The sequence below is a fragment of the Monodon monoceros genome, unplaced genomic scaffold (assembly GCF_005190385.1).
Source record: "Monodon monoceros isolate NGI ecotype Baffin Bay Population unplaced genomic scaffold, NGI_Narwhal_1 Super_Scaffold_5, whole genome shotgun sequence".
In the NCBI taxonomy this organism is placed as follows: domain Eukaryota; kingdom Metazoa; phylum Chordata; class Mammalia; order Artiodactyla; family Monodontidae; genus Monodon; species Monodon monoceros.
The window spans coordinates 11,721,368-11,854,966 of NW_021703782.1; the positions used below are offsets into that span (position 1 = coordinate 11,721,368).

Below are 133,599 nucleotides of genomic sequence, written 5' to 3' on the forward strand. Positions count from 1 at the left end.
CCATTTGGGTTTTTTTTTTTAATTTTATTTTTTTATACAGCACGTTCTTATCAGTCATCCATTTTATACACATCAGTGTATACATGTCAATCCCGATCTCCCAATTCATCACACCACCCCCACCCCCCTGCCGCTTTCCCCCCTTGGTGTCCATACGTTTGTTCTCTACATCTGTGTCTCAATTTCTGCCCTGCAAACTGGTTCATCTGTACCATTTTTCTAGGTTCCACATACATGCGTTAATATGCGATATTTGTTTTTCTCTTTCTGACTTACTTCACTCTGTATGACAATCTCTAGATTCATCCACGTTTCTACAAATGACCCAATTTCATTTCTTTTTATGGCTGAGCAATATTCCATTGTATATATGTACCACATCTTCTTTATCCATTCGTCTATTGATGGGCATTTAGATTGCTTCCATGACCTGGCTATTGTAAATAGTGCTGCAATGAACACTGGGGTGCATGTGTCTTTTCTTTTTTTTTTGCGGTACGCGGGCCTCTCACTGTTGTGGCCTCTCCCGTTGCGGAGCACAGGCTCCAGACGCGCAGGCTCAGCAGCCATGGCTCACGGGCCCAGCTGCTCCGCGGCATGTGGGACCTTCCCGGACCGGGGCACGAACCCGTGTCCCCTGCATCGGCAGGCGGACTCTCAACCGCTGCACCACCAGGGAAGCCCCCTCATGTGTCTTTTTGAATTACGGTTTTCTCTGGGTATATGCCCAGTAGTGGGATTGCTGGGTCATATGGTAATTCTATTTTTAGTTTTTAAGGAACCTCCATACTGTTCTCCATAGTGGCTGTATCAATTTACATTCCCACCAACAGTGCATGAGGGTTCCCTTTTCTCCACACCCTTGCCAGCATTTGTTGTTTGTAGATTTTCTGATGATGTCTATTCTAACTGGCATGAGGTGATACCTCACTGTAGTTTTGATTTGCATTTCTCTAATAATTAGTGACGTTGAGCAGCTTTTCATGTGCTTCTTGGCCACCTGTATGTCTTCTTTGGAGAAATGTCTATTTAGGTCTTCTGCCCATTTTTTGATTTGGTTGTTTGTTTTTTTAATATCGAGCTGCATGAGCTGTTTATATATTTTGGAGATTAATCCTTTGTCCGTAGCTTCATTTGCAAATATTTTCTCCCATTCTGAGGGTTGTCTTTTCGTCTTGTTTGTAGTTTCCTTTGCTTTGCAAAAGCTCTTAAGTTTCATTAGGTCCCATTTGTTTATTTTTGTTTTTATTTCCATTACTCTAGGAGGTGGATCAAAAAATATCTTGCTGTGATTTATATCATAGAGTGTTCTTCCTATGTTTTCCTCTAAGAATTTTATAGTGTCCAGTCTTACATTTAGGTCTCTAATCCGTTTTGAGTTTATTTTTGTGTATGGTGTTAGGGAGTGTCCTAATTTCATTCTTTTACATGTAGCTGTCCAGTTTTCCCAGCACCACTTATTGAAGAGACTGTCTTTTCTGCATTGTATATTCTTGCCTCCTTTGTCATAGATTAGTTGACCATAGGTGGGTGGGTTTATCTCTGGGCTTTCTGTCCTGTTTCATTGATCTATATTTCTGTTTTTGTGCCAGTACCATATTGTCTTGATTAAGGTACCTTTGTAGTATAATCTGAAGTCAGGGAACCTGATTCCTCTAGCTCCGTTTTTTTCCCTCAAGACTGCTTTGGCTATTTGGGGTCTTTTGTGTCTCCATACAAATTTTAAGATTTTTTGTTTTAGTTCTGTAGAAAATGCCTTTGGTAATCTGATAAGGATTGCATTGAATCTGTAGATTGCTTTGGGTAGTATAGTCATTTTCACAATATTGATTTTCCAATCCAAGAACATGGTATATCTCTACATCTGTTGATATCATCTTTAATTTCTTTTAATTTCTTATAATTAAGTGTCTTATAGTTTTCTGCATACAGGTCTTTTGTCCGCTTAGGTAGGTCTTATAGTTTTCTGCATACAGGTCTTTTGTCTGCTTAGGTAGGTTTATTCCTAGGTATTTTGTTCTTTTTGTTGCAGTGGTAAATGGGAGTGTTTCCTTAATTTCTCTTTCAGATTTTTCATCATTACTATATAGGTATGCAAGAGATTTCTGTGCATTAATTTTGTGTCCTGCAACTTTACCAAATTCATTGATTAGTTCTGGTACTTTTCTGGTTGCATCTTTAGGATTCTCTATGCATAGTATCATGTCATCTGGAAACAATGACAGTTTTACTTCTTCTTTTCCAATTTTTATTCCTTTTATTTCTTTTTCTTCTCTGATTGCTGTGGCTAGGACTTCCAAAACTATGTTGAATAATAGTGGCAAGAGTGGACATCCTTGTCTTGTTCCTGATCTTAGAGGAAATGCTTTCAGTTTTTCACCATTGAGAATGATGTTGGCTGTGGGTTTGTCATATATGGCCTTTATTATGTTGAGGTAGTTTCCCTCTATGCCCACTTTCTGGAGAGTTTTTATCATAAACGGTGTTGAATTTTGTCAAAAGCTTTTTCTGCATCTATTGAGATGATCATATGGTTTTTATTCCTTAATTTGTTAATGTGTTGTATCACGTTGATTGATTTGCATGTACTGAAGAATCCTTGCATTTCTGGGGTAAATCCCACTTGATCATGGTGTATGATCCTTTTACTGTGCTGTTGGATTCTGTTTGCTAGTATTTTGTTCAGGATTTTTGCATCTATGTTCATCAGTGATATTGGTCTGTAATGTTCTTTTTTGTAGTATCTTTGTCTGGTTTTGGTATCAGGATGATGGTGGCCTCATAGAATGAGTTTGGGAGTGTTCCTCCTCTGCAATTTTTTGGAACAGTTTGAGAAGAATGGGTGTTAGCTCTTTTCTAAATGTTTGATAGAATTCACCTGTGAAGCCATCTGGTCCTGGACTTTTGTTTGTTAGAAGATGTTTAATCACAGTTTCAATTTCATTACTTGTGATTGGTCTGTTTATATTTTCTGTTTCTTCGTGGTTCAGTCTTGGAAGGTTATACCTTCTAAGAATTTGTCCATTTCTTCCAGGTTGTCCATTTTATTGGCATAGAGTTGCTTGTAGTAGTCTCTAAGGATGCTTTGTATTTCTGTGGTGTCTGTTGTAACTTCTTCTTTTTCATTTCTAATTTTATTGATTTGAGTCTTCTCCCTCTTTTTCTTGATGAGTCTGGCTAATGGTTTATCAATTTTGTTTATCTTCTCAAAGAACCAGATTTTAGTTTTATTGATCTTTGCTATTGTTTTCTTTGTTTCTATTTCATTTATTTCTGCTCTGATCTTTATGATTTGTTTTCTTCTGCTAACTTTGGGTTTTGTTTGTTCTTCTTTCTCTAGTTCCTTTAGGTGTAAGGTTAGATTGTTTATTTGAGATTTTTCTTGTTTCTTGAGGTAGGCTTGTATAGCTATAAACTTCCCTCTTAGAACTGTTTTGGCTGCATCCCATAGGTTTTGGATCATCATGTTTTCATTATTATTTGTCTCTAGGTATTTTTTGATTTCCTCTTTGATTTCTTCAGTGATCTCTTGGTTATTTAGTAACGTATTGTTTAGCCTCCATGTGTTTGTGTTTTTTACGATTTTTTCCCTGTAATTCATTTCTAATCTCATAGCATTGTGGTCAGAGAAGATGCTTGATATGATTTCAGTTTTCTTAAATTTACTGAGGCTTGATTTGTGACCTAAGATATGATCTATTCTGGAGAATGTTCCCTGTGCATTTGAGAAGAAAGTGTAATCTGCTCTTTTTGGATGGAATGTCCTATAAGTATCAATTAAATCTATCTGGTCTATTGTGTCATTTAAAGCTTGTGTTTCCTTATTTATTTTCATTTTGGATGATCTGTCCGTTGGTGTAAGTGAGGTGTTAACGTCCCCCACTATTATTGTGTTACTGTCGATTTCCTCTTTTATAGCTGTTAGCAGTTGCCTTATGTATTGAGGTGCTCCTGTGTTGCATGCATATATATTTATAATTGTTATATCTTCTTCTTGGATTTATCCCTTGATCGTTATGTAGTGTCCTTCTTTGTCTCTTGTAACATTCTTTATTTTAAAGTCTATTTTATGTGATATGAGTATTGCTACTCCAGCTTTCTTTTGATTTCCATTTGTATGGAACATCTTTTTCTATCCCCTCACTTTCAGTCTGAATGTGTCCCTAGGTCTGAAGTGGGTCTCTTGTAGACAGCATGTATATGGGTCTTGTTTTTGGATCCATTCAGCAAGCCTGTGTCTTTTGGTTGGAGGATTTATTCCATTCATGTTTAAGGTGATTATCGATATGTATGTTCCTATTACCATTTTTTTTAACTGTTTTGGGTTTGTTTTTGTAGGTCCTTTTCTTCTCTTGTGTTTTGCACTTAGAGGAGTTCCTTTAGCATTTGTTGTAGAGCTGGTTTGATGGTGCTGAATTCTCTTAGCTTTTGCTTGTCTGTAAAGCTTTTGATTTCTCCATCGAATCTGAATGAGATCCTTGCGGGGCAGAGTAATCTTGGTTGTAGGTTCTTCCCTTTCATCACTTTAAGTATATCATGCCACTGCCTTCTGGCTTTTAGAGTTTCTGCTGAGAAATCAGCTGTTAACCTTACGGGAGTTCCCTTGTATGTTATTTGTCGTTTTTCTTTTGCTGCTTTCAATAATTTTTCTTTGTCTTTAAGTTTTGCCAGTTTGATTACTATGTGTCTAGGTGTGTTTGTCCTTGGGTTTATCCTGTATGGGACTTTCTGCACTTCCTGGACTTGGGTGGCTCTTTCCTTTCCCATGTTAGGGAAGTTTTCGACTATAATCCTTCAAATATTTTCTCAGGTCCTTTCTCTCTCTCTTCTCCTTTTGGGTCCCCTATAATGCAAACGTTGTTGCGTTTAATGTTGTCCCAGAGGTCTCTTAGGCTGTCTTCATTTCTTCTCATTCTTTTTTCTTTATTCTGTTGTGCAGCAGTGAATTCCAGCATTCTGTCTTCCAGGTCACTTATCCGTTCTTCTGCCTCAGTTATTCTGCTATTGATTCCTTCTAGTGTAGTTTTCATTTCAGTTATTGTGTTCTTCATCTCTGTTTGTTCTTTAATTCTTCTAGATCTTTGTTAAACATTTCTTGAGTCTTCTTAATCTTTACCTCCATTCTTTTTCCAAGGTCCTGGATCATCTTCACTGTCATTCTTCTGAATTCTTTTTCTGGAAGGTTTCCTATCTCCACTTCATTTAGTTGTTTTTCTGGGGGTTTATCATGTTCCTTCATCTGGTGCATAGCCCTCTGCCTTTTCATCTTGTCTATCTTTCTGTGAATGTGGTTTTTGTTCCACAGGCTGCAGGATTGTAGTTCTTCCTGCTTCTGCTGTCTGCCTTCTGGTGGATGAGGCTGTCTAAGAGGCTTGTGCAAGTTTCCTGATGGGAGGCACTGGTGGTGGGTAGAGCTGGTTGTTGCTTTCGTGGGCAGAGCTCAGTAAAACTTTAATCCACTTGTCTGCTGATGGGTGGGGCTGGGTTCCCTCCCTGTTGGTTGTTTGGCCTGTCAACCCAACACGAGCCTACCTGGGCTCTTTGGTGGGGCTAATGGTGGTCTCTGGGAGGGCTCACGCCAAGGAGTACTTCCCAGAACTTCTGCTGCCAGTGTCCTTGTCTTCACGGTGAGACACAGCCACCCCCTGCCTCTGCAGGAGACCCTCCAACACTAGAAGGTAGGTCTGGTTCAGTCTCCTATGGCGTCACTGCTCCTTCCCCTGGGTCCCAATGCACACACTACTTTGTGTGTGCCCGCCAAGAGTGGAGTCTCTGTTTCCCCGAGTTCTGTCGAAGTCCTGCAATCAAATCCTGCTAGCCTTCAAGTCTGATTCTTTAGGAATTCCTCCTCCCGTTGCCAGACCCCCAGATTGGGAAGCCTGATGTGGGGCTCAGAACCTTCACTCCAGTGGGTGGACTTCTGTGGTATAAGTGTTCTCCAGTTTGTGTGTCACCCACCCACCAGTTATGGGATTTGATTTTATTGTGTTTGCGCCCCTCCTACCATCTCATTGTGGCTTCTCCTTTGTCTTTGGGTGTGGGGTATCTTTTTTGATGAGTTTCAGTTTCTTCCTGTCGATGATTGTTCAGCAGTTAGTTGTGATTCTGGTGTTCTTGCAAGAGGGAGTGAGAGCATGTCCTTCTACTCCGCCATCTTGAGCCAATCCTCTCCAGTTTTTTTGTTTTTTATATATGATGTGAGGAAATGTACTAATTTCATTCTTTTACATATAGCTGTCCTGTTTTCCTGGCACCACTTATTGAAGATACTGTGTTTTCTCAATTTTATATTCTTGCCTCCTTTGTCGTAGATTAATTGAGCATAAGTATGTGGGTTTATTTCTGGGCTCTCTGTTCTGTTCCTTTCATCTATGTGTCTCTTTTTATGCCAGTACCATGATGGTTTGATTACTGTAGCTTTGTAGTATAGTCTGAAGTCAGGGAGCATGATAACTCCAGCTTTGTTCTTTTCTTCTTAAGACTGTTTTGGCAATTTAGGGTCTTTTGTGGTTACATATAAATTTTAGGATTAGTTGTTCTAGGTCTGTGAAAAATGTCATGGGTATTTTGATAGGGATTGCATTAAATCTGTAGATTGCTTTAGGTAGTATGGACATTTAAAAAATATTAATTATTTTAATCCAAGGACACAGGATATCTTCATCTTTGTACCATCTTCAGTTTCCTTCATCAGTATTTTATGGTTTTCTGAGTATAGCTCTTTCACCTCCGTAGTTAAGTTTATTCCTAGTTATTTTATTTTTTATGAGATTTAAATAGGATTATTTTCTTGCTTTCTCTTTCTGATAGTTATTAGTGTACAAAAAAGCAACAGATTTTTGTATATTAAGCTTGTATCCTGCAACTTTGTGAATTCATTTATTACTTCTCCAGTAGCTTTTTGGTGGAGATTTTAGCTTTTTCTCTGTGCAATGTCTGTCATCTGCAAATAGTGACAGTTTACTTCTTTTTATAATTTCTTTGGGAAGGTGTCTGTTAAGGTCTTTGGCCCATTTTTTAAAAATTTGATCGTTTGTTTTCTTTGTTGAATTTTAAAAGTTCTTTGTATATTTTGCAGAACAGTCCTTTATGAGATATGTCTTTTACAAATATCTTTTCCCAGTCTGTAAATTGTCCTTTCTTTCTCTTGTCAGTGTCTTTCAAAGAGCTGAAGTTTTTTATTTTAATGAAATTCACCTTATCAATTATTTCTTTCACAGATTGTGCCCTTGGTGTTGCAATGAAAAAGTCATTGCCAAAAGCAAGGTCTTCTAGATTTTTTTCCTATGTCATCTAACAGTTTTATAGTTTTATGTTTTACATTTAGATCTGTGATCTATTTTGAGCTAATTTTTGTGAAGGATGTAAAGTCTGTGTCTAGATTCATTTTTCTTCTTTAGCCTATTGATGTGATGGTTTACATTAATTGATTTTCTATTAATGTAATGGCCTTGTAATGAACTGGCCTTGCATACCTGGGATAAGTCCCACTTATTTGTGGTATATACTTTTTTAAATACATTGTTGGATTTGATTTGCTAATAACTTTTGAGGATTTTTAAGTTTATGTTCATGGGAGATATTGGTTTGCAGTTTTCTTATAATGTCTTAGTCTGGTTTGGGTATTTGATACCTCAAGTTTGGTATTTGGTATTAGGGTATGCTGGCCTCATGGAACGCATTAAGAAGAATCCTCTCTGCTTCTATCCTCTGAAACAGATTCTAGAGAATTAATATGATTTCTTCATTAAATGGTTGTTATAATTCACCAGTGAACCCATTGTGGCCTAGTGCTTTATGTTTTGGAAGATTTTTAATTATTAATTCAATTTCCTTAATAGATATAGGCCTATTTAAATGGCCTGTCGCTTCTGGTGTGAATTTTTGCACATCTTTTTTTTTTTTTTGCAGTACGCGGGCCTCTCACCGTTGTGGCCTCTCCTGCTGCGGAGCACAGGCTCCAGACGCGCAGGCCTAGCGGCCACGGCTCACAGGCCCAGCCGCTCCACGGCATGTGGGATCCTCCCGGACCGGGGCACGAACCCGTGTCCCCTGCGTCGGCAGGCGGACTCCCAAACACTGCGCCACCAGGGAAGCCCCTGCACATCTTATCTTTCAAGAAATTCATCCGTTTCGTGTAGACTGTCAAATTTGTAAGTAGAGAGTTATTCATAGCATTCCTTTATTTTCCTTTTAATGTTCATGGGATCTGTATTGATGTTCCCCATTCATTTCTTATATTAATAATTTGTGTCCTTTCTCTTTTATTCTTAAGTAGCGTAGTGAGTGGTTGATTGATTTCATTGATCTTTGAAAAGAACTAGCTATTTGTTTCTTTTATTTTTTCTATCAATTTTCTGTTTTCTATTTCATTGATTTTTCTTTTAGTTTTTATTAATTTTCTTCTGTGTAGTTTTGACTTAATTTGTTCTTTTTCTAGTTTCCTAAGATGGGACCTTACATTATTTATTTTAGATCTTTCTTCTTATTTTAATACATGCATTCAATAGTATAAATGTCTCTAAAGCATTGCTTTCACTGCCTTCCACAGATTGTGATTACTTATGCTTTAATTTTCATTTAGGTCAAATATTTTTATATTTCTCTTGAAATTTATTTGTTGACCCGTGTGTTATTTAGAAGTTTGTTGTTTAATCTCTGAGTCTTTTGTGATTTTCCAGCTTCTTTCTGTTATTGAATGCTATTTAATTCCACTGTGGACTGAGAGCAGTTATTATATGACTTCTATTCTTTTAAATTTGTAAAGGTATGTTTTAGGGCCAGAATGTAATCTAGCTTGGTGAATGTTTCATGTGAATTTGAGAAAAAGTGTATTCTGTGGTTTTGCATGAAGCAGTTTATATCTAGTTGAACAATGGTGCTGTTGATTTCCACTATGTCTTTAATGGTTTTCTGCCAGTCTAATCTGTCCATTTCTTACAGAGGTGTGTTGACATCTCTGACCATAATAATAGATTCATCTGTTTCTCCCTGCAGTTCTAGCTGTAAAGTAAAAAGCTTTTTTTAAAATTAATTAATTTTTTATTTTTGGCTGTGTTGGGTCTTTGTTGCTGCACACGGGCTTTCTTCAGTTGCAACGAGCGGGGGCTACTCTTCATTGCAGTGAACAGGTTTCTCATTGCGGTGGCTTCTCCTGTTGCGGAACATGGGCTCTAGGAGAGTGGGCTCAGTAGCTGTGGCTCACGGGCTTAGTTGCTGCACGGCATGTGGGATCTTCCCGGACCAGGGCTCGATCCCACGTCCCCTGCATTGGCAGGCAGATTCTTAACTTCTGTGCCACCAGGGAAGTCCCCATTCCTTTACTTTTAATCTATGTTTGTTTTTCTGTTTAAAATAAACTTTTTTGTAGGTAACATGTAGGTGGGTGCTGTTTTTTGATTCACTCTGACAATCTCTCTTTTATTTGGCACATTTATGTTCAAAGTGATTATTAACATAGTTGGATTAATATTTACCACATTTATCACCATTTTCTTTTCTTTTTATTCAGTTTATTTAAACTAAAGAAATAAAAACAGTTTACCCATTTCTCCTACCCCTGTATTGTGCCTCTGGTGACCACCAGTCTCTTCTCTGTACCTATGAGCTTGGTTTTATTTATTTATTTATTTGATTCCACATAAAAGAGAGATCATATGGTAATTGTCTTTCTCTGTCTGACTTATTTCAATTAGCATAATGCCTTCAAGATACATCCATGTTGTGGCAAATGGCATGATTTCATTCTTTATTATTGCTGTTGCTTGTTACTGTTTTCTGTTTTTTGCCCAGGTTCTTCCTATTTTTGTCTTCCACTCTTTTCCTGTCTTATGTTATTATTATTTTTTTAAGTAATGTGTAAATACCTGAATAACTCTTTTTCCAAATGTATTTATTTATTTATGGCTGTGTTGGGTCTTCGTTTCTGTGCATGGGCTTTCTCTAGTTGTGGCAAGCAGGGGTCACTCTTCATCGCGGTGCGCAGGCCTGTCACTATTGCGGCCTCTGTTGTTGCGGAGCACAGGTTCCAGACGCGCAGGCTCCCAGACCAGGGCTCAAATCCGTTTCCCCTGCATTGGCAGGCAGATTCTCAACCACTGCACCACCAGGGAAGCCCTGTCTTATGTAATTTTATTGGACAGTTTATATGATTCCATTTTGTCTTCTTAGCATATCATTTATACCTTTTTCCCTCTTTTTTCAGTGGTTGCCCTAGAGTTTGCAATATACATTTACAATTAATTCAGATCTACTTTCAAATAACACTGTACTGCTTCCCAGGTAGTATGAGCAACTTATAATAACAAAATAATCCTAATTCCTCCATCCCTTCTCTAGTATTATTTATTTATTTATTTATCTATTTATTTATTTAGGGCTGTGTCGGGTCTTTGTTGCTGCACGTGGGCTTTCTCTAGTTATAGTGAATGGGGGCTGCTCTTTGTTGCAGTGCATGAGCTTCTCATTGCGGTGGCTTCCTTTGTTGCAGAGCATGGGCTCTAGAGTGCAGGCTCAGTAGTTGTGGCGCATGGGCCTAGTTGCTCCACGGCATGTGGGATCTACCCGGACCAGGGCTCGAACCCACGTCCCCTGCATTGGCAGGCGGATTCTTAACCACTGTGCGACCAGGGAAGTCCCTTCTCTGGTATTATTGTTGTCATTTATTTCACTTACACATGAGCATATATACATCGTTGATATTATTATTATTTTGAACAAACTATTCAAAACTGTTCAAACTGTTATCTGTTAAGTCAGTTAAGAATAAGAAAAATACCTTTTTATTTCACCTTCAGTTATTCCTTCTCCAATGTTTTTCCTGTCTTTCTGTAGATCCGAGTTTCTGACCTATATCATTTTCTTTCTCAAGAAAAACATTTCTTGCAAGGCAGGTCTACTGGAACAAATTTCCTCAATTTTTGTTTGAGAAAATCTTTATTTCTCTTTCATTTTTGAAGAATAATTTCACAGTATACAGAATTCTAGATTTTTTTTCCTCTCAACATTTTAAATATTTTACTCTCTTCTTGCTTTCATGATTTCAGAGGAGAGGTCACTTGTAATTCTTATCTTTGTTCCTCTATAGATAAGGTGTTTTTTTCTTTAGCTTCTTAAGAATTTTTTTATCTTTGATTTTCTGTACTTTGAAAACAATATGCCTTGGTGTCAGTTTATTTTGTTTTGTTTTGCTTTTTAAATTTTATTCAATTTTATTTATTTTTGGCTGCATTGGGTCTTTGTTGTGGCACGCAGGATCTTTCGTTGTGGCCTGCGAGCTTCTCTCTAGTTGTGGCGCGCGGGTTCCAGAGTGTGTGGTCTTTGTAGTTGCAGCACGTGGGCTTAGTTGCACCGTGGCATGTGGGATCTTAGTTCCCTGACCAGGGATCAAACCCCTGTTCCCTGCATTGGAAGGCAGATTCTTACCACTTGAGTACCAGGGAAGTCCCTGTTTTGTTTTGCTTTTTATTTGCGGTACGCGGGCCTCTCACTGCTGTGGCCTCTCCCGTTGTGGAGCACAGGCTCCGGACACGCAGGCTCAGCGGCTATGGCTCACGGGCCCAGCTGCTCCGCGGCACGTGGGATCTTCCCGGACCAGGGCACGAACCTGCGTCCCCTGCATCGGCAGGCGGACTCTCAACCACTGCGCCACCAGCGAAGCCCTTGTTTCGCTTTTATCCTGCTTGGTGTTCTGCATTTTTTGTATCAGTGATTTGGTATTTGACGTTAATTTAGGGGAAAACTCTTAGTCATTATTTTTTTCAAATATCTTTTTTCCTTTTTCTCCTTTTTTCTCCTTCTGTTATGACCTGTGTATGTTACACCTTTTGTAGTTGTCCTACAGTTCTTTTGTAGGTTCCCTAAATGGGAAAACGATGAAGGAAATCATAGCAAGGCACATCATAATTATGTGGCCAAAAAAAAAAAGTGATAAAGAGAAAATCTTAAAAGTGATAGCTAAAAAACGACACACGACTTACAGAGAGACAAAGATAAGAAAACAGCAAACTCCTCATTGAAAACTATGGAAGGCAGAAAGTATTGGAATTTCTTAAAAGTGCTGAAAGCAAAAAGTCTACCTAGAATCTATATCCAATGAAAATTTCCTTTAATAAATACCTTACAAGATATCACATCATCATTAAATATGCCAACATCATAATAGCTACTGTTTAAATGCCAGGAAGTTTGCCACGTAAGTTACTTCAGTTGATCTTCACCACACCCTGTGAGTTTAAGTATCATTATCAGTATCATTTTACCAGTGAGGAATCTGAAGCTTAGATACATTGAGTAGCTTCAGCAAGGTTATAGAGGACTAATCAAAAAGCCAGGATGTATTCACTCAGTCATTCAATAAACTATTCTTTGAGCACTTCTCAAGTGCCAGGCATGTTTTGGCATCCAGATCACTGCAGTTAAGAAGGCCTCTTTATTGTAGCTTCCTATCTCAGTAGAGAGACAGGTAATTATCAAGTGTGTGATTGAAATAACTTCAGATAGTAACAAGCACCAAGAAGTAAATAGAAGGTCAGCGGTTGGTGATTAAGACTAACTGAAGGATGTGGACTAGATTTAGTCTGCAGAAAACTCTCTGAGGAGTAGACATTTGAACGAAGACATAAAGGAGCAGCCTTGTGATGATCAGAAACTTGGCATGCTCAGAGGACAGGCAGGAGGCCTGAGAATGGCAGCAGAAGGCCCAGACGGGAGCCCTAGAAGAGGAAAAGGGGGCGAGAGACAACGGCCTGTTCTTTAGCACTTGGTAAACTGCATTAGGGTTTCCTTGATGTAGGGAAGCAGATTTCAGTGAAGGCAAAGTACATTACTGAGGAAAGCCTGAATTACTCCCAACTGCCCTGGTAAATGTCCCTTTTCCATATTTATTATGATGAGAAAAGCCACATGCAAGTGAGTTCCTAGTTAGGGGGGTAGGACGTGTGGTCTAGCCGGGGCCACTTTGGGGGAAGGCCTGAAGATGAGTCTGTACCATAAAACGTTATTTACCATGGGGGGACATTTGTATATTACGTGTGAGTTAAGCTGGGTCTAGATGCCAAAGAGTTTGTAGATACTACACTGTATGTCGTGGATGTATACACATTGCCTTCATCCAAACCCAGTTAGCTAATACATCAGGTAGAAGGTGGTGTCACGCATTTACAATAGCAGCTAAAGTTATTGTGTACTTAATATGAGCCAGGCTTTATAGGTACCTCATATAGATAATTTTCTATTTAGTTTCTCTCAACAATCTTACAAGTTAGGTATTATTACTATTTTACAAATAAGAAAACTGAGACACTTGCGAAGTACCATACACAAGATGACAGTGATAGAGCTAGTACTCGAACCCAGAACCATTTGACTGCAAAGTACAAACTCACCGCTACTATGCTCCCTTTTCATTTTCACACATATGTGAATGAAGTGGCCAGTGTATTCTGGTTGTAATCTAGTTTCTTGGCCTCCAAGGCACTGTCTAGAAAAATGGCTCCAGTTGGGCCAGATTCTTCTTTCCCCAGATTTACAGAGATCCCACCTGGACACACCAGCTGCACTGCCAGGCACCCTTCCTTCAGAACTTTTTACTAATCACAGAGTTCCTACTTATTAGTTATGGGGTTATGCGAAGTTTAGTCTATGAGGTGTAATTATTTAGCATTTGACTTGTAGGAAAGGATTGGTTTCCTTTCAAATGCTCAAAAAAAAAAAAATGCTGGCTGCCCATGCATTCATCCGGGGAATGATTTCTCTCAAATTATAGTTTTACTTTCCTGTCAAGAGAAAGAGCCACAGTTGTTATCATGCAGAAAATATTTTGCCTTGATCCCTGAAGTTTCATCGAGTTTGAGAACTCTGCAGTGTTATCGCTTTTGGAAAAATAAGGACCAAATGATATAAATCAGTCAGGAAATGGACATACTGATCCATAATTTTGGGAACTGCTTTGGCACCTGTAATATTGATATCTAAATTAGGATCTTAAGGGAATTCTCTGGAGGTCCAGTGGTTAAGAATCCGAGCTTTCACTGCTAAGGGCCTGGGTTCAATCCCTGGTGGGGGAACTAAGATCCCACAAGCCATGCGGTGCAGGGCCAAAAGAAACAAACAAAAATAAATTAGGATCTTAAGCTTGTGGCACTAACAAAGCTTTGTCTACACCCTTTCTGGTGGATACTTGTATCCAAATTTTAAATATAGTCTATTGATCTAGAACTTTCACTTTCAGGAAATCGGCCTAACAAAATAATCAAAGAGTCTGTACATGGATAGTCATTGCAGCATTATTAGCAACAAAAAATTTAGAAAAAAAACTAGATGTGGCCAATAAAGTCAGTTTAATACGCAATGGTATATCCTTGTAATACAGTCATTAAAAATGAAAATGCTTATCAGTGATGGGAAAATGTGGGTCATAATGTGAAAATAGTTTACAGAACAGTATGAATAGCACTCCATGTTTTGTATATATGAAAGCAAAACAAATGATCTCTGAGAGGTAGAACTGTGGATGGACTTTTTTTTTCTTTACTGGCAGTCTAAAGTAGTGGTAAGACTGTGGGCTCTGGAGATGACCAACTGGGTAGTATTTACTAGCTGTGTAGCTCTAGGCAGGTTACTTTGAGAAAATTAATTTATGTAAAATCCTTAGTACAGTGCAATTATCATCATCGTCATTACCATTATAAAATGGAAATTAAGTAAAAATACAGATGTCTTTAACCTCAGAGAGGCATTGTGTGTAATGTAGCACAAAAAACCATGGGACCCAGAGTAAGAAAAACTGGGTCCCGTGTCCACGCTTACCAGTGGTGAGACACTGGGCGAGTTACATCCTCTCTGAGCCTGATCAAGGGTCGAACAGGGATACTAACCCTCTCTCACTATCTCAGGGATATAGTAGGGATCAAATGGGATGTTTCTAAGAGCGCTACATAAACCATGATGTACTCTGCAAACTATTTGATAATTATTAATTATATTGAGTATGAATTCCATGTCATACCCAATTACAAATAATTTTGCCTTATTTTGGCCCTAAGTCTAAAGCAGAGGTGTAAACTTAGTAGTTTCAGAAGGAAGAGAAGTAAGTAAACATGGTAGAATAAATCGAAGAATGAGCTGTTGAGAGGCCTTCTCATCCAGTGACCAGATCAACTTTTCTGCAAGATCGGTCATCGTTTGCTGCCAGTTGAGAGTGAAGGGAGGCTAAGAGGAGGAAAGAACTTTATAATATTTTCTTAGACTGGCAGGGTTCCAGGTGTGGCATTACACCACATCCTAACCACCTTGTTCTTTGCCACTTAAGGTAACAACTACATAACCTGATCAGTGGATTCTTTCAGGCGTTACTAAGTAAACTGTGGGCAGCAAGAGTTTGATCTAGATTGGGGCTAATAAATTAACGTTTTCAAAGATACTGTGAGGAAGCAAAATGTCACTTGGAAAACTTCAAATTATGGTGCTTCATTCCGCGGACTCTGCTGAGAGATTCAGAGAATAATAAAATAATACATTTCAGTTCTCAAAAGGGACATATATTACAGTTCTCTTTGTAGAGTGACTCACAGCTAATGTGACCCTTGACAGAACAATTTTATATTGTGTCATCTTTCAAATGAGGAGTTTGGTTTAATGACATTTGAGTTCCCTTTAAGCAATAAAGTAATTATTGATGTATATAGATCAAGATTAATTAATGCTAATGGGGCACATTATTTGATACTTTGGAGTGAATACTTCACCTATAACAATTTTTCCCTCTTATAACCTTAATGGAGTTCAGAATTAGAACACCACTAATAGAAATGAGAATGCAATGAAGGAATAAATGATTCATAATAAAACCATCAAACATAAAAATGAACATAAAGTAACTTTTTCTCATTTTAAGTTGGAGAAGGACTTTCTAACTATAAATAACTCTTTGGTTTGACTATGAAATAATAAATGAAAACCCAGTTTATGGTATTTTGTTAAAGTAGTCTGAGCAGACTAAGACAAAAGATAAGAGAATGTTATGAATAACTGTGCCCATAAATGTGACAGCTTAGGTGAAATGGACAATTTCCTTGAAGGGCAAACTGCCAAAACTCATTTAAGAAATGATAGATAATTTGTGTAATTTTATGTCTTCAAAACAATTGAATTCAGATAACAACCTTTCAATAAGGAGGCCCAAGTGGCATCACTGGTGAATTCTACCCAACATTTAAGGAAGAAATTATATGAATTCTATCTACAATCTTCAATAATATAGGTGAGGAGAGAAACATTTTATGAGGTATTACACTGACCAATGACATTAAAAAGTAAGGAAACTAGAGATCAATCTCTCTCATGAATCTTGAAGCAAAAATACTGGTTCCACAATTAAAAATCAGTGTAATTCACCATGTCAACCTTACGAAGAATGATCATTTTAATAGATGCAGAAAAAACATCTGACAAAATCCAACATCCATTCATAATTAAGAACTCTCAGAAAACTAGGAGTAAAAGGGAATTTCCTCAACCTGATAAAGACCATCTACAAAAATCTACACCTGATACACTTAATGGTAAAAGACTGCATGCTTTCCCCCTAATACTGGTGACAAGGCAAGGATGTGTCTGATATCACCACTCCTTTCACCATCATACTGGAAGGTCTAACCAGTGCAGCAAGACAAGAAAAAGAAATAAAAGGCGTTGGAAAGGAAAACTGGAAAGACTGGAAAAAAATAAAACATTTATTATAAATAATAATCTGCAGACATGACTACGTAGAAAACTTTTTAAAAATCTACATATGTGAATCTGGCAAGGTGTCAGGATACAAGGTCAAAATACAAAAATCAATCATATATCTAGATATTAGCAATGAACATTTTGGAAATTGAAAATTTTTAAAGTACCATTTACAAAAGCACACACAAAAAACCCCATAAAGTACCAACAATATATGTGCAAGATCTGTATGCTAAAATCTAAAAACACTGATAAAAGAAATCAAAGACCTATATAAATGGAGCAACATGCTGCATTCATGGATTGGAGGACAAATATTAAGAGGTCCACTCTCCCTGAACTGGTCTATGGATTCAATGCAATCATTATCAAAATCCAAGCAGGTGGTTTTGTTCTTGTCAACAGGCTGATTCTAAAATGTACATAGCAAGGCAAAGGAACTAAAATTAGCAAAACAGTTTTCAAAAAGAACATAGTTGCATTACTTATGCAAAGCTACAGTGATCACGCAGTGTAGTATGGGTGAAAGCTCAGACGTATAAACTAATGGAATAGTTCAGAAATAGGCTAATGCTGTGTCAACTGATTTTCAATAAAGGTGCAAAGAAAAATGAACCTTAATCTATATATGGTACATATATAATTTTTATATGTAAACAGATACAAAAACCAACTCAAATCAATCAGACGTAAATATAAAAACTAAAAACTATTAAACTTCTAAAAATATTAAAAATTTTTGTCACCTTAAGTTAGGCAGATTTCTTAGATATGACACCAAAAGCATAACCCATTAAAGAAAAAGTTGAAAAAGTGGACTTCTGTGAAAATTAAGAATTTCTGCTCTTCAAAAAGCTCTGTGCAAAGACAAACCTCATACTGGGAGAAAATATTTATAAAGCATATGTGATAAAGTCTGGTATCCAGATTATAGAAAATAATATCTGACTAGAAACATGTAAACACAAATTGGGTTACCATTTTTGACTTTTTCTGATTGACCAAGATAAAACACGAGGTTTTTGTCCATTATTGAGAGTGTGAAGATAGGGGTGTATTTGTGATGGAACTTCCATTTTTGGAACAGAAATTTGACAATATGTACCAAATCTTAAATACACCCATATCCTTTAATACAGTAATTACAGTTCTAGGAGTGTATCCTAAAAATCTTACACACCAAGGCTGGTATGTATGGTCACTATTCCAATATTTCCACTTGCAAAAATGAAAATAAACATCAATCTTGGTAACAGGCACTAGTTAAATAAATAAAGGACCAGCCGCAGATTATGAGGCTATTCAGAGGGGAAATCTGGCTTCAAGTATGCCCAGAAGAGAGAGGACAAAAGAAATTCATACAAATGTGAATGGGAGTTTTCTCTGCATGATTAACTGCTGGGGTATTTTTTCTTTTCTTGGTCTATCTGAAGAACATGTATTCAGAAGGCAGAAGTTACTTTTTTTTAAAGGAATTTAGACATTCCAGAGTTAAATCAGCATAAACGTGCAACATGAAAGTCCTGGTCTCCTTGTTAAGGAGAAAGTGAACATGGTACATAAGGATCTGATTTTGCAAGGGGAAGGGGGCAGACTGAGTAATCTATGACTGAAAGGGCAGTTCATAATTCTCTTCCAGTTTCATTTTTGCTACTTGTCCCATAAGGTATGACCATGACAGCATAGTTGATATTTGGGTTCCCCCTCCATCACTCACTCCAGGATCATGTTGAATAGTGGTTTTATTTGTGCATAAATACACTTCGGACTTTCCCTTTATCTGGTTCCCAAATTTGGTTTTTAATAATGAAGCTCTTTCAATATAGAAACAGAATCTCATTTATGCATTCTCAAAAATACAAAAATTGTGTTGGTCAAGGCTTAACTGGTGTCCCCTAGTGGGAAAGTCCTCAAATAACTGGCTGTTGTTCACGTAAGTGCAGAATATTTTTAAAAGGTAAATAAATACTAGCTTTCTCCCTTTAGGCCAGTTTAATTATTTTTGTTTGCCAAATTGCTCCTTTTGCAGGAAACTAAATTTTGTAGTGCCTTCCTTTTTATAGGTACGTGCTAAGGTGGGCCTTTTCATACGTATTATTAACTTTAAGCCTGCAAGGTGGGCGTTCATTTCTTACACAGTAGGTCACAAAGTTCAATACCATTATGCAATAACATGTCAAGGAGACAAAACTCAATTTATCATTACACTTAAAACCAGCATCTGAGAACCTCAAGACTTTGTAAATTCTCTGAGCTTTTGATTAACACCAAAGAGTGAGACATAATGTCTTGACCTTATATGCACAGTTACAAGATGAAGTGGAACGAGTTTCCAAGGCTTTCTGGAGAGGAGGGGTGTGTAAAAAACCTTTTAACCATGGTGTCTCTCTCACACACACACACAAAGCTTTAATTATCAACCGTCTGAACAGATAAGTATCTAAAATAGTAATGCTCTCAAATACTACAGTAAAATTGACTTGATTCTTTATTACCTAGCATATACCTGTCTTTTCTTTCTTTCTTAGGGGTAGGGGTTGGGCTTGGCTTTGTTCTTCCAGAAGTGCACATTACTATCCCCCCTTGAATTTTTATGCGGTAGAAAGAAGATGCTGAAGCAGTATTCCCCAACAAGGTAATGATTTAAATTTCACTAAAATACTTCTATCAGTAACTGTTTAGCTTTCACAAATAATTTTCCAAGAACCAACATGTTACTTGTATAAATACTGTTACAAACTAAAAGAACCTCAGTTTTATTATTTTTAGTTTTCCTTAGGAATGTCTGTGAACAGAATAATCCTCACATTGAAGGTTGTTTTTTAAATCCTCACTTAATTTGAAAGGAAAAAGAGTGTGTGAATGTACTTTTCTATTCCAAAGTCTCAGGGCTTCACAGAAGAAAGCTTAATATCCAATAGTTAAGTTATATAAACATGAGTTTATACAGATACAGATTTATATAACTATTGCCCAGCCACTAAATAAAGATCAAGAGATTAACAGAATGAAAGTTTTTTTTCCTACCATAACTTTTCAAAAAGGTTAAGACAGAGGGATAGAATATGTATATATTTGTAGGTGTCAAGAGAATAGGAGAGAATACAAGCAACTTGACAAGACTAAGTGTATTCTATAAAAGATTAACCACGACCATGAGTGGCTGGGCTTATAGTTTGCTACACCAAAGAAATTAAAAATTGATACTTGAGAATATTGTTATAATAATTTATAATAGCATTCCTTTATAGAGGCATTTTAATTTAAGCAATGTTTCTCTCTTAAATATATAAAACTAACCCTTAGTGTCATGGATGAGAATCGTCATAGCTACTGCTAAATGAAAGAACAATTTCCAAGAGCTGTTTGATGGTGTTATTTTAATACCTACACCCAAACTTTAGGGAAGCAATCTCCCAAGAAGATCTTCTGGAAAACTGCCTGATCTGCTCATGGCAGGGGAATAGCCCACTTCCAAGTCAAGCATGAAGAAAAACACAAGTTATGAATGTACCCAAGATCCCCAAATAAATTAGTAAAAGTGCCATTATTTTAAGAATTATCAGACATATAATCAAAGTGTTTAAACACAAATTCAAATTTGTTAAGTCCAAAAGATACAGTAATTTTATTACATATAATTTCTCCTGTGTGCTAAAAATGTTAACTTACAAGACATAATATCTGTATAAGTGTAGAGGGAATTATGGTGGAATTCTTTAATCATTTTTCATTGGTGAGAAGAGAACAATAAGGTAGTGGACAAATAATAAGAAGCACTCAGAGTCCTCTAAAATTCAAGGTTGTATATTACTGCTCAACCAAAACATACTACCATTCTCTAATATAAATGCCTACTCATTTATCTTTGAAAAATAAAGGTCATTCTTTCTCCATTAAAGCTTCTGCAAGACTGACACAAAGGTTCATTCTACCTATTAAAAATAGGGGTACTCTTCATCTTTGGATAAGGTATCACCATTTAGGGAAAATGTAGTCATATACATATTACTAAATTTTTATTTGAGGCAGCTGTTGGAATCCATTAAGCACTTTTGGAACACTGTACCTTTAAAGTTTGTCTTTAACATTAATAGCTTTGGAAAACCAAAAATAAAAGAAAAACATCTATGACAAAGTACATTTCATTCAGATTTGATAGCAGTAAAATACAAAAAAAAATTTAGTGCAGTGTCCATTTTATCTATGTAAATCACTTGAGGATAGTTTTATGTTATAGTTTTATGACTGACTGATAAAAAAAGTTTTAACTTGTTTAAAAACTTTAAGACTTTGACTTAGTATTTAGTAACACAAAAATGAAATTAAGCACTGTGAAGTCTTTAAAAATGAAGTTCTACAAATTTGGTTCCCATTTACAACAGTTTCATTAACAGATAATGAATTAAGTGTAGATACAATGTATCCAATACCCTTATAACTACAGTAAAAAAAAAAAATCTAGTAGCATGTATAGATCATGATATCCTTAGTAATATCAATATATAGTCAAAACATGTTCATACAGAACCAATACCTCTCCTCCATGTAAAAGAACACTTGTTAAAAATAATTAACAAAAATACCCATAAAACAATGGAACCTCATTTCATTTCACTGCACCCAAAGCTATGACACAAAATATTGGCTTAAAGGGGTAGATTAAAAAGAAAAAGAAAACCAGATTCTCCATTCTTTGTCACTTTTATTCAGTAGTAGTTTTTTTTTTTCCTTATTTTCAGTGCCAGACATGGCAAGGAGTGATTACAGCCAACTGTTATTAAAACATTTGTTCGCAACATATAACCCCTTTACCACTGACCCCAAACTGACTCGTTTTGTGTGCTTTCGTTCTTTCCTTTTTTATACCACCACCAAGACTGGGTGGAGGGGCAAGGGTAAGAGAGATGAAGGGGAAGAGTCCAGGAGGCCAGAAGAGGAGGAATGCTACAAGCCACAGTAAGAATGAGCTGTATTTAATTTAAAAAAGGGGGGAGGGGTGTACCCCACAAATGATACAGTAATGAGGATACACAATTAAATCCCATAAGCATGACTGAAGGCTTTCACTTGTGTTTGACGTCATCACAATGGAAGGCATAAAAAGTGGAGTAAATCAATGTTGATACAGTCCAATCTAGTCCATTAGGCAAGATGGTGCAAGAAGTCATTTAAATTAAAAGTGCCCTACCCTTACCTAAATGGCTAGCAGACATGGAGAACACCACAGTGAGGAATCCACAGAGCTTTCTCCATGTAGCTATTAAAAATGTGTTGTCGAATGGCACATTGTCAAACACTGGAAAAGGGGCGCCACAATGGACCTCTCTTTTTTAAGTATGAATGCTAGATTCAACTATCTCAACTAAGCAGGAAGTGGGCTCTTCTGCTAAAAATGCCAACCCTAATTCACTTTGTCTTGAAATATATACAGATTGTTTGTAGTAGCTACAGCAATGATATTCTCCTTGGGGTGCCAGGCTGTATGAAGTATTTTCTTGTTGAAGTCTAGGCTGTCAACGCTTATTTCATCTTTCTTTCGCTTGCCACTTGCACACACTTTGCGTGGCTTCAGAACTGTGCGAGGTTTATTGTTTTCCCGTGATGCTTCTAGGGTTATGTCTCGCTTTGTGTTCCGGTCAAACATTCTGAAGAAATTATTGTAAGATCCAGTCATGACAACACTGTAAAAGTAGACAGAGCACTCAGTCAAATAATGAACATTAGTTTTCAATGGTGAAACCTTGCCTAGTACTCCAAAGAAAGAGCTACTTCAAGCAGATCTGGATTTAAGGAGGGGGCGGCTGACACCAACCCAGGGAACAATCACTGGAATAAACTAGGAATATAGTATTAGTAAACTTGATTTTCTATTAATGACCCCTTTTCATGACTACCAAAACTGTCAGCAAAGTTGAAAGCATCCTCAAGTAAAGCTTGTAAGTAGTACTGAATTATCTTAGTTGAGTATTTTTGCAACTTCAGTCTATGCAACCAACTAGACCAGCCAGCTTCTACCAACCAACCAACCAACAACAAAATAAAACAAAACGATGGTATACAGCTTTCTGTAAGAAACCAATGCTTTATTTTATGATTTACATTATAAGCTATTTATGTCCCCAGGACACTGTCTGGTTCAGACAATAACATCTTATGTATGCTTATAAGAAATCTGCTTCAGAGTATATAAAGAAAGTAGCATATACAACTTATTAACAGAAAATCATTTAACCTATAACACTAAATATATTTTAAGCAAGTATTTTTTGACAAATATTTTTAATAGTATCATTTTGCAGGGGCACCACATTCTTGCCTATTAACCTAAGACGATTTCTCTGTCAGTCCTACTCGCCATCCGTCACGGCTCAACATCTGCTAAGCAGCCCAATGAGCAAAACTCACATGTTTGAAACCATTAATAAATTACTTACATCCTTCCCACATGGTTTAAATTATTATTGTAAATAAGATTATAGGACACCGGGAACTGTTTAAGGTAATGCTTGAAAACATCTCTGAATACTTACAAATATTATACATTATACAGGGTCACATATTAAATACAAATGATTATGACCTATTCATTAATGTCAATTCTCCCAAAGGACACTTCACAACATTTTAACCAAACTCAGGTCGGTGCATAGTCCTGAAGGTAATAAAACTGTATTTCTTTTAAAATAATTTCTGTAGTTTAGACTGGCATCCCCATGTTAGCTGAACTTGTGAGGTTTTAATGGATTAGGGCACCTAGTCTATGCTATTTTAAAAGGTGTTGTTAGCCAGCATTTCTGTGGTATTCTTGCCAAAAATGTATAACTGGAATCTAAACACGAGAGAATATTAGACAACACTCAAATTAAGGAAAATTCTACAAAATAAATTGCCTGTGGTTTTCAAAAAAGCCAAAGTCATGAAAGACAAGGGAAGAATGAAGAACTTTTCCAGATTAAAGGAGGCTAATGAGATGTGAAAATTAAATGAAACATATACTTTTGGATTGGATACCAGATTTTTTTTCTCTGCTAGAAAGGACATCATTGAGAGAACTCGTGTTATTTATGGGGATCTGTGGATTAGACAGCAGTACTGCATCAATGCAAATTTTTCTGCTTTAGATGCCTATACTGTCATTATATAGGAGAGTCTTTCAAAAAAAATTTTTTTATGTTAAGGGAAATAAACAAGTTTTCCTGACAATGGAACACGACGTTTAAACACTACGAGGACGAGCTGGTCGTAGCACTGTGCCATATCCTGCTCCACCAGTGTCGCCTTCCCTTTCCTGTCTCCTTGACGCCTCGGGTGAGCAGTGGCATTCAGAGACGAAGCCTGCTTGCTCCTACTCCAGGTGTGCTGTGGCCAGCCTACAGGGCCTCATATTATAATCAGATAAAAACAATTTTAAAAATCAGACAAAAGATAAATTATCCAAGTTCTATTATATTCAAAAGCACCATGAAACCTGACTTAAAACTATTGTTGAATACTCATTAACGAGTACCTTGAAAGCAAGTTTAATAATTCCAGAATTATGTTTTCTTTTACTATTGTCTGTTCTATTGGAACATAATAAATAAATACTGACATTTAAAAATGGAATGATTAAGACTTATTTATCCTTCGAAATAATGGTACACATTTTGATGAAGTTGTGGATTATAAAAAGCTTAATTACTCATGGTAATATGGTTAAAATAATACATGGTAATTACCTCTTCTCTTCTATGAGGTATTAATGTAGTACCTGGAAAAACCAGTGTGTAACGCTGCAAATGAAGTATCTACTGCCTAAATATTTCTAAAAACAATTTAATAGCAAAGTAACAACCAAACTGAAATTTCACCATTTCAACCACTGGCACGTCAAAAATGTGATTGATCTGGTTCATAAAAGGTAAAGTTTAAAATTTATATCGTAATATATCTAGAATTTTTTGGGATACTTTCACATTTACTAGTGAAACATAATGTTTAATTTTTATCTGCCAATACTGCTGTAAGATTACTAAATTTATTTCAAGGAAACCCTAGGGAAAATGAAGTTGGTAAATGTAATTTATGTCAGTTTAAAGACAGGTTGGCCGTTAGTAAATGTAGCAACCATACTAGGAGTGAAATAGTAAATTTCTCTCCTCTAATGAAATTCAATTTGAATAAGGGGTTCAGTTCAAATTAAAATCAATTTACCTGTCAGATCCATTCCAACAACATTCAAATTTGTCAAATATGCAGTCATTTTCATATAGTGAACAAAGTTTACTTCTGAGGTATTCATGCACCTGGGGAAAAAACAAATATATATGTATACTTAGCTTACACCTTAAGATCTGCTGCTCTTGAAATTAGAAAATGGTTTAACAAATCTATATATTTTTAAGGCATATACAAACATGTATACATACCTTTTAGTCTCATTAAAACTCAATTCTTAAAACAAACAAACAAAAAAACTCAGTTCTCTGAGAAACAGTAAAGGTATTTTATCCTTTCACAGACATCTGATCCGCCTTCCATGAACACACATTTTCCTCTCGTACAATAGAGAAAAATACCCTTCTGGGCATGGCACATGTACTCTTTACAAGCTCGACTGAAATATTTAGGCCAGAAAACATTTAAAACTGGCACAGATAAGAGACTAATTAAAGAATATTATAGCAATATTTGAATTTGCTAACACTTGATTTTCAGCCCATTAATTGTTGATAAAAAACATGCAATACTGTGGCTTTATTTCCTTTTTAACTACCATTTTTGGGGCATAAATAACTGAAGCCTATAATACCTTATTAAGTGCATACGTTATGCATTGCATGACCCTGCCCTAGTTTGGTGATAAATTATATGGTTATTCCAGGTATGTGTTACGGAAATATTTGATATACTTGTTATTACTTATACAATATCCAAAGATAATGAAAATGTAGCTCTGTTTTTTGAAGTATAATTCTATGTTTACTCACTAGTATTTCACAAAGGGATCAACTAGAAAATAAGTTACATAAAAAGTATTCTGAGAAATGATACAATTCTATATTAATATTACTAAATTACAAAGGACAGTTCCAAAGTATTTGTTGTGATCATAAGGAAGAAAAACAAGTTTCTGTCTCACTATTCTTTTTTACTTAAAGGGAACCTTAAAAAGAAGTAATGATAGAAAAGAGTAGGTACCTTGGGACTTCCCTGATGGCACGGTGGTTAAGAATCCGCCTGCCAATGCAGGGGACACAGGTTCAAGCCCTGGTCCAGGAAGATCCCACATGCTGCGGAGCAACTAAGCCCATGCGCCACAACTACTGAGCCTGCACTCTAGAGCCCACAAGCCACAACTACTGAGCCCACGTGCCACAACTACTGAAGCCCGCGCGCCTAGAGCCCATGCTCCGCAACAAGAGAAGCCACTGCAATGAGAAGCCCACGCACCGCAACAAAGTGTAGCCCCCTCTCGCCGCAACTAGAGAAAGCCCACGTGCAGCAACGAAGACCCAATGCAGCCATAAATAAATAAAATTTTTAAAAAGAGTAGGTACCTTCTCAATGCTTAGAATTCTCTATGAAACAACCTAAAGTCACTTTAACTGTCCATTTCAATTACATATATTCAATAGTAGCTGAATCTGCATATGCTACATTTGAGCATGATGTGACTCTACTCCCAATCACTAATCTAGTACAGCATAGGTAGAAAAACTGCAAATCAGGTAAAACAGGTAAATCATGATAATTCAGCCAAGTTTTAGAGTGCACATACAGGGTTTCTCACCAAACAATGTAAGAGAATGAAGTTAAGGTTCAGACCAATTATTCTCAGTGGGAATGGGGTGGTGGTGGTGATAGTGATGGTGGTGCAGATCACTAGGAGATAGATCAGAATCTCGGCAGTTACACAAATGTAATTTAAAAACAAAGCAGTATTGTATCCCTTTGTTGTTTCAATGTAGCATTTATTTTGAAATTTCAAATACCATTAAGGAGACTCTTAAGTGGTTCATGTTTGTCAAAGAGGATTAAAAAGTTTGAGAAACATCCTTCTAATTTTATTGAGAACATACAATGTAAAGAAGGTACCATTTATAAATTCTGTGTTCCTAAAGCAGTGTTAAATGTTTTCTACACTGCAGCTTAGGGCATAACACAGGTTTCTACTGGCCCCCCGACCCTGTTCCCAGCTGTGCACATCTTCATTCTCTTCTCCAGAAGAAAGGGATCCACGGTAGTGGCTTGGCTGACAAGAAGAGAATCCAAACTGACATCCTACAACAGAAAGGCAGCTCCTAAAGCTGTCTGCTGGGTTCTCACAAGTCCTTCTCCTTTAGGTTAAGACAACAGTTATTAGCCAAAAGGAGAATGCCAGTTCACTTGACTGGGCACACCAAAGCTAAGCTCTAGTTCAACTAGCACGATCCAGACTCCATCCAGGACACCTCGACTAGGACTGACCATTCTCCCCAATCCTCTTCCCCCAGACCTTGATAGAGACCGTAATTCCATCCTCACTTTAAATGTAGATAACAGGGGAAAAAAGTTATTACCGAACCAAACTGGTAGCTTTACACTTTAAAACTGAATACACAAACACAACCTATAAAAGTATATATAAATTTAACATAAGCAAAGGCAGTGTACTCATGGATCTCTGAAGGAAAAAGCCTCATGGTGAACACGCACTGCACTGTACTGGGATTAACACATAGTACAAAATCCTTCTCTATAAACACTTAAAAGTAAGTAAACAGGTTATATACTCACTGAAAGAAAAAATTGCAAATACCTGGTATGTTTCCACAGGCCTGTTTTCCATATTTAAGTCCCAAATTTTGACTGACAAATAGTCTCTAGTCATCATATATCGACCACTATGGCTGAATTTTACATCAGAAATTGAAGAGATGATTTCAGAAAAAAAAGACCTGTTACTCGGATCTTCAGGTTCTTCAAACACTAAAAACAAGCAAAATAGGAGGGCTGAGGGTAATTTGTAAATATTCTGGCTTGGACAAAGCATTCACTCAAAACACCATTCATCAACTTCCTAAGAGTGAGCTAAAAATGGCAGGGTAATAAAGAACCGAAAAACATCTCTCTGGCTATAAGAACATACCCTCCCTGAGAGTTTCTTAAGAGAATGAGAGTGACTTAGTACTGAAGTTGAAGATGCAAAAGGACGTATGTAGCACAGCACCTTCCAGAGTCATTTGGCTAATTCAGCAGAACCAGACTCACTCAAGATGTCTGACTTCAGTGCACCAATCTGAGGTCCTGCATATACCTCACTGACTTTGCCTGTACTGTCACCATGAGAAACACACCATCCTCACCATTCCAACTCATACCCGCATTTTATTTTTTTAGTGGCCTGGTAAAATTATTTTGATAAGCAGCATGTACCAATCTTAATGAGTTTTTAAAATCTTCAACAACTTGAAGATAAGAATAATGCAATCCTTTAATTTTTTTAACCTGGTACTTTTCAAACTTGTTTAAGCCAAAGAAACCCCATCTCAGAAGAAATCTTCCTAGGAAGCTCAAAACATAAAGGAAGAAAGGAGGGGAGGGAACAAAAGAGAGAAGGGAGGCAGGGAAGAAAGGAACTGCTCTACTTGAATACACGACTGGAGAACCCAACTCAAGTTCCCAAGGAATAGCATTCCATTAAAAATACATCCACTGGGACTCAACAGACATGCCCCCAAGACAGCCTTCTATGCTCTTCCAGTAGAATAACCTATAATCCCTCATGTCGAGTCAGACAGCTTACCAAAGGGAACAGGAGGTTTAAGACTTGTAAACCTATGTAAATGTAGTTACCATGTCTGAGGACAAACAGAAAATGTTATCATTTGAAAACAAGATGCAATAAACTTACGTTTAGAATGCCTATCACAGAGGGCGGATGCCCTCATGTCACATAACCGAATAGTTCCTTTACTGCTGCTGTATACAAATGTGTTACAACTGTTTGGATGGAATTCCGCTGCTGTAATCACCTCTGTCAGCTCCTCCATATTGGCAGGCTTGATATCCACAATATCTGGACAGCATTTTATTAAGGAATTTCCACTTAGAAAAAAGGTCAAGCATAATTTTATGTTTTTCAAATCTAAAATTCATTCATAGACTTAAGCTGCATTTTACTAATTCTAAACTGCATATTACTACTTACATGAGTATAAATCCCAGAGGGATCAAAACTCTTAATGCTTGAAAAAAAGTCTGAGACGAAAACACGGGTGAATTTTAAATCACCTTAGAATGTAGAGGTCTTTTTTTTCTGAGTATGATACAAACCCCAGAAGCCATAAGAAAAAGACTGACACACCATCTTCCTAAATATTAAGAACTTAGTGTACACTCCAAACAAAACAAAAGGAAAAATCTGTACAGCGGCAAAAAAGGCAAACTGTTCACACACAAACAATGGAGCTGATTTACTTGATGTCGAAAAGGTGCTTTAAAAACAAAGAAATTCCAATAAGAATATAGGCAAATCCAACGAAAAAATATGGAAAAGAACAAAAAGAAATATAAGTGGTTGATAAATATGAAAACATGCTCAAATCTACTCAGGATGAAAGAAGTGAATCAAAACGAGAAGTTTTCACTAACTAGACTGCTAAAGGTATAGGAAAACAGGCTCTTTTATACACTATAAACATACCTCATTTCATTGTGCTTCGCTTTTATTGAGCTTCACAGATACTGCATTTTTTTTTTAATTGAAGTTTTGTAGCAACCCTGCATCTAGCAAGTCTATCAGCGCCATTTTTCCAACTGCATTTGCTCACTTTGTGTCTCTGTCACATTTTGGTTATTATCACAATATTTCAAACTTTTACATTATTATTACATTTGTTATGGTGATCTGTGATCTTTGATGTCACTATTGTAATTGTTTTGGGGTGCCATGAACTGTGCCCACAAGATGGTGAATTTAGTCAATTGTTGAAAGGACAACCAAGGGCTTAGAACATTACATAAACTTAGTTGATAAAGCAGCAGCAAGGTTTGAGGGTACTGACTCCAGTTCTGAAGGGAAGTTCTACTGTGGGTGAAATGCTGTCAAAACAGCACCGCAGACTACAGAGAAATCATTCATGAAAGGAAGAGTCAAAACTGACGTGGCAAACTTCGCTGTTGTCTTATTTCAAAGAAGTTGCCACAGCTCCTCCACCCTTCAGCAGCCACCACTACAGGTGTGCCTGTATTGGTAGAGTATGAATAATAGTAGAGTGTTAATTTTTCAAATGATACCTATTTGGAAAGACATATATTAATACTAGTTATAATAACTAACATTTATCAAGAACTTAAAAACAAACATATACATTTCTATATTTATATGTATATAGTATATGTGTGTGTATGTATCTCATATATCACACACTTGTATATGCACAGAAAAATTTCAGGAGGATAACATAAACAATGAAAATGAGGTTTGGGAAAGTATTTATACTGCCATGCATCATGACTTGTATGAATTTCTTTTTCCAATCTTATTTTTATAATTAAAAACATTTTTTAAGAATAATACTCCAGGGCTTCCCTGGTGGCGCAGTGGTTGAGAGTCCGCCTGCCGATGCAGGGGACACGGGTTCATGCCCCGGTCCGGGAAGATCCCACATGCCGCGGAGCGGCTGGGCCCATGAGCCATGGCCGCTGAGCCTGCGCTCCGCAACGGGAGAGGCCACAACAGTGAAAGGCCCACGTACTGCAAAAAAACACAAAAAAAACAAAAAAGAATACTCCACATATTTGTTTCTGTTACAAGAAACAGCTATTTAAAAAATTTTCTATTTTCATAGGTACAAACAGATGAATTCCTTAAAATTCTAAGAATCTAATTTTTAAATTGATACATTATGCTTTTTATCAAATAACTTCAGCCAGTGTTTAATCACTTAAACACAAAGAAAAAATGGTATAAAGTAAGAAGCTACTGTAAAAAGAATCAAAACACACTAAGGAGAGATGAAATAAATCCAGTATGGGCACAACATGCATTCTTTACCAAACACCAAAAAAAAGAAACCAAATGGATACTAAAACTCCTGTCTGTAATTTCCAGGTGCCAAAGATTAATCCGCAAATCATCTGCAGATAAATACGTTTCGTAATCACTATTAATAGAAATTGAGTTGATGTGATATGTATGAGCATTGGCAAATATTCTTCGTGGACTGGCCTCAACCATTAGATCCATGGGCCTAAAGACCGGCACCTGTCAACAAGACACATGAAAAACCGTTGATTACAAAATGTTTATTGTTTACAAAAGCACTGAAGGTCCAGAATACTTCATTACTCCAGTTTTTGAGGGAACATAAAACAATATAATATTACACAGATTTAGTTTTATAAAGCAACTGATGTTTGACTGCTTATTTAAAGTGTTAAAATGGGAAGAAAAATGAAAAATCTGGAAAATTTACCTTCTTTTACAGATAGCAGTACTATGAGAATTTGCAGTTTTTCCCAGTTTTAATCTTTTGCTTGAAAGACTTGCAACGCTAATAAATGTTTATAATTTAAAGTGGCTAAAAAGGAAATTAGCCCAAAGCATCTAATTCTTGGTATTTTTTTAATTGCACTAGAAGATTTAGTCCATTTCTACTTTTTTTGATCTCCAAAGAAAGTTAACCTTGAAACTTAACCTTCTAACAATCAAACCACAAGAGCAAAGGAGAGTATGGTGGCACAGTATAAAACACAGGCTTGTGCTGAGTCCTGGTTCAGCCCCTGACCACAGTGAAACCTCTCTGTAGATCAGGGTCTGTTTAAAATTTGAGTTATTAATGTTCTATCTGGTTACCGAATCTTGGGAAAGAGCAGACTGTAATTATTCCTATTGATGTTCTGCTGAGTATCTATAATATATAACAGGAATACAAAACGTTATTCATCAGAATTAGAACGTTTTTTTTTTTTTAATGTACTTACACGTAGTGTAGTGACTGTAGTAGGATCTCTATACCTTCCATCTTCCTCTTTCAAGTTATACCCTTCTGGTCTTTTGTCCCTTTCACTGATTTTCCATAATTTTATTGTTTTATCTGGGGAGAAAATAAAGAAAGTCCTCAAAAAAAAGATTAAAACTGATAGAAGAAGAACACTTTAAGATATATTTAAACACACCATTTCGTATCCCAAGAATAAAATCCGTGATCTGACTTAATAGAAAACAAATTTCCTACTACCAGATGAATAAAAACATCCATACACAGAAAAACAGTACAGAAATCGCACATTTATGTTAATGGCACTTGTAAAATTCCATTTGATATTAAAATCAAGTCACAGCCAGGTCCTTATCCTTCAAAAATAATTAAACCTAAAGGGAAAAAATTGTATATTTATGTACATATAAACACATATATGTCTATACATATATACAAACATATACATATATAATGCTTAATATTTAATTTTGCCAGGAGATGGAAATAACCTAAGTGTCCATCATCGGATGAATGGATAAAGAAGATGTGGCACATATATACAATGGAATATTACTCAGCCATAAACAGAAACGAAATTGAGCTATTTGTAATGAAGTGGATGGACCTAGAGTCTGTCATACAGAGTGAAGTAAGTCATAAAGAGAAAGACAGGGGCTTCCCTGGTGGCGCAGTGGTTGAGAATCTGCCTGCCGATGCAGGCTCAGTGGCCATGGCTCATGGGCCCAGCCGCTCCACGGCATGTGGGATCTTCCCAGACCGGGGCATGAACCTGTGTCCCCTGCATCGGCAGGCGGACTCTCAACCACTGTGCCACCAGGGAAGCCCAATAAGCTTTAATTTTGAAGTAAGTTTAGAGTTACAGAGAAGTTGCAGAGTGTTTCCATATACCCTTCACCCAGTTTCTTCTAATGTCAGCATCTTATGCAACCTCAGTACATTTGTTAAAACTAAGAAATTAACATTCTACATTACGATTAACTAAACTCCAGACTTGACTCTGATTTCACCAGGTTTTCCACTAACGCCTCTTTTCTGTTCCAGGATCCAAATAACACTGTATTAGCTGTCAACCTTCCTTAGTCTCTCTGACTTTACCAATTTCTCAGACTTCCCTTAGTTTTCTTCACCCTGACTGTTCTGAGAAGCAGTGGCAAGGTACTGTGTAGAATGTCCCTGAACTGGGTATGTCTGCTCTTTCCTCATGATCAGACTGGGATCATGGGTTTTTAGGAAGAGCCCAGAGGCGAAGCGAGTGTATACATAGCACCAACGTGACTTTTCCGCTGGTGATGTTAGATTTGATCACTTGGTTAAGGCAGTAACTGCCAGGTTTCACTACTTCCCCATTGCCATACTCTATTCTTTGGAAGTGAGTCACTAAGTCCAGTCTACACTTAAAAGGACAATTAAGTTACAGTCCCTGCACGGAGGAATATCTGTCCACATATTATTTGTAATTCTCCTTTGTAACAAGCGTTCCTTCTCCCCACTTATTTATTCAATCAACCATTTATATCACTATGGACTCAAGCACGCTTATTTAATATTATACTTTGTGTTACAATCCTGAAACTACACTTATAAAAGTATCACATTCTTAATGGCCCTTCATAAGCAAATGGGTATAACACAATTTGAAAAAGCAGTGCATAAAGGCACCGTAGAACTCTGTCATAGAGAGGTAGCAGGGACTCCTCCAGCCTGGCCACCCCTCTCTGCCTGGTGCAGGAGAGCATGCTACGCTGCCCCTGTGGGTGCCCTTTGCAGAGATGAAGTGTACACAGAGAAAAACTGCTAAGTTTACTAAATTGTAACCTAGTATTTCATCTCAACCCTCTGTAATCTTGTTTTTCAGTTATATTGCAGTTAAGTTATATGTGTTTTCTATGTGCTATTTAGTTTATATATATTTATATAATTTAGGTAAAGAATGATATATTTTAGAATATTTAACCTGTCCCCAAATCTGTAATATAAATGAGCCAAGACCTGAATTCTACATTTTGGGAGAAATTATCACCTAAATATGATAAGGATGACACACACACACACCCGGGCACATATACATCCCCATGATTATCTTATGGCCTGTTCAAATTTTTCATCCTTACTAAAGATCCAAATAAATCATGATATACTTATCAAACATTTGAAATAAGACGTAATTAGTGTTTGTGGTTCCTAGTAGTGTTATAGGAAGAAAATTCTAAAAAAAAAAAGAAAAAAGAAAGAAGAAAACTTGGGTAAACAGATTTTTAAAGCAAATTAAACTTCAAAACAAAAATTTTAAAGTGATAAAATTTGTAACTTAAGAGACTTTTTACAACCTTTAATGGCATAAACAAAGGATCCAGAAGTACTACACAATTTTAGTGCAGTGCCTGCGAACAAGGCAGGTCAGGAATTTTTAAAAAATCAAAATTCTTATGCTCTACAGCAGTGACCTTTTTATCTGGAGTTTTTGGTCCACAGTTAGAGGTACATGAGAATAATCAAACTCCGTAAAACTGCATGCAAGATTATGTGAATATACTCATTTTCTGTGAAGGGGATTATTAGATTCCTCAAAGAGAACTGTTGCTTCCAAAAAGTTAAGAACCACTGCTCTGCAGTGTTTCCCTGCACTGTGAACACTGTAACTAAAGAAGTCCACAACCCCAGCACCCCCCTCACCAGAGGGTCAGACCAGGGAGAACCATGCCACCAACTCTCCTCTGTGGGTGTGCAGCTTTTACATAAAATCCAAAAAGCTTCTTAATAATAAGCTGTTAAAACACAACCTGTTTACGAGTGAACTTTGTATTATTCATATATTCAAGGACCTGGGTCAACAGATTAGAGTTGGACGTTTTTGCAATGTAGAGAAACTGAGGAGAATTCAGAGAAAGGCAAAAGAAGGCAAAAGAGAAAGAGAAAGAGAAAGAGACCACTTGAAGAAACATTGTGAATAAGTTATAAGAAGGTGACTATTAAGTTATTTAAGTAAAAACAATCTGGGAGGGCTTCCCTGGTGGCGCAGTGGTTGAGAGTCCGCCTGCCGAGGCAGGGGACACGGGTTTGTGCCCCGGTCCGGGAAGATCCCACATGCCGCGGAGCAGCTGGGCACGTGTGCCATGGCCGCTGAGCCTGCGCGTCCGGAGCCTATGCTCCGCAACGGGAGAGGCCACAACAGTGAGAGGCCCGTGTACCAAAAAAAAAAAAAAGAAAGAAAACAATCTGGGAAACACTGAACAGTTTGTGATGATCATGGAAAGCCAATACATAGATGAAAGTAAGATTAATTTGGGTTATTCAAAGCTGGAACGTTTGGTCCTATTTTCCACTGCTCTCCCCAGTAGTTTCTAATCTTCTTGTGAGTATAAGACCTGTGGGGGGGAAAAGGTACTATTATGCTGTATCTCAGAGAAAACTATACGAAATAACAGAAAGATACTGCTCAGATTTAACAGAAGTTGACATTTTTCCGTATTTGCTTTCTCTCTTTTCAAAGAATAAAGCTTTTCAGATACAGATTTTTAAGTCCTACTCCTCTCATCCTTTTTCCTATCTCACCATACCCAGACACAGCAGTTTGTAAAATGTCCATACTTGTTCTAGCCTTCCACAATGGACTCTACTTTTAGCACAAAAAATACAGCCCCCACCCCAAAATTTGTATTTTACTTAGTATTCATTAACAACAAAAAGACAAGAACCTACAATGCATTGTGTAGTGTCCTTTAAAATAATTTGTATTATTAATCAATGATTTTTCAAATTTACACAGGAATCCTATTTGGGAAACACTGTTGATTCTGTCTACGGAAAAATATTACATAGATTCACATAACCCGACCCAACCACTGCAATTTCCAGTGGTTTCTCCTTCCACTGAGCTTTTGTAGAGTTTAGTGTCTAAAAAGGCTCGCCTGGTTAAATGATGCCTTATCTCAAATCACAGAGGAGCACATGGAAACCTGCATGGAAGACACGTGTGGATATAAATAAGGACTGAAAGAGATTTAAGATTTAATCCATAAGTGAACTGAAGTGGGATCTGCTTCCAAATAATACTGAGAAGGAGGGGGAGGAGAAGTACCTGAGAAACAACTGGTGATGAACTGAGACGTATTGAAGCTGGGTGTTGGGTATATGGGGCTTCATTATTCTGCTTCAGCTTGTACTTTAAAAATTCCCCTCTAGGGCTTCCCTGGTGGCGCAGTGGTTGAGAGTCCGCCTGCTGATGCAGGGGACACGGGTTCGTGCCCTGGTCTGGGAAGATCCCACATGCCACGGAGCAACTAAGCCCGTGCGCCACAACTACTGAGTCTGTGAGCCACAACTACTGAGACCACGTGTCTACAGCCCGTGCTCTGCAACAAGAGAAGCCACCGCAATGAGACGCCCGCACACTGCAACAAAGAGTAGCCCCTGCTCGCCGCAACTAGAGAAAGCCCACATACAGCAACGAAGACCCTATGCGGCCAAAAATTAATTAATCAATTAATTTTTTTAAAAAAGTGAACCGCCAAAATTACTAAGAGCCAACACACTTCCTGGAACATTTACTTGCAAAGCAGAAACTACGTAAATGGTATAATTACATATTATTTGTGTCAAAGAGCAGTATCTGAAGTGCTATTTGAAATAACTTAGTTACCTATGTAAATTAAAACTGAACCAAGATTAGAAGCCAACATGTGACATGAGTAAACATATAACCTCCATCTAGGATGCTCTACGTTACAAGCTTTAAATCATTATTTCTATTTATTTTTCTTTTGGTAAGAAGAGAGGGGAATGCAATTTATGTGAAAAGAGAGGGGGTAGATGGTACAGATTTCAATGGACTTGTTAGGGAGAGCTTTGACAATCAGAAAAATTGGCATCTAAGAGGAAGCAAACATTTATGTTGTCAGCTAGTGGCATCATTCTGGGGAATGCATTTCCAATAATTGGATACAATGGGTGATAAGGACTAAGGCGGATGAGGGCAGCACTTAATGCTGTCTACTGGGTCACCCCCGAAGTCACTTGAGTTTACATTCTGCAAGTGCTAAAGAATGGTGAGGTCTAGGTGCTAAAATCTGATCTTATTAACACCGAGGGGATGAGAAAATGAGAGGTTTTCCCCAATCCTTGTGCCAGCCTCAAAAAACTTTTAATCTAAATTTTTACAGACTATGGCTACCCAGAACACCTGGACATAACCCTCAATCACTCTAATGCTTCTCTTTAGACTCAAATCCACAGGGATAAACCAGGTCACAACAACTCATGTGAAAAAAATTTAGAAGAACAAAAGAAATGACCCACTTCTTAACCTGTCATAAAGGACTTTAAATTCTGGTAGAGTCATTATATAATTCTAACTCTCACTTAATAACGTTTCCTGAACAAACAAAACAGTATAAGAAGCATCTTCTTACAGCCATAAGGCTCGCTGGGAAGAAGGCAATGAGTCAACTCCGGTTTGTGTCCTTCTTGGATGGGGATCAAGTAAGAAGAGCGTTCTCCTAGAGAGTATCCTGGAATGGGGGCCGTCCTTTGACAGAGTGTTTTGTATTTACAGTTTGAAATACTCTTTGGAGAGTTAGGCACACTTAAAAAGGAAGAGGAAAGGCAATTAATATTTACTGAGCACTCACTATGTACACTAGGAGTCACCACATCTGCTCCTCACAGCCGTACTGTAACACAGATATTACCATCTCCAGTTTGCAGATGAGAGAAACTTGATTCAGTGTTAGTAACCTGCCCAAGGCGACTAAGCCAAGAAGTGGCAGAAACAGGATCTGACCCAAACCGAATGGTAAAGCTCATTCTTCTCACTACAAACTGTGTGGACTAAAAGAAGTGGACGCCTGAGGATCTCTTTCATAGAATTTAAAAACTAAAAGACAATAAAAAAGGGAAGACAAAAAAGAAGAGTTTACATTCTATATAGGGAAAAAATATTTCCAAATGTCTATTTGCAGAGATCTCTTAACAACTACTCCTCTTTGAAAAGGGGAAAGCATCCTACAGGGCTTATGTGTACATACTGGGCATATGAAAAGAAAAAATTTACACTTACCATTGGTAGACAATAAAAACTGAGCAGCATTTTTCTGGGGTAACCACCTAATTTTGTTGATCTTTTCTTCTATTTCTAAACTTTTCAAGTAGTCAAACTCTGGTTCATGGCTCTGAAAGGTGCTGTAAACATTATATTCTCCTCTGCTATGAGACTGGATTTTGTTCTAAAATGGAAACAAAAATATTTGGACCAGTTGAGAAATATTTCAAATTAATCAAACATATAATCAATTCCAACAGACCCTGAATCTTATATACATTATATTGTTTTTTATATTTAAAGGCTTTCAAGGAATAAATACAAATGCTTAAAAGAAAAAAAAGGAAAAGCTAAATAAAGCCTAATAATTAGGCCCGATTCATGAGGAAAAGTGTTATTAAAATACAGATCATTTTGCTGATTACTTTACCTTTGTATATGACATAGTACAGAGGACTACTGAGCATACATGACAAAAAGTAAAGATTAAATAAGAAAAGCTCATCAGGAACAGCTGGCTGAGGCACACCTTCTTTCTCTGCCCACTGTTTTAAGGATCAATTCTCTATCTGTTACTTAACGTGATGTATTGTCCTCTTCCTTTCCCTTTCTCATGCCTGCCTTTAGGTCAATTCACTGCTGAAAAACTCTTTAAGAGAAGAGCTCTCATAAATGCAACAGCACATCTGACCACGACCCCTGCCCCCTACCCAAGACCAGAGTTACAGGGCTCTATTACCCACTGAGCCCACATTCAGCAATACCCAGCAGGCCTCACCCCATCAACAACTGCGTACCCTCCTTGAATTATCTTTCTTATATTATGAGCCTAGCACGCACCAACGATTTATTTCACTTAGTATCAGTGAATATAATTTAAGCTATTGGATAAAGAGACTACCTGTGAACTTCTTCAGTTAACACTACCTTAGCAAAAATTAGAATTATAACCATGTTCAGAATTTTACCTTTTAATCCATCATCACATAATCAAAAACCTTTCCACCAAAAACATTAAATGTCTAGTTCAAAAAACCAATGGAAAAATAGTTTAAAAGATATTATTTATAATAAACTGTTTTAAGTAAAAGTGAATTAGCAAATGAAACGTTTAAGATTACTTGATAATAAGAATGACCTGTTAGTCACTATTATTATTTCTCCTTATAAAAAGAAAACTTTATTGAATCATCATCTTGTAAGTGTATGTTTTGGGTTGTTTTTTTCCAGTAGCTTGATTATCTGGATCGATCATTCATGGTTACAGCTGTATGTGGGTCCTCTGACAGTAGTATCAATTATTACTGAGTGGGTTTGCCAATACTGAGAATGCAGAGCATACCATAGAACATAATCCACACTGGGGATATGGAAAGGGTAAAAATCAAACTCAGAACCTTGGTCTCATTACCATACTCTTACACCAAATCTGATAACCTAACCCATTTAATGTGTACATGCTAATATCTCACCAGAAGAAATTCTGTAAGTCTTCCATTGAAAGTTACTCAGTCTCTAAACGTTTGTCATGTTACTCTCCAAAAAAAGCTACAATATAATGCAGTGTTTTTAACTTAAGCTAGAGACTACAGTACTATGTACACTAGGTCCCAGAGGTACAGAGAAATTTAATAACACAGAATCTCTAACTTCTGGTAACTTGTGTGTGTGAAACTTTAGTCAAAAGTAGAAATTAAGGTCCATTAATTCAGGTAAGCAAAACAAAGAGCCAAGGTAAGCAAGGCCAAGGTATATGCAGAAACTAGGTTTCTCAGGGTCTGTATTTGATGATAAGGAAAAGAAAAGCACAACCATATAAAAATATTTTCTACAACAGAAAGATAACATCATCCTTAAGACTCAAGAATAACCAAATGTGTCTAAACATGATCTATTACATGATTCAGAAACAAAATCATTGGAGGTGTTTGGCCGTCTCAATGGATTGCAAGAAGCACTGTTTCTTTCCGACAGGGAAAAAAAAAAAAAAAAAATATATATATATATATACACACACACACCACACAAGGAGAAAGTTACGGCTGACAAGTTAAAGATACATGACGCATGTGCACTCTCTCCTGAAACTATGCTAAAATTACAGTGAATTTTTAAAGACAATGGATAAGAACAAAAAAATAACAGGAGAGATGACAGCAGCAGTAACAAATGAAAGATGTCATAAAACAGATGCCATAAAACAATGACCGACTTAACGAACTGCAGAGCCGGACCCTAGCAGACAGTGGGATTTTCCCTAAAACATGGGGAGGGGTGTTTACATTATAATGGTTACGACAGCACTGTTCTCTGCATGAACTAAGTACACTGAGCAAACGAAAAAAAGGAGCATAATCCCATGTCCTCCAACACTGTGCCACTCGAACAAGAATGCATCAAAGTCAAAGAAGGCTATTTTATTTTTGTTTTAAAAACTCACCTACAATCAGAGAGAATCATGATACATTCTAGAATGCTTCAATATTTGGGTTTTTCTTGCACAGCTTTCCAGAGTCTATTTTCTTAACCACACAATCTATTTATGTGAAATCTTCTTAATGAATTTAGAAACGCTTCATCCCAACACCTGTAATAGTATCTGGCATATAACAGGCATTCAATAAAAATTTTCTAAATGAACAAAACTAAAAGCAAAAAGAATGAATAAAAGGTGGCACTAGTATGGTAAAGGGAAGCTGGAATTAACCTGGCAAATGGAGTACGGTGCAGAAATTACGAAGAATGGGTTAGATGCACACACAGCAAGACAGAAGGTTCTCGGAAACACAGCTCTTAGTGATAAAGTAGGACACAGAATGAGGTGCAAGACAGAGTATTCTTCACATACATGTTAAAAAAACACAGTCCACAAAAACAAAATCACATACTTCAACATGGACACAAACAGAAGCCACAAATACATAAAGGATACTATATCATAATCAAGTTTTAAAGCCACAATGAAGACAGTGTGGTGCTCACACGACAACTGACAAACATACCAATGGAATAGAACAGATGGCCCAGAAACAGGCCTGAATTTGGACAAAAGTGGCACTGCTGAGCCAGGATGGTCTTCTCACTAAATAGTTTTTGGTTAATTGGCTATTCATATATAATAAAACAAACCCTGACCCCTACTACACCTCAAGCCACTCATGTAAACTGATTCCAGGTGAATCAGAAATATAAATGTGAATATGTCTAGTACAACACTGTCCAAGAGAGCTTTCCGCAAATAGCCTGTATCTGTGCTGTCCAATATGGTAGCCACCAGCCACATGTGGTTACTGAGCACCTGAAATGTAGCTACTATGACTAAGGAAGTGAACTTTAAATTTTACTTAATTTTAATTAATTAAAATTTAAATAGCCACAGGGATCTACTAACTACCATACTAGAGAGCACAGATCTAAAAGATAACAGAAATGCAGATCTTCCTGGACCTTGGGGTAGAGAAGTATTTCTTATACAGGACAGAAAAAGCAGTTAAGTCTAGAGAAAACATTGATAAACTGAATTATATTAATATTAATAACCTCTATTTGTCAAAAGATAGCATTCAGAAAAAATGAAAAGGTAAGTCACAGAATGGAAGATACTTCCAACAAATACAACTGACAAAGGGTTCATATGTTCAAAAAGTGCAAAAAGCCTACAAATCAATAAGAAAAATGACAAACAACCCAGCAGAAAACAAGTGCAAGAGATTTCAGTAGGCACTTCACAAAAGATGATATCCAATGGCCAATAAACACATAAAAAGATGCTGAACCTTGGCGTTAATCAAGAAAAGTACAAATTAAAACCACCATAAGATACCCTCATAATCTCCCAATGTTTAAATTTTAAAATTACTGACAATACAAAGCATTGGCAAAGATGTGGAACAGCCAGAATTTTCATATATTGTTCATGAGAATAAAATTGGCAGAACCACTTTTTACTGTGTTGTCTACTAAAACTAAATGCCTACCCCCCCATGACATGATAATTTCATGCATGACAATGTGCACCAAAAAATCTGCTCAAGAGTGTTCGCAGCAGCATTATTAAGCCATGAACTGAAACAACCATAATGTCTGCATCTACTTATAACAGAATGGACAAACTGTGGCATTATTATTAAGCCATGAACTGAAACAACCATAATGTCTGCATCTATTTATAACAGAATGGACAAACTGTGGTACAGTTTTACAAAAGAACATTATATAGCAACGAAAGTGAGCAAATTATTACACAAACATAAAGTGAGCAAAAAGGCCAGACATAAAATACTTACTGTAGATTCCATTTATAAAAAGTTCTATAACTACAAGCCAAACTAAGTGTTAGAAGACAGGCTTACAAGGGGAGGAAAGAGAAAGGAATGACTGGGAAGGGGAATGAGAAGGGTTAAAGGAAGGATGGGAAGTTCTGTGTGTGATAATCCACTAGTGTTTTGTGCACTTTTCTGTGTATATTTCAATACAGCTTTTAAAAAAATACAGCATAGAAACTGTGCAGCCACTTTGAAAACTGTATGGGCGTTCCTCAAAAAAGTAAAAAAATAGGGTTTCTCTGGTGACGCAGTGGTTAAGAATCCGCCTGCCAATGCAGGGGACACAGGTTCGAGCCCTGGTCCGGGAAGATCCCACCTGCCACGGAGCAACTAAGCCCGTGCACCACAACTACTGAAGCCCGTGCGCCTAGAGCCCGTGCTCTGCAACAAGAGAAGCCACCACAATGAGACGCCTGCACAATGGAACAAAGAGTAGCCCCCGCTCACCGCAAGTAGAGAAAGCCCGCACACAGCAACGAAGACCCACTGCAGCCAAAAATAAATAAATTTATTAAAAAAAAAAAAAAAGTACTTCCCTAGCGTTCCAGTGGTTAAGACTCCACGTTTCCACTGCAGGGGGCACAGGTTCGATCCCCTGTCAGGGAACTAAAATCCTGCATGCCACGAGGCACAGATGGGGAAAAAAAAAAAAGAACTACCATATGATCCAGCAATCTGGTATATATCCAAAATAATTGAAAACAGAATCTCAAATGAGATTATTCACAATAGCTAAGAAGTGGAAACAACCTAAATGTCCATCGACTGATAAATGAATAAAGAAAATGTGGTGCATGTGTGTATAATATACATTTAATGGAATATTATTCAGCCTTAAAAAAAAAAAGGAACTCCTGCCATAGGCTACAACATGGATGAACCTTAAGGACATTATGCCAAGTGAAATAAGCCAGTCAAAAATGACAAATACTGCATAATTCCACTTATACGGGGTATCTAAAGTAGTCAACCTCATAGAAACAGAAAGGAGAATGGTGACTGCCAGGGACTGGAGGGAGGAAGAAGGAAGTTGCTGTTCGGTGGGTACAGAGTTTCAGTTATACAGAACTGGGGGGTTCTGTTGCATAACAATGTATATGTGGTTGGCAAAACTGTATTGTACACATGGATATTTTGCCACAATTAAATAACAAACAGCACACAAAAACAAAATACAAATTATAAGAACACATTCAAATGGTTATCTATGAAGGGAGAGGTGCATGGGAGAATGGGAGCACATTATGCAAATAAGTTAACATACGTGTGACTACACACATGCGTGCACGTGTTTGTTTACTTAAAGAAAGGGCCTCGCCATGATCTATAATGGTAGTGTCATGAACTCAAGTATGCCCCTGAGGTTCAGACAAGCCAAAACAGAATATAAAACAGCAGTAAAATCCAATGATGTTTGAGCCAAACAAACATTTGGAAAGAGAATTAGAACTTCATTTCTTACACAAAAATAAATTCCAGAGGGAATAATTAAAAGTAAATAAAAGCAGCCAAAAGAAAGTACAATGGCAAATTTCTATATAATTCTGAAGTGAAAAAGAGCTTCTAAGTATAAAAATGAAAGCAAAGAGCAGAGAAAGGTGGACGTCTGTCCAACTAGGAAGAATATTTAAAGGTTAAAAAAAAGTATACTGGGGGGAAAAGTGCATCTTAAGACAACAGGTTACTATCTTTCATGTGTAAAAGGTCCTTAAAAATAAGTAGGAAAAATATTAACACCCTCCTCTGAAGGATGAAAAGGTCATTTACCTAAAAAATGATCAGTAAATAAATATATGTGTAACTACTCATCATCATTAGTATTCAAAATTAAGGAATAATGTTTTGCCTTTAAACTGATGAAGAATAAAAAAACATGATAATGACCACTGTTTTAATGATGAGAATATGGACAAAGTCATACACTACTGAGAGAAGTATAAATTTACACAGCTTTTCTGGAGGATAATTTGTCCACACTTATTGAAAGCCTTAAAAAGGTACTCAACAATTCCACTTCAAAGTATAACCTAATGAAAAACAATGATGCAGAGATGTATGAACAACTTAATGCATAAACAACCTAAGTCAAGTAAATTATGAAATGCTATAGAGCCAATTAAATTCATACGGAGATCAATGTTTCTCAACCATGTTAATTTATGCGCAATGCTTCCTTGCTAATTAATACCTTCTGCAGATCCCACAAGCTACATGTTTGTTAAACTGTGTCATTTAAGTTATAAAGACAGACTATGATTCTTCCAAATGACACATGCACTTCTTTCCGCTCAGGGTTTGCAACAGTCTCTTCAATTCCCTGACTGAGACTGAGATTAATGCAAGAAAACATTAGAAGTTACAGAATGATACATACAACATGATACTTTTGCTACAAAACAAAGTAGAGCCCCAGAATAAACACAGATACATAAATTGATCTCTATTCATGTGATGAGATGATTTTGGATTTTTATCTTATTCTTTGTGGAAATGGTACACAGTTTTCATATTTTCCACGATAAACATATTAAGAATAATCAAGAGTTAAAAATGACTTCTTTGAAGGAACATCACTTGATGTTCTATAACAGCTAATTCTAAATATATAAAAAACTGCCTTGTGTTTTTACTAACTTCCTCTGCCTTAAATGAAACTGTGAAAATACAGAAAATATTTACTTTGCTCCTAGACCAAAACATAAAAAATTTTAGGAAACATTAAATGTATTTTCCTTTGATCACATAAAAATGAGAAAAAAAAGGACTTTTTTTTTTTTTTTGCGGTACGCGGGCCTCACTGTTGTGGCCTCTCCCGTTGCGGAGCACAGGCTCAGCGGCCATGGCTCACGGGCCCAGCCGCCCCGCGGCATGTGGGATCTTCCCGGACAGGGGCACGAACCCGTGTCCCCTGCATCAGCAGGCGGACTCTCAACCACTGCGCCACCAGGGAACCCCCCAAAAAAGGACATTTTTAAGCTTCCAAATAGAACACTAAGAAAACTTAGTTACTGTTTTTTAATGCTCCTTTAATTCTATTACTTGTTAGAGACAACCATTTGTTATATTTCAAAATGTAGTTGACCCTTGAACAACATGGGGGTTATGGGTGCCAAAATCTAAAATAGTCAATGTGCTATTATTCAGATTATCTAACTACCCAGGATAATTTATTTCTAAAGCATGACACAGAATAAGAGCAGGGCATAGGGCAAAAAATTTTAATTACTGGGAATATTACGAGGTAAACTGAGACTAGCAATCTGGATAACAGATGGCTGAACAAGAGGGATGGCTGGCTGGATGAGTAAATACAAATGAGGACTAGAACCCAGGTCTTTAAACGTGCAGGTCTTTCAAACTCCTTCCAACTTTTCCTTCTCTAAGCCTCTACAGAGAAAACATCATACCTTAATGGCTACTATTAAAAAGTCTGATAAGTACTTTTCTCATTACTACAAAGTTAATGAAACTGATTTTCTTGTGTGATTTATACCACTTAGGCTCATTACTTAGAGGAGTAAGATCTTTTTTTCATTGTGGATATTCATCCCAATTTATACAGAATTAGCTTTTTTTTTTTTTAACCCACTTGACTAGCTGTGTGATCTTAGAGAAGACATTTATCTTCGCTAAATCTCAATTCATTTATAAATCTGTAATAAATTGAGACATAGTAAGTGTGCATAACATCTTCGTTATTTTACTGTGAAGATTAATAAGATTTAGGGAGCTTGGCAGAGGGTCTGGCATATAAACTGTTGTTGCTATACCCATGTCAGAATGGGAAAAGCAATGGACAGGGAATCGGGATATAAGGGTTCTAGAGCAAGGGTTCACTTCTTTGATAACTGTACGACTTTCCACGAGTAAACCTGCTGTCTGAGCCCCCCAGTTTCTTTATTGGTAAAAAGAGATTGCATTACCAGAGGTTACAAATTTGGGGCCCACAGGCTACTCAACTCCCAAGGGTCCATGGGATTTTATAAACTCGGATGTGGTAGAAATTTACATGTTATTTTTACTAATCTCTAGCTGAAATTCAGCATTTCTTTCAATTATGGATGTAGCAGCAGGCCACAGTATTAGCAATACCATGACTTTGTCACTATAGAAATGACATGTTTTAAAATCACACTTCAGCTGTTAGTCACAAAAAAACATATTGCTCAAAAATAAGTATTTTTAATAAATTGAAAAATATATTTCAATAGTTTCCTTCACAATCCTATGTATTTTATGCAATCAAAACATTCTTGAGAAGTCCACAGACTTTACCAGGCTACTGAAGGAAGCTACGGTACAGAAAGGATTAAGAACCCCTGCAAGCCCTATAAATTTTAGCTCTTAATTTCTATGAACACACCATATACACATAAAGTTCAAAACAGGCAGAACAAATTCACAGTTAGTTCGGGATGGGGGGTAGTAGTGACAGGATAGAGAGGCTTCTGGAGTGCCAGTAATATCCCATTTCTTGAGCCAGATGATAGTTACACAAATGTATTTGTTGTGAAAATCCATAGAAATGTACACATATAATTCTATGCATTTTTCTATATGCATGATCTATCTTGGAAAAACAGTTCAAACATATTTTTAGATAAGATAGACTTGAAGCTGTATTTTGGAGCTTCATTATCCTGGTATTGGAATGCAGTCAATTTTAATTTTAATTGTCTAACAGGTTAAGTCCCCAAAGGAGTTTATTAAAAGTAAGTAAGTAACTAAGTAAGTAAATGAATGAATAAATAAATAAATAAATAAATAAAAAGAGGAAAAGTGACGGTGTCTCTCTGGCTTCCAGAAATTCTGACTTGGTGGTTTTGAAGTGCAATCTAGGAATCTGCATTTTAACATTCTGGTTAAAATTTTTAGGTGGTTAGCTGCACTTTTAGGTGATTCTAACATTTTGTACTCAAGCACAACCTTAGATTAAAAAATTGAATGAAAAATGAAGACAGAGCCCGGTAGCTTAGAAAAGGAAGCTTATTTTATAGATATTTTGATTTGGAAGAAACCACAGTGGTAGTATTTTCTTGAGCTTCTCATATTCTTTCCACAATATTCCTGACAGATGGGCATCCAATTCTTGTGTACTTATTTCCATACACAAAATAAACTAATCTCTTCTTCCACATGAATCCCTAAGTTACAAGACTCTTCGTAGTCTCTTCTTCTCCTGGCTTTACAGCCTTAGTCCCTTCAACCATTCCTCTCCAATGTCTCTAAATCTGCTATTCTGCTTGGCACACAGTAAGTACTATGTTAAGTGAACGGTGCCACATCACTCTAAAACAGTAGGATCTGTCCCTTCACTTAAACAACTGACTAAACCAAGCCCTTTCTATAAATGATATTGAATTCTGTTAAACCACATCTTGATTTTGAGTCCCATTCCAGTCTTTCTAAATAATTCAGAAAGGGAATACAAACATATTAACAATACTATCCATCTTTTGAGATAAGCACACTAAGCTTTCTTCTGTACTCTGTTAAGGAGTTTTGGGAATACCACATTAAGAACAAAAAAATGAGAAAGGAATCCTAGAAAGTAACCAGCAGTCACAGAAAACAGAAAACAAACGCTGCATAACGATCCAGAAAGAAATCAGAAAGGAACCACCTCTCTTGCTCACTTTTATCCTTAACTGTCCCTTAAAAATATCAACCCTCCCCCAACACTTTAGCTTATCATGTATATCAAAAAGCCTCAGAGGAACGTGAAGAAGTTCTGAGCAATCCAAAGCCAACAGGAAATCAACTACCTCAACAACTACTGATCACCTAATATGAGCACCCATAGAAACAAAGATCCCTTAAAAACTACGGAACACCACAACGTAACAGCTGCATGGGATCTCCCTCCAAATTATCATTATCAGAAGGAATGTATCCCACCATCCACTTTGTTGTCAAAAGCCATTATATACAAGCTGTGAAAATTAGTAAGATGGGTCAGTTATTTCAGGACATGCTATAAAGAACACTGGATTAGACTCAAAATTTTGGACTCTGACCATGTGATGCACATGATGCCTAAAATCGATTTACCCTTGTGCCTCAATTTCCCTACACACCCTGCTTCTATCACAGAGATTCTGTCAAATAGAAAACTATTCAAACGTGTTATAAAAATACTATTAAATAACAGCAGAAAATGTTACAGGAACACCAGGCTGAAATATACTCGAACTGAATGAAGACCCTGTTTATTGACCACCCAGTTTCTCTGCCTGGGAAACAGATGGACAGGCAGCAGAAGTGTGCCCGACAGGATGACAGGAAGGGGACCTGCCACACCTGAAGGGTAAAAGTGAGACAGAAAGGTGGGTTAAAGATGTCAAAGTTTGATGTGCAAGGTTCACTGCTGCTACAGTATGATCTTTTCTTCTTAATTAAGGGCAATAAAAAGAGTGAGTGGAAATACGTAAATCTCCAGTCAAGTGAGTTTTAGCCAGGAACGCTGACACTGCAGACGCGATAGTTCAAGCAGCATTGTGCTTTGCAAAGAGAGCTAGCTAGCATCATCATCAGGGTCTAAGAAATGCTCACTTGTTAAGCGCCAGTGTACCTTGGAATGTATGTATAATAGCTGTGGTTGTTAGAAAAGGCTGGATTAAAATTTAGAGATCCAAGTTCTAATCCCAGAGCTTTGCTATTAAACTAAGCAATATACCTTTGTTATGTAAACTTTTGCTAGGATTTACCTAAATATTTAGGAAAAGACTATCTCTAGGCTTTCTTCCAGTTTTTAAACTGTAACACTACTTTACAGACGTATAGCTATAAACTCATAAAATCTAACCTAAATATGTTAGGTATTGATATAAATGTAAGGTACACACATTTATAACCAATGACATAGACGCTGAATGTCCTGAAGACAGCATTATATTAGAAGCTCCAGTATAAGACGGGGCTTAAAAATGTGGAAAATATATTTGGTAAAATGCATCAGATTAATATTAACAAGATCAAGTTTCAAGAGGGAAAGCCAATAATTACCATCTTTGTTATTTAATCTATCCCTTAAAAAATACACTGATATTTACATTAAATAATTTTCAAAAGACACGCTACTAATCTGAGTTTCCAGATAATTAATTTTTGTCTTTAACTCTTAAATGCAGTTAAGAATGACAGACAACTTACTTTTAAATAACACAAAGCCCCCATTTGAAATGTAGGCTCTCTCAGAAACCCTCAATGTAAAGCCCTTCAAGATGGAAGTGCCTAGGAAGCAAACTTAATTTTAAATGCTTTTCTCCAAACACCCTTCTTTAAAACAAAAGTGTAGACTGCCATTAATTTTCAGTTAAAAAAAAAAAATACACGGAAGGGCAGAAAATGCCTATGGGAAAGCCAGCTCTAAATTCTGCATAACAAAATTAACACTCACATTTTGGTTACCTAACATGAAAGACATTAGAGCGCACTGAGAGATAACATGTTGGAAGTTCTGGGTTCTGGTTGTTAGCTCTGCCACGAAGAAATCAAGTGATCTCTTAATAGCCTGGCTTTCTCATTTGTAAATAAAGGGAAATGGTAATGGCCTGTAAGGTTCCATTTCGACTCAAGTATTTCAAAATTCTTATGGTCACATTTTTTAGCTGCTTGAAAACAGGAACAGAAAACTGATTTTGCCCCCCTTCCCACATGATCATTCTCTGTCAAGAAAAGCTTGAGTCTTATTTTCATATTTTCTTCCAACCAAAAAAATAATAATAAATAAAAGGAGACATATTTAGTGTTTGTGCATCTTTGAATCAGACACTATTAATCATTTCTTTTAAAATTAAATTACCTACCTCACTGGGTGTTGTGAGGATTAATTCATTAGTGTTTGTAAAGCACTTTGAGATCCTCAGGTCAAAGGCGCTATAGAAGTGCAAAGTAGTAGTATTATTACTAGATTCTTGCTTATTTAAGGAATTTCACAATCCTTTAAAAGCTAACTCTGTGTTATGATTTAGACATCTATTTGTAAAACCCTGCATTTTATCCACATTACTTTTAACTCTTCTTGAATATCTTATAGATAGACAGGGGCAGAATGTCTGGAAACAAATGATAAAGGTTTAACTTTGATCTACAAATGGAGGGAGAGACTAAGGGAAAATCCATTGTGACAAATTTTGTTCAGCATAAAATTTTAGTGAGAAATCTTGTCAATCAGATTTAGAAGTGTGCCTAAGTTGTACCCAAAACAAAACCAAACCCTACTTTAATCACAGATTCTGCAATGAGAAATTCCTTTCTTCAAAGAGAAAGGGAAACAATTTTCAAATCAACTCCACTTTAAGAGGGGTACTGAGCTTATAAATTACGTTACATGCGTATACATGCAACTGTCATTTAAAACCTTTATACTTAAATCACAGTAATAGTATTAGTATAAACTGATGTCAAAATAATTAAGCAGCTTTTTCCTTAAACTACGCTCCCACCCCCAGTTACACAAAGCAAACTATGCACTGAAAAGAGGTCAAAGCAATTTTGCTTTTATGGAATTTTAAGAGGAAAAAAAAAAGAGGGCCAAGGCTTTAAAACCAGTTAAAATCTTTTATTCCACACTTCCCACCCCTTTCTCTAACCAAATCTTCTCACAATTAAATCAAAACAACACACACACGTACACATACACACACACAGAGCTAAGAGAATCAGAGCCATCTATACATTGGATACTCTGCTTGATAAACACACTTTACAAATCTGCCAACATCCTCTGATGAGATTCTCCAGCATAAGCTCCAGTCCCAAGAGCAAACTGAAATTTAGATATTAAACTTTAAATACTTACCTCCTGCTCCTGTTGAAAGATGACGACTCTACCACCTTTATCTCCGGTTGCTAGTAATTCTCCAGAATGATTAAATTCTACTGTAGAAATTATATCTGCTGTATAATTGAAACAAAAATGAAAAAAAAGACATTAGTTCTTTCTCAACTCACTACAGAGTTTCTTAATGAGAACTTAGCATGTTTTTCCTAATATATTCCAAGTCTATATATCAACCTGCCATCAGAAATAAAGTAAATCTAAAGTTCTTTCATGAATATTTTGGTTCACCCAGAAGAAAAAAAACTCCCCAGAGTAAACCAGTGACACTATTTTAACAAACAGGAACACGACAAATAATAAACACAAGCACTTTATTAACATTTCACTAAATTCATGAATGTAAAGAAATCAACAATTTGTGAAACATTCTATGACAGCACCATTAAACATTAATTATCGATAATTATTGTGCTAATTTTCTTTCTGATATACTTTTGATAAGCTTCTTTATGCAAACCCAAAGATGGTCTATAAAATTAAGACAGATATAAATAAAATGGGGAAATTTTTAAAATGTAAAAATAATTGCAGGTGGAAATTTAACAATCATAAATATATAAATTAAAATTATGGCTTCTTAAACAAATGTTTGCAAATAGAACACACTTATACCAGCAATGCTTTGTGCTATGCACCTTCAACATGCACAGCTCTTCTTGTGGCTCCCAAACACAGCAGGGGCTACTAGAATCAGTCATGTTACACCCAAAGTCGGTGCTAACTTCACAGTCAAGTTCAAATAAAATTATCAGGGTTTTTTCCTTGCTTTTTGACACCAGAGCCATTTTCCTAAAGAAAAAAATCTAAGTTACAGAATTGGGCATTAAGATAAAGCAATTACACTATACAATTCACCATTTTCACAAGCATTATGCCAAATTAGGAAAGACCCTATCATACGCATGTTACATAAACAATCAAACTTTTACTACAAGAGAAGGGTAATTTTCTTGCCTATATTAGCTAACTGTAAGAATTTTAAAATGTAACTTTATATAGTAAAGAACACTGTATACTTTAAATTTTAAAACTTACTGACCAATGTATTGTATCATATCAATAACCTGTCCAGCACAGCATTCTACCATTTTCATTTTAGTGATTTTTCCAAGTTCAGCTTGATTTTAGAAAGCTTTCTTTGCTTCCTCCATTGTCTAGGTCCAAGGCACCTTACCTTTTTGGAACACTCTGAGAACCTACTGAAAGTTCACATGCTCTCCCAAGAAACTGTACATATTTAAGTACACACAAAAATTTGCATATAATTTCAAAAGGTTTGGACAGCATCCCACCTCCAGGTTAAAACCTTTAGCCCAGACAACTCACCGTGGCCGGTGGTATCAGGAGGAAAGAATAAATCTAGTGTTTACACTACATGCAAATGTAACACCACGGTGTAAAACTGAATATACTGTACTATTCTGTAAAGCCCAACATCAATAAGTACTTAAAAGCCATTCTATTAGGTGCTCTGTACTGTATTTACCTCTGTAGTAAATATAATAAGGGATTAAAAACATACATAGTCCCTGCACTTAAAGCACATTATAGTATAGTTACAGAGAGAAAGTAAGTAGGAGCTAACAATATCAGAACAAATAGTTACATCTTATTTGAAGGTTAGATTCTAAAATCAGGGAATAAGGTAAAAGCCATACATAGTAAAAATTATCTTTAAATTCAAATCCCTCAGACAGGCACCACTTTGGAAATGCAAACTCTTTCTCTTGTTCTTTTAAGTCCAACTCGGCCAATTTTCCCTACAGCATTGATAGTTAGTGGTTTCTTTGGCTAACTCATCAAATGAACTAGTTAATTTGAATATAAAGTCATGCTTCACCAAGAACACCTTATCTCTCGACTGTAGTGTATGCTCTTGGCTTGGTGAAATGCTCACACCCGATACCAACTCCAGATTTATTCTCCTTTTCACTCAATGGAATAACAGGAAGAGTAGGCTCAGTATTTAAATTATTTCCTCTTTCCCCAGGTCCAAATTGTTGCAGCCACCTAAATTAATTCCTTGTTAGGTAGATGAACTATTACAGATAAGACTTAACAGGGCATATGTCAGTGATCGCTGGTATGACCAGCCTGGCTGGCCTCTCTGTTGGGCAGTAGTAAAAAGCAGGGAGGACAGAATGCTGCAGGATGGGCTCCATTTCTAATGGGGAGAAATGTCGATCTTCCTTAGGTGAACTGGACAGGGGGAAATCTAGAGGTGATTAAGTCAGTAAGGAGATCATTATAATAAGAGGATTGAGGAGATCTGGGATGGGGGTGGTGGCAGTAGGGATTCCACACCTGTATTATTCTTAGAGACAGAACAAGAATCAAGGAATAAAACAGCAGGCACAATACCCCCAAGTACTGAAGACATTACTGACTCACATAGCTGGTTACAATGAGGTCACTGAACATCGGATGGGGAAGGGAAGGAGACGTGTGTGCACGTGCATGGGGGGGAGCACATGCATGGGGTGTGGAGGGGAGGAAAGAAAAGAGGAAAAGACCAATAATTTAGTGCAGGACGCAACAGGAATAGTAAGACATCTGCCCTTACAATGTGTCACTTCTTATCCTAAGAATGGTTATTTTACAACAAGAGCTGCAGAGTAAAGTGAAATGATACGTGTTTAGTACCAAACCAGCTTTGCAGCAAGGGTACAAAACTCTAAGAGGTACATTTGAGACAGGCTGAGGAACCCTAGAAACAAATGGCCTACACAGTGAGAGGCTGAACGTCAGGAAACGACAAGAAACAAAGATCTATACCATAAAAGTCAACCCACTTTAAATCCTTGAGGGAGAGAAATACTGAGTGAAAGGCATACAATTTTCTCATTTTAGATATTTTTAAGACACTACTGTTTGTGACTATCTTGCCAAAAGCCAATGAACAAACAGAAAATTTTAGAAATAGCTAACCAAGCCACTGACGCTTAGTGAGTAGTGTAGAGGAATTTTATTTGGGGGAGGGGTGGGCAGGCAGACTCATGGCCTCCTTGCTGTGATTTTTATACTGCATATATTTAATATAGCCATATTTCAGATAAGTAAATTATTTTCCTGCCTTGTATGATGAAGTTAAATAGGTACCACGCCATGGTGTTCCCTCCTCCTTCCCCACAATAAAAGAAAGGGGAGAAAAGAAACACCATGATTTCTGGATGCTTGGCCATCCACACATGTGTGAGAGAGCCACCATATACACAAGCACCTATTAAATCTCCAAGTGTATGACTGCTTTTAAAGTTTTTTTGAGTTGTAAAATGCCTAGATCTCACAAGGTCTCACTGAGAATATGACATATAAAAATGATGAATAAAAGGGAGAATAAGATCAAATTCTGCTTTGCAGACCAAGAAAAATATCCAGGAATCCGTTATGGAGTATGCTATGAAACTGAGCTTTGAGCTGTATGTGATTCTACACCCTGGTGTGCCAAGAAGGGGATATGGGTTTGCCTGGATACGGCAAGCACCCAAACCTGTAACCTCCAGTTTTGAGAAAGCTCTTTACCTCAGTTTACCTCAGTGTGCCATACAAACATTTCTGTTTTCAAGTGTGCCAGGATGTGTAAAAGATGAGGAAGCATGGCTCTAAAAATAGTGCTCCCACATCATGTGCGCTGATACCCAAACGAGGTTGGTCAAATACTGCTATCTATGTTTTTGAAAGTAACAGTAATTCTGCTCCTAGAAAATATTCTTCTAATGTTCTGATTCCTATGCCATTGAAAAATATTACAGAGTAGATGACTGCAGGAAGTCTACAACAGCACTGTTCGACAGAACTCTCTCGTTACCATGGAGGTGTCCTATATCTGCGCTGTTCAATACAGTAATCACTAGCCACATGTGGCTCCTGAATTTTTAACTTTAGCCATGTGTCTAGGGGCTATCATAGTGGACAGCCTAGGTCTAAAACATTACAGAGTGGACACTGACTTCTACTGCAAAGCCAAGAATGCTGGAACTAGGAGAATTTTGAACCTTTAAACAGTGCACTATGGGTAAAACAGAACTACCGTGCACACACACGCCCAGATTGTTACCTCAAGGAGCAGGCTGAAAATATAAATGCATTTCATGAAAATTTAGATTCCTGGATACTATTTTTAAAACAAACTGTTAATGAAAGCCTCAAAAACTTGAGAACACTTTACTCTTGAGATTAAAGTCACTATCATATACTTTAAAAAGGCAAAGACATTAACCTCACTGTTAGAGTCATATTACTGAACTCAAGGCAGGGTCCGGTATAACACATCAACTAGGTCTGTTCTCATAAACCAACAAAAAACTTCCTCTTCTAAAGAGAAAAATAAGAATCTTTCCTATGACCAATAAAAATGTTATTTCACAATGGAAAAAAACACCTGTGTTAATCATCTAAAGAACATTCTAATACACTTAATAAAAAGGAAGGACTCTATCAGAACATCAGACAACGGTCCTACTGTGCCTTAAGCCAACACACAGCCATTTTAGGCACACACTAAAGCAAGATTTAAAAGGCACAATCCGATTTTTGGTAAGAAAACTTAACACAATGTTTTTGACCTTTGTTATGAAATTCTATATACTATTAATAAAAACCAAGGAATTTATAATGTGTTACACAAAATGGAACTCTAATTTCTTCCAACCTCTTCGTTCTAGACTGTCAGCGCCCAGGTTTCATCCTAAGAAGGTGAAATAATCACTTTCTTTTGGGGGTGGAACGGTAATTGGTGGTGGTGGGAATGACAAAAGCAGTGTTACTGGTCTGTTTTCACTTCATCAGGCACACCACACCATCCCCTTGTTACCTACCTTCTCTATTTCTTATGTACTCTAATAAACAGAATAGGACACAATCAATCAGACAACCGAAGGTTCAAAAGTATAACACGCTCAGCATAAAAATCAGATGAGGGAAAATTAATAGATAGTATCTATAAATGGTAGTAATTAACAATAATGACTAAATATTAAGTGATCAAATTATTATTAGCTCTGACATTCTCTAAATACTTCAACTCCTGCACTGTAAGACACTTTATGGGGTTACTCATTGATTTTATAATTCCATTTCAGGACTACAGTCCAAATAAATAATTTGAAAGAAACCAATTAAAATTAGTACCAACACGGTTATAGGTGAATTATTTACATACAGGCATACTTCATTTTATTGCACTTCCCTTTACCATTCTTCGCAGGTACTGCGTTTTTTTTACAAATTGGAGGTCTGTGGCAGCCCTGCAAGGACGAAGTCTATCAGCACTATTTTTCCAACAGCATTTGCTCACTTCCTTTCTGTGTCACATTTTGGTTATTCTCTCAATATGCCAAACTTTTTCATTATTATTATTATTTTATTTTTAACAGTGATCTGTGATCAGTGATCTTTGATATTACTATTGCAAAAAGATTATGACAGCATTTTTTTTAATAAAGTGTTTTTTCAATTAAGGTATGTACATTGTTTTTTTAGACATAAATGCTATCGCACACTTAACAGACTACAGTGTAGTGCAAACAACTTTTATATGCGTTGGGAAACCAAAAAATTTCATGTGACTCTATTTACTGCAGTCATCTGGAGCCAAACCCTCAATATCTGAGATGTGCCTGTTATGAAATAAGCTGAATGTATTTCAAACATCCGATAATGAGGAAATATAAAAGTAACCTCTAGTACACAGGTTGGAAAATTATGGCCCACCAGCTGTTTATGTAAATAATGTTTTATTGGAACCCAGCCATGACCATTTGTTTATATATTGTCTTTGGCTGCTTTCACTTGACAACAGCAGGGTTGAACAGTAGAGACAGACTGAAAATATTTATTATCTGGCCCTTTACAAAAAATGCTCCTCAACCCCTGCTCTAGAATATTAATATAATTGGATATTAACATTAAATGAACAAATATGACTTATGTGGGTACAGAGACACAACAAACTAATGTCAAAGCACACACTGTCTACAGACAGGTACAACTATAATGTGCCAAGCACTATACTAAGTGAGCATTTACATATATCCTCATTTTATCCTTCTAATACCACTATGATACAGACATCATCTTCAATTAATAGGAGTGTACGAAAGCACAGAGAGATTAAGTAACTTGCCTATCACACCTCTATCAAGTGTCAGAGCCAAGATTCAAATTTAGCAGGTGTGAACAATCATATGGATAAGGTGGCAGCACAGAATCCTATAAATCACTGGATGATGAATAAAGAAATAATATATGTGTTCAGTTTACTGCTTCTTTTTCATTGCCAAAATGTCTGTGTTCAATAAAACATTTAGAGTCAAACTACATCACCTTTATACTATTTACTAATGACCACATTACAGCTACTTGTAGCCCTACCATAAAACTGAGCATTTTTTTCAGCACCTGCTATATTCAAGGGCGCTGGGTGATCCACAGTCTAAATTCTACCGTCTAAAGGGGCTTAAAGCAGAATGTAATCACAACAGATAAACAGTTAACCAAGAAAAGATTTAGTAAATGTTTAAGAGAACCAAAGAAGGAATATTGTAAGGCAAAATAAACAATTATAAAATGAATTCTAAGCATAAAGACTGAGTAACTATATAAAGATGCTCCTTTCATTTTAAAAATAAATGGGGAGGAATCAACTAGAATAAGCTGCTTACATATTTTTACCCATCTGGATTATAGATTCCCAAAAGTTTCACTTGAAACAGTTAACATAGCATCCACTGAATGCTGACAAACCTGATTCTGTATTTTTCTCAATATGATTAGTCTTTATTTAAAAAAAATTTTTTTACTGACCTAAGAGAATTTTTATTGTTAAATACAGATATACTTTTTAATGAAACAAGAATGTGCAGTATTTTTTCAATAAAATTATGTCAGATCACAAACATTTTTACTTAATCCTAAATTTAACTTAACCTGGTCCAAACTGTTATTTATTCTTATTCCGCCCAGAAAACGATGCATATACTTTAACCCGTGTCGCAAATTCACTTGCTCACAAAAACATTACTGAGCACTTACTGTGCTATCACTGAGACATCAGTATTAAGAGCCCCCCCATAAGAGCAGCTCACACTTACACAGTGCTGGGTACTGTGCTAAGTACCCCTCAATATGATTAGTCTTTAAAGCTAAGTAACAGAAGAAAATTTTAAAGGTTAAAATTCATAAAATACTATAAACATTGCTGCAGCAAATAATTCTAAAAACTTCAGGCCTAACTACTTTATGCATCACAAGACAGCATAAATCTCATGACAAGAGGTTCACAAAAATTCTATGAATAACCACTGTTTCTTAAAATTCTACATTTTTGATATTATCTCAAAAGGGACCGCTCTGGCGAAAAAAGCAAGCGTCTGCGAAGACTTGCTGCAAGAGCAGCTGCCAGCGTGGCCTTCTAGGTATCAAATGAAACTTTCACGCCTGGAAGAAAATGAGCTTATTAGCAAGTTGACTATACTGAATCTTGCCTTTTTGCAAATAATATTTAATTTCCCACAAAACTCTACTAGGTAATCAGTCTCCTTTCCTTTTTGTTACATTTCAGTAAAAACAAAGGTTAACAAAGAACACTACAACTAACTGCATAAACGAAGATGTCCCAAAAAAGTACCAATAAAAATGTGAAGTTAACTTTGCACTTCCTCTTTCAAAAGGCTGAAGTGAAAGACAGAAGTCAAAATTAAAAATCTGTAATTGGTCTTCCACTTCTGGCCATGGGGGAGTAAGACAATCTGGATTCAGCCTCTAGCTATGAATGACTAGAAAATGGAACAAAATATATGAAACTGTTTTCAGACAATGGACAACATGGAGTTTAAGACTGTGAACCCTTAGAGAAGAGTAAGTGAGCCCTGTATTTGCCCTAACTTACCGCCTGGACAGTGCAGTGAGTCAGGAAGAATCCAAACGTAGGCCAGCAACCTCACCGAGTTGTGGAGTCAGAAACTGGGGGTTAGGGAAAGCTAAAGCAGCTAGATTTTGTGGATAGAGTACAAAAAAGTTCAAGGGATCTACAGAGATCACTAAAAATCTTTGGTTTAGTACTGATCTGAAGACATGTGGTGTGCCACTCCACAAGGCCTAGAAAAGAACCATCAGAAAGTTTACAAGTGTTCAGAATAAAGAGGTCTCCCACTCAGTCAGAGTAAAGAAACCTCATAATTAATAAGGCATGAGGTAGAGTCCTCAGAAGGGTATCACCTTAGTGGTGACTAAGTCAGCACCATATTGAATTTGTCCTGACAAAGCTTAAAAGCAAACATTGAAAAACTGATCTCAAGTAACTTAACTACATGCAAGGACGGAATCCGACAACGTAAATTCACTCTGGCATCTAAAATCACCAGGAATGTAAGGAAGCAGGAAAGTATGACCCATAACCAGAAGAAAAACAAACCAATAGAAACAGAACCAGAAATGACAAAAATGATGGAAGAATCATTTTTAGAAGACAAGGGCCTTAAAACAGCTGTTGTAAATATGCTCCATGTGCTCAAGACAAAGAAGGAACATCTGAAAATGAAAAGTACACAATTTGAAATGAAAGATACACCGGATAGGATTAACAGATTAGATGCTGCAGTAGAAAAGGTCAAGAACTTGAAGGCCTAGTAACAGAATCAAAACAAAATGATGCAGAGGGGGGGAGAAAAAGAACGAAGTCTTGATTTGTAGGATAATATCAAGTGTTCTAACATACGTATCACTGCAGTCCCAGGAAAAAAGGTGGGGCATATTTGGAAAAATGACCAGTATGTAAGTGCTCAAGCATGATGACAGTATATGTAGAATAATCCAACCAAGGGATAAATGCAGACTTACAAAGGTATACAGTAGTGGCAACTCAATAAACTTCATTAGTTTTTTGTTAGTGATGTGAGTGCAAAATCATGAAGAATTCCAACATTTCAAAGCATAATCTTCCCCTGATTTACAAAGTAAACTTTAGTATACACATTAAACACATACTAAAAGTACCAAATAGAGGTGGGTTTTAGGCTTAGAAAATAAAGTCTTTTTCAGCACCAAGAACGTTTGGCAGAATATTCTAAATCATGCAGACCATGGGACAACTTCTTCCTGTTCAAGACTGTCCTGCAAACTGCAGAATAGCTAGCATACTCGGCCCATGCCTAGTAAGTGCCAATAATGCCTTTAATCATTGGTAAAATTAGGTAAAAAAAAGAATTCAATAGGGCTAGAGTTTATTAATATGTATATATTTGATAAAAGGTATGCTGAAGATATAATGGTCATAAATCTTCAAAGATTTTTACTTTATACTTCATATACTTCAGAGTTATTAGGAATAGAAGAGTTGACAATAATTAGAGAAGGTGGACAAATCCTTTTCCACACCTGACAAAGATTAAAAATAGGTAGGGGGGGCTTCCCTGGTGGCGCAGTGGTTGAGAGTCCGCCTGCCGATGCAGGGGACACGGGTTCGTGCCCTGGTCCGGGAAGATCCCACATGCCGCGGAGCGGCTGGGCCCGTGAACCGTGGCTGCTGAGCCTGCGCGTCTGGAGCCTGTGCTCTGCAACAGGAGAGGCTACAACAGTGAGAGGCCCGCGTACCACAAAAAAAAAATAAAAAAATAAGTAGGGAGGCAGGGAAGGGAGAAAGAAAGGACACTTGAAAAATATAATTGATACACACACACACACACACACACACACAGAACTTTATACCAATATAAAAATACGTATTTCTTCCAAAGAGCTTTGCAATTTAAAAAACTCAGGTGCAGCGACAGAGCCCCTTAAAAAATTTTACTTATAAAGACCACATTCTCAATCACAATAACATTAGCTAAAGATTAATAACCACTGGTTCTAATCAACCACTTAGTAACCTTAAAACTCTAAGGGCAAAGATAAAAATCAGTACTGCAATAAAAATATTTTAAAAGATTTACAGGAACATAAGTATATAAATATTTAAGATAGTATTGTTCTTTTTTTAAAAAAGAGATACAATGATCACTATAAAACAAACCAACTTATAAAAACTGAAAGAATAAAAAACCTGAAATCCCACCACAAGGGATAACCATAGGTAATGAATGAACAATCTTTTAAGCAAACTCATGCAAATTGCAAAATATGTATGAGATGTATTGATATTTATATGTTATGACTTCTGTAAGACCAATTTCAGTAATGGAATTATAATTAAAATTAACTTTACTCTTTTTTTTGATCACACAAATAACTACTTTGTAAAAAACTATAGTCATCTACTCTTAACCCCTCTTTTGAGAGAATTTCAGTATAGTATATCCTTCCATAGTTTGTCCACATGTACTTCCCATGCTCAGTACAAAAAAAAATCTGTTGTGCTGAGAAAGAATGTTATCTACATTATATCGCTGAGTTAAAAAAAAGTTACAAATCATATTTGATCCTATTGGTATAACAGAAACAAAACGATCAGAGCATTACGGAATTGGTGACCAGAGCGTAGACAGGGAGACCAGTAACAGATACACGAATGACAGACGAATCTCTACAAAGTAAAAAAAAGTAATGAGGTAGCACTACACACCACTCAAATGACTAAACTTTTATCTAAAAATTGACAATGGCTGGTGCTGGCATTGAGCAACTGGAGCCCTCACATACAGTTGATAGGAATGCAACCCACTTTGGGGGAAAAATTTGGCAGTTTCTCATAAAGCTAAAAACAAACACCATGCAACCCAACAACCACATTACTAGATGTTTACCCAAGTCAAATGAAAACTTATATTCACACAAAAATCTGAATGCAAATGTTTATAGCAGCTTTATTTGTAATCACCAAAAACTGGACACAAACCAAATGATCCTCAACTGGTGAATGAATAAACAAAATGAGGTATATATCCATGCAATGAAGCACCACTCAGCAAAAAAGAAAAAGGAACAAACTACCAATAGAAGCAGTAACATGGATAAAATTCAAAATGCATTATGCTAAGCGATAGAAGCCAGATTCAAAAGGCTACACACTACATGATTCCACTTATCTGACATTCTGGAAAAGGTATAACTACAGGGATAGGCATGGGGTAGAGGTTGACTACAAGGGGACATGAAACTTTTTGGAGTGACGGACCTGCTTTTTATGTTGACTATGGTAGTGACTATACGGTTTTATGAAAGCTTGAAGAACTATACATAAAAGGAGAAATTTCACTGTCTGTAAATTATACCATAAGAAAACAATAACAAAATCCAACTACTGGAATCTCATCTCAGACATGCCAAAATCTGTCTCTTACGTTTTACTTACTGGTTACAAGATGCTTTCCTGCTCTAAAACCTTCAAGGTCCTCTAAGGATTACCAGAAGATTTTTGAAGTACTGCCTGGCATTCAATCTCCTCCATAGTATGAAGACCTCCTATACCATCCTACTTCCTAGTACCATAGCACTCACCAAATTCTCTAGTGAAGCTGAGGTTTTTACACCTCCCACATACATACTTTTGCCCACCCTCAACTACTCCTTCTTTAGCTTGGATATATTGTCTACCTTGCCTGAAATACCTTCTTTCCTCTCCCCCTTCCTTCAGCCCTTCTGTATGTGCTCCATCAGGGGAAAAAAACAAACAGAATTAATTCATATAAGATTTCTGGAGAGGTAGAACTACACCAGAAGATTAAAATCTACAGATGTAATAAAATAAAAATGTGATTTTTACACAATAACTAAATAGAAGACAAGTGGACTAGGAAAAATACTTGTATTTCTAGAAACAGTTCATATAACATAGGAGAACAATTCACAGAAGGGGAAATACTAGTAAAACATAAGGAAAGAGCCAGTCAAATCAAATTAAATAAAATTTTTAACAAGACACCATTTTCTATCTCCTAAACTAGAGGGAAAATACTAATTGTTCATAAGGCTGGTATTTGCCTACACTGTAGACAGAAGTATATATTATTACTGTAGAAAACTACTTCATAATTTATATCCGAAGCCACAAAGCATTCATTCCCTTGGAACTTCACGTCACTTCATGTCATAAGTCATCATACTGAAATAATCCAAAACAAATTTTAATGCATAAAGATACTAATGTCTTTAAAATATCTAAAATGTTAGAGAATATAAGAGAAACATCAAATGTGCTTATCCTGCCAATATCCTTTCACATTCTGCTCTCATTTTCCCTGAAATCCTCCTCTCTTTTCACCCTTTCCCTACAAGCCCTGGCTCTTCATTAACCATTAGGGAAGAGCAACAAGACAACTGGGCAAACAGTCTCAGCTCTGCTATTAAGTAATAATTTGACAGTGAGTAAGTCGATTAATCTTCATGAACTTCAAATTCCTCATCTGCAAAGAAACACTGACAGATGATCTCTTCAGAGGATTTGTCTTGCACAGAGCATGTACACAACATATACACAGACACTTAAACTCAACACATCTAAGGGAGGAAGAAAACAGAATAATGGCTGGAGAAAATTAACATGCTTTTGTTAGGATGCATAAACTTCTAATATGCAAAAACTGAAGACCTAAAAGAACAACACATCTGCAACAGTTGCATAACTCTACCCGTGACCACGGATCTCTGCGAGAGATCTCACTCTGACAAAAATGGATCCCAGATTTATTTCTTAACATGGAACTCATCAACAATAGTGATTTAATGAAAGTTACCTCCAGTTAGTTTTAAGCTAATCAGTGATGAAATAGGAATGGAACCCAGACAATGAAGCTGCTCTGCTCAACTTCAGCCACTGCTGCAGCAGTAAAGCACCAGGGATCCTCATGTCATCTGTCGTTAACTCGCACACCTTCATGAGATGGTATCTTCCTCGCTTTTATACACAAGTCAGAAACTACTTAATACATGTACACATAACAGAAAAGTTCCCCATTTTTCAAGCGTCATGGAACAAAATCTACATAACACAAGAGTTAACTGAGCTGGATCTTTTCGTCTTCTATAAGTTTATTTTATCATAATTTTGGACTTACAGAAGAGTTACAAGGACAGTACAGAGAGTTCCCATCTACACTCACCTAGTTTCTCCTATTGTTTACATCTTACATTACTATGGTGCATTTGTCACAACTAAGGGATTAACACTTGAATATGATTACTAACTAAACTCCACAGTTTTGTTCAGATTTCACTAGTTTTTCCCTACTGTTCTTTTTCAGTTCCAGGATACCACATTAGCTTCCTATGGTCTGTGACAATTTCTCAGGCTTTTCTCATTTCTGATGACCTTGACAGCTTTGAAGAGTACTGGTCAGGTACTTTGCAGCATGTCTCTCCATTTGGGACTGTGTTTTCCTCACAGCCAGTCTGCAATTATGGGTTACTGGCAGGAAGATCACAGAGAGGAGGTGCCATTCTTTTCACATCACATCAAGGGTACATCCTACCAGTATGACTTATTGATGACAACTGGATGACCTGGCCAAGGTACTGTCTGCCAAGTTCCTCCAGTCACTCCACCCCCCTAGAATGTACTCCGGAAGAAATCAGTAAAGGGACAGAGAGAGAGAAGGAGAGGGAGTGTGTGTATGTTAAGCTCCATCCCTTTGAGGGGGAATAGCTAGTTAAATTATTTGGAATTCTTCTGTATAGGAAATTTGTCTCTTCTCCCTCATTTGTTTATCCAGTCAATCATTTATCAGTAGGAACTCACAGGCATTAATGTCATACTTTGGGTTATAATCTAATAATATGTAATCATTGTATTGCTCAAACTGTTCCTGATTTGGCCACTGAGAACTCTTTCAGACTGGCTCCTGGGTCCTTCTGACATATTCCCATCCTTCTGGTTTTTTTGAGCACTTCTGGAATATTTTTTTTAATGTGTAACTTTCAGATATTCTTAATATTACCACAAATTAAAGATGACTTCTAACTCATTCTATAGTTACATACTAAGTTTTAAGAACTGAATTCTCTCAGTTCTGAAGAGAAGTATAAATATACTGAGAACAAAAGGAATAACTAGAGCACCGTAACTAACTCTCATCCTTGGATTATCTGACCATGACTGAGATTTCTATCCTGGAATAGATTCTCATTTGGTCAGCTGAGGTTCTAACAGTTAAGAAACTGTGTGTGTTAGCCTTCTTAGAAGTCTTAGCACATGCCTACAACTTGGATTTCATAATTCTAATCTTCCTGTACTCACTGCTTTTTTTTCTTTTCAGATGTTGGGGAAGTGAGGTGAGAACACAGCAGGCAAACTACTCTCCGTTATAGTCAAGGGACTGCTGTCAAACCATCCTGGCACATAACAGCACAGAAATTAATTCTCATTTTGATCCAGTTTGTTTCAACACTTAGAGTTCTCATTAAGAAGCCTGTTATCTTGTAAAGCAAATAACGTCTAATAAAGACATTAAAAAATAAAATAAATGTAAAAAAAAAAAAAGCAGCATGTTACCCCCGTCCGGACACATGACCATTTTCACCGTCTTCTCTCCTCTCTTAATTTAGCATACCCTCTGCGGAGAACACTGAACTTCAGGACTGCCCCGCACAGCTAAGCAGAGTACGATTCACCCAAATTTCTTCTCAAAGGTAACTAATTACTCCCTAGCATAGAAAATACTTTGCTGGATAGTGTAGCTATAAAATGCTAGTTTTTTGATAAAGGGTAGGCAAGCTGAAGGTATAGTTATTTCCCTGCAGACCGCTATGATGTTCCTTTGTCACTGTTGACCTCTAGAGGGAGCTCAAAGTTCTTGTTACTTCTTCCCAAAGGTCAGGACACTCCTCCCACAAGTTTGCTGTGGTCAAAACTTAAGAACATTTTATTTCGGCACCCCAAAAAGAAAGTTAAGTGTGTGCCATCCCTTTAGCAATTTCTTGCCCAGCAGAAGTCAGTAAGACGTAACCTGCTCACCTGCTCCTACGGTGAGCCCCAACCACTTCTGCCTCTCTCCCTTCCCGACTCCTCTTTCCTACTTTGCATTGGCTAGGGCAGATCACTGGAGCCTGAAAGGCTGCAGGGAGGGCGGCACTCCTGCTGATGGTAGCAGCCAGTGCACCTCCACCTTCCTCCCGCCAGGGCACATTGGCATGGAGGTGAGGGGAGGCTGCTCGCGTCTGCTCCAAGGACTGAGCGATCATTACCTTAGCACACCTCTACCACATTCTTGGGGCAGGGAACTTGTGCAGGAAATGTCCAGAAGTCAGACTGGTCATTTCCCCACTGTCAAATTGCCATTTCTTCTGTCTGTATGACCCTAAGGAAGTAACTCAGCCCCTTGAAGACTTAATTTCCTCATCTTTAAATACCTACCTCAGAGTTGCTTTTAGGGCTAAACAAGCCATAAACGCAAAGAAATGATCCCTGAATGAGGCACACAGTAGGCACACTGGTTAAAAGAAGATATGGGCTGGGGTTTGGGCTCTGTTGCACAAAGCAGAAACAAGCAGTTTCCCTTGTTTCTAGACTATTCCAGTGAATCAACCTAGCCTAGGTAAAAAAAAAGTTCCCCAAATGGTCCAGCTGAGCTCCCAGGAGCCTGAGGCTAAAGCCCAAACTGGGAACAAAGTATTGCAGCTGCCGGGCTTGCTGCTTCTTTGTAGATACACTCAAGAGGCCTCAGGATGAAATGAAGCACAACTGGTTGAGGACAGGATCCTGTACTTCTGTCTCTTGGTCAAAATATCACCTCGATTTTACCATGATTTCCAAGAACAACTTAAGTGCTCACAGCCTTCATCATAACCTTTTCTCAACCTCTGACTCAGTGACCGGGAACACATTACGAGATAAGCTCAACAAAGACCACTGGCTGTTGATGCTCATACAGAACCTACATTGTAATGTTGCCATGAGAGTCAGGGTCCATAAGGTGATTTCCAGAGATGTGTTCTGGAACCAGCCTCCCTTCTTTTTTACTTGTTCCTGGATAATCTGATATCATGTTTGGATAAAATGGAATGGAACAATACCCTCCTGCAACAAAGAACAGAAAGATAAACAGTTGCTAATACATTTAGTCTACAGGGGTGATTTAACAAACAAGCCTTGGTGTATTAATGTTATATATAATGTTAGAAAGTAGAGCTCTAAATTGACCATTCGAAGCCTAGTTACCATCTTCATTAGATGTTCACCAACTTTTAACGGACTCATAAGTAAGTCCACTGAACAAATCATCTCATTAGGTTGCCTTATCGAAATAAAATGCAAATAGTTTCTCGTGGAGATTATACAAACAAGCAGTACTGCACAAAGCTCCTGCATCTATGCATGCCTTATTAAAATATTTTTATAACCAGATGGGTATCTGGTTATTAATATCTACCTAAAATCTTTCAAACTAGGATTATTATGGCCACGCTATAAGAACCTGAAAGCACTTCACTGACCAACCAGTGCAAATTTGTTTTCTGATAGAATTCCTTCAGCTCACCTACAAACTGGGTACAAAGAGGCAGAATATTTAGAAAAAGAGGTCAGAGGACTTTAAGATACGATACAAATAATGTTATCGAATTTATCCTGATGACAAAAGGAAGCCCACTGGGGAGTTTTAAATATGAGTAATCCAATTAGACATGTACCTTAGATTACGCAGGCTGAAGTGGACTGGGAATTGGGAGAAGGTTAAGTAGAGGGAAGTCTGGAGACAAACCTAGAGTTACTCCAGAAATCCTGCTAAGCAATGAAAGTGACCTGAGTGAATCAGTATTAGTGTAGTAACAATATTATAAGTAGCCAACATTTAAAATTCACTTACAGTATGTTAGGGATTTAATCTTCATAACAAATCTATGAAGCTGGTGGTATTAATATATCCATTTAACAGATGAAGAAACTAAAGCATGGAAGCAAAAGAGGGAACAGAAGTGTACAGACTTTAAAATTCATTTATGAAGTATATAAAGCAAGGCTTGATAATTAATAAGCTGTGGAGAGCTGAAGATGAAAGCAAGAATAATGTCCAGGTTCTCATGCTGGCTGAATGTACTTATTACCATCAATGGACAGATATTTTACCTTACTTTAGGTACTCTTTAATAGCATCTAAATGGCAGGTCCAACTTCAGGTAAAAGAAAGAAGCTAAGCACCATTGGCTAAGTTCAAAAGAGCATGTCATGAATGATTTCACCAAAACTCTTAATCAAAAGGAATACATCATACATTACTATAAAAAAAGTAATTTCGTTCAGAACATTCTTTTTCCTCATCTTTTCCTTTTTTATCCTTTTCTTCTCGGTTCTGGTAGGTTAGTTTGCTCTAGGTGATAGTTCTCTGACCTTGTTTCAGTTGTATTTACACTGCAACTCATTGTTTCTGCTATACTTTTTAAACAATTATAATCGTATTTTTCAAATAATTTGAAATTAATTTCACGATTCCAGTTTCAAAGATGCAATTTCTTTCATGAAACTTACTCAAAAAGAATCAAAGTTTTTCTCCACTTACTTGAACTAAAAGTTCATTTCTCTGACAACTGATCTTATTTTTTATAAATCCTGCACATTTTTGTTGTTTTGCTCATTCCTTCAACAAATTCTTAAGAGAGTCATTCCTTTAACAAATATTTTACTGAGCATCTAATACATGTTAAGACACTCCAGGTTATGCCAGCATTTCTAGGTGCTAGGGATATGGGAGTTCATAAGAGACCAAAAAATCCCTGCCCTCATGGATCATACATTCTAGTGATGAGGGCATATGATAAACAAATGAATGATAAATATAAAATGTACCGGGCAGTGCTAATAAGTACTATACAAATACAGTAGGGTAGTCAAAGAAAGCCTCCCTGAGGAGACGACTTAGGCAGAAACCAAAATGAACAGGGAATTAGTCATCCAAGCTTGTAAAGTAAAGCATTCCAAGCAGAGGACCTAAGTAGAAATGAGTTTGCCAAACTTGATAAGACGAATGCAGGATAACGTGGTAGAAAAGATGGAGCATTTAACAGAAGCCAAACCATATTCAGCCTTTTAAGCCATGGTAGGACTGTGGATTTGTCGTAAGTGATAAGAAGCCATTGGGGAGTTTTTAATTTATGTTTTCAAGTGCTCATCTGGTTCATAAGTTATTGCAGTAGCCTGAGTAAGAGATGATGATGGTCTGAACTCAGGTGGCAGCCAGAGAAATGGATGAATTCAGAATACAATCTGAAGACAGCACTGCAGAACTTGCTGAGGTTTCAAAAGGGGTGTCACAGGAGGTGTCAAAGGATGATTCCAAGGTTTTAGAACCACGTCCAATGGAGGAAAGTCAGTGCCATTTACTGAGGAGAGACACACCAAGAAAGAGCAGGTTTGGGGTAAGAAAAGAGCCAAAAATTCCATTTTCACATCTTTGGTGTTGATTTCGACCAGACACACATGTAGAAATGTCATCCAGGCAGCTAGACAGATTTGACAGCTTACGGGAGGAAGAGGAGATATAAATTAGAGTATCATCAATTAGTAGAGGCATTTAAGGACAAAATGTGATTTCCTAGCGAGCAAGTACAGATAAGAAAACAAGGTCTGGTCTGAGGACTGAGCCTTCAGGCTCTCCCACCATCAGCTGAAAAGGAGAAAGCAGCAAGCAGCTAGGAAAGGAGATTGCACCGGTACTACTGGTGAGGTAAGAAGAGCTTTTCTGGAAGCCAGGCAAAGACAGTCTTTCTAAAAAGAGGCAGTGATGGGGAATTCCCTGGTGGTCCAGTGGTTAGGACTCCGCGCTGCCACTGCAGGGGGCAGAGGTTCGATCCCTGGTCGGGGAACTAAGATCCCACATGCCACGCAGCGCATCCAGAAAGAAAATAAAATAAATAAATGAATAAATAAAAGGAGGCAGTGATGAACTGTGTCCGAAAGTGTAGAGAAATCAAGGGAATGCTGAGAATTAAACTTGGATCTGGTGACATGCAGATTTTGGGGGTGATTTTGACAAAAGTGGTTTCAGGGGGTTGGTGTCCTTAAAATAAAAGTTATTTTCTGTGGCTTTATTTTACAGTTATCAGGAGAAGCAGCTCTGGCACTGAGCTGCCTAAGTTGAAATCACTGCTCTGACAGTTGGAAATTTGGCTTGTGAAGGGCATCCTCTTTACGTCTGGCAGTGATGAAGATTTTCCCTTACTTTTATATGTCTTGGATTATTCTGGGAAACAGAGGGTTAAGCAAACACTGAAGGTGATTCATCATGCTCCAGAGTTGCTGACTTCTCAGGGGGCTGGGTATACTGAGTGTAGTGTTTTTTCAAGAAAAGCACTTGAGTGATACGCTGGGTCATTCCAAGCCTGAAAAATGCTATTCTATTGCCCTATGTGAAGGACAGTTTCACCAATTTAAGATTCTCAGTTTACACAGTTTTTTCCTCAAAGTTTTCTACATGGCACTCCACTCACTGTCTTTTAGCACAGCATGGTTCAACAAAACCTTCTGTGATCACAGAAATGTTCTATTCTGCACTGTTCAACATGGTAGCCACTAGCCACATGTAGCTATTTACTGAGCACTTGAACGGCCAGCAGTGAGAGGACGAATTTATTTTAATTAAGTTTAACAGCTACACATGGCTAGTGGCTACCACTAACTGGACAGCTCTAGCATACAGAAGACAAACACAATGTCTACTTGATATACCTTCCTTTGCCAGTCACCTGTTTCTTGTCTCAATACTTGTACTACTTATTTCCACATCTTAAAATTTAGAAATCCACTAGGCTATTTCTAGGTGTGGATCCCATTTATTTTGCTTGGTATGCACTTAAGTTATCTGTAAAAGAAGTGTATTAACAGACCCTTCCACATGGAAGTTGTATAGAGGTTTTTAAATGAGTTTCAACTTGCCAAACACGTGGCACATAGTAAGTGCTCAATAAATATATTCCCTGAGCCCTTTTGATCTGTTCTCTCTGACCTCTCACTCTGAACTTTTACTCTACATGGAATCTATTATTTGTATTTCTTGTATTTTTGTCTATAATATTCATCTTATATTTTCCTCTGAATTGCAAGAGTATTTCTACAGCCCTGCTGCTTCCTGCCTCCAAAGAGTCAACAGTTAAGAATCACATATTTCACTTAAGAATTCCTTTTTCTGCTCTCTGATACTTTTTCTTCAAATGCTCAAGAGTCTCCTTGAGAATATTAATTAGTTCTTCTTTAAATTTCAATGTCTTCTCTTGTTTCTTGCAGTAAGTCTGCCACCTTCTCTTAGACTGCATCTGTGTCTATCTTCTTGTGTATTCAACTTTAAAGAGAAAGGTCTATGTTTATGCAATATTGGGAACTGTGTTGGGTTCAATCAAAAAACATTTAGAACCAAGTTCAAATCTTTGGGGATAGGGAGATGTTTACATTGTTACTTCCTGTATTAGTTCTCAACTGCTGCCTAACAAATTACCCCAAATTCCCAAATTTAGCAGCTTAAAACAGTGAACAGGTATTATCTCACAGTTCCCGTGGATCAGGAATCTGAGTGTGGCTTAGCTGGGTGCATCTCACTCAGGATCTCTCAAAAGGCAGCAGTGTGTCAGACAGGGCACCTGCCATCTCCAAACTTGATGAGGGCTGGTGGGGGAGGGTTTGCTTGCAAACCAAGCCCACACACACGGCTGCTGGCAGGCATCGGGTCTTCAAGGGCTGCTGGCCCACATGAGCTCCACAGGGAAGCTCACAAAGTGGGAGATAGCTTCCCTCAGAGCAAATGACAGGGCCGCCCAAAAGGCTTTGGTGGAAGCCAAAGCTTTGTTGTAACCTAACCTTGAAAGTGACATCCCATCACTTTGCCACACTTGTGGAAGCAAGTCACTAGGTCCGGCCATACTCAAGGGGAGGGACATGAGTACACAAGGACATAAGTGGGGGGCAGGGGTCACTGGGGGCCATCTTAGAGGCTGTCTGCCACACATTACCCTTAGTCAGCTTATCAATTCAGCAATATGTGGTCAGGAAGCAGGACTACAAGGCCAGAGAAGGAAGCTTTAGAGCAGGGAGTTTTAACATTGTGCTTCATGGTTAGTCTCTCTCCTACAACCTTGGGTAGCCAGTCCCTCTCAACTGGTCACATTCCCCTTGGTAAGAACCACGCTGAGTCATTCAGCGTTTAACCCTGCTTCAAAGCACAAGATACCTCACCAATGAACTGCCCCATGAACCACCTTCAACTCTAGCTCTGGCTGCTCAAGGTAGGTTCCTTTAGTCACACCCCAGGAGGGATTCTCAACCACATAAATGAATCCAAGTCAGCTAATAAGGACTTCCCTCATTATGTTTCTCATCTGTACCGTCTGCTGCCAAAATTCTTTTTAGTTTTGTTACGGCACTCTTCCAGGGTTTCCAAGGAAACTGAACTCTCCCCATTATGCTTCTTGGTCATTTCAGTGTGTTTGTCTGTTTGTTTTAACACATGGGCTTAGATCATCATCCTCCACTGGAAGTCAACACAGCGATTTGTTTAAGTAAAGCACTTTACACACTCCTTCAAAGACTCTGTTTTGATAAATATGACAGGAAATACTTGCTGGTTTTCTTAGTCATATAATTCAATCCTGTTGTTGGATAAAACAAAGACGTTTCAATCTACACCAGTTCCCAAGATATATTCTACTATGGTAATTTAAATAACTAAATTTTGATGATTTCTAAAAAATGCAGTGTCACCAAACTTAGTTCAGTTTAAGATGTGACTAATTAGAAAACTTAACACAGAAACGCTTTAACATTATCTTTAGAGGAATCACACACACAGCTGCTCAGCAGGATGAACTAATCAGAGCATTGTAAAGAAGCCTCTACCACTATGTGTCCAGCAGGGGGCACCTAGCACTATGAGATGGACATAACACTTAAAAGACAAATCTGAAGTAAAAAACACCAACAGCATCCTCACTCACAAACGAAAATACCCATTTTTGGTTTAACAATAAAAAAATATTTTCCTATACTGTATTATTCCTATACCCCACCCTCATTCCCAGGAAGATAATTTATTCACCCTATTTCCTTAGCATACTAATAAAGTGGGTAGGAAGAGAATCAACAAAAACTCAATCAGATGTCAACAAATTTTCTGATGTGATACTCTGGTGCTGGATAATCGGAATTCAGGTTCTTTGTCTTCTGCTGATGAATATGTGGAAAACAGAATTAAGAAATACGTTAAGTAGACACAAGCCCACCACATACTGCTGCACAGGATCTAACCTACACAAGCAACCATCCTGTACAGACACAAAAGGCACAGTGCCTGAGGCTTAACCCTGTATCTGATCTCAACAGATTTCTAGGTGATATGTTCTGAGTCAAACGGCATTTTCAAACATTTTAGCACTTCATTTAAGGAATAAAATTACTTGTTATCTTAGCAAAGTTGTAGGATACAAAACCAATGCACAAAAATCGGTGGCATTTCTATATATTAAAAATGAGCAATACAAAAAGGAAATTCCTTTTACAATAGTATCAAAAAGAATAAAATATTTAAGAATAAACTTAATAAATGAAGTGAAAGACTTACACAAGGAAAACTACAAAACGTTACTGAAAGAAATTAAAAACATAACTGGAAAGACATCCCATGTTCATGGATTGGGAGAGTTAATAGTTAATATTGTTCAATATTACCCAAAGTGTTCTACAGACTCGATGTAATCCCTATCAATATCCTGATGATGTTTTTTGCAGAAATAAAAAAATTCATCCTAAAATTCACGTGGAATGTCAAGGGACCTGAAAAGCCAGACCAATCTTGAAAAAGAACAAAGTTGGAAGTCTTACACTTCCTGATTTCAAAAGTTACTATGAAGCTAAGAAATCAACAGTATGGGACTGGCATAAATGCAGACATATAGTCCAATGCAATAGAGAGCCCAGAAATAAACACTATTCTACTCCACATCTGATCACACATGACCCTTCCACACATGGTGAAATGCTGACAAGGTCTTTTCAACACCTGGTGTTGGAAAAATTGGATATCCACGTGTAAAAGAATGAAGTTGGACTCATACCTTATACCATTTACAAAAACTGACTTAAAATGGATCAAAGACCTCAACATAAGACTTAAAACTAGGACTTCCCTGGTGGCGCAGTGGTTAAGAATCCGCCTGCCAATGCAGGGAACACGGGCTCGAGCCCTGGTCCGGGAAGATCCCACGTGCCACGGAGCAACGAAGCCCATGCACCACAACTACTGAGCCTGCGCTCTAGAGCCCGTGGGCCACAACTACTGAGCCCACATGCCACAACTACTGAAGCCTGCGGGCCTAGAGCCCGTGCTCTGCAACAAGAGAAGCCACCGCAGTGAGAAGCCCAGGCACCGCCACAAAGAGTAGCCCCCACTCGCCGCAACTAGAAAAAGCCCGCGCGCAGCAAGGAAGACCCAACACAACCAAAAATAAATAAATTAAATAAATAAATTTTTCAAAACACCTAAAACTATAAAACTCTTAGAAGAAACACAGGGGAAAAAGCATCATGGCACTGGATGTGGCAATGATTTCTTGAATATGACACTGAAAAACAGGCAAAAAAAGAAAAAATAAATTGAAGTTCACCAAAATTAAAACCTTTGGTGCAAAGGACACAAGTAACAGAGTGAAAAGGCAACACATGGAATGAGAGAAAAACATGCAAATCATAATCATATAAGGGATTAATATCCAGCATATATTAAGAATTCCTACAGATAAACAACAAAAAAATCCCCAATTTTAAGACAGGCAAAGGACCTGAAAAGACATTTCTCTAAAGATATACAAGTGGTCAATAAACACATGAAGATTTGCTCGGTATAACTAATCATCATGGACATGTAAATCAAAACCACAGTGTAAATCAAATCCACTTGACATCCATGAGGATGGCTATTATCAAAAACAAAAACAGAAAATAACTAGTGTAAGTAAGGATATGGAGAAATTGAAACCCTGTACAACATTGCTGGTGGGAATTAAAATGGTGCAGCCACTATGGAAAACAGTACGGTAATTCCTCAAAAGTTAAAAACAGAATTATCTTATGATCCAGCAATTGCAATTCTGGGTATATACTCGAATGAATTCAAAGCACAGACTTGAACAGATATTTGAACACCAGTGCTCAAAGCAGTGCTATTTACAAGAGCCAAAAGGTAGAAACAACCCAAACGTGCATGACAGATGAACTGGATAAACAAAATGGTATATACATACAATGACTATTCAGCCTTAAAAAGGAAAAAATTTCTGACACGTGCGACATACAACATGGATGAGCTCTGAGGACTGTTATAGATGGAACGTTTCTGTCCCCCCGGCCCCCAAAATTCGTATGTTGAAATCCTAACCCTCAGTGTGATGATCACTAGGAGGTGAGACCTCTGGGAGGTGATTAGGTCATGAGGGTAGGGCCTTCATGAATGGGATTAGTGTGCCCTTATAAAAGAGGCCCCAAAGAGCTCTCTCTCCCCTTGTGCCATGTGAGGACACAGTGAGAAGACAGCAATCTGTGAACCAGACACAGAATCTGCTGGTGCCTTCATCTTGGACTTCTAAGAACTGTGAGAAATAAATTGTTATTTAAGCCACCCAGTCTCTGGTAGTTTGTTACGGCAGCCTGAATAGACAAAGACGAGGGGCATGTTAAGTGAAATAAGCCAGTCACAAAAGAACAAACACTGTATAATTCCACTCTTATTAGGTACCTAGAGTAGTCAGATTCACAGAGACAGAAAGTAGAATGGGAGTTACCAGGGGCTGGGAAAGGAGAGAACTGGGGAGTTACCATTTAATAGGTATGGAGTTTCAGTCTGGTAAGATGAAAAAAAGTTCTGGAGATGGATGGTGGCGAAGGTTGCACCATAATGTGTCATGTACTTAATGCCACTGAACTGTATACAGAAAAATGGTTAAAACAGTAAACTTATGTATATTTTATCACAATAAATTAGTTATCTCCCATAAGAAATTCCAAGGTAGGGCAATTAAATCCAATGTTAGTTAATTCACCAGCTTATTTAATTAAAGATCCAGGTTCTTTTCATCTTTACATTCTGACAAAAGATAGCTACAGGGTTGGGATCTAGAGTTCTCAGTGTGGGAGAAAAAAGATATAAATACAGAATGGGAGAGGTAAGGAAGAACTCTGTGGTAGTCCATCGAAATTGGCCGATCAGTATAAACTGGTATTTTAAAAATCTTATGACAGAGTATTTCAATCATATATGAAAGTAGGTAGAGGAGCATAGTATAACAAATTCCCACGTACCCAGCTTCAGCAATCACAAACTCATGGCCAATCTTGTTTCATCCATAAAGTCATCCCATATTATTTTTTGCACATCCCAGATATCAAATTATTTCACCCTTAAATATTTCAGAAGTTATCTCTAAAAGATAAGACCACCACTTTGAATATAGCCATACACCATACCTGAAAAAAATCAATAGTACTTTATCACACCTAAAAATAATCAGTATTACAAATATCAAATATCCAGTATATGTTCAAATTTCCAATTGTCTTGCGTCAAAAAAAAAAGTTTAACTACCTGAATTATGATCCAATACGGTTTTCAAACTACAATGGATTGATACATCCTTTAAGTTTTTTTAATCTATAGGTTCCCCCTCTATTTTTTTTCTTGCAGTTTATCTCTTGATAAAACAACGTACTGTAGTTCATCCTATATGAACTCACGATTTAAAAACAAAACCCAGGACTTCCCTGGAGGTCCAGTGGTTAAGACTCCGCACTCCCAATGCAGGGGGCACGGGTTTGATCCCTGGTTGGGGAACTAAGATCTCGAATGCCTCACAGTGTGGCCAAAACAAATACGCCTTTTAATTTCCTAGTTCTGTCTAGAAAAAAATGACAGGGCCTAGGAATAAAGATATTCCAGCAGTAAAGAATACACTTAGTACATATGATGGTTTCCAAATACCATTCTCTACTAAAAGAACACAAAATTTCTTAGAAAAATAATTCCTAGTATGGTGGGGGAAAAAGTACAACTGGAAACATCTTGTGTCAAAAGAATAGGGAATATTAAAAGACTGACTGGGACACGTAAAGGGAAGAGACTTGATGGGTCTCTCACTGGCCAAATTTAGGACAATTTGAGCATCAAAAGAAATGGTGGCATTAACAGATTGGGTGGCATTAATAGATTGTTAATACATGGAACAAAAAAGAACCTACAAGTCCACATTGACACTAAAAAGGAAAAGAGTTGGGAAATTAGAAGATCACCATTCTGCATCCACCAGTGTAATAACTGCCTCAGGCAAGGACCATCAGTGATTCACTTATTAATTACAAAGGAGGGAAAAGGGCCTTTTTTGAGAGATCTAGTATATACTACATGACCAAGAGATCAATCATCAATAACAGGACAAATTTATTACATGATGTGACGCACCAGGAAGCACACTCTATGTACTCTTATGTAATATGTCTTGTCAAAAATGTTTAACATGGATTTAATTATGAGGAAACAATTGGTGAAATCCAGAAAGTGAGATATTTTATAACAAGCTTTGACTCTTCAAAATTAACAGAATGCTTTGGTTGGATCCTGAATTGAAAAAAATATATATATATATATATTTTTTAAGGACAGTTTTTGTGTCAGTTGGAGAAGTTTAAAAATGGACAGTGTAATAGAGAACATTTCTGAATTAATGCTAAATTACTTGGGTATCATAATGTTACTGTGGCTGTGTAAGAGAATATTCTTGTTCTTAAGAGATAAAAGCTAAGTTATTTAGGGGTAAAGCATCATGCTGCTTCCAATTTACTTTCAAAAAATTTAGAGGCCAGAGTACAGGTATAGATAAAGCAAATGTGGCAAAATGTTTACAACTGGTGAATATAAGTAAAATAAAGAATGGTTATCATCATATTTATTTTTCAATTTCTTTGTGGGCTTAAAATTTTTCAAAATAAAAGTTGGAAAAGGAAGGGATAGAGGGAATATAGCAACTCCAGATACATTCTCGTACAATGGCAGCAAAAAAGGAAGCTCTCTCCTCTCTGGGTTTCTTTTCAAATGGGTTGCAAAGCCTTTCAGGGAACCACCCCTCTGGTTCCTGCCCCCAGCAGAGAGCTCATCATATTTCATTGTATAGATCTAATATTATCTGTCTGACCTCATTTCACATTTAGCTTAGTCCTAAAACTATGAAGCCACCTATAATGGAAAAAAAAAAAAAAGCCAGATTGGCCTTTTCCTATCTAACCAGTGTGAAAACCAAGATCTAAGCTGGCATGTTTCTCCCAAATCATCACTAAACCAGATAATCTCCCTTATTCTAACCAAGCTATCTATATAGGGCACCCATGACTGGGGGAGAGGGATTCATGCCTCTTACAAAGGAGATGTAGGCCTACTCCACCCCACTTCAAACAAGACACAATCAAAGTTGAAGATTTTAACTGTTACTACTCTAGAACCTATTCCATTCTGCATTAACCAACATTTTATCTGACAATGAAAGTTACAGTAGCATTTTTTATTTTTTAATTTCTTGAAGAAGATATCTAATGTTAGGTGCAGATGAGGTACGAAGAGCACTGAACTAAGGAATCATCAGGCCTGAGTAAAAAGCTCTAAGACTGACCCTGCAAGTGGCCATTTCCGCCTTTCTCCTTTTAGTAACAAAACACCCTGATACTCCCCACCGGGCGGCCCTCCATCCGCACCCCCAGCAAAACCACGCACACAGTTTTAACAGGAAAGCAGAGGTTACATTTTTTGGGCTCTTCTAAGGCCATGTGACCAAGTTCTGAACAACGGGATACAAGTGTAAAGTTTCCACGGTACATCCTTAAAAAGCAGCTCCTTGTCCTCCTCTCTTTGTCTCCCTCCCAGGGGCTGAACACAGATGTGAACCAGATCTGGCCATGCAGATAAGAGCAATACGCTACGGAAGAGTAAAGACGAAGACATAAAAAACCTGGGGTGCTGGATAATCCCAGGAAAAAAGCAGCTTATCCATTTCCAACTCCTCCCTACCACTGGTGGCTTACATGAGAGAAATAAGCTTCCAATTTGGGGAACCACGGGGTATTTGGATCTTTTACAGCAGCTTGGTCTATAATAGCTTGTGTGACTCAGGGTACTTTTCTGGGCCTCATTTTACTGGTTCACAAAACTGAGAAGAATGATATGAATGCTATTAACTTCTTTAGCTGGCTGTTATTTTCTTTTGTTTTAAAAAACTAGTATATACATTTAGTAAAATAAAACACTGAAGTTTTATATATGTTTAAATAAATGGGATGACATGTGAAAACACGCTGCACAATTTATTTATTTATTGGGTTTTTTTTTTTTTTTGATTGTACGCGGGCCTCTCACTGTTGTGGCCTCTCCCGTTGTGGAGCACAGGCTCCGGACGCGCAGGCTCAGCGGCCGTGGCTCACGGGCCCAGCCGCTCCGCGGCATGAGAGATCTTCCCGGACCGGGGCACGAACCCGTGTTCCCTGCCTCGGCAGGCGGACTCTCAACCACTGCGCCACCAGGGAAGCCCAACGCTGCACAATTTATATACCCTTTCAACAAATAATTACAAAATGCCCACTGAGTGCGCCAAATACTGTTACGTGCCTGAGATTTTTCAAGATGCTAAGAATAAAGTGGTAGAAATAGAGTTCAATGCCTCATGCGTGAAAACTTTAAACTTGAGAGAAAGCCTATAATAAGCAAGCAAACAATAAATAAGATTATTTCAAATAATAATGCGGGTGAAAAAGAGGAAAAAAAAGCAGATAACACTGAGTGTACTTTGGGGTTGGGAGGGGACTTGAGTTAACTTACACTGGTAGTAAGGCCATGCAAAAATTTGGGTAATGTACATTCCAGGTTAAAAAGGCAAGTTGAAAGCCTTCAACAAGAACAAGACTGTGTATGTGTATGTTCATGGAACACAAGGAGGAGACGACAGAAAAGATCTCAGAGGTAGGCAGAGGCAGCCTGGTAACTAAGTATACAAATGGTATAGTACTAATATCAGGGGATGAGTGCTCCTGATAAAAAGAGAGAAAAATTATTACTCCCTTAATTCTGTTTTGGTTTCAGGAATAAGTGATGTTCCCAGTAGAAAATTATGAACTTAGTTGCCCTGCAATCAGTAACTGACTATAATCTTTTTTTATTCACTTTGGGACAAACATTTCAACTAATTAAAAGTGATTTTAGAAGTAGAAAAAAAACCCTTAAAAGTCATTAATATTTAATAAAGCTCAAGCTTTCTCTTGACATTTTAAAGATGTGAACAATTTCACATATGCATTCAGTCAACAAATAGCTCATGAGCTTCTACTACGGATGCAGACACTGCTGCAGATGCTGAAGGCAGCACAGTAAAGACCTGGTCCTTGCAGAGTTTAATGTATCGAAATACACTTCAAAGTTTAAAAATTATAAGAGTAAATTTTTTAAAAACTCACTCCTTTTGGCTGATTCCTTAATGTCTAAAATTTGGTTTGAAAATAGTGTCTTTTACTTTAATTTATCTCATTTTTTGCTCTAATTGAGGGAAAGATTCCACAATTTTCCAAGGTTTATAGTATATGGAGAATAATACTACACAACGTTAGAATTTAAATATGAGAAAACAATTAAGTCTACCTTTACATTAAAAGAATTATAAATATGAATTCTGTGAATTCTCCTGTTCCATGGCAGAGTGATTACCAAGTGTCCTGCCACATGAAGGAAACAGAACTATATTTATTGATCTACCTGTTAAACATGGAGATTCCAAACACTTCATTTAACTCTTCCCTTTAGATCCCACTAAAATGACAATAAATGAATAAAAACAGTTTAAGACAATAAGAACAAAGGAACATGTAGGGAAACAGCAGAGGACAATAACAAATGTGCTGGAAAATGGAAAGCAGGTAACTTAGCAAAATAAAGGAAACTGAAAACTAAAAGCACATGGAGGGGGTTGCCAAGAAGAGACGAGGAGATTCACCCCACAGACCAGGAGATTCACCCCGCAGACCGCAGACCATGCAAGGGGCCAGCACAGGACAACAGTGAGACATGGGGCTCAAAACAAGGCTACTGGTTGAAACATCTACATAAGATGCAGAGAAGTCCTACACTCGAGGAGAGAGCTATTTAGTTTCTGAAGAAACTGAGCCAGAGAAGATATCGGTTGGAGCTGAAGGCAAAGTACCAAACTGAAAACGAGATCAAGTGAAAGGATGCATACTCAGCAATGAGCTGACCTTCCTGGCTCTCAGGATGCCAGCAGCCAGGCTTAAGATATGACACCCCACACACACACCTGCCTCTGTAAGTGTTCCTTCTGTTGAGACGCTGAGAATCCCCGGCTCATCACCTTACAGTGAGCCCACCAGCTGATTCGCTGTCAAAGGAACTCAAAGGAAATGGAATGCCAAGATTAGACTGATCTTCTCAAAGATACTCCGTCTACAAAACAAAGGTTGCTGAAAAAGGAATACTCCACAAAAAGCTTTTAAAAATATAATAACTGAAATTGGAAAAATCAGTGAAAGAGTTGGAAACAAAACTGAGGAACTCTCCCAGAAAGAACAAAATGTAAAGATGATGGAAAATAGAAGGGAAAACACCCCCACAAAGACTAGAGGATCAATGCAGAAAGTCCAAGATTCACATATTAGGGGTTCCAGAAACAAACAGAGAAGAAAAAAACTAAAGGAAATGAATCTGCAAGTTTAAAGGGGCCAACGAGTATTGGCCCAACTAACGAAAAAGACTCACACCATAGCACATTGTCCAGAGAGGAAAAAAAAATAGTGTGCTACAGAATAGCAACAGGCTTCTCAAATGCAACACTGGACAGTAGCAGACAGACGAAATGCCTTCCAAATTCTGAGGAAAAATGATTTCTAATAACCAGCCAAACCCAAAAGTGTGAAGGCAGAATAAAGACATCTTTTCCAAGCAGGTAAGATCTCAAAAACTACCACCCATGAAATCTTTCTCATGACATACCAGATGCTGTACACCACTAAAATGAGGGAGTAAACCAAGAAAGAAAAAAACATGGCATCCAGGAACAAGGAGATCCAACACAGGAAAGGCAAAAGGAGTTCCCACGATGGTGATGTGAAAATGATAAGAACAAAGGAAAATCCCAAGGCTAAGCAATAAACTTAGAAAACACCCAGAGTATCAGAGGGACAGAGCTCAAGGCAAAAGTGAAACTGGTAGAACATCCAATGTGCTTCAAAACACTGTCAGGAGAGCTAGTCTCCTGTCAGAGGATTTGAGGGTGATTCAGTGATAGATTCACAGAAAATGAAGCAAATCACTTCAGACTGAAACAGCATGATGGAGAACTCCAGGGGTCGAGGGGAGAGAAAATAATCGATTACCTGATTCTTTTGACCATGTAGAAAACTATACTGAAAAGCTACTGAAAGGTGTAGAAAGAAAACAGTGATGGTAGATTAAAACAAAAAAACAAAAACAGATGGAAAAACACGGTAATTATTATCCCTAGAAAAAACAATGTTATAGCAGAAAGGATATAATCATAATTCATTACCTGGCAGTGTGAACAGTATTTATATGGACATAATAATGTCTACTTTTGTATTTGTTTCCTATGGCCGCTGTAACAAATTACCATAAATTTGGTGGCTTAACACAACAAAAATGTATTTGCTTACAGTTCTGGAAGCCAGAAGTCCAAAATCAGTTTCACTGGACTAAAGGTATTGGCTAGGCTAGCTCCTTCTAGAGACTCTATGAAAGAATATGGTTTCTTGCCTTTTTTGAGCTTCTGGAGACCACCTGCATTCCTTGGCTTGTAATCCTTTCCTTGCTTCACTTCAACCTCTTGCTTCTGGTGTCACATCTACTCCTTCCTCCTCAGATCTTCTTATCTCCTCCTCTTTTCCTTACAAGTACCCTTGTGATTACATTTAAGGCCTAGGAGGATAAGCCCAAATAACCTCCCTGTCTCAAAAAAATCCTTAATTTAATCACATCTCAAATCCCTTCGTCATATAATATTCACTCATTCCCAGGGTTACAAAGTGGGTATCTTCTTTTGGGAGGGGGAGGGAGGCATAATTCAGCCTGTTTAAACTCACTCTAACATTGGTTTAAACAATAATAATGGTACAACCATCCTGAGGAAACAGAGCAGGAGCAGTAAGAGGGGCAGAATAGAGCTCAATTCATAGCTACTATTTATACCTGAGGATGTCTAAAATTGATAAAGAGCTGTATGAGCATCTCCCTAGAAACAGGAAAACAAATACCAGAAGAAACTGCAAGAAGAGTCTGAAGGGGAGTCAAGGTGAGGATAGGTGAGGAGGGACAGAAAACTATTAATCTTCCTCAAAAGCATTTTGAAACTAATGACTTGTTAAGTTAAGTACATGAGCTATACGGATAAAATGAAAATCAGCCTAAAACAAAACTAAGATTAGGTGGCCGGGGAGGCAGAAATCCTTACTGGAGACTGAAAAGGTCACTCAAGGCTAATGAAACAAACAGAAGAATCACAAACATAAAAATTAAAAGGTTAGTCATTTATACTTATTGAAACCTGTGTTAGAGATTATGAAACAACCAATTAAGGAGTTAAGATTTCACTTCTTAAACTCATCCTTTTCACAGCACTGGGGGACAATCTACTTATAAAAGCAATTTAGCAAAAGCAAGCCTATAAGTATAGCAAGATCTTGGCCTGCGCTAAACTGAACTTGCAAACACGGATTTAACCTAACAATTGGGGATGCCTAAAGTGTAGTGTACTACGATGCAAGCTGTTCTTTTAACAGCTAGTACAAAGCTTCCCAGGAGGTGTTTATTCATTTATTGAACAACTGTTAACTGATGTGAGAAGAGCACAATGGATCTATTCAGTATGTCAGAAATGCTGAGTAAAAGAATTAAGAGACTACCGTACCTGTTCCCCTTCCCCTAAAAAAGGCTATAAACTGCCTTGGCGCTCAAAGTGTGGACCGCAGACCACCAGAGCAGCAGCAGCAGCAACAACACGGCCGTCATTGGAGCTGGTTAGAAGTGCAAAATCATAGGCTCCACCCGAGATCTACATGCAGAATCATAATCTCCATTTTAACAAGATTCCCAGGAAATTCGTAAGCACATAAAGCTTGAGAAGTACCTGTATTGGGCTAACACCATCCCTCTGACAACAAAACAGCACACCTCTGAATAAGGAATGGAGGAGAGAAATAGGGTGCTCACTGGTACAATAAAACTTGCTTTCTCTTCAGACGCCTTTTTTATGAGCTATCCATATACTCGTCAGCCTACTCAAGGTTTGGTAAAGCATTCAGATCATCATAGAAACAGCTGAGGAGTGGAGGAAAGAAGAGTGGGAAAATACTTATAATATAAAAGAATAATGTACTTATAATGTTGCCTTAGATTGGGGCGGGGGATACCCGACAGGGCTTTTTTAGAGCCTCAGTAATTAGGGGTCAATACCTGTAACGGGATTTTCCTGATATCACACCTTCAGGTGTCCCAAACTCCACTCTTACCTGCTCAGGGAAAATGAAACTAATGGTGAAGGATGCTTTGGGCTCTACTGCCTGTTCCAAGTTCCCCCTCACTCCCGAATTATATTATTCCTGAGAGAAGATGTAGAGTATACAATCACAGGAAAGAACAAAACACTGGAGGAACTTGAGAAAAATGGGAAGATGCAAAAAATTAAAAATTAAAAAAAAAAAGCTTGAAATTTTGTTGCCCCACATTTTTTTTTAAACTTCTTTACTGGAGTATAATTGCTTTACATTGCTGTGTTAGTTTCTGCTGTACAACAAAGTGAATCAGCTATATGTATACATATATCCCCTCCCTCTTGCATCTCCCTCCCACCCTCCCTATCCCACCCTCTCTAGGTGGTCACAAAGCACCGAGCTCACCTCCCTGTTCTATGTGGCTGCTTCCCACTAGCTATCTATTTTACATTTGGTAGTGTATACATGTCCATGCCACTCTCTTACTGCGTCCCAGCTTACCCATCTCCCTCCCCGTGTCCTCAAGTCCATTCTCTACGTCTGCGTCTTTATTCCTGTCCTGCCGCTAGGATCTTCAGAACCTTTTTTTTTTTTAGATTCCATATATATGTCTTAGCATATGGTATTTGTTTTTCTCTTTCTGACTTACTTCACTCTGTATGACAGACTCTAGGTCCATCCACCTCACTACAAATAACTCAATTTCACTTCTTTTTATGGCTGAGTAATATTCCATTGTATATATGGGCCACATCTTTATCCATTCATCTGTTGATGGACAGTTAGGTTGCTTCCATGTCCTGGCTATTGGAAATAGTGCTGCAATGAACATTGTGGTACATGACTCTTTTTGAATTATGGTTTTCTCAGGGTATATGCCCAGTAGTGGGATTGCTGGGTCATATGGTAGTTCTATTTTTAGTTTTTTTGAGGAACCTCCATACTGTTCTCCATAGTGGCTGTATCAATTTACATTCCCACCAACAGTGCAAGAGGGTTCCCTTTTCTCCACAACCTCTCCAGCATTTACTGTTTGTAGATTTTTTGATGATGGCCATTCTGACCGGTGTGAGGCGATACCTCATTGTAGTTTTGATTTTCATTTCTCTAATGATTAGTGATGTTGAGCATCCTTTCATGTGTTTGTTGGCCATCTGTATATCTTCTTTGGAGAAATGTCTATTGAGGTCTTCTGCCCATTTTTGGATTGGGTTGTTTGTTTTTTGATATTGAGCTGCATGAGCTGCTTGTATATTTTGGAGATTAATCTTTTGTCAGTTGCTTCGTTTGTAAATATTTTCTCCCATTCTGAGGGTTGTCTTTTCGTCTTGTTTATGGTTTCCTTGGCTGTGCAAAAGCTTTTAAGTTTCATTAGGTCCCATTTGTTTATTTTTGTTTTTACTTCCATTTCTCTAGGAGGTGGGTCAAAAAGGATCTTGCTGTGATGTATGTCATAGAGTGTTCTGCCTATGTTTTCCTCCAAGAGTTTTATAGTATCTGGGTCTTACATTTAGGTCTTTCATCCATTTTGAGTTTATTTAGGTCTTTAATCCATTTTGAGTTTATTTTGCCACACATTAATTTTAAATTAGTCAAATGAATCGGCAAAGTGCCAAACCCCAGCCTGACCCCAATCCTGATGAAATTAATCTTCCCACTTCTGTCTTTGGATTTCCCAAATTCCTAACCCAAGCAAACTACAGTTGTATTCATTAATGCAACATACACTTACTGAAAGTGCCTGTAACCTGCCCCAAATTTCAAAACCAACTAGATTTTTTTAAATTTATGGGCTCATATAGGCTTTTATTCTTCTGTTAATTGTTAATCTGCTAGCATTACGTAACTAAATAACTGCACCTACTAAATTTTCTGAGCACTTATTATGTGTCAAAACTAAGCACGCACATACATTTAATCCTCTGAATAACAAGGCAAGTCTATTAATTACCCCCATTTACAGATAAGAAAACACACAGTAGTTCTCAAATGTTTGTTTCCTTACTTTGGCCTTCCTTTGCCTGTCAAAAACAAACAAACAAAAATCACTTCTTTTACAAAGTTTTCCCCATCTACTCTTGACCCAAATTATTTCTTCTTTGTGCTTCCATACAACCTCCCTCAGGTATAATATGATGGGGGGGGAGGTGGTGCTAATACATATGAATAAGAAAGACAAGCACCCCCAAAGAACAACAGACAAAGGACAGGGACAGAATCTACACACTTAAACACACGCAAACAAGTAAGTGGAAAAGATTTTTCTGAATGGTAGTATTGTGCCAGACATTGTCAACAGGTCAGGAAATGGGCACTCCCATTTACTGGTGGACGAAGGGAAACCCAACACCACCTTTCTATGGCAATTTGGTAATACATACCATTAGCCTTAAAAAAAAAGATCACACCTTTTGACTATTATGTTCTACTGCTAGAAATATACCCTAAAGTAATGATAAAATTCTCACAGGGATGTTCATCATAATTTATAATAGCGAAAATCATAAACAAATGAAATGTCCAAATTAAATATACCAGACATCCAATTAAATAACATACAGCCATTTATCTTCTGAAATGTTAACTGGGAAGAAGGCATAATACAAAACTATACGTGTAATGCCAGCTTTGAAAATATACATTCACAGCAGAAAAAGGACTGTACACTGGAAAGATCTATGCCAAAATGTTAATAGACGTTATTTTAAAATGGTGAGGTTATATGTGGTTTTATTTTTTTCACTTACTTATGATGGTTTTGAAGTCAGAAGAAACCAAGGTTCATCCCCTGGCTCCCCCACTTACCAACTGTGTGACCTTGGTCAATTTACTTTATCTAATCCTTGATTTTCTCATCTATAAAATGAAAGTGGTAATACCTATCCTCAGAGATTAAATGAGATAATGCATGCAAAATGCTTACACTAGTAGGCAATCAGCTAAGTTTTGTGAGCATTTTTTTTTTTTTTTTTTTTTTTGCGGTACACGGGGCCTCTCACTGTTGTGGCCTCTCCCGTTGCAGAGCACAGGCTCCGGACGCACAGGCTCTGCGGCCATGGCTCACGGGCCCAGCCGCTCTGCGGCATGTGGGATCTTCCCAGACTGGGGCACGAACCCGTGTCCCCTGCAACGGCAGGCGGACTCTCAACCACTGTGCCACCAGGGAAGCCCAATGAGCACTTTTTAAAAATATATCAACATTTTATGTTTATATTCAGAAAGTTATTTTTCCTTAAAGAATAAAAATCTGTGACATTAGCAAATTACCACATAACAAGAATTTGATAAAGCTGTATTCTCATCAACTGAGCAGTATACAAATCAGGACATTTTAGCATTTTAAACAATGTTAACCAAATTCCCAAGAAATTCATCTGAGAATTAGAGATGGTGGATATGTGAACAAAGGGACCTATGTATTTATTGAACAGTCAGAAAGACACAGTAGATAAAAAAATTAGGTCCTTGGGATGTAGCCTACTCTATAACATCTACTATAATCTTAAATAATCACCAAAAAGACCAGGTCACTTCAGACTCTACCAGGAACAGTAAGATTCAATTCCAGAAAGCTCAAGATCTAATTTAATAAGGGGTAAGACACAGACCCCAGGTATCAATGAACCCAAACTGTTATTTTTAAAGACTTTGATATCTCAGACATTAATAATTATAAATTTTACTTAGCTTTATTGCACACTAATTGCACACCTAGATGCACATCCCAAACATATACAACCTTCTCAGCAACTCTTCAGGCTGAAGATATAGACATCACAGACCAGTTAAAAAAGAAATTGGTAGCTAAGGGGGCCTACAGACCTTTCCTATCATGGATTTCTGGAATATATTTTCCTACTTTTAAATCTAAAATGATGAACATGCTCCATTAAGTTAAAACATGCAAATATGAAATACTTCTGGAATAACACATAAGAAATTTGTGACAGTATCTCTGGGGGCACAGAACCTGGGAGAATGGGGTAAGAGGGAGACATGCTTTCTAGGTATACCTCTTGTACTGTTTGTCTTTACCACTGTATATGTCTGTGTGGGTGTGTTTATATTAAATTCTGGTTAGTAAAATACAAAAATAATTGCCTTATATTTGGTTTGTAAAAAAGATATGCAGACTAGATTTGCTTACTACAGTGGAGAAAGTCAGATGTAGATGTCGTCTGTATGAGAAGTACTACAAAATGAAAGTTTTTTCTTTTGTAAATGGGAGTTTTTAATTGGCTCTAGAAATTTTTTTAAGAAACAGAATCCTACCTTGTCTCTCCTGTTTATTTTTTAGTTTATTTACTATTATTATTTTTTCAAATTCAGTGTACAAGTCAGCAGTTTTTACTGTATTCACAGAATTTTGTGACCATCACCCCTATCTAGTTCCAGAACATTTTCATCACCCCTTAGAGAAACGCTGTACCTGTTGGCAGCCACTCTCCTTACTCCCACCCTTCACAAGCCCTAGCAACCACTAATTTACTTTCTGTCTCAATATATTTGCCTATTCTGGACATTTCATATATATGGAATCATGTAGTATGTGGATTCTGTGACTAGCTTCTTCACTTAGCATGCTTTCAAAGTTCATCCACGTTGCAGCAGGTATCAGTACTTCGTTCTTTTCTGTGGCTGTTTAATATTCTACCGTATGGCTACATCACCTTTTCTTTATGCATCACCAGGTGACAGACATTTGGTTTGTTTCTACTTTTGGGCTATTACGAATAATGTTGCTATAAACATTCGTGTTCAAGTTTTTGTAGACACAGGTTTTCAGTTCTCTTAGATATATACCTAGGAGTAGAATTGCTGAGTTACACAGCAAATCAGTGTTTAACTTTTTAAGGAACTGCCAAATTTCAAATGAAGGTTTTGAAACACAGGATACAAAGGAAAGGGACAAAAGGGCTTGTAAACTACCACAAACATTTGCCTGGAGAAATCTCCAGTTATATTCATTAGTAAATTCAACTCATGACCATCTGAAAACACTGAAAGACATATTTATGTCTTAAAAAGACTTGAGACATGCTTAACAAGTATGTGTTAATAACAGAATGCTCCCAGAGTAGAACTGAGCATTCCCGACTTAAAGGACTATAATTCTAACAGTAAAGAAACTTCCAAATAACTTCAATTAGCTCTCACTTTATTTCCATGAGGCCTTGGGCATCAGTTACATAAATAAAATACAACACTTCAAAGTTATAGTGGGGTTTTCATTCTAGTTGGTATTGGATTTTCTTACCATCATAGCTATAAATAACGTATACAAACATCTCCATATGCCTTCAACCTACACCCGTGACAACTGTCATCTACTTTCACAGAATAAAGGCCCTCCAACTGATAACAGCTTATTTGCAGTTAACTCTTTCAAAAATGTGGAAAATGCTCATGTTATGAGCCCTCAGAATTAACACTACTACTTAATGTTATACACTACTAGTTTCTCTAAAGCATAAATATAGACATCTCATAAAAGAAAAAAAAAGACTTGAGATATATGTGATTCTTTGAGCAACCAAGTATGTGTACTACAACACCATCTCAATATCAAGCAAAGTCAAGTCAACTTGGAAAAGGGAAAATGATTTACTACTCATATCCCAGCATTACCTATAAAAGTTTTACATACGATTAGTCAAGGATCTCCTGTTGACATGAACTGGTTAATACCAAAGGCTACAATGTGTTATGGAGAATGCTTATTGTAATAAAACTGACCTTCCTTAATATACCTAAGTGATGGACTCATGTCTTCTATTTCTCTCACATTCTCCAAAATATTGGGCACTCAAAAATACTTGTTGACTTGTAGATGAATACCTAAGGTCTCACCTTAGCACCATTCCCTATGAGAACCCGAGATTTAGATTTAATCAAATAGTATTTTTTTTTAAGCTGAACCACACAGAAGCAACGTGGGAGCCTAAAAAATAGAACAGTTTTACTAACTCATAATCTTAGATTAACATTGCTCAACTTCTTGGAGCTTCAGTGCCCTTGTGTACAAAATGACAATAATGTCTACCTCAAAGGCTATTGTTAAGAAACGCAACCTTGGTCATTCCTTATCTACGATTTCATTATAAAGAAATGCAATGCAGTTATCAAATTTTCCTATTATGGTGAAGACTTTGCCTAATTAAAGTACACACAAAACAACATACTGTCTTTACTGTTAGTTTTACAGTAACGAAATGTGACTTACAAAATCTATGGGATTTTCTATTTTTAACCAGAAACTGCAAATGAGGTGAAACTTTGGTCAAAAATTTAGATTTTGCCTAATCTTATCCTGAAAGAGCCTACAAAATAAAGTAACCCAGTTCTTGTCCTCAAACTGTTAATCTGGAATAACAGACTTGTATCACAGCAGTACCGATCTGTATTCTTTAATATCCTCTAATCTGATACTTCCATGTTCTGCTTAGGGTTCTTCCTGTTCACCTCCAATCACTTACAGAAAGTACTTATAGGATGTTCCTCCCCACAGAACCCCAGCTATATATAAAAAGGCTAGAAGTACACAGTAGCTAAGAGGTGGAAACAAACTAAGTGTCTGTCAAAAGATGAATGGAAAAACAAAATGTGGTATATACATAAAATGAAATCAACCTTAAAAAGGAAGGAAATCCTGTCACATGCTACAACATGGATGAACCTTGAGGATATGAAATAAGCCAGTCACAAAAAGGCAAATACTGTATGATTCCACGTGTATGAGGTATTTGAAGTAGTCAAATTCACAGAAACAGAAGGCACAGTGGCGGATACCAGGGCAGAGGAGAGAATGGGGAGTTGTTGTTTAATGGGTCCAGTATCAGTTTTGCAGGATGAAGTTCTGGAGACCTGTTTCACAGTAACGTGAATACAGCTAGCACTACTGAACTGTACACTTAAAAATGGTCAAGATGGTAAACTTTATGTTTTTGTGTTTTTTTACAATGAAAAAAACATAAAAACATTAGGGAGCTAAAAAGTACTTCACTTAAAGATGTGGTTCTGCTGCTAGACAAAAATAATTCTTGTCAAGGGGAAAAAAGAAGACTACGAGCAGTCCCTTCCCCACTACCAATTCTTATAACCATTTCTAACGTTGCATCCCTACATAAGGAATCTGACAAGAGTTACTGATTGCCTACAACAGCTTGTTTTCTTGAAAATACAGCCTTCCCAATCTATCAGCCAACAGAAAATATTAAAGATTCCTCTTATGCTATCTTAAAAACACATCTACTCCAGGCCCACAAGACTCTCACCTTGTGGTAAACTGGGAAAGAAAAAAAAACAGACAGGGGGAAACACCAAAAAGGTTGTTTTCACTTTCATAGGCAGCTGACCTGAAACTACAACGGCAAGTTCTAAAAAGTAACATTGTTCCAGATTTTCACATAATTTAAAAAATGTTCCCACCAATCCCTTTTACCTACTTCGGTTTCTCTCTTAATACAGACTACTGAAGAAGAATTTAGATTCCTTCTGAATGAAGTATAAACAAGCAATTACATAAAAATCCAATATACTCTGTAATATTTTTACCCATGGTTAAAGAGACAGCAGTTTTTTAATTAAAAAAAAAATCAAGATGGGAATACACTAAAGCTGTCAGGTCCAGTATCTTAGAAGATTCATCCCTCTAATATTATATCAGTAACAGTAAGTACAAACAAGATTCCTAAGAAAGAATACCCTTTTAATAGTCTAAAAACTATCGTTACCATATAAAATATCCTTGACTCCTCCAACTTAACCATATAGGCATATAATCACAGACAAATTTTTAGATTAAAGCAGAGGTTCTTAAACAGGGTCATTGTTCCATGAACCCCCTTGAACTGGATACAAGAGATCACTCAAGGACTTCAGAAAAGAAAATTCCAGTTGATATCTGAACATTCAGAGAGAAAGTCAACCTATAGAAACTAAAATTAAAAGAGCCTGACCCTTGGTATAGTGGCACTCAATAATGAATTGCCAGGAATTCCACATATGCCACAGGCAAAGATCTAGATGACATTTTAATCAGCTACAGCTAACATTAACTAAAAATGTCCATATTAATAAAAAATTAGCTATTTTTAAAATAAACTCAATGTTTATTTAAAAATGTTTAAACATGGATGGAAAATTGGTAAAGCTAGTTTTAAAAGTCCTACATACTTTGACGATTTTTTTAAAAGGGTAGAAAAGTAGCCACAAAAAAACCCTGAAAATACTAAGCAATAAATAGTTGATACTGCATTCTTCAAATGGGAAACTCAGCAACTATTTAAGTATAGAATTATGCTGCATTTTAAAGTAGCATTTAAAGAAAAACACTGTTCCTTCTGCTTTCCTCCCTTTAGTGGTTAAGAGTTGAAAATAGTTACCATGCCAATTCTGTGACTTTCTTACAAGAAAAAAGTAACACATCAAACCACTACATGTCGGGTTCAAAATAAAACACAATGTCAAGGGCACCAACTCATTTCTAATGACCTGGCAGCCAACCCAGAAATGGCACTAGACTAGGCTTTAAGGAATTTAGTATTCCTACGTTAAGTATTAATGATAGCTGGACCTCAGCAGAGATAGTGGGAAAAACCCTGAAAAACTGAAGGCAGATTTAATTTGGTACCTAAAGAACAGCAAGGGAGTAAGTAGGCTGAAACAATCTGAAGTCATAGGAAAGCTTTAAATACACATGCACAAAAGCAGCACTTTATGATTCTTTCTGATCATTTATAGTTCATGATTTTTTTTTGTTTGTTTGCGGTACGCGGGCCTCTCACTGCCGTGACCTCTCCCGTTGCGGAGCACAGGCTCCGGACGCGCAGGCTCAGTGGCCATGGTTCACGGTCCTAGCCGCTTCGCGGTATGTGGGATCTTCCCGGACCGGGGCATGAACCTGCGTCCCCTGCATTGGCAGGCAGACTCCCAACCACTGCGCCACCAGGGAAGCCCCCATGAGATTCTTTTAAAGCAACAGAACAATGAAATTAACAGACTAAGCCCACAGTTGTGAGGTATTTCTGGATGGCAGGATTTCCTTATACTATTAAAATCTGAAGACCCCAAAGATATTTTAAATTTTCAAATACTTACTTATTTAAAAATGTAATAAGCAGGGACTTCCCTGGTGGCACAGTGGTTGAGAAGCCGCCTGCCAATGCAGGGGACACGGGTTCGATCCCTGGTTCGGGAGGATCCCACATGCCCCAGAGCAACTAAGCCCATGCGCCACAACTACTGAAGCCTGGGCGCCCTAGAGCCCACATGTGGCAACTACTGAAGCCCGCATGCCTAGAGCCCATGCTCCACAACAAGAGAAGCCACTGCAGTGAGAAGCCCATGCACCACAACGAAGAGTAGCCCCCACTCGCCGCAACTAGAGAAAAGCCCACGTGCAGCAACGAAGACCCAAAGCAGCCAAAAAATAAGAATGTAATAAAAAGCCCTACACGTTAACAAAAAAGTTATAAAAAGAAAAAAAGAGACTATTGCCCCCCCAAAAAAAATCAGTGAGAAGAACGGCATTGTTTTACATTGCTGCAAATCTTTTTAATGTCTGACTTAACAGAAGATGCTGAGGTTCTCTTAATTGCTTCTGCGTTCAACATACTACACTATGTTGTGTAGGTTAAATATATGAAGAAATCCAGTCTTAGGTATGTAGTTGGGAAGGGAGGAATAGTTTCCTTTTTTTTTTTAAATAGATGTTGACTTTTTTTTTTTTAAGCTTTATTTATTAAATTTTATTTATTTTTGGCTGTGTTGGGGCTTAGTTGCAGCATGTGGGATCTTCCGTTGCAGCACACAGCCTTCTCTATAGTTGTGGCGTGCGGGTTTTCTCTTCTCTAGTTGTGGCGCACAGGCACCAGGGCGCGTGGGCTCCGTAGTCTGCAGCACACAGGCTCTAGTTGAGGCTCGCTAGCTCAGTAGTTCTGGCGCAAGGGCTTAGTTGCCCCGAGGCATGTGGGATCTTAGTTCCCTGACCAGGGATCAACCTGTGTCCCCTGCATTGTAAGGCAGATTCTTTACCACTGGACCACCAGGAAAGTCCTGGGAGGAATAGTTTAATAGGCTTTTCAGGTAGTTACAGATATCTCTTTGATACTACAGCAAAACTCAACACGTGATAGTTTCTTAAAGGTTTGTGGAGTCTGAAACCATATCAGTTGTCTGTTATATTAGAATCCAATGCTCTATCTTGCACTTTTACTTATGCATAACTTTTTAACATCACAAGCACTGGCCATTCAGTTACGCAGATTTTCCAAATGTTGATACATTTCATTACACAGTATTAAAAATCACAATCATTAATATTACTACTGATCTCATCTGAAATATCTGTAAGTATTCAGAAGTTATCAAGCTCAGGAGATACACGTTTTCCAAAACTTTGAGTTTTGCTTGAAAGCTCAGATTTTATCACGGGCAACAAATACTGTCCATTGAGGTAACCGATTCACCGTTCATTTGAGAAAATGTCTGCCAAATATACAAGCCTGAGTAGTTTGTCAGTAGCTCCTTCTAGTAAAAATAATGTTCCATGAAAAGAGCAACTACTTCAGCTTGAAACAAATAATTGCACCCATACTTTTCCTTCAACCACTGTACTCTGGTCTATAACAGAATGCTATAAGTGTACTTTCCATTCTGTCACACAGAATGTTCAACACACATGTACTCAAGAGTCAAGACTTTCAATAGCAGAGACTTGACAAAATTAATTTTTACTGTTTCATCAAAGACATTACGTAAAACTGGCATTTTAAAACTGCTGGTACATGGCAATGAAGATTACCATGACTACTGGTACCATTTGGTGCCAAGGCCTTGATACATGCTAAGATGCCTGCAGATTTACCAACCCTTGCTTTTGTACCATTGGTGCAAATGTCAACACAGTGAAAAAGGCAAATATTATCATGAAAATAGTTTCAACTTCAGAGACGTTCTGACACAATTGAGGGGTTGCCAGACCACACGTCAAAATGGAATAAATGATCGCTGTTTTGACAGTGGTTACAGACCCCCTGTGACCAGAAAAATGCACGTACGTACAAGCACACACATTACAACTTTACATACAACATCAGAAGGTTCAAAAATCCCTTATCAAATGTCCTAGCTTAAGAATTGCATTAGCAGAAGATTGAGTAAATCTCCAAGTTGGATTTAATTACTTCAAAACAACAATAATCTGCTTGGCATTACAAATAAACTCTAAACAAGTCACATTCCAACAACCTCAAACACCTTCACCTAAACTAAAAGAAGCAGTTCAAGTTTTTAAATAAATAAAACTACATTAGGGAAATTTAAAGGTTTGAGGTAAGAATCCCAGCTCTACCACCTGCTCAAGGATACAGTTAGTAAACTAGCCTTCCTAGCCGAGTTTCCTGTCTCTATGGAAAATCAACAGCATCTATTTATTTCAAAGATTAATAACAATATCAATAAAGCACCTAAAACAGTACCTGGCACATAACTGAGAAATCTAATTTATATATTACCAGACTTTACTTCTCTTTCCTTCTACTAAGGAAGCAACTTGCAGACCTTTGATTACTCAATTTTAATTTCCATTATCACCTAAGAGAAGGGAAAAGAGACTGTAATTGAGAATATTAGCTAAAACATCTACCTCCAACCCTTTAATTTTCCTATTTAACAGCATAAGAAGCTTAAAATAAAGTTTACCTTTCTTCCTGCAACTCAACTAGGCAAATATAGATGTATAAATACGTAATATATGGTAATCTTTTTACTGATTTAATAAAATTAATTCTTTCCTTCAGTCTCTCATCATTCTGCTTATTCCACAATTTTCAAAAATTTTAAAATATAGTTCACTAAAAGAGAGTACTAAAAAATACCTAAGTGTAATTTTTGGTTTATTTTAGTAACCTGAGACAAAATGCCATTATCTCTTGTAATTTTTTTTTTTTTAACCAATAAAGGGGTAAGAAAAAATTTTTAGCATCTTAAAAGAAAACAAGGATACTGCCTAATACTAGATAAATATGATCATTCATGTTATTTAATGGGCGAAGTTACACTACTTTAAGTGATGGTACTGCATTAGTACCAAACTTCTGTCAGCAGTAATGCTAGTGCTGAGAGAAAGAAGTGTGACATGTGAAACAAGGTAAGAATGTTAACTAATACCTTTGCTATGAGTCATTACGTTTTGGAATACAGCTGATGTGCCAATATTCTGAAATTTGCAAAAAATGGGGTTCTACTATTTTCTTCTACAAATTGACCCTAGTGCCTAAATCGAACATGCATACTACTCTAAGAAACACAGAACACAAATGATCTTAAAATCTATTTATATTGTAGCATAAAACATACTGAATGGATTTAAAGCCCTCAAATTTTGTGTGATACCCCAAAGATTATTTGCTTCTCAAATTTTATTTATGTCCTTATTCGGGGAGTATTTAGACTCTCCCAATGAAAGTTTTTTTTTCCAAGAACCAGTCCGCAAGTCTAAGTCCAAAAATAAACAGGAAGCAGTGTTGAAAAAGATGCAATACATTTGGATCCAAGTTTCACTGACTTCATGTAATAAAATCATACCCTAAAATAATATCCTATGAAAGAAAGTTTAAGAATGTCAAATATGGAGATGAGGAAAATTATATTTACATTAATTAATGAAAATAATAAAAATTTATTATTTAATACTTAATATTAAATAGTGAAAATTTGCATTAAAATAATTAAAATAACCATATTGGTTAATTTTTCCTTATCTTTCACCCAAAATTACACACTTCAGATTATCCATGTGTATTTGAATTTTTAATAATTTTATTTTCACAAGTAAAATTTGAACAAATTAACAAATTATCAGAATTGCTACTGCAAAAAATCATGAGGAAAAACTCCTTACTGTTTCACATTAAAATGATGAACTTGGTTTTCTAGTTTGTTGAATCTAGATTTTAAAAACAAAACCAATAATATCTCTATTAGTAAATAACAAAGAACTGGGAAGGAGTCAAGTCATGCAAGTTATAAATGGGACAGCACTGGCCACATGTTGATGTTGGGTGATGGGAGTTCATTATACTATTCCATCTTCTTCCTGTAATGTTCAAAATCTCCATAATCAAGTTTTTTTAAAAATTCAAAAAGAACTAGCCAAATTTAAAAACAGGCAATTATTAGCTTCAGGGAAAATGAAGGGATGCACAAGAAATGAGCAACACTACAGTGTAGTACCGGCTCAGTAGAGAATATCTGCATTCTTGTAACAACGTAAGCACTGACTTCTAATTTAACCACAACATGTGATGTAACGCTGGGGCAAATGCACAAAAACGTCAACAGCTTAATCTTCATCTACCATGGAAGGAAGTCAATTGAAAATGTCTAAAATTGAAAGAAATAGAAATATAATTTTATTCACAAAAAATGTAATTAAGCCCAAGGGAAACAGCTAGAAGAAGGGTTCAACATAATTGCCTTTAGGAGAAGGGCTAAGGAGGATTAGGGAGTGAGTGTGGAAGGGATTGCCATTTTTCATTCTAAACCCTTTAGTATAGTATGGGATTTTTTAAAAACGTTTTTCATTGTGAAGTCTAACAAATATAGAAAATCAAAATCAAAACAACAATCTTCAGGTTAATCAGTTATTACAAACATCTGTACAACCACCATCCAGGTCAATTTGCCACCCCATGAGCCTTCCCAGAACCCCTGGCAATCACAACTGCCTATCACTGCTTAACGATAACCACTGTCCTGGCTTTTATAGTTAATTACTTTGTAGCTATTCTTTATAAAGTTTTACCAGCTTCATATGTGTCTCTAAATCTATGGTTTAATTCTAAATGTTTTTGAACTTTATATCTGTGGAATCAAAGAATATGTATAAAACATACACATACCATTTTCCTCACTTTGGCTGATGAGAAGTTTTTAATAGCCTTTAAAGACAATTGCCCAGTTTCCTCATTCTCCTACTCTCCCTTACTCATCATAAATATTCAAGTAATAACAATAGCTAAACCCTTATTATGTGCTGGGTTTCTGTTTTAGGAATATTAACTCATTTAATCATCAAAACAAAATCCTAAGACAAGTTTTACTGTCATCCTCATTTTACAGAGGGGGAAAACAGGCACAAAGAGGTTGAGTTAACTTGCCCAAGATCACACAGCTAGTAGGTGGCTGGGCAGGATTCAAACCATGGACTTTGTGCTCTGACCTACCTTCTCATGGGAGAATAGCTATCAATAAAGGAAAAACTAAAAGTACAGGATATGATAAAATGTTATTACTGTTAACTATGAAGGTTAAAATAAAAACTACATGAGAATGATTTTAGTGCCTCATCCTTCTCCCAAACAATTAGCTACATCAAAGGTAAACTACTTAAAGTGCCTGAAGAGCCGTGTGTGCATAGAATAAGTACCCCAACACAGGCTGTAACTGTCCTGAAGGGCTTACGTGGGCCAAAAGACAATGAGAGTATCTGATCAAATGTCAAAATTCTGTCTTAGTTCTGTAATGTTATTTAAGGAAAAATTCTGAGCCTTGAGTAACTAAGTCCACTGTCTTATTTTTAAATTAAGGCCCCCAGAAAGTCTAACATCTCAAACAATTTAACTTACCAGTAATAATAATGTGGGGCTGTCTCTTTTCTAAGACATCTTTGAGAGTTAACAAGATTAACAGTACAAGAACAACTGAAATCACCTAATCCAGTTCTGTTTTCTTAAGGCTAAGCATACTGGAACTCAGAGGAGTACTTACCCGAAGTGACATATACTAGTCTGTCGCTAGGATAGAAACCCAAGGTCTCCTCGCTTCTTTCTACTACACGGCTATATACCATCAGTCCACTTACAAAGCTGCCAAGTCAATAAATTCATGATTGCCAAAAGTATGTCTCAGTCATGCTACCTTTCACCCATACTTGTCCCCCTTCATAACCTCATTATAGTAAATTTTCTTCCTCCATTCAATAAATACTGGATACCTACTGTGTTCCAGGCTTTCTCTTAAGCATAGCAGTTTATATATAGAATGTCCCACATACAGCTTACAGTACAACAGTAGAGGTTTGGGGTACTAATACTATAAATACAAAGTGCTACGAAGGTAGATTCTTAAAATACTCCCAAAAAAGGGAGATGAGTAAAAGGGTTACAGGCATGACCTGAAGGATAAGAATGATTCTGATAAGAGAACTGTGGCAGGAGTATCAGGCCTTCCAAGGTAGGAACAGCAAAAAAAAAAAAAAAAAAAATCACGAAGTCCCCAAAGTAAGAGTGTACAGGACTTGTGTGAAGAACTGTATCCATTTAGCTGGATCGTAAACCACACTAGCAAATAAACTTAGAGAAGTAGGGGCCATACCAGTGAGAAGTCTCACATTCTATACTAAAATATCTGAATGTAATTCATAAGCCTGTGGATACAGTGACCACTAAAGATTTCTGAGGAAAATAAAACTGGGACGGCATTTAAGATTAACTTAGAAGCAAAACGTGACAAGAAGCAGGGAATCATTTAGGAAGTTAGAGCAATCCTGATGAGAGATACTGAGAACCTTAACCAAGGTAAAAGTGGGTATGGAAAGAAGATTAAAGCATTACAGAAGTAAAAAGAGTATGGCATGACAGCTGAATACATGTAGGAGGGGAAAGACAATTTGGTGCCTTTGATGGAAAAGAACTTAGGATGTACTGTTAACAGAAAACAGGCAAGCTAAACTAAAGGTTGAGCCAGATGTAACCCATTTAGAGACTATAATCTAAACCAAGGGGGAAATGTATTAATCTTACTTTATTTCAGAAAAGTAAACCTTCTCTTAGTAAAATAAACATAATAGACTATGATATGCAAACTACAGTATGCAAAAAACCCAAATTAAAGCTGCATAATTTGAAAATTGGGTGCTTTTTATACTTATTGCATTTGTATAGACATAGGTACTAGAATAAATCATGTTTCTATTAAAATATACATACCAAGCTTCAGCATAAGATACTAGGAATGCGCTGTATGTTAAAAGTAATATTTAACAACCACAGATGAAAATTATTTAATGAATCAGTTGCAAAATGCAGTTACTAAATATTAGCAGAAGAAAATTACCACTGATCCATCATACATGTCACAAACTATCATTTGGTTCAGTTAAGTTTGGAATCATCAATTTCTTCTGATTAAATCAAATGCATGTGGTCTTTGCCTGTTTAACAGTGAACTACGCACAGGGTTTGTATTCTAGACACCTTGGAGCCCTAGTGCTCAGCATTTAGGAGGCCCCTAGAAGATCTTTGATAAAGGGAATAAATGGACATCAACAAAGGAATGTTTTTCAAGTATACAGCACTTTTATAACTTGGCGAGTATTACACAACAGCACAGAACTAATGATCCAATATCTGAGTACCTACTGTTCAATAGGTAATGGAATTACAAAATGAGTAACACATGACTCCTCCCTTCAACTTAGGATTTATCTCTCTGAACAAGCCAAACACCACAGGCTTCATCAGAAGACCCTGATTTACACTATTTGTATGACCATCAGTGAATCTCTTAACTGCTTTAAGCTTCCAGTTTCTCATCTGAAAAACAGATGAGGATTCAATAGAAAGAAATGTGAGAGTGCTCTGTATCAGAAGTACAATGTATGCCAGTTGGCTCCCCACACAATTCAGCAAACTGATCAGGTACTTAATTAAGAATGACATTGAGGACTTCCCTGGTGGCACAGTGGTGAAGAATCCGCCTGCCAATGTAGGAGACACGGGTTCGAGCCCTGGTCCGGCAACACCCCACATGCCGTGGGGAACTAAGCCCGTGCGCTACAACTACTGAGCCTGCGCTCCACAACTACTGAGCCCGCGTGCCACAACTACTGAAGCCCGCGGGCCTAAAGCCCGTGCTCCACAACAAGAGAAGCCACCACAATGAGAAGCCTGCGCACCGCAACGAAGAGTAGCCCCCGCTCGCCACAACTAGAGAAAACCTGTGCGCAGCAACGAAGACCCAACACAGCCAAAATTTTAAAAATATAAATTTTAAAATTAAAAAAAAAAACAATAACGAATAACACTGACACAAGCAAATCCAAGCATTCAACTGGCTCAACACAAGGCCATCATCCTACCGTGGCCTTGGAAAAACCCTCAAAACAAACAGTACACTGACCGTAAGTCAGAAATAGGATCTTATTATGAGGACAACACATTCTAGAGACAGATAATTTATAAATTTTCACTAGACAAATTTTTGAAAATTAAAAGTACATATTTTATCTGAGTATTAGAAAATTCCTACTGTAATTCAAACACACAATACTATTAAAATTCAAACTTTAATATTTCTGAACAATGAAATAATAAAACTACTTTATTGAATATAATGTCTCCTCCATCTCAAGACTTCCTCCATCTAAGACCATCTCAAATGAATGCAAAATCCTAAAGTTTCAAAACTAGAATTTTGAAATACACTAATAAACAAATCTGGGGGAAAACTAAAGCCCTTCCACTGATCAAATCCAGCTTCAAAATACACAACAATAAGCTCTCCAGAAGACATGCTATATATCTATAACACCGTTATTTTCTTATCCACCTAAGTTAATCTTTATAAGACGATTAAATGCATTATTTCTTCACAGAATATGCCAATCAACACCACACTCTCATAGTAGGCAAGTGCAAAAAAACTAAAAATCTCCCCTCAAAAATGGAAGATGCTATCAAGAATATTTCTGAGCTAAATATGGATGGCACCTATTTCAACTAAATTATCTAAAAGCAGTGTACAACCATGAAAATGCATCACCATTTATTTGTACGTGAAATTTACACAGCAAGGACACCTTTACCGCATGGACCTTAGATTTTTCTTGTGACGGTTTTATATATATCATCATCTAGTGCTCCTTATTTTATTCAGGAAAAAATAATAATAAAACACGGCATAAGTAATAAAAGATTTAAGATTATCTTCCAGAAAGGTGACTTTTAAAACTGTTCTTTCCCTGCTTGGACAACAAACATAAAATGTTCTTAAACTAGAACAGACTCAGCTGAAAGGAAATCCTTCAGCAACAGAGATTTTGGAAAGATTCTATATCCAAATTCTGCATTATTAAATGCTTTCTTACCTTCTGCTACATCATCATCTACTGCTCCTTTCACCTGAGAAAAACACCACTGAATATCATTCCCTCCTCCAGCTCCTGGAAAAAGAAAACATACCAATTAAAACTGAGTCCTACTCATGTTTACTCTCATAAACAGAGATGGCATCCATAGTTGGCATGATACTAACAGCCTGGTACTGCCCACACATACAACCACCACCGCACAGCACTAATTTGGAAAAAGGTTAGTCCCCAATAGTTGGTATTGCATTAAAAAAGAGAGAGAGATTCCAGGTCTGAAATATTTAAAGGCCATGTACTATCGTTACCACTGTACATCAGTTCAAAAGTTCCCTTCCATTTTCCCTTCCCCTCAAACACAGTAAAAGCCTTACTTCAAGCAAGACCTACCAGAAAAAAGTAAATACCGAAAGTTAAAGAGTTTTCCTTTAAGGCTACAAAAGGCTGCAGGAGAGTTAATAAGGTTAAGCTACCATAAAACACGGAACGAAGAGAAAACTTCAGGAACATTACTGCCTGGGTGAGGAGCGATGATTCATATGAACCCTATCACCACAGCGCACATACAGCAAACACAACCTCACCACCCATTTCTTTGCAGTTCATTACCAGCAAATCACTGGCTCCAGAGAGGAAAAGAAACTGAATTGAATGTTGGTGAAGAGATTGCCAAAAGGAAGCTTGGTTTGCCTCCCTTCACCTAATCCGTCAGAATCCAAAGGACCTGGCAAAGAATTAATTTCGCTCATTTGTCATCATCTTGTGCAGAACAATTTTAATTTCACTTAATCATTCAACAAGGCCAAAAAGCAACTTATGCATAGCAAACCCTAAGTCAATCCAATATGTTAACTTTTTTACGGGTTTAATTATCTATCTAAATATTGATAAAAGCACGGAAAACTGGTTTAGTCCCTGAATGTTTCCATTTCACTGCCAAGCAGGGAGGGGGCAATATCCAGGATCTATGGAGAAAGAAACTGAATCTAGATCTAGGACTGATTCTACTAGATGAAGGAAGATATTCAGCAACACCAAAATATACAAAAATAATCCTCGAAGCAATTACCTTTCTCTTCCTTCACCTCCATTCCTTGCTAAATATTCCAACCTGGTTTTCTCTCTGCATCTCCCCCCCTCCGCCCCAAGCTTTTACCTAAATCTCTCTCCTCTTGGCTATTTATATCTCTGAGCTCCACAACTATTTTAACTAACTCCATGAAACCCTTTTGGGAAAAGGACATCTGCACAAAAGCTAACATGCAAAACGGAAAGTTAAAATTACATTTTTCACGCAACTCGCTGTATTAGAGGCCTTGCACTCTTTGGACCTAAAGGGTAAAAAAAAACGAAAGGGAGATGGTTCCAGACAAAAAAAAAAATTCAGGCTTACAGTCTCAAAAATATACGTACCCACAGTGGAAAGAAATACACGTTATGTCCCCATTGTATTTCAACTTATAAAGCACTCTTCCTTCTCAGTGCAAAATATATTTATTTGTAGGAACACCCAAAAAGGCTTGCAGCAGGGAGAAACAGAGGAACTAAAGGAAGGAAGAGCCGCAGAAAAGCCCCCTGTGGGGGGGCGGGGGCGGAGGTTCCACCGGGCTCCCAAGCGCAGGGACGAATCGGCACTCGCCCCTACCCCGCCCCACCCACGCCTTACCCCTCAGCTCGCCGGCACACACCCCACCCCCACCCATGCCCAGGCTCCAGCCGTCCTGTTCAAAGCCATTTCGATACCACAGCGACCACTCGCCTCTCCAGAACCCGCCCCACCCCCACCCCAGCCCACTTGACCAATTCCCTGAAATCCCAGGGGTGCCCCGTGGCTCTCCGAGAGGCGCAAGCAGTCGCTAGGGGGTGATGGAGGGAGGAGGAAGGAAGCGGTGCCTTGTCAGTGGAGAGGGTGATTTCTCCTTTACCTGCCATGTTGCGCTGCAAATGGTGACCCTGCTGGGTTCCTCGGGGTCTCCGCTTCCTGAACTCACCCCCCTCACCTGGGGATGGGGGGGTAGAGAGGGCGGATGGCGGCGGATGGCACCTGTGGGGGGAGGGGGCGGGGGTCGGGGGAGAAGGAAGGAGGGGCTGGCAAACCAGCCGGCGGGATGGTGGATTTCACTCTTGGTCTTCCCCACTCTTGCTCTTTCTCCAGCGGCGGCGGCGGCGGCGGCGGCGGCTACGACAGCGACGGCGGCGGCGGCAGCGGCAGGGCAGGCGACTCCACTTTCAAAATGGCGCCGGCTGGCCTGGCCAGTGACGTCACCAGGAGGGCGGAGCCGCAGGCCTGGGCCGGAGGGGCGGGGCGGGGCGAGAGCTGGAGCGAGGAGCGGGGGGGGGGGGGCGGGGAGCGGCCCGGCGGGCTCCTGGCCCCGCCCCTTCCCGCCTCGCCCCGCCCCTTCCCGCCTCGCCCCGCCTGCTGCGTCCCCTCCGGCCTGGCCCAGGCGCTCCCTGTCTCAGGCGGTTCCCCCTCTGCCCGCCCTGCCAGTCCCAGTCCGAGGTCCTGCTGCACATCGGTGCCCACACCGTCGCGCCAGTGCCTGGACTCTGGGGCCGGCTCAGTGGTCCAGTTAACGTGGTCGCTCGTAGAGATTGGTGGGGTCTTGTGTCTTTGCAGAGAATACCCGTACTGTATTGCTACTTAAAATAATGACACTGCGGGGCAGCCCCGCGGCCAGTGAAATACAGGGACGGTAGCGCTGACTCGTTGCTCAGCCAAGGTGAAAGTTCGCGGATCTGAGGAGGACGTAGCTGGGCTGGTGCCATCTGGGTGAATTAAATTACCTTCTCATGGGCCCTGGAACTGAGGCGAGAGCCCTTGGCAAAGGAAGGCAGTTAAGAATGGTTTCAAAAAAGAAAACTCAGTTTGCTAGCAGCAGAATATGCCCGAAAGGGTGGCCCAGGTCTGTCCGGCCAAAAGTGTAGAAATAGTAGTTAAGATGGGCTCTGAAGCCAGGATGCCAAATGCTGACTCCACGCACGAGATGAGGGTAACAATCCTACCTTATAGAATTGTTTCGAAGGTTAAATGACTTAATTTGAGTACATGATAAACGTTAGCTGCAGTTATTATTAGATTTGTATTGAAAGCATCTTCAGTGGAGTTAAAGGGTATAAGGAAAAAAATAAACTGGAAACACCAGTCATCAGTCAAGAGGGGATGTGTACTTCTTTCAAAGACGCACTAAAGATGCAGTCACTATATACTGTACACTTTACATATCTCACTTAATCTCCACAATATTCCTGTAAGATAGAGAACCACAATTTCCACATGAAAACTGAAAACATCCAGGATTTAACCTTCAGGCAGAAAGGAGTGATAAGGCATTCAGAGATCAAGGAGAAGTTTATGATTATTTACACTTCCTCTCCATTACGCGAGCCTGTCACTGTTGTGGCCTCTCCCGTTGAGGAGCGCAGGCTCAGCGGCCATGGCTCACGGGCCCAGCCACTCCGCAGCATGTGGGATCTTCCCGGACTGGGGCACGAACCCGCGTCCCCTGCATCGGCAGGCGGACTCTCAGCCACTGCGCCACCAGAGAAGCCCTCTGCCTTATTCTTGATCTGCGGAGCAGTTCGGTTTCAAAATTCCTCCACAGTGGAACAGCTGCACCATTGTATTATTATTCCTCCGTTTCTACGTTAATATTTTTCATCTAACCAATGAACAAACCAAAACTAAAAATCCACCCTGTATCTGTCATCTCTCAGCTACCTGAAAGATACAAAACTTTAATGCAGTGTGTGCGGTACTGACTTCTATTTTGGTTGATTTCGTAAATGTATTTCTCTGGATATGCCTTTATTCTTTGTTTTCCTTTTCATGTTCTCTGCCCTTGTTCGATAGCTCAATCCTATGCTCTCTAAAAAACCTTAACCAGAAAAGAGAGAATAGATCATTAAACTAGAGGACTGGCACCCCATACACAAGTCGTTTTTCTTTCTTATGCTTCATTTTTTGCCATGTGTTAAGATTTGTGTCTTCACACTTCCTGAAAAATGATTTGGTCTACATAAACGATTTGTTCTTCTTAGGCACCAAAGAGCTTGCCTAGAAACTGGGATAATTTTAACAAAAGTTCATATAGCACTGACTATGTGCTGTGTGCTGTTCTAAGAACATTACATAGAGTCTTGAAAGTACTACATGTCTGTGGAAGCTGAGATGAGCCTAATAAGCAAGGATCAGTGCCCTCTGGAGCCCTGGTATGAGTGACCTGGCACTTTTTGACCCTGGGCAGTCTTTTCGGTGGACCACAAACTCCCTCTCTTTCCTTTGAATGGCACTTAGGAAGAGAGGCCAGAAGACCCATTAGCCCAAAGACAAGAGTTGCTCTTGTTCATCTCTCTGTCCTTATCTTACATTCTATCTTCCATCCTCTGCACTATGGCTCTGTCCCTGCTACTTCACAGAAACAGTTTCTGTCAAGGTCATTGACGATCTTCAAGTTACCAAATGCAATGGTCACTTCTTTGGTTTTCTCTTTCTCTCCTTCCCCAAAGCATTTGAAGCTGCTGATCACCCCATGCTTAATGAGACCCTTTTTTTTCTTGACACATTATTGGTTCCCCACAAACTTTCTAGGCACCCCTTTCAGCTTCCTTTGCTGGCTCCTCCTCTCAGACCACCCTCTAAATATTAAGGCAATCCTGTCTCTCTGGGTCTTATTCTCTAATTTTACACTCTTCTGGGCAACTTCATTCAGTATTTACAGATATTTACAGGTGTAAATACCATGTATTTACCAGTGACTGCCAAATCTAGATCTCCAGCTCTGTTCTTGCCTTGGAACTGCAGACACACACCTCTACTTGCCTACATGACATTTCTACAGATGTCCAATAAACATTTCAAACAAGGGACTTCCCTGGTGGTGCAGTGGTTAAGAATCCACCCTGCCAATGCAGGGGATTAGGGTTCAAGCCCTGGTCCGGGAGGATCTCACATGCTGCAGAGCAACTAAGCCCGTGTGCCACAACTTCTGAGCCTGTGAGCCACAGCTACTGCGCCTGCATGCCATAACTACTGAAGCCTGCGCACCTAGAGCCCGTACTCAGCAACAAAGAGAAGCCACCGCAATGAGAAGCCTGTGCACCGCAAAAGAGTAGCCCCCGCTCACCACAACTAGAGAAAGCCCGCGCACAGCAATGAAGACCCAACGCAGCCAGAATAAATAAATTAATTAATTAATTTATTTTATTTTAAAAAAAATTTCAAACAAGCACTGCCAGAATATAAGTCTGTGTCCCCTCAATACCTTGGCAGACACTGTCACTTTCCTGGAACATCACCATCCACTCACCCCACCCCCACCCACATGCCCATCCCTCTTTCCTTCCTCAGCCAACAAAACGCTTTCTGATTATTTTAAAACCAATGTAGAGACTTCCCTCGTGGTCCAGCGGTTAAGACTCTGCTCTCCCACTGCTGGGGGCCTGGGTTCAATCCCTTGTCAGGGAACTAGATCCTGCATTTCACAACTAAGAGTCCACATGCCGCAACTAAAAGGATCCCAAACGCCCACAACTAAATGATCCTGCGTGGGGACTTCCCTGGTGGTCCAGTGGTTAAGAATCCACCTTCCAACACAGGGGACGTGGGTTTGATCCCTGGTCAGGGAACTAAGATCCCACATGCCATGGGGCAACTGAGCCTGCACGCCACAACTAGAGAGACCGAGTGCCACAACTAGAGAGAAGCCTGCACGCCGCAACGAAAGATCCCGCGTGCCGCAACTAAGACCCAATGCAGCCAAAATAAATAAATAAATATTAAAAACAAACAAAAAATGTAGATGTAACAACCTCCAGGAAGGCTTCCCTGATATTCTCCCCATTCCCTACCCACCTTAAGCTGTGTTAGATGCGCTTCCAAAATATTCTCATAAAATCTAATGCACTGGGGCTTCCCTGGTGGCACAGTGGCTAGGAATCCGCCTGCCAGTGCAGGGGACACAGGTTCGAGCCCTGGTCCGGGAAGATCCCACATGCTGCGGAGCAACTAAGCCCGTGCACCACAGCTACTGAGCCTGTGCTCTAGAACCCACGGGCCACAACTACTGAAGCCCGTGTACCTAGAGCCCGTGCTCCGCAACGAAGAGTAGCCCCTGCTGGCCGCAACTAGAGAAAGCCAGTGTGTGGCAACAAAGACCCAATACAGCCAAAAATAACCAAATAAATTAAAAAATAATAAATTTATTTTTAAAAATCTAATGCACTTCTCTCTTACCAGATCATGTTAGAATTATCTAAATATGTGTCTGTTACTAGACTGAGTTCTGTGAGGGTAGGAAGTTGTCATATTCACCTCCATATCATAAGCCACATAATTTGTTGGATTGATGGATGAGTGAATAAATCTCTCTGGCTTGGGAAGAAAACCACTGACATGTTGGCTCCTTATCACTTAATGTATCATAAGTGTTTTCCCTCACCCTTCTTAATCCTGGAAGAAAGAGACATTTTACAAATTATCTTGGCCATGCTGATCTATATTTGTTAGGCAATAGTTGACTAAAGATGTAAGTTGCTTATACGCAGAGTCATCCACACTACTTCCAACTGGTCCTTTGTCCCCGAATACATATTATCTAAGAGAATCCCATAGGACACCATTCCCTCACCAACATGAACCACGTGCTATTATGCAAGCATTTTTCCATGTGAGCCTGAGCCAGAACTTCAACAACTGACTACGCGTCAGATGCACAAAGTAATAGTTCCTAGCAGAGATGGGTTCAGCTTAGGCACACCAAGAGGAAAACTCCCTCTGGGTTTTCCTGATGACGTCCTTCAGTCTGTAAGGCCTGGAGGTGTTTTGCTTCCAATCTGAGCTGAAAGGCACTAAAGGACACCCACAATCTCACCAGCAGAACGGAGTTAACGGGACTCACCCGTGGGTTTTTGCAAGAAGGCTTTTTAAAGAATGTTATATGATGAGAGGAGAATCACTTGAAAGTTGTTCTTTTCCTTGGAGTTAAGATGAACACAAACCTCCTCCACAGTAAGTAGAAGTGGCACTTAGATTCTCCTCTAGGCAGTTAGAACTTGGGGTGTCTAGGAAAAACCATCAACTCAAAGGTAAAAGGCGAGGTCCCTGGGACTTCCCTGGCAGTCCAGTGGCTAGGACTCTGCACTTCCTCTGCAGTGGGCACAGGTTCTATCCCTGGTCGGGGAACTAATATCCTGCATGCCATGTGGTGAGGCCAAAAAATAAATAAATAAAATAAAAATAAAAGAGAGAGGTCCCTGATTAGAAAATGATATCGTTTAGGAACTATATTCAATATCCTGTGATAAACCATAATGGAAAAGAATATGAAAAAGAATACATTTATATGCATAGCTGAATCACTTTGCTGTATATCAGAAATTAACACATTATAAATCAACTATACTTGAATAAAATAAATTTTCAAAAGAGAAAATGATATGGTTTAAAACACTGGCAAACCCGTCAGAGCCATGCTTTCTGATATGGAACAGGTTCAAGGGCTTTACAGGGAATATTATAAGCAGATGTCAGCTTTTTACATGATTTCTTAATATCTATAAATTCGGCCTGGAAGACAGTTTCCCAAGACTCTGCAGAGTCTAGGCTATAATGACAATTCACCCCACAATGTTCAAGGTGTAGAACTCACTATGAAATCACCAAAATATCCTACACTAGCAGGTGTTTAAGAAAAACAATAGTGAATCCACCAGGAGGATTATTATGTCATCAAACATTTGGGAAAACAGAGGAAATTGCTTGTGCTTTAGGAAAAGGATACAAAATACTGATACAATATGATCAAAGTAGTACAACAAACATACACGAGATATGCAGAGTCGAAAATACAAAGGAAATGCACAAGGTGCTCACAGAAATGTCTCTGGGCAGTGGCACAATGAGTAATTTTTTCCCCTTTGACATTTGCATTTCTCCAAATATTCTATAATCTGTATATATTAGGGAAAAGAATAAACTTAATTTTAAGATCCATTCTAATGCTTGTAGTAGAGCATGATGATAAAGTCTATGTTCCAGATTTCCCACATTAAAGTAAAGGTTGTAGTCCATTATAACTGTATTCACAGATGTGATTTAATCCATGGCTTTACCCTAAAACCGAGAAATTTCTGTTTTGGTCTTTTAACATTATGTATATTTAAAGATGAAGGAAAGATTAGTAAATTCATGCCATTACCTTCTGTTTATAAATTGCAACCAAAAATCTTGTCTTATGCTTTCATGGGAGGTACGGTCTATAAATATACAGCCTGAAATCTCCTTGGTGTGAAATGTAAACTTTATAAAATTAAACACTATCTCTGAAATCTACTTTCAGTGTTGTTTATTAAATGATCATAAATGCTCTGTAACATAGACAAAGTATTATTCAAAAGGCCTATTTGCTTGAAGTATGTCTATTTCCATGCTGTAGATCTTCAAGGTGGCATTTGAGTTTAGCTATGGCACCAGTACATGTTTTACGCTTAAATAACGGAAATGTATAGGCTGAAAGTTGAAAGGAAATTCACACTAACTAGCCCAGTTCTCACAATGGATACTTGAATTTCCTATTCAAGATGCCCTCCAGTGTTCATTCAGCCTTTGATTAAAAACTTCTAACTAACCAAGGACTAAAATCTATTCTATTCTTAGATGGCTATAATCACTAAGTCATTCTTCCCTGTATTGTACAGAAATGTACCTCACTGCAGCTGTATTCTGCAGAGTCTGGCTCTCCCATCTGGGACCTCTTCAACTTGAACACAAAAGTGGTTTAGATATTGGAATATAATCATGTCTTCCAAATTTCCTCTTCTCCACAGTAATTAACTTAGCTTCTTCAACGCTTCCTTCCTTGATCCAGCTTTTATCTATGTATCAGTGTATTATCTCAGTCAATATCCTCTGCATATAGTCTAACTGTTCCAAACTGTCATATAATGATGCCCAGAGCTAAATATAACGATGCAGGCCTGACAATTACCCATCTGAGTGAAACTGTTACCTGCCCTCTTCTGCAAACCATATTTCCATTAGCCAAGAGTCCACTGGATTTGACAATCACATACTGTGATCTGGGCACTTTTCCCTGCATAGCTGTTAACACATACACAAGTTCCTTAATCTTTTTTCCCAGTGGTTCTTTTTTTGGATTGATACATAATCTCTGGAACATAGTAGGAACTTAATAAATATTTGGATAAACAAATAGAAGGTTTTATCTTATTCTCTATTAATTGTTTCCTTCATAATTGAGATTTTATTGGTAATAACTTGATGATCAGTTCATAGAAATTATGAATAATTTGTAAGAAAACCTAAAAAGCCATGTAGTTATAATTCTTTCTACAGAATTATTCCAAATACTTGTCAGCTTAAAATTTGGTAGCAAAATGGTTTTTTTTTAATTATATTTTAAATTTATTTATTTCATCTTATTTATTTTTACCTGCGTTAGGTCTTCGTTGTTGTGCGTGGGCTTTCTCTAGTTGCTGCCACCGGGGGCTACTCTTCGTTGCGGTGCACGGGCTTCTCAGTGCGGTGGCTTCTCCTGTTGTGGAGCACGGGCTTTAGGCACGCGGGCTTCAGTAGTTGTGGAGCACAGGCTTCAGTAGTTGTGGTGCTCGCGCTTTGTTGCTCCGCGACATGTGGGATCTTCCCCGACCAGGGCTCGAATCCATGTCCCCTGCATTGGCAGGAGGATTCTTAACCACTGCGCCACCAGGGAAGCCCGCAAAATGCTTTTTAAACAAGGATGTCAAATATATTATCTTAAGGTATTGATAAATTCTTACATCTGGAGCCCCCTGATTCCATGATTATCAGTCATACTACATGCTCAAAAATTTATACATTACACATTAACAAATTATTAGGAAAAAGTGGACTACCACACCCAAAGATATTACTGCTAGCTCATATGTCTGACAGGGGTGCCTCTTTTTTTTCTCTATCTTTTTTGACCACACCACATGGCTTGTGGGATCTCAGTTCCCCAACCAGGGATTGAACCCTGGCCCCAGGCAGTGGAAATGCTGAGCCCTAACCACTGGATCGCTAGGGAATTCCCAGGGGATGCCTCTTAAAAAGAGTTTTCGAGGGCTTCCCTGGTGGCGCAGTGGTTGAGAGTCCGCCTGCCGATGCAGGGAACACGGGCTCGTGCCCCGGTCCGGGAAGATCCCACATGCCAAGGAGCGGCTGGGCCCATGAGCCATGGCCGCAGAGCCTGCGCGTCTGGAGCCTGTGCTCCGCAACGGGAGAGGCCACAACAGTGAGAGGCACGCATACAGCAAAAAAAAAAAGAACTTTCGGGACTTCCCCGGTGATCCAGTAGTTAAGACTTCCCCTTCCAACGCAGGGGGTGAGGGTTCGATTCCTGGTCGGGGAGCTAAGATCCCACATGCCTCGTGGCCAAAAATCCAAAACATAAAACAGAAGCAATATTGTAACAAATTCAATAAAGACTAAAAATGGTCCACATCAAAAACAAAAATCTGGGCTTCCCTGGTGGTGCAGTGGTTAAGAATCCGCCTGCCAATGCAGGGGACATGGGTTCGAGCCCTGGTCGGGGAAGATCCCACATGCCGCGGAGCAACTAAGCCCGTGCACCCCAACTACTGAGTCTGCGCTCTAGAGCCCGCGAGCCACAACTACTGAAGCCTACGTGCCTAGAGCCCATGTTCTGCAACAAGAGAAGCCACCGTGATGAGACACCCACGAACCGCAACGGAAGAGTAGCCCCCGCTTGCCTCAGCTAGAGAAAGCCCGCACAGCAATGAAGACCAAGAGCAGCCAAAAATAAAATAAAATTAAATTAAATTTTTAAAAAAATCTTAAAAAAAAAAGAGAGAGAGAGAGTTTTCAGGGAGTTTCCTGGTGGCCTAGTGGTTAGGATTCTGGGCTTTCACTGCCATGGCCCGGGTTTGATCCCTGGTTGTGGAACTGAGATCCCACAAGCCACGTGGCCAAAAATAAATAAATAAATAGAAATAAAGACAGCTTTCAGGCTCCAACTCCAAAGATTTTAATTTACTATGTCCCTTAAGAAGCTTCCAACCATATGATCCATCAATCCCATTTTTGGGTATATATCCAAATGAAATGAAAGTAAGACCTCAAAGAATTATCTGTGCTCTCATGTTCGTTGCAACATTATTCACAATAGCCAAGATATGAAACAAATCTTAGAGTCTGTCAACAGAATTAATTTTTAAAATCTGACGTATATATAGGGATATTATTCTGCCTTAAAAAGGGAGATCCTGCCATTTGAAGCAATATAGATGAAACTGGAGGACATTATACTAAGTGAAATAAGCAAGACCCAGAAAGAAAATACTGCATGATTTCACTTATGTAAATCTAGAAAGGTCAAACTCATAGAAGCAGAGAGTAGAGTGGTGGTTGCCAGGGGCTGGGAGGGAGGGAGGAATGGGGAGATGTTAATCAAAAAGGTACAAAGTTGGGGCTTCCCTGGTGGCGCAGTGGTTGAGAGGCCACCTGCCGCTGCAGGGGACACTGGTTCGTGTCCCGGTCCGGGAAGATCCCACATGCCGCGGAGCTGCTGGGCCCATGCGCCATGGCCGCTGAGCCTGCGCGTCTGGAGCCTGTGCTCCGCAATGGGAGAGGCCACAACAGTGAGAGGCCCGCATACCGCAAAAAAAAAAAAAAAAAAAAAAAAGGTACAAAGTTGCAGTTATGTAGGATGAATGAGTTCTGGAGATCTAAGGTACAGCATGATGACTATAATTAATAATACCATATTTACCATATACTGAAAATGTGCTGAGGTTTCCCTGGAGGTCCAGTGGTTAGGACTCTGAGCTTCCACTGCAGAGGGCAGGGGTGCAACTCCTGGTCAGGAAACTAAGATCCCACATGCTGCATCGTGCAGTCAAAAAAAAAATTTGCTAAGACAGTAGATTTCAGATGCTCTCATCACACACACACACATACACACACACACACACCAGTAACTGTGAGGAGATGGATACCTTAATTAGCTTGATTGTAGTAATCATTTCACTCTATGTGTATAAAATGCCATGCTGTACACCTTAAATATATACATAGTTTTTATAAATCAATCTTCTAGATGAATCTGATGTGCAGTCAAATTTGAGAATCACTGACGTAGTATATCTACACATTTGATCAACATGCTATAAGGTGTCTGATGGAAATTATTAATAGGAAATTTTAAGGGGCAGGCTACTTACAGCACACCCACAAAGCAGTGTTCTTCAATCTATTTTCCACAAGATATTAAGTATTCTGTGGGGGGGAAAAAAAGGATTCTATGGTCAAAAATGTTGGGGAACACGAGGTGTAAATGGGTTCTTTACTGTGTGATTTTTTAAATATACAGTTGACCCTAGCACAACACTGGGGTTAGGGGCACCCACTCTCTGAACAGTTGAAAATCTGCTTGTAACTTGTAGTTGGCCCTCCGCATTTGCAACTCCTCCAATCCGAGATTCCCAGCCACAGATTCGACAAATCACAGACTGTGTTGTACTGTAGTATTTACTATTGAAAAAAACCTGCTTATAAGTGGAGCTGCGCAGTTCAAACCTGTGTGTTTCAGGGGTCACCTGTACATTGTGAATCTGCAGCAGATGAGATCTAACGTGAAGCACTTCCCCAAACGTAGGGGACAAGAGACTGATCCATTAGCCAGCGTTATTTGAGTATAATCTTTCGATAGTGAAGTATTAATTTATTTTATTTTATTTTATTTATTTTGCGGTACGCGAGCCTCTCACTGCCGTGGCCTCTCCCGTTGTGGAGCACAGGCTCCGGACGCGCAGACCCAGCGGCCATGGCTCACGGGCCCAGCCGCTCCGCGGCACGTGGGATCTTCCCGGACCGGGGCACAAAGCCGCGTCCCCTGCATCGGCAGGCGGACTCCCAACCACTGCGCCACCAGGGAAGCCCTGAAGTATTAATTTAAATGAAGAAGAATCGAAACCCACATTTCTCCATATTTTCTTATAAATAAAAAAAAATTTCACTGCAATTCCATTTATTTTTTCTTTCCTTTTTATTTAAAAAAATTTTTTTTAATCTTTCCCTAAAGATGCTCTTTTTTTTTTTTTTCCCTAAAGATGTTCTTCCACTCATAGACTGTGGTTGCTGGAACGAGCTTGTACTGGTTCTTTAGAGCTGATTGTTAAATTTTTTAGGAATTTTGTGAGCTGGTTGTCTAAAAACAGACATTATTAGAAATTAAATTATGTAGACATACAATTAGATCATGTATGTTATAAACAAAGGTAATAAATACTCAAATCTCATCGCCTCTTAATTATTTTACTACATTTTACTATTTACTAGGTTCTTGGGGTTATTTACACCTATTGTAACTGTGTGGTGGGAACTGGTCATGATGGGAATATTTGTACCTCAGGAATAAGCAAATGCTAGAAATCAGGGCCCCTCCCCTCCCACGTCAGAAAACTGGAAAAAGTTGTTAAACATTTACCAGCACATCATTGCCTATGCATTGGGCAGTGACTTTCCGCCATAAGTAAATCTCTGTCCTACAGCTGTACTCTGCTTTCCTTCCTAACCAGCATATTTTTACCCTAAAGTATTTCCTCCCATTGACATGTTGCAGTTATGATGACCCTCATCTCCATGATAAGTCTGAACTTGTTATTTTAAAATTTCAATTTTAAAGGAGTTCCCTGGCGGTCCAGTGGTTAGGACTCTGTGCTCTCACTGCTGGGCCCCAGGTTCGATCCCTGGTCGGGGAACTAAGATCCCACAAGCCACTTGGTGCAGCTGAAAAAAAATTCAATTTTAGGATGTTTACTAAAACATGCCTGTACCTTGGATGTGAACCATTTTTCTACTGAGATGGCAAAATAGTGATGTCGGAACATGTGTGGTCACGAATGAAGATTGACCGAACAACAGCAAAAGAAATCAATGCTTACAAATAAATGTTGTTTTTGAGTTGCAGTAAAGATCGATTTGGATATGCTAGAACCTGTTACTTATTCATTTCTAACCCTACTGCCAGTTAATATTGCTTCCATAATTTCCCCCCAGAAGTCAGTCCACAGCTCTGCTCCAATGTTTGATAATGTACTTTAGGACTTATTTAAGTTATTGTTTCTGTGCTTCAACCTCAGTTTGGACATCCATTATACTAGGTTTATTGTATCTTGCCATTATCCCCTCCCTACTCATATCTAGCTCAGTGCATTCTGTAGTAAAGTCACAAGAAATTCTTTAGCGCTAATAGTTCTTCCAAGCCCCTGGTGGGAGATTTGGCACTGTCCTTCATTATTCCACTGGACTCATTGACAACACTGATGAAACAGCACTTCTCTGATTTCTTACTTAAACACATTTCCTTACTTACACACATTCTTAGTCATGGAACATTCAACCCCCAATCCTAGATCTTTGATGTAGGATGAATAGACCTCCTATTCATCAGTTTCACACTAACTATTTAGATAAGCTATTGGGTCTGATACATTCAAGAACCGGGGGGTCCTCTAATATTGATTACTAGATCCTATTCAACCATATCCAAGTTCAGTCCAAGTTGCTTCTAGGCCCTTCAGCAACAAACAGTGCGTCACGTAACCATCCAGAAAATAGCCTTTGATATTGACACGTACTTCCCAATGTCCTACCTTAACAATAGCACTCCTGAATTCAAACACTGGTCCAACACTGAGTCTGCTTCAAGCGCTGAAAGCCCCCGAAAGGTACAGGGAAAGAGATGCCTTTGCAGGTCTTCCTGTGTTCGCCTTGTGCATTTTTGAGTGAGCCAAAGCCCTGCTCTTTTCAGTTTTCAGGTTTCAGATCTCATATTATTATTCATGACAACAAAATCAACAAAAATATCCTGCATTTGGATAGTACATTTGCTTTGTCATGTATATTATCTCAAAGATGTTCATAAGATAGATGAGTTCACATCGGGGCTCTAAGAGATTAAGGCATTTGTTATTAAATGCTCGTAGCTTGCTTGAGGTCACCCAGCTGGTTAGTGGAGAGGCTGGGAGCTGAGAGCCAGTTTTTGGCTCAATCCACTCAATTTAATGTTTATTCTGTTATCCCACCCAGCTGCTTGTTTCTCTAGTGTTTTCCTTGGTATCGTACTTTGGCCCAGAGCACTTAACAGAAGATACATCCTCAAACACACACATTTTAAAAACAATTAAACTAGAACTGGCTGAGTAAAAATTCCCTGGGGGGGAAAACATGTAAACTCACCTATGAAGCTCCAAAATAATAGTCTGGTATGAGTGTACCCCTCATCTTTAGAACAGACTCTCCTCTCACCTCCAAAAAGCTTATGAATGCTTCCACCAACACTTGAAGATGGCTTTAGAGAAAATTGAAAGCTTAATGAATCAAATCCAGCTTACACTTAATAGACCTGCAAAAATCTCTCTGACATGGTGTGTTGGTAGCTTTTTGCAATAAAAATGTTAATTTAATAACTTCTTAATTTGGAAGGCAATAAAGCTATGACAAAAGATGAACTTCAAAATTGCTTTCAGCAAGGGAAATTAGGTGAGGTACCACTCTGCAAATGCTATTTGAAGCACCCACCTCCAGAACCTAACCTCCTCCACCACGGCAAAGTTCGCAATCCTCACCATGTTGCAGAAGGAAAAATACATGGTTCTTTGGAAGGTCACATGAGGATGCTATCGAGTGCCCCACCTATGTCTCCTGCCAGAGTCCTTTCCAACCTATGAAGATTTACCTCCAACACAAGTACCCGCCTCCACAATTTAGCCTCTTTTATCACTATAGGTTTCATGACCCCAAGCAACTCATCTAGGGGGAAATACTGCTTTGTGTCGGGAGAGGGAGGCTAATCAAAATCAAGACAACATGATAAGGTAGTAATAGCTCCAACAAAGTTGGAAGACAGTGCCACAGCTAAGGAATAAATGGGCTTGGGACTTCCCTGGTGGCGCAGTGGTTAAGAATCTGCCTGCCAACGCAGAGGACACGGGTTCGAGCCCTGGTCTGGGAGGATCCCACATGCCACGGAGCGGCTAGTCCCGTGCGCCACAACTGCTGAGCCTGCGCTCTGGAGCCCGCGAGCCACAACTGCTGAGCCCACGTGCCACAACTACTGAAGCCCGGGCGATTGGGGCCCGTGCTCCACAACAGGAGAGGCCACTGCAGTGGGAAGGTGGTGCACCACAGCGAAGAGCGGCCTCCACTCACCGCAACTAGAGAAAAGCCCACGGGCAGCAACGAAGAGCCAATGCAGCCAAAAATAAATAAATTAAATAAATTTAAAAAAAAAAGAATAAATGGGCTTAAGCTATTTCCATTTAGCAAAATCTACAGTAACAGCAAACTAACTGAAGAGCCCCAGTGCTTGGTAAGCTACTCATTTAAGATCATTGAATTAACCAGATGCGATGTTAGGAAATCTGAAGATGAGACAGCAACAGTTGGGTGGACGTTGAAGTATTGATAACTGAGATCTAAATATTTTAAAGGGATTGTGTAGCCTTGACTGAGTCCTGTTCCCAACTGGTCCCAATCTTGATGAGAAATGGAGACCCAAAAGGCAATCTCAAGAGTTTTATACTAGGAGTTCACTCCATGTCAATGCAGAGAGATCATAAAGGGCTTACCAAACATCTCAGAGTCTGATAACTACATTCGACCCCTTGGGGAAAAACCCAGGTGGTGCAGGAGAGATATATAATTAGCCCATTTGGAAACAGCATCCCTCTCAGATAAGGAGATGGCGCTCTGTTCCTGGAAGGTCCCCAAAGCGTAAAAGTGTAACAGGGTAACTCATAAGAGCCGCACCTATGGAAAACTGACTGGAGGTCCCACTGATATCACCGACCAAGATTTGGTAGATATTAAAATCCAGCCCTTGGTGGTGGTGGGGGAGGAGGGTGGTGGTGGGATGAACTGGGAGATTGGGATTGACATATATACACTAATATGTATTAAATGGGTAACTAATAAGAACCTGCTGTATAAAAAAATAAATAAAATAAAATTCAAAAATTCAGAAAAAAAAATCCAGCCCTAAGCACACAGAGCCTAATTTGGAAAGAGGGTGGGTCTGTCTTTTTTTTTTTTTAATGAATTTATTTATTTAATTAATTTATTTTTGGCTGCGTTGGGTCTTCGTTGCTGCACGTGGGCTTTCTCTAGTTGCGGTGCGCGGGCTTCTCATTGCGGTGGCTTCTCTTATTGCGGACCACAGGCTCTAGGCACGTGGGCTTCAGTAGTTGTGGCATGCAGGCTCAGTAGTTGTGGTGCACGGGCTTAGTTGCTCTGCGGCATGTGGGATCTTCCCAGACCAGGGATCGAACCCGTGTCCCCTGCATTGGCAGGCGGATTCTTAACCACTGTGCCACCAGGGAAGTCCCAGGTCTGTCTTTTAACAAGCAAAAAAAGCGGCAGAAATCAAAGCATCGTCTTCTCAAAAAGGAAACATATGGTGGGTAAGGGAACCAGTGTGCTCAACTGGGAAGCAACACTGTATCTCTGGGAAGGAGAGAAGTCAACCCAGAGAGGCTTCCTACAGAGTGAAAGTTTCATAATCGGAAACCCCACGAGGAAGGAAGTGGTGTACAAGATACAGGACACACATCTGAGACCTTACTACCACTGAAAGTGTGTTCGTGAAACCGTTCTCTCAAGAGTCCACGTGTTACCCCACTGGAATGCTAGGATCTGGATGAAAGATGGAAAAAGAGCAGTAACCAGAGTTAGAACCAGCCAGCTTTTCTTTTGATTGACAATTTGGTGTTCTCAATGGGAAGAGCTGGCAGATGAGTTGAAGGGTATTGAAAAACTACTAATAGCCACTCTCTACACAAGATCATTGATGGTGGAATTATCAGTATGGTGATGGATAATGTTAAATAACAGATAATGGTAAATGGGTTTTAGAGGGAAATAAGTCCAGATTTGCCTGTTGTTGTTATTTTTGTTGCTGTTTTTTCTTTCAAAAGTGTCTAGGTTTGGCTGATAAGGTGTATGGCCACCTCATTAATGAGTTACATTAGCTTTCTCTACTCACCTGGTCTCTCTCAGCCATAGGAGCCCCAGTCAGCCTGGCATCATGGAAGATGAGAAAACACTGAATTCAGAAGACCTGGGTCCTGTGCCTGACCCTGCCACTAATAGCTGAGACCTCAGGCAGGGACATCACCCACTTGGACTGCTTTTTCATCTATAAAATGAAAGAAATGGCACTTGAGTCTCTCAGTGGTCTCTTTGAGTTCTAAAATTATGACTATAGGAAGAAACCTTTTGTTTTTTGCCTACTCAACCCCACCTACTCAGTCTTCACCTTACTCTTCACCTCCTACGATGAAAGGAACATCACTCCTTATATGTTTCTGCCTCGTCTCTGGACGTCTTCACTCACGCAGATTTAACTGAGTCATCTACCTCTTCAAAATCAGCTTAAAAAAATTTTTTTTTGTCCCCACCACCTCTTTGTCTTCTGCTCTTTCGGTAAAGCATGCTCATGAGATCGGATGGAGTTTAACAATCCAGGGCAGCTTTGGTTTTCTTTTGCTTCTTTTTCTCCCCATTATAAGCTCTGAGTCAGGTGAAGTCTTTCTTAAGTGGTGGTTGAACAATACATTTCTTAGTGACATACTAAGTAACATGAGGTGAAAGGCAATTATTAGCTTAAAGAGGAAGTTGTTATACCCCACACAGAAAAGACACAAAGTCACACAGGAAGACACAGAAGACACAGGGGTTTGTAAGGGGCTGGAATGCCCAGATTAACTGAATTATGCTCTTAATTATGGGGAGGCAGTAGAATAGTATTTCTCAACCATGGTTTAACATCCAAATCACCCGGGAACTTTAAATACTGTTGATGCCTTGCTACCACCCTCCAGAAATTCTGATTTAATTGATCTGGGGCGTGGATTTGGACACTCCTTGGGATTTTTAAAACTCCCCTTGGGATTCTAACATATAGTCAAGACTGAGAACCATTGCAAGAAGAGAAGTTGAAAATTATGCTGAAAACAATTGGATCCAGAGATTCATCTTATAAAGGTGTGGCCTTGGAATTCGGCATTTGAAACAGTCACCATGGAGACGGGCCTCAAAGAATTTTGGAAAGAAGATCCATTCCAGAACTTTCTTTATTTAATCCTCCCATGTCTATGGGAGAATCGTAACTTGAGGTCAGTGAACCCCATGATACTGCATGCAAAATATTCTCTGCATATGTGAATGTGCATTGTTCCGAGCACAAGACCCATAGTTTTCATCAGATTTTTAAAGAAGACCATGACCTGAAATATTAAAAACCACTATTTATTGGAAAGAAAAAGATTATATGAGATGATTACTTTGGGATAGCAAATATCCTTATACTGGTTGAATACTGGTCCTTTAAGGATCATCCCTGGGAGTCAGTGCTCCTGGTTAAAAAAAGTGTCACTCAGGGCTTCCCTCGTGGCGCAGTGGTTGAGAGTCCGCCTGCCGATGCAGGGGACACGGGTTTGTGCCCCGGTCCGGGAAGATCCCACATGCCGTGGAGAGGCTGGGCCCGTGAGCCATGGCCGCCGAGCCTGCGCATCTGGAGCCTGTGCTCCACAACGGGAGAGGCCACAACAGTGAGAGGCCCGCGTACCTAAAAAAAAAATAAAAAAAAAAAGTGTCACTCACAATAAAGTAATGTATTTAAAAATTTTTTTTATTTTATTGAAGTATAGTTGATTTACAATGTTGTATTAATTTACAATGTTGTATTAATTTCTGCTGTACAGCAAAGTGACTCAGTTATACACATATCGACATTCTTTCTTTATATTCTTTTCCATATGGCTTACCACAGGATATTGAATGAGGGAGGTAGGGAGGGAGAGGGATGAACTGGGAGTTTGGGGTTGGTAGATGCAAACTATTATATATAGAATGCATAAACAAAAACGTCCTAATGTAGAGCACAGGGAACCATATTCAATATCCTGTGGTGTATTTTTATTAGGTCCTCTACTCTGATGAAATGGGGTTAATGCCACCTGTTCTGTCCCACAGGTGTGTCATGTGACGCAGCAGCATGGCCAGTTTTGCTGTTGGTGCTAAGTGAATGAATTGCTTTCAGGAGGGAATAACAAAGGCAACAGAAGCAGCAAATATTTACCCTGCACTTACTAGCAGTGCCAGACACCCATCTAAGCCCTTGACATACATTAACTCATTTGTGCTGCACAACAGCGCTAGGAGGTAAGGACCACCATCCTCCTTTTACAGGTAAGAAAATGGAAGCAGAGGGTCTAAGTAGCTCAACAAGATCTCTCAGCAAATAAGTGGCAGAATTGAGACTCAAATGTAGGCTGTCTGACTCCAGGGTCCACCTTTAACTAAGTGTCACAGAAATGAAATGACCGATTGGACAACTACTAACAAATGTGTTGAAAAGCTTTCACTACTGCAAAGCAAGTCATTCACTTTATCCTCATCACCATTATTACCAGGCTAGAGATTTAGGGTGACAATAAGACAACTAGCATGACAACACCGTAGTTGAGAGAACTGAAGGCAGTGAAATACGCTCTTTTTCTATTTGTTTACCAAGAATTTCTACTCTACAGTTGCTGCTGAGAACGTGACCTTCCTCCTAAGTGCTCATAAGAGACATGCCGTTGAAGAAAGGCAGACTGATTACTGCAAACCTTGAAGATGACAAGCAGGCTGCTTTGGTTTGATGTGGCAGTCATCCCCACTCTTCTTTGTCACTAGACTGAATTCCTCTGCAGAAAGTCTGAGAGCACAGTCATGATCAGCGTGTGATTTTATACCACCACCATCTGCTGGCGCTCCATAAATGATTCCACGCTAAATACAGGTCCTCCTGATTACCCAAGGAGCTACCGCCTCCAGGTCGTGCTTGGAGATGTGCTTCACAGTTTTGGACCTGGAAGGAGAAAGAACTTGGATGTCCTTCAGGGTGAACTTCAGGTCCTTCTAGAGAAATCGACTCTGGGGCCAAATGCAAACTATCCGTGACCTCCATCATGTCACTCTAGCTCCTAAACGTTGATAGAAAATGCTATGATATTCATCCATGTCGCATTCTTTTTTTGGTCAGCCAAAGCTCTGCAATTCGGAATTTCACTGTGAAATCCTGAACCTTCTTCTGCAACTCAATGGCATGCACTTGCTTTACCAATGACCTGTAGGAGGCCAGTATCCCTGAGGACTTGCTCTCCTCTGTCACCAAACAGAACATCCTGGGGAAACTGTGCAGCCATGTTACTGATCTTGTCTGCCTGTGTTGCCACCAGAAGTCACATAGTGACACAAACAAAGCACAGGGAAATGGAAAGGCAGACATGTGACATCCGCACCCTCCCAAAGGAGTTGAACGTGTTTCTCCAAGTGTCAGAAACATAATAGAATTGTCAAAAGTTGACTGAATAGCTTATGTGTTATGAAATGTCACAGGTTTTTTGTTGTTCAGTGACAATGTAAAAACTGCAAGATTTTTCATCAAAATGGAAAAGAAAAATGAAGAGTAGCTATAAACACACTGGTGTAAGTCAACAGATGATCACAGTACCTGTGTTGTCCCATCCCCACTTGGATGTCACCGCCATGTTTGTTTATGTATCTGCTTACAGGCTTTGCTTTTTTTTTTTTTTTTGGCTGCACCATGTGGCTTGTGGGATCTTAGTTCCCCCACCAGAAATCAAACCCAGCCCCAGCAGTGAAAGAACTGAGTCCTAACCACTGGCCCGTCAGGGAATTCCCCAGGCTTTGCATTTCTACATGCACGTGTTTCTGACTCTCTCTCTTGACCACCTGCTGAGAGATGCCGAATCTCCAGAAGGTCTCCTTGGATTCTTCCCCCCAGTTACTTGGCTTCTGAGAGGATGCCCTGACTACTGAGTGGGAGGGAATTTGATCCAGTTCAAAATAAGCCTGCTTCCTTCCTCTGCCCCTGAACTCCTCATTCCCCACCTGCAATTACATAATGGATGAAGTCCAAAATACTGACCTGGGAGAGAGAGAAAAAATATTTGTGGGAATGTAGAAGGGACCTTTTTGTTATATGATGAGCCTGTCTCACATGTGATGAGGACTAATGGACCCGCCAGCCAGCTGGCTACCTAGGACATCAATCTAAAAGGTATATTCAGGGGACTTCCCTGGCGGTCCAGTGGTTAAAAATCTGTGCTTCCATTGCCGAGGGCATGGGTTTGATCCCTGGTCGGGGAACTAAGATCCTGCATGCCTTACGGTGCAGCCAAAAAAAAAAAAAAAGGTGTATTCAACCATCATTAGGGTGGAGTTGAACAATTCCACCCAGTTAGAGCACCCAGTTATTTCACCTAAGTGGTGAAATGTAAATCAGCCCTGCTACCACCAAAGAAGAGTGTGCCCTGGAAGAAAAACAAAGCCCTTCCCCCTTGTACCTTTAGCATTTTGTGGCACACGCATGTAAGGTCCAGGTACAACTTTATTCAGGTCCTCCCCCACCCTTGAAGGCAGCCAGCTGACAGTGGTCTGAATAATGGATGACACTGTGCTGTTTACCTGGAACAACTTATTTTTATTTAAATTGGAAACTATGCTCTCTGCCTTCTAAGGAGCTGTCGGGTTCAGAAATTCAGGGGAAAAAAAATCTCATAAATCTAGTATTTTGAGCATAAAGAGGTGTGCACTATGTATTATTTCTTTAAAAAAAATGAGTTCCTCTTTAACCCCGCTAAATAGATGATATAAAAAAAAAATACATTGGTTTAAAGGGTGCATAATCACTAGTCTGCCTGAGGCCGACTAGTTTACATCAAGTTCTATATATTCACATTACATCAGCCTGGTAAACCACTCTGATGATCTGTAGTCTTTTGAAAACAGTCAAAATGATATATCAAATCATACTACCTGAGAAATGTTAGAAATACCTGGTATAGTGAGGCCTACATTCTGTACCAGAATCATGTGGAAAGCTTTTCTTTCTGTTTTTTTTTTTTTAAACTACAGATTTATAGGTCCTAGCTGAGACCTCCTGAATCATTCAGAAATGGAGTCTAGGAATCTCTATCTTTTAAAATCCCGTCGCATTTCTTCTATGACCCATTGGAGAGCCAGGATTTGAGAACCACCAATTCAGTCCACGGACGCTGGTGAACCAACCTTACACAGATGACGAATGTGCAGCTCAGGAAGGTCCCAGGCCGTTATTCAGCATGTGCCTATGGAGTGATTGCTTTGTGCCAGGCACGGTTCCATGTGCAGAGGATCAGCAGACAGGATAGGACCAAATCTACCAGTTCAATTGTTTGTTCAAAGTAATTCATTAAATTATCACCTACCCATCATGTATTTTTTTAAGCTAAGTTCTGGAAATACGAAGATAAAAGAGGCATTGTCCCTGCCTTCAAGGACCTTTTAGTCTAGTGAGAGACAAGTATGGAAACAGATCATTACAACACAATAAGATAAATTCTATATAGTAGAGATACACATGAGGCAGGACAAAAACAAGTGGAAACAGGGAGGACTAGAGGCCATTCATGCCCTTGATGATTTTTTTTTTTTCTGCGATACACGGGCCTTTCACTGTTGTGGCCTCTCCCATTGCGGAGCACAGGCTCCGGATGCGCAGGCTCAGCAGCCATGGCTCATGGACCCAGCCGCTCCTCGGCATGTGGGATCTTCCCGGACTGGGGCATGAACGCGTGTCCCCTGCATCGGCAGGCGGACTCTCAACCACTGCGCCACCAGGGAAGCCCCCCATGATGATTTTTAACGTTACCCTCTGTTTTTATGCAGTTTTATTATTCTGTTAGTATGGCATTCAGTTAGTCATTTGGGAGCTACTAATGAGATGTAAGACTGGAATGCTGATTTAAGTTTTCGGTGTCACTAAAGCCTGTATGATTAAACTACAATACAACTGCGTGAAGTTAATTGCTAAGCTGGTAAGGTACTAATAAAAAGTGCCATTGAGGGGTAGACAAATAGTGTGAGTGGGACTGGTAGGTGGAGGGAATCCAAGATGGGAGGGGAAGGGAAATGGACTTATTTATATATCTATTATACTCCCAGGGCACATCACACCTGCTACCTTATGAAAGCCTCATTGGAACCTTCAAGGCAGTTATTATTACCAATCGTCCCTCCTCTGACAGAGGAAGATACAGAGGTTCAGAGAGGCTGAGAAACTTTCCCAAAGTCACACAGCTGTTAAGCGAGAGAGCTGGCATGCAAATTCAGGTTTTCCAGGACTCCCAGCCTTGGGATTCTCCCATTCCACCTCCCAAGGGTCCTGTATTTCCCGAGGTTCCCGTCACTGGTCTAACAAAGCCCTAGGCACAACCCTCTGTGCTGGATTATTGACTTGGAAGTTGCATTGGAAAGGAACGTGAACCATGCACGGGGTGCCCTGAACCTCTAAGCATGCAGCTTTCCTAGGCATTGGAGACATCACCCAGGGTTCAGCCAGAGGAAAGCATTGTTTGAGGAACCAGGCGCCAGCGATGGCTGGGGTGAGATAAGCCTGCTGACGATTGCCGAGAGGCTGCTGCAGGGGCCTGCTCCATTCAAGCAGGAAAATGTGTCACTTCCTCCTGGCTCCTATATCATTTCTCTGTGGGGGAGGAGGGGGAAGGAGCCAAGCCTTGAAAGAATCTAGAATGGGGCCGGGCGGGGTGAGGGGGAAGGCCAGTCGAGTGGAAGAGTAGGGTTTAACCGGCTCTGGCTACACCCTATTTCAAAGCCCCGGCATATTCTTACTGCTTCGCTCCTGGGAGGCCTACCCTTCTAACTGCGTCCTCATCCTTTTTTCAATTCAGTGCTGGAATCTCAGCACATTTACTCCTCCTCGACCTCCTCCTCATATGCAAATTTCACTCCTCAATCTCGGCTGCATTTATTTTTCTGCAAAGCCGAAACGTTTAGAGCTGGCTGAATGCATCCCCCCTTCTCCACAGCCCCACCCAATAGAAATGTGTACACACACACACACACACACACACACACAGACATGGCACCCAGTGCCTGGTTCCCACAGAACAGCTATTTTAAAGAGTCCTGGTTTTGCTAACAGCTCCACTCAGCTATTTCTCCCTTGTGATCTCATTGGAAAAGTAGTGAAAGGAAAGGAAAAAGTAGGGTTAACGCTAAGCCAATTTGCGTTTGCAGAGGAGCTCCAGTAGTTTTGAAATGGAAGAGCTTATCGTGTTTCTTTCTGCAGAGGAGAAAACTGGGGCCCGCAGAGATTAAATGACTTATTCCCAGGCTCACAGCTGGTGAAGAGTGGAACCCAGGCTGCAGCCTGGGTCCCCACGGTGGACTTTGCTCTGTTGTTAAAGATCAGGCCAGAGGGGGCTTGGACAGGCGGGCATTTCCAATGCCCACAGCTCTTCTTCCTTCCGTAATTCTCTGCGTGTGCATAATTGCACCACTAGAGCTTTTGTGGCATTTGAGAGCCTTCCTTGAACCCCTTAAATGGCTGTCTCCTCAAACATCCTGAAAGCTGGGCTTGCCACTCAGGTGCCTTTTGAGTTTCACAGGAGGTAACTCCTTCAACTTTTCATTCTGAAGTCACCTAGACTTTGGCAACAACCAGCTTCCTTATTTGCCCTGTTCCTTATTTGGAAGCCGCTGAGCTTTCCCCCAAACATGTTGGGACCATTCTAATTGGCGAGGTGTGTGTCAACACATGTAAACTCACCAGCCAGCTTGCATTGTTCACCTTTCAAAGTGCTTCCAGGAGAGAAGCCGGTTCCCTTCCCAGCCCTCGCTGGATACCACACACACCCAGCCCATGGGATCAGAAGGGCTTGTGCAAGGAGAATTTCCTGTTCTGCTGACTCATCTCCTGCAACGAGATGGAAGACACGTTTATATTTTCTTTTCCAGCTGTTAAACGGCAATGGGAGTCTTACAAGTTTGGGGCTCTTGGAGATGAGGTCCAGTATAGGCAGTGCCTGGCACGTAGTAGGGCTGAATAAATGAGCATTGTTGAATGTATTCATGGTGGCCCCAAGAGCCCACTGAGAGTGGTGAGTGCTCAGGGGAGGGGTGCAAGGCTGGCTGGGGACGGAACATCACTAAGGGGCTTTGAGCTTCCATTTTGGAGGGAAGCTTTTGACTCTTGGCCAACAGGACAATTTAAAGAAGGCATGCCTGGGTTTCATTTGTGAATGGGTAACAATGCAGCAGCCAGACTTGGTACCCCATATGCTTTCCGACTGAAAACAAAGGCATTCCTCTTCTCCAAGCAAACCTAAATCGAGGGAAGGATGATTCAACACAGTGTAGGAAACAGCAGGAAATCCGTCAATAGCATTTACATCTGGGAGGCAATAGAGCCAGATTTTTTGGCAAACGAGACTGGAATTAAGGGGGAAAAAAAAGGATCCTGATAAGATTTGTGCATTTCAATGTATGTACCTTTTACCTTAAAAAATTATGTACATACTAATGGAGTAGGGGGTGGGGAGTGATGGGTACATGAGGTTCTATTATAATATTCTGTTTATTTTTTATTGTTTGAAATTTTTCATAATAAAAATATTTTAAACACTTGGATCCTATCTTTTGGCTCTAATTTTCAGTGCTTCTTCAGGACTTTTATTTCTATAGTTCAACATCTTCATCTAATATAGGAATATCTCAACGTATGCCTTCTTGGTAAGGATATTCAGAGTATTTGTGAAATCATGTATAGGAAAGTACTTGGTAAATTACAGTGGTCTAAGGAATATATTAGTTAGAAAAGACACATGTTTACATGGTAAAGGTAATCTGAGCACATACTAAAAAAAATTCAAGCCGAACAAAGATATAATGTGGAAGTTTCTCCCAGTATTTTCCTCCGAAAGCAATCACCGTTATAATAGGCATTCCATGGATATGAAATTTCCTATTTATTTTCACATGAAATTTTTAAAGTAACTTGAAACTTCTAGGCCAGGGGTTCTCAGACTTTAGGAGAGATTCAGTGAGGTGGGACCCAGAACTGCACATTTCTCACCAGCCTTTCAGGGGCATAGGAATACCTTGTTGCAATGCAGATTCTGACGCAGTAGGTCAGGGAAGGGGTCTGAGAGTCTGCATTTCTAACCAGCTCCCGCATGATGCTGGTCCAGGACCACTCTTTGAATGGCAAGGCTTTGAACATTTCTTACCCTGCCTGGAGAACTCCTTAGAAAAAGGAAGCTTATTCCAAATACTTGCAGTAAAGTAGTGAAGCACATAGAATTCTAAGAATCAAAACGATACTGAAGGGGCTTCCCTGGTGGCGCAGTGGTTGGGAGTCCGCCTGCCGATGCAGGGGACGCGGGTTCGTTCCCCGGTCCGGGAAGATCCCGCGTGCCGCGGAGCGGCTGGGCCCGTGAGCCATGGCCGCTGAGCCTGCACGTCCAGAGCCTGTGCTCCGCAACGGGAGAGGCCACAACAGTGAGAGGCCCGCGTACCGAAAAAAAAAAAAAAAAAAACCTGAAAAATGCCCTGAAATCGATAAACATCCCATCCAAAATCACCTCAGACATGCTCTGAACCTGAGAACCAGTGAGCACCCACTCAAGGAGGGCAGGTTCTTATAACTTCATTTCTTCTGGGCTCTAGACTCTACAGCAAAAATGAAATCCTCTGTGCCACAATCACATTTTCTACCAACATACAGCTCCTAATTTTTTCACTTCACTGCTCCTCTAAAACGACAACTGATCTCAAAAGATCTTTCGAGTTTTTAGCTTCAGCTTTTTGTGGGCTAAAGTTTAACAAACAAATAAGGTTCTGACAAATTTATATATTATATACATATATATATGGTATAAATAAATATAAAATTGGGGACTTCTTGTCAGGAGGGCAGAGGTTCATTTGGCATATATATTGATTAAATTTTGGGGAACTATTACAAACAGCATTGCCTTTAACATTTGGAAGAACATCTGTGAAGTAATCCACAGTGGCATAAAAATTATTTTGAGCTGGACATTGGAGGATCAACAGATGTAGCAAGAGGCTTTGTCTGACCACCCCCCAACCTCCCCCTTCCCCATCACCTTATCCGACTAAAAGAAAATTCTGGGAGTGAGACTGTCATAATTCCCCTCTTCTCCAGGAAAGAGACCTAGAAGGAAACTCCCATAAATTCCTTCTCCGAGGGAGTTTCATGCCCCCAGATAAGATGAAGAGGACTACTCACATGTGCATAAACAAACATTATTACAAACTATCCTATCTCCCATTTTGTTCTCCTAAAAGCTTATTTGTTTTTCCTAAAGAAACCCATTTGTTCTTTCCAAAAGAGCCCTTTTCTCCCTCCTCCCTTTTCCCTATTAAGTTATTTAAATAAACCCCTAACTTAAGGTATTGAGCTGAGCTACTTTCTATATGCGCTCCTGAGTACCTATGTGAATAAACATTGTCTTTTCTCTTGAAATTCTGGCTTTTGTCAATTTAATTCACAGGCCCTCAAGAACTTAACTTACCTCCCTGACACCTGTTAATAGTACCTCATATTTGGTAGAAAACTCTTGATGGAGAGCAAGTATTACTTCTTTTCCATTTGAAAAAAAATTTTTTAATTGTGGTGCAATACTCATAACATAAAAATTACCACTGTAACCATTTTTTGAGTACAGTTCAGTATTATTAAGTGTAAAGTAAGTCCCTGATGTACGAACGAGTTCTGTTCTGAGAGTGCGTTCATAGGTCCAACAAAGTTAGCCTAGGTACCCAATTAACACAGTTGGCTGTACAGTACTGTCCTGTAATAGGTTTATAATACTTCCCACACAAATCATACATAAAAAAAACAAACACAGGGGCTTCCCTAGTGGTGCAGTGGTTGAGGGTCCGCCTGCCAATGCAGGGGACACGGGGTCGTGCCCCGGTCCGGGAGGATCCCACATGCCGCGGAGTGGCTGGTCCCGTGGGCCATGGTCGCTGGGCCTGCGCGTCCAGAGCCTGTGCTCCGCAACGGGAGAGGCCACAGCAGTGAGAGGCCCGCGTACCGCAAAAACAAGAAAAACAAAAAAAACAGTTCCCCCGCGCGCTTAGAGCCCGTGCTCTGCAACGCAATGAGAAGCCAGTGCACCACAATGAAGAGTAGCCCCCGCTCGCCGCAACTAGAGAAAGCTCGCGTGCAGCAACGAAGACCCAACGCAGCCAAAATAATTTTAAAAACCCAAAAAACAAACAGCTCCGCATTTCCCTGTCCCCCCAGCCCCTGGCAACCACCATTCTACTTTCTGTCTCTATGAATTTGAATAATCTAGTTGCTTCATATACATGAATCATACAGTAGTTGTCTTTTTGTAACTGGCTTATTTCTCTCAGTATAATGTCCTTAAGGTTTATTCCTTTATTTGAAATGTTTTTAACAAAATGAATACGCATTCATAGAGGTATTCCAGAGTCAATGTCCCATGAAGTTTCCTCTTGTCAGATTTTATTTTTGTAAGGATGAGTTTTAGCTGAGCATGTGTGTGTCTGTGTGCATGTGTGCCTATGTGCGTGTACGTGTGAGTATGCATGCGCTCACATGCATGCCTTGTGCCTGTCTGTATGATTTGTTTTATTTTTCTTGTCAAGGCTGGTACTTCACCATCTGTAAGGCTCTAAGTGATTCATGTCATCTTACCTCACACTATTCCGGTTAAGTCATGAAGCTAAAATAAATAGACATTTCAGAAACAAGTGAGTCGTTGGTTGAAAGTCAGATTGCAGGGCTGTTCTGTTTGTGACTGAATTATCTCCAGCGCTGTTCTAGGGGAGACAGCGTCTTGGTTGTAATCCCTGAGTAGGTCAGCTTAGTGTGTGTTCCGTGGGCAACATAGCCACTTCTAGCCCTGCCCCCATCTTGATTCACAAAGGGCGTGCGTGACCATGGGAGGGCTCTCTCTAAAATCACCCAAGGCCTGTGTCCTATGGCCTCTGGGACACGGCATTATCACCACAAACAAGGACACATTCATGTCCCTGGCTTCCTCCCAAATGTCCTTCGATTCCTGCCAGAAGGGACTGAGAAAAATGAGCTCCATCTTCCTGGAAATTGTCTTATTTTGATCACTCTGAATGCTGATCCTCTGAGGAGGCCAGGCCAGAGGGCCCCCACAAGGGGACTGTGATGGAGGCGGGAGGAGGACAGAACCTGAACTCGAGCCTTGGCACTGCCATTCACATGCCCCTGATGGAACCCACCGGTTGCTGCGCCCCAGAGCTTGGGCCATGCTGGACACATGGTAGGCACCTAGTAACTATTTACTAAAAAAAAGAAGTGAGTTTTCCCACATAACCTTGGACAAACCAGCTAACCTCCTTCATCTTCAACTACCTTCTCTGTAAAATGAAATAATGGGCTAGCATGAGCTCTGTTTTTCCTCTCAACTTGAGTATTCTTTGATTTGAGAAAGAGCTATCTAAATTTAACTGTTATCACTTCTATGTCAGCATGTTCTGGGTAGGGATACATTTCAAGAGAACAGTTTTTTAAAATTTATCTTCCCAGAGAAATAAAATGGCTTTTCTCCTTAGGGTAACACTTCAGAGCTGGAGGCTGGGTGGAGAAAAGAAGCAGGATTTTGGAGATTAGTCATCAGCCTAGAATAAGAGTCTATAGATGATTGCCTGTCACTGCCTCGGGTCATTTTTGGGATAACAGGAATGTCCTGGTAAGGAAAACACAAAGATGTTCTATTAAAAAAAATAAATCTCTTTAAGAAAGTGAGGAATCAATAGTCAAACAATCCAAATTATCCAGCAAGGATACTATGTGCTTGTATGCATTTGAAAGCCCATCATGCCCTTTACAGTTTACTGTATATATTTGTTATACAGGATTTGATTAGTCTGTGCTTAAAGCAATTTGCTTTTAGAACAAAAAACAAAAGAAAGGAAAGGAAATCTGTAATAGGCAAAGTTTTTTGTTTGTTTGTTTGTTTTCTCTTGATACGTCGATTGTTCTGTGAAATGCTGGGTAACTTACCATGACTGCTGCCTTATAGCAGGACCATGAGACAGCCTGTTGTGGTCCTGTTTTATAGCTGGGACATTTCTGGTGTAGGCAGATTCGGTATAAAATGAAAGTATAATTGTAGTGCTGCTCAAAATGATGTTATTTTCGCTCCTGGAGAA

General features: G+C 38.8%; 1 protein-coding gene across 4 annotated transcripts; it reads right to left on the reverse strand.

Annotated features, from left to right (window-relative positions):
* Window positions 1–21,416: 21,416 nt before the first annotated feature.
* On the reverse strand, window positions 21,417–104,754 carry PPP2R2A (protein phosphatase 2 regulatory subunit Balpha). 4 transcript variants are annotated; one of them, XM_029201490.1, is made up of 11 exons: window positions 104,429–104,473; window positions 102,504–102,578; window positions 66,721–66,859; window positions 50,869–50,966; window positions 37,759–37,924; window positions 31,684–31,796; window positions 30,787–30,964; window positions 28,610–28,774; window positions 27,515–27,684; window positions 24,928–25,019; window positions 21,417–22,415 (listed from the first exon to the last, which is right to left on the reverse strand). In XM_029201490.1, the coding sequence occupies exons 3-11, from the start codon at window positions 66,734–66,736 to the stop codon at window positions 22,136–22,138; spliced, it is 1,278 nt and encodes a 425-aa protein (XP_029057323.1). In that variant the 5' UTR covers window positions 66,737–66,859; window positions 102,504–102,578; window positions 104,429–104,473; the 3' UTR covers window positions 21,417–22,135. The 4 variants fall into 4 exon arrangements, with proteins under 4 accessions (XP_029057323.1, XP_029057321.1, XP_029057322.1 ...); XM_029201488.1 differs by lacking the exon at window positions 66,721–66,859 and having other exon boundaries at window positions 104,429–104,754; XM_029201489.1 differs by lacking the exon at window positions 66,721–66,859 and having other exon boundaries at window positions 50,869–50,963; window positions 104,429–104,570.
* Between the last annotated feature and the right edge of the window lie 28,845 nt (window positions 104,755–133,599).

Coding starts and splice junctions, on each gene's coding strand:
- PPP2R2A (XM_029201488.1), bottom strand. Junction 37,925..50,868: donor TCTTTCAACAGGAGCAGGAG/GTAAGTATTTAA, acceptor TTTCCATTTTAG/AACAAAATCCAGTCTCATAG. Junction 28,775..30,786: donor AATTACAGACAGGAGTTTTA/GTATCCATTTGG, acceptor AATGCTGTCCAG/ATATTGTGGATATCAAGCCT.